This window comes from Ipomoea nil, unplaced genomic scaffold, assembly GCF_001879475.1.
Source record: "Ipomoea nil cultivar Tokyo-kokei standard unplaced genomic scaffold, Asagao_1.1 scaffold2761, whole genome shotgun sequence".
NCBI classification, from domain to species: Eukaryota; Viridiplantae; Streptophyta; class Magnoliopsida; order Solanales; family Convolvulaceae; genus Ipomoea; species Ipomoea nil.
In genome coordinates, this window is record NW_017619189.1 from 2,494,706 (window position 1) to 2,619,716 (window position 125,011).

A 125,011-nucleotide genomic window follows, 5' to 3' on the forward strand; every position below is an offset into this window, starting at 1 on the left:
ATACCAAATTATTCCCGTTTCCATGTGTTTCTACACAGTACTACCACTGTGCGTCGCCTATTATCGGTCTGTGCGTATGTTTGTATGTATGTCTACTATCACCTCAACTCACGTGTAAACTGTATTTTTTCTGCTTCAGCTGTATACTGGTTCTCGCACATGCATGCTGTTTTTTTTTTTTTTAAAAAAAAAACACAATGTAATGGTAAGAATTAAATACATGATCCAGTTGTCCAAATATAATAGTTCGAATTAAATCTTAACGAAATGACTATTTTTTTCAAGTGTAATGCCAACTTTATTTTTGTGGACAACTCCTACTATTGTGGCCGGTTGCTAGTCCACAGGTCTTGCATGTTCGTTTCTTCTTACTTTGCTCCTTCATTGCTATCTCTTTAGCAGTCCTCATGCGTTTTCCTGACCCTTTGTTGCTTGAAACGGGTGGTGGGTGCATATTGACTTCCTCAGGTTGTGGGACGCCGCAGTATGACTCCATAATCACTTGTTTGCCTTGGTTGGTGCATCACTAACAACCGGCCCTGTGTTTTTGGTTTCCTTAAAACCTTCACGTGAACAAACCATCTTTTTCCTCAAAATGGCCCCATACCTGTTCTTCTTGTCGGAACTACGACGCACATCAAAGCCAGCTATAGATGTATACTTCATGTAGAATTCAATACCGTCGTCTAACTTTTTAAACATTTGACCTTGTGCCGGCTTAATGTTGGGGTCGCACTCAGTTAACCAAGTCTCGTTGCCGCCTGGTGATACGTCCATAACACATTCTCGCTGCCCGGCATCATCTTCCATGGGTAATGGACCTAACAAACAACATACATTAGTAAACTGGTAGTCTGTTCACGAACCACTGTTAGCCCAATATGCACCAACTACTTATGTACCACGCACACGTCACAATATTCTGAAATCATGGAGTTTCTGACTGCTACGAATACACCTACACGCACACACCTGTTACTACGGTTACTATGCACTCTCACACTTCCTCACGCGTTTTATCTCTTACCCGACATATGCACATTTATATGACCTATAATATCTTCCCTAATATCATGCTTAAGATTCCATAAATATAATGTCCATAATTAAACAACTAAATAGAATTACATTATGATCCTTGTGATTTCCAAATCTCATTACTTTATTACAAAATCTCATCTAATCTTGACCATTCATGGAAATGTAATCAATGGATATAAAGAGTTCTCATGTGCCCATGTGTCATGGGGTGTGCACCGGATTCGAAGCCTATATATATATATATATATATATATATATATATATATATATATATATATATATATATATATATGCCTAATAGCTTGAGTGTCCTATATGGCAAGTGCAACCCCTCAATTTTAATTTTTAATTTTTCTATACTTAGCATAGGCCGGGTTTTAGGTCTATGTTTTTCCATTGTCATTTCTAAATTTTGACTTTTCGCATTCTTCTCTCTTCAAGTAAGATTTTTTATTATTCAAGTCATCACAATCACGAGCTCAATTGGATATAAATTTGATTGTTAATTACTACCTAATAGTTATGAGGTTAGTGGATCAAATTTTATTTTAAACAAAAAAAAAAAAACTTATTTTATATAACAAAATTAAAAAATTCTCGGGCCTAGACCGGAACCACCCCCCAAGAGGCTCGGGCCCAAGACTGGGATCGGCCCGTGGTAGCAATTGTTATACCATGGAACAGAGTCTACCTTACATTGTGGATCTTGGTCTAAAATTATGTATCTCCCATTAACATATTTTATGCCTTCATTTAATAGATTATGTGCTTGTAAATAAATTGAATGCGCATAATATGTTAACTATAGACACATAATATATTAATTGCAGACATATAATATGTTAACTGCATATATATAATAGAGTTAATACCCGATTTGGTCTCTCGACTATTAGGATTTCACTACTTTGGTCCTCGACTTCTAAACTTGTTTAATTTCATCCCAAACTATGCAATTTTATATATAAAATAGTCCCTTGTCCGAACCAAAATAGTCCTGATTAGGACCACTTTAGTTAACAATTGCATAGTTGGGGATGAAATTGAGCAATTAAGTTTGGAAGTCGATGACCAAAGTAGTGAAATCCTAATAGTCGAGGGATCAAATCAGGTATTAACTCTACATAATATATGTCGTTAACATATTATGTGTATTCAAAAATTATTTTTTCGGGAGAAAAATGAGGGGGTGACCCAAAAGACATATGCACTCAATCATCCCTTCTACAAAGGGCATGTGACTTCAATTTATTTATAAATACATAATTTATTAATCACACACATAATATGTTAAATGCAGACACATAAATGTAATGTAATCCTGGTCCATGATATAATTTGTCCAAGGTAGGCCTAACACGGGACTGAGCCGAAATAATTCAGAGCCGATCTCAATCTGTGCTAGCCCAAGCCCAAAACTGGCCTAGGCCCAAACTTGGCCACACAATATGTTATATGTACAACAATTACTCTGTGGACTGTGGTCCACAAAGCTTTGTGGATCATGGTCCAAAACGGCAAACACTACAGTGGATCTAAATTGACACTGTCTCACGTATTATTTTTATTATATTATCAAATGAAACTGCAATTGAATTGAAATGAAACTGTAGTTGTGTTTAAATGAAATTGCAGTGTATACAAAATGAAACTGAATAACAATTTCACATATTTGTGTTAAAATACTATTTTCGATATATATCCGAAATATATATATATATATATATATATATATATATATATATATATATATATATATATATATATATATATATATATATATATATATATACGGAAAAGATATACAAATATATATCAACCAAAATTGGAACGTATAATCTTCAGATTATAATTTCAATCCACAACTAAATCAAATAGAGAGGATTTTTGCTTAGAAGCATAATCTAAACCGAAAGAAGAAGGAGATTGGCTCGTGTTTGGGTATAGGGTTTTAGCGCGAGTCAAGAGATCACTCTTTCCTTAAAACTTTATTTGCCACCTCCCAAAAGTGCTAGGAGCGTTGTGGCCTAGGTTTCCCAGGATAAAACGTGCTATGGTTGGTTCGACGTTTGAGCACCCAAACGAGCGAACCCGACGAACTAGAGCAAAAGCCTTGAACACAGTTAGGCAAAGAAAGAAGTAAAGCAGAGGTTTTGGAGCTGGAAAAACGTGCAACTGTGTATCTCTCTTGTTGTGTTCTTGTTCACTGTGTGTCAAAAAATCTGATGTCCTACTCCCTTCTTATATAGGGAGTGGTGTACTATAGCATTAAACAAGACCATTAAAACTTGGCTTTGTAACATCTGAAACAGCAAGCCATTTCATGGGATTTAAATTCAAAATTGAAATTGTAATTAATTTCGTAACTGTAGAATTGAACCCCATTTTTGTTTGTTGGCCTTCAGCTGGGCCGATCCCAGACTGGCTTAGTTTCGGCCCCAGGCCGAAACCATACTGCTTCAGTTTCGGCCTGGCCGAAACTAGTTCGGTCTTGGCCGAACCGAGTGTTGGAAAAAAAGTCACCGAAAGTTGGCATAATTTATACCGCAAGGCCAGCCAATTTCCGGAGGACATTCGTGTCCGCGCACAAGATCTCAGGCTTGAATCAAGCCTTTTCGATCTCGTTTCTCAATGGGTCTACTTTGATAATCAATATCTCATTCACCCATTATCCGTTTTGAACGTACAATATATCAATCTCTTCGTCTCACTACGAAGAACCCGAATCCACTTTGACTGGACCCAAATCAGAAGTGGACCCCACTGATAATTATACCACAAAATAACCACTTAAAATGTCATTTTAATTTTTAATGCTATTTTTCTAACATAATTTGCCTTATATGTATAGTCCAACTTGTGTGAGGTGTCAGTAGCTCTAGATTGTTCCATTTAGCCTTCCACTTATTAAGTTATTTTGCCTCAATATAGATAGCCATCCTCCTCTGTCATACTCAATAAAGCTTTGCACTCTTCTTCCTCACATTCTTCTCTCAAATGCTTCATTTTCTCTGTTAATTAAGTTGACATGAAGTTAAGAGATTCTGAAACCTTACCAGTTACCAAGTATGCCTCTAATATTGTACACGGAACTCACATGTTTTTTGAAATGATGAAATTACTCCCATTTAAAGACATTGAAATCGAAAACGAAATTTAGTACAGCATCCAATGTAATTAAAGGTTGGTTTCTGATCTGTTTGACTTCTTCTCTTACGTAGGAAACTAGGAAATTACCTTCCCCATTTCCCATATTTTTTGCAAGTATTTGATGATTTTCTAGAAGGTATTGATAGCAACACCCGTCTGAGATATGTATGTGAAGAATTTTTCCACTTGGGAGATTTAAAAGACATATATGAAGTTTTGAGCCAATTTTGAAACTTGTGCACTTCAATTGTCATATGACTAAAAGTGAATTTTTTTTTTTATTTTTTTGGGTTTCCATTTTAATTAGAAAATTGATAAATTTTCTATTTATTAGATATATGTCCTCAGCTTCTTGTTATTATATTATCTAGTAGTGAATAATTAAAGAATCAAAAAATACATTTTTTTCTACGTACACTTGTAAAGATAAAAGGATTTCTTCCATGCTTGATGTAACTCTAGTCGTAGTTCCTTTGGTAGATGCACCCTTGAGACCCCCTCAAGGTTGATAACTTCATTGTAGTTGTTGCATGATATAAGTTGTTCTGGAAATAATTTTGTAAAAAAAATTAAATAAAAAAAATTATAATTAAAATTAAACGACGGGGTGGCCGGTCATTTTATTTTTTTTAATTTTTAATTTTTTTAAAAAAAATTAAAAATTGTTTAAAAATTATTAAAAATGCCAACTCAGCTGCCACGTAAACAGATAACCTGCTAAAATTGATGGTAACCTGCTATCAGGTGAAATTGCATACATTTGAAGTGTTCAATTACATTATTAATTTTTTATTTACGACAAGACATCATAAAAGATAAACATATTAGATCAATGATTGGTATGAAACAGTTTACTCACTCAAAGAAAAGTTGATATGAAAAACTTTTTATGGACATACATATTGTAATTCACAATTCAATGTCTGCCACTTGAACATCCATTTTGTTTAAATATTCTTCAAGAATCTTTGTAAAAAAAATAAAATAAAATAAAAATAAAAAATAAAAAAATCACCAATAAGACATACTAGTCACGTATTGCACTATTGTAGAAATATGCAACCAAGCATATAAATATCACGATATATTTATTATTTAAAAAGATAAATTCACTTTTCTAACCAGCAAATTGACATTTAACCTTGAAGATGAAGACGATCGTCAACACATTTAACCTCGCGAGTATACATGCTTATAAATATTATTGTCACTTATTCATGGAATTTGTATTTTAATATGAAGAAAATAATTGAATTTCAAATGATTTTGAATTTTATAATTTGATAATTGTAGAATTTAAACATATTTTTAATTAGTTTTCATGTGAAAAATGAAAACTTGAAAATTTTGGAAAATTAGAGGTGTGAAATGGAAAACAAAAACTTTAAAAAAAATCAATAAAACAACAAAAAAATAATTAGAAAATGTTAAAGAAAATATGTAAAGAAAGAATAATTAATTTGACCAATAAATAATAAATATGATATATATAAATTATAATTTATTAATGGGAAAATGGCACTTTTTCCCCCTATGTTATATGCTTATAGCACTTTTTCCCCCTGAGTTATTCATGCATCCACATTTGCCCCCTCAATTATTATAAAAGTGGCGGTTTTTCCCCATGATAATATTAAATAGACATTTTTACCCTTAAAATACATATTTTATTTATTTCTCTTGTTCAACAAATTATTGTTTATACGTAGGGATGGCCACGGTTCGGTTCGAACTGAACCGAACACTATAGCAATCAAATAAAAAAAAATCGGTTATGATTCATAACATAACCCAATATTTGGGTTTCCGTTTATTAAAATTGTGAAGTGGAAAAAAATAGATTCTGAACCGTGAACCAGAGGTTCAAATCGGAACAACTACTAGCAATAGCTTAAAATTAGAATTATAATATTTGCAAATAGTGTATGTTTTTTTCGTATTTATATTGACTCTCACATATAAGTATATATAATCGCGATTTGGTTTTTATTTTGAATCGTTGTTTCACAATTTCTGATCCAATTTGAACTGTTGGTTCAAACTTTATTTTAAAATTTTATTTTTTTTATTTTTAAAGTATTCTAAATTCAACAATTAATGTATTTTATTTTTTTTAATTGTGGTTATAAATTGTTGGAGAAGTATAATAAAGGAAATATTTATTTTAAGGGTAAATATGTCCATTTAATATATCAGGGAGAAAAATTGCCACTTAAATAATATAGGGGGAAAAAGTGCTATAAATATATAACACAGGGGGAAAAAGTGCCATTTTCCCTTTATTAATTATGAGGATTTCCATAGTCATGTTTTGCTTTATCTATTTTAATTGGGATAAGGATAAAATAATATTTCAAATATTTACGAAAATAGTAATTCAACTATTGAACAAAAGATGTTCTAAATGTTTGGATAGTCAAACACGCTTAATTATTGAGCTTTTTGATTATCTAGTTGTCATATTCTTCTTAAATCCAATTGGTGATAAGTATGTAGACATTACCATTTCAACACATCCCTCCATTTAAGCCATATTGCCACGTCTCGAATCGAGCGACCAACAATCCTCCTCCCAACCTTCGATCACAAAGTCTAGTTGCGCAACATGCCTGACTCAATCCTTAGCCTCCGAGTCCATTATTCCCCCTCCCATATCTTGACTTGGCTCGACCTACGCTCATCCCATTAGGATTGGACTCGACTACTACCTTGCTATCGAATCCTTCTTAAAATCAATTGGTGATAAGTAGGTGGACATTAACCATTTAACATCATTCCTCCATGGTAAGCCACAACGCCACGTCTTGAATTGCGTAGGGACTGAACTCGGCCGACGCCCAACACTAAATATGCAGATACACTTGTAAAAAAAAGTACAATATTGTCATTTTAATATGTTACTTGTTAAAGAACTTGTTTGGTAAACAATGAATTCGTCAATTTTGACATTTTGACCAAGTCAAAATGCCAAAAGCTTTATTTTGTAAACATCGATTTTACTCCAAACCGCTGAAACCCCAAACGCTACAAATAGCCACGTTTAGAGTTTAACGTTTAAAAAAAAAAAGTTTGCATTTTCTCAAAACGCCCTATTAAAGTTCTGGAAGCCTCAAAGGCTTCCCTTCATTACTCATATGATGTGGGACATTGGATTGGTAATGAAAATGGATTTTTTTTTTTTTTTTTTTTTTTTGTAATGTTGGGACAATGACCACTATAATTACCATAACACCCCCCACTTATCAAAACGCGCTTAAATCTTTAAATCATCAGTAATTAGTCACTGTCGTTAGATTAAACTGATTCAACGACACAGATACGACTGCACCGCCGCACCTAATGCCACCGCCGCATATGAACATATATATATATATATATATATATATATATATATATATATATATATATATATATATATATTTCAAATTTTGTTATGTTGTTGTTATTATTATTATTATTAGTATTATTATTATTAGTATTATTATTATTATATTATTGTTGTCTTGTTATTTATTTATTTTTGTTATTTATTGTTTTTTTTTTTTTGAAACAATTGTTATTATTATATAAAATGTCTTTATAGGTCTTTTTACATGGTAATTGCTAATAGTAAACAACGAATTTTACCAAATATCTTTTTACAAATCGCTAATATAATCCGTTGGTCAAAACCGCTAACAGAATCCGCTAACTGTTAATCACTAATCAATCTACTAACTGATGATTGCCAAACAAGCTCAAAATTTGATGGTGTGTCATCCCTGTATAACTTTAAAGTTCGCATGACATCTATATGCCAAATTCATTAGGTAAAAATAAAATAAAATAAAATAAAAAACTCAAAGGTAGCTACAGTTGCCTTCAACTTCTTTATTTTCAAATGAAAACGATGAAGAGGCATCTAACCTATTAATTTTTTATGATATTTTTTGTGAACAATTCTTCATTTGTGAAGAGTTTCGTCATCATATCAAAGGCAAAGAATGTTTCTTTGTATCATGAGAGACTTTTCACATCTCCGATAACCTTTTATGGGAAGAGATTTTAATTTGCGAAAAGTTTCATCTTCATATTTAAAATGAAAATGCCTTTTTCATCTCATATAACTTTATTTGTCTCCGATATAAAGATGGAGGATGAAGAAATGCAATTACCTCTATTTGTTTTATATATTTTCAAATTGAATTAACTAAAAATTTAATTTTTAAGAAGTTTAAAACTTGTAATTGAATTGAAAATGTCTATTCATAATTATTGTTTTTTTTCCAGTACTACTTACTCTATTACAATAACCCACAACCCCCCATAGAGGCGTGCAACCTTGGTGCGATTAGACCACAAGGTCTTGGCCCCATAATTATTGCTTAGTTTATAAATAAAATTAAAGAGTATTGTTCATGGTTGTAAGAGACACTAGACGCTCATCGAACGGTGAATGGAAGCTTCAGTTCCTTAATAATTAATTTTTTTTATTACATTTGATTACAAAAATCATTAAAAGCCTAACCCTAGTCCAAAATTTAAGTCTAGCACAAAACATAAAATTTTAACCCAAGCCAAAACTCTCCGAAGACAAAAACCCTAATTTCCAAGTCTCAAAATTGTATATTTTCACCGATGAAGCATTGTCATCTCTCTTCAACTTCAGCAACAACCATGAGTAGATGACTTCCAAGCAGCGATAATGAGATGCAATGATGAGCTTTGATGCGCAAAGAAAATCAAACCGTCTGACAAGGCGATGGGCTCTGCAAAGGCGATGGGTGAGGCGACGAACTACGATTATGATGGGCAACCAAGTGATAGGCGACTGTGAGTGTGCAAACTTCAACGAATGCATTTGCGATTCACAAAGGAAAAAATGGCAACTTGCCTGATTAGTCGGACGATCGCTTAAATGGGCGCCTAGGTGGCCACCTAGGCCTACCTGTTTTTTTCAACACTAGTATTGTTACATCTCTTATAATTTTTTTAACAAATTATTCACTACTATTTTAATGTGTTTTTATTGTATTAGGTATATTTGTGTATATATATTTTTGGAAAAACAAGGAGGGGTTAAGCCAAACTTAAATAAAACACATATACTCATGCATCTAGAAATAACGTCAGAGAATAGCACGCCCGTTCTTCCTCTCTAAGTAATTTCATTATTGACTCTAGGGGATTCTCGAGCAATTTGAGGTCTCTCTCATGCACCATTGTTTCCTCATCCAACTTGTCGATTGTTCTTGTTCTGTTTAATCTATGAAGATATGTTAAATCTCTACATCCCACTCGTTTGTATATCATGTTTTGTCATCTAATCTTTTCTTTATCTGTCAAATATTTTACTATTATTGCGCAATATTTTTTAAGCGGCACTTTTTTATAACCTTCTTATCCCAAGGTTGAATTCCCAACCCTAAGCGCTTCCATAAAATTTTATCTTTTATCTAGTATTCTTCTTTAAAAACAATTTTGTATTTTGTATTTTGTTATAATACACTCGTGGTCCGTATGTTCTACGAACTTTTAGACACTGTATAATAAATGGTAGATGAGGCTTGAAGGACAGATCGTTGAAAGAGTTGTCTGATAATTTCTCCCGTAGATCAAAATCGACTCAGATTGAAATTCTTTCTTCCTGTAATCTAGGGTCCGAAACCCTAAGCCATACGCTTCCGACACTACATTGACGCATACGTACATTCCTTTCGTGTATCTCTGGTTTTGCTGATCTATGGTTCGTTTCTTATGCCTATAAACCTCTTCTGCTTTTGCTTATTTGAATTTTTCGAATCCATGAAACTTGGAGGCGGTGAGGTTGATGGTGGTTCTGTTTCGTTGATGTTGTTGTAGAATTTGAACCGATCATGACGATTCCAGATTCGATGTGTACGATGATGGAGAACGGATCGATTGAATTTCCCTGCACGCCGGAAGAAGAAAGGAGGATTATACAGGAGCTCACGAACAAGGCCGAGTTTAACCTGAAAGAGGGCGACTTGGTTTATGTTATTTCTACCAGGTAATTGTTAGTAATCTCTATGTTTGTTTGGATTTTTGTTCATATGAGACTGAGAAATGAACATTTTGTGTTTGAATGTTTGGGTTTGTTTGTTTGTTTTTAGAGTACTCGAGCTTGGTATTTTTTGTTGGCCTCAATGCTTTTAGATCAAAGTACCATAAGGTTGTTCATTTAGAAAAAATGATGTTCTAGTGAATTCTATGGAGGATATTCACCCCACATTTACTTGGTTGAGTTTCTTCATTAAGACAATAATTTATTTTTATTTTTCAAATTCTTATGTGGTTTCATATATATGTTCAGGTGGTACACGGCTTGGCAAAGATATACCGGGCAGCCTGTTGGTGCGTATACATTTGATCAGCCTTTGGAAGGGCCAAATACAGCTGAGAGACCTGGTCCAATCGACAATAGTGGTATTATTGCAAGAGGAAGTGATAGTGATTGTGATGATGCACAGCTTGTGAGAACCTTGCAAGAGGGGCTTGATTATGAGTTAGTTCCAAAAGAAGCATGGGAGAAGCTTTTTGAGTGGTAATAATCCTGTGTGGTGCTTTATGTGAATTTCCACAAAATGAAATTGATGTGCATTTTAGTGCTAGGCTGTCACTTTTTGTTGGATTGTTTAAAATTCAATAGCTTCAACTTCATGAAAATGAGTTTAAGAATAGATACTCCCAACTTCTCTAGATGCAATATGTCATTACAGTTTGAATTTTTCTTTGCGCTCATGATACTCCCAACCTCGCTAGATTAATAGTTAGGACAATCTTTGCTCAACTAGTAGATAGATACTTGCAGTGCATTTTGGTATTGGTAAATTTCTAAGAGTTTGGTTCCACTTTTTGTTTGAATTGTGTTGTCCTTACTCCTTAGGTACAAAGGAGGACCAGCTTTACCCAGAAAGGTCATTTCTGTTGGTGATAATAAGCAGTTAAGTGTGGAGGTCTTCCCACTATGTCTCAATATAATTGATTCCAAAGACAAAAGTGAAAAGGTCTTAAGGTTGAGTAAGAAGGTACTCTCTTTGTCTCATTTTACATGGCCTATTTACTAGTTATTTGTCAGACCAATCCTTCTTTCATTGCTTCTTTTCTTTAAAGGTTTTTTATAATTTATAAATTTGGTCTTGTTTTAAATAGAACTTTTAATGAAGTTTCTAAGTATATAAATTTTATTTACTACTACTGGATGAACTATTACAAAAGTTGAATTGTAAAGAACTTTAGTCAAACCTTGTTAACCGAGCCAAACACATAAAATGGGACGATAGAGTCTTACTCCCTGGTTCTAATACTTAAAACAACATGGTTATGCATCTAGGTAAAAGTTCTTATGTTTTGTAATATAATTTGATATCAATCTGTCATTATCCTCTATAAGCACGGTCTGCATGGGCACCAAATATGTGAGTAGTGTTCTGACGTGTGGGCACTACCAGATTGTATGTTAGTGTCATTTTATCGGGAAAACTGGTGAACTAATTGAACTGACTTTTGATGCTCTATATGTAAACTTGCCATATTTTATTGACCATGTTCCTTGCCTTTTGTGTCCCCTGGCTTCAGGATCACATATCTTTTTGTCCTTGTCTGATACAGCACACTCAATATTAGTGCCATTGTTGTAAAAATCGGCATAGGCAAGCATAAACATGTTAAACAGGAATATTATGGCATGTATAATTTCAAAATTTTCATGAGTGTTACCTTTGCCTTGCTTATGTCTCTTTATGAAGATCTTATAATTGAATATGCTATTGTTGGTTTTACACTGTAGTAGCATTTAACTGTTATTATGCATTAGGCCTCTTTGCGCAAACTTTATGAAAGAGTGTGTGGACTTAAAGGGATAGTGCTGGAAAAGGTATGTTTCTATTACAGATCAAGCAGTATTCCTTTATATTATTAAGCACCAAAGGATTCTTTATCTTCAACTCATTCTGTTTCACCCTGCATTTAACAGGCAAAAATCTGGGATTATTTTAATAAAAACAAGCATACATTATTGGCTGCTTCAGACCTAACGCTTGAAGAATCCAACTTGCAGATGGATCAAGATGTAAGTTTGCTATGTTGTACATGCACTCTGGACAGTTTTGACAACTGATTAAGTTATCTTGGTACTGCTAATATGTGGATTGTGGAGTGTGGCAGCCAATGAATAGTATTGGACATTAGATTGATTTTTCTTTTGCTGATACATCTTCGATATGCATGCTGTCAAATCTTTGTTCATTTTAATTTCTAACTTATGGCACATTGTGAACTCATTTTCTAACCTTTTTTTTGGCACTTGAATGAATTGATTATATTAAAAACCTAAATTGATAGAATCCATAAATAACCCAGGTCCCAGGGGTAATGACAAGATGCAAGGTGATTATATATTCCAAGAAGCATTTATACGTTTAACTAACATGCTCCTAGAACACATGAATTAAAACTGTTTGAGAAGGAAGCATCTTGTTACATACCATGTTTCCATTGTTTGAAGCTTTGCATTTTCATGTCCCTTCTTTTTGGCATTTTTGAGGGATCTGTGTGGTGATATAGTATAACGAAATTAGAAAATTGAATGCTTGGTAATATTATGATAATACATTATCTTGTATGTTGATCTTATATGATGTCCTAATAATGGATTATTTAATGGTGCACTTTCTATGAAAACTAGATAAATATCCCTTGTCGTGATGTCTTCTGAGTAGTTAGGTTTAAGTATTTTGTTACATGTATTTGTGGGCGTGTGTACATGTGCATATCACTATTTGATGGTAGCCTGATGGAGTGAACTTCTCCCAGATTCTTCTCGAGGTTCAAGCTGAAGGGGTTCAGCCTCCCAGTTTTGGCATGGATTCTACTGGAAACAACCTGGCATTAGTTCCAGTGGAACCCATGAGGTCATCTGTTACCATTGCAGGTGGCCCTACTTTGTCCAATGGTTTCTCTAATGGGTATACCTCCAGTATACATCAACAGAGTTCTTCAAGCTCCACACTTGGAGACATGGAGGATGGATATGAAAACCAAAGAAATACAACAAAAGGAGAGAGTGGGGGCTTGGCAGGGCTGCAAAACTTGGGTAACACCTGCTTTATGAATAGTGCTCTCCAGTGTTTAGTTCACACACCTCCACTTGTTGAGTACTTCTTGCAAGATTACAGTGATGAGATCAACAGGCATAATCCCCTAGGGATGCATGTATGTAGCTTCTTTTACCTAAAGTGATTTTTTTTTGAGATATGAAGCTGCACTTCATTTCTAATATCTTTTCTAGTTCTACAGGGTGAGCTTGCACTTGCATTTGGTGAGCTATTGAGGAAACTTTGGTCCTCTGGCCGGACATCAGTCGCTCCTCGTGCATTCAAAGGAAAACTTGGTCGCTTTGCTCCACAGTTTAGCGGGTATAACCAGCATGATTCACAGGTTAGAATTAATTGGTTTTGCCAAGGAATTCATTTTTCCTTTACACCATATGTTCTCAATTATTATAGCACACTCAAGATTACCAACTTGTTTCATATTTCATGCGTTTAACCATTTCTCCCTGTATGCTAATTCCAATGTTGCAGGCTAGGTGATTCTTTATATATGTGCATTTCTACACACTTTGAACTTTAGCTGTACATGTTATGGGTATTAGTTGTACTGGGTGCTATCTTCTTGGTGGTCATTAGTATCATATTTGTACTTACCAAAAAAGTCATTAGCCATCATGTAAATCAACCAGTCAGATTTTTTTTGCTCATTTGGGAAAAAAATTGACTTATTTCTTCTTAAAAAGAAATAACCAAATGGAGCTATAGATGTAATTAGTGCATTTCCATTTCCATTTCCAGGATGTGTGCTATGGCCAGTATAAGCTTTCTATTATGCCAATGTAGGGTTTTTTCTTAATGAATAGATGCATTTTATTCATGTAGTAGTAAGCAAACGGAAGAGGTAACGAGCTTTCATCTGTAGGAACTTCTTGCTTTTCTTCTGGATGGGTTGCATGAAGATTTGAATCGTGTTAAGCAAAAGCCTTATATTGAAACTAAAGATTCTGATGGCCGTCCAGATGAGGAGGTCGCAGATGAGTTTTGGAGATACCATAAAGCTAGAAATGACTCTGTAATAGTGGATGTTTGTCAGGTTTGTAGCTTGCCTTCTCCTAGACAAGCTATATTATTAGAAAATTTGGTTTCACTCTCAACTCTTGAACTTCTCAAATTTATAGTCTTATAAGTAATTACATAAGCTTTGACCAATTTTACTGCCCCAAAATGCATCTGCCACTTAAAAATATGACTTTGTTCTTGTTAAAATACTTATGTGAAATTCAAAGTTGTGGTTTTCAGGGTCAATATAAGTCAACATTGTGTTGCCCAGATTGCAACAAAATCTCAATTACATTTGATCCGTTCATGTACTTGTCCTTGCCTCTTCCTTCAACTGCCACCAGGATAATGACAGTGACTGTGTTTTATGGTGACGGAAGTGGCCTTCCAATGCCATATACAGTTACTGTTTCAAAACATGGTTGCTATAAAGATCTCTTACAGGCTTTAGGAACGGAATGTTGCTTACAGAGTGATGAATATTTGTTGCTTGCTGAGGTATATCAATTGCAGTTATATGTGCATATATGAACACACATATCATGTATCTGTATATGCTTTTGAATGCTGTGTGTGATTCCTTGTATCTTTACTTTTCGTGAAGGTTTACGACCATCGAATTTTTCGATACTTGGATAACTCTTCTGATCAGTTGCATTCAATTAAAGATGATGAACATATTGTTGCCTATAGACTTCCCAAAAGAGCAGCAAGATTAACAAAACTGGAGATTTGCCACCGGTTCCTGGAAAAGTAAGCTTAGGCTCTTGGTTTTGCACATTGATGTGATAGAACATTCAATCTTTTCTTTTGTCATTGGGAGATACTTTTTCAGTAGTTCCTCGTACTCATCCTACTCTTAACTTCTTAAGCATGAAGGAACTATTTAATTATGAATGCGACCTTGGTTCAAGTTCTCATTTTTTGCAAGTATAGATAGATTTCTGCATTTTTTAGTTACTACATTATTAACAGAAAGCTCATAATTCTATAAAATATAAAATTGTTTTGCAAACTTCCTTCTAAAGTTCTATGAGTTAATACCATATGACATCCTCCGAGTATAGTGGTTTGACCACGTTTAGTCCTAAACTTTTAAATTGACCATCTGTGGTCCTTCAACTTTCAAATTTAACCATTCGTGGTCCAAGTTAACCACCCATGGTCCTTCAACTATTAAATTTTAACCGACCATGGTCCTTTCAAGAGGACCATGACTAGTTAAATTTCTAAAGTTGAAGGACTGTGGGTGGTTAACGTGGACCACAAATGGTTAAATTTGAAAGTCGAAGGACCACATATGGTCAATTTGAAAGTTTAGGACTAAACGTGGCAAAACCACTATACTCGGAGGACCCCATGTGACATTAACTCAAAGTTCTAAATACTTCCCCTGATCATGTAATGCGCTAGCTTGCCTGTCTCTATTTCTTTCTCTATGTATATATTTATGTATGCATATATCTACATACATATAAATGCCTATATTTTAATTAATTTATTTATTTTTTATAAATGTAATCCATATCACATCATGATAGTAGTATGCTCCTATTGTAGATGTAGCATAGAGAGCTCGAAGGCTGGAGAGAGGAAGCTCTTCTTGACACCACTTGTTACTTTCTTGGAGGACCCTGTGACTGGAGTCAATATTGATCTTGCTGTTGACAGAATGCTTTCTCCTTTAAGAAGAAAATCATACTTCAAGACCCATGATCTTGGGTATAGGGAAAATGGCTCTGCCTCAGAAGTTGTAGAACCAGGGAACAACTGTAGCACCCAGTCTGATTCTATTGTTAAATCTGCAGATGATATAGAACCAGAAGGAAGTTCCCGCAGTGAGTTGTCGTTTCATCTTTGTATAACAGATGAGCGGGGTTCAACCTGCCGGCCAATTGTGAATGATACACCAATAAAACATGGAACTGGTGGAATTGTAAAGGTGTTTCTGGACTGGACTGACAAAGAGCACGAATCATTTGATCCCAGCTATTTGAAGGATCTTCCTGAAGTACACAAAAGCGGACTCACTGTGAAAAAAACTAAGCCGGAGGCTATTTCCTTATTTTCCTGTTTGGAGGCATTCTTGAAGGAAGAACCTTTGGGACCTGATGATATGTGGTAAGTTGGAAGGTACTCGTGTTACTGAAGATTTTTGTGCTCAAAATTTTCCCTATTAATCTTATTGTTGTGCTTTGCCACTTCTAATGCAGGTATTGTCCTCGCTGCAAGGAACATAGACAAGCAACCAAGAAGTTAGATTTGTGGAGGCTGCCTGATATACTTGTCTTTCACTTGAAGCGTTTCTCGTATAGTCGCTGGCTGAAGAACAAGCTTGATACCTTTGTGAACTTTCCCATTCACAATCTTGATCTAAGCAAGTATGTGAAAAGTAACACTGCATCCGAGGGTGCACATGTTTATGAGTTGTTTGCCATCAGTAATCATTATGGTGGCCTAGGTGGTGGGCATTACTCTGCTTACTGCAAGGTATCTGCATTAAGCCCTTTTGTTCTAGAACTCATCATTTAATATGTTTATACACTTGTTTTTGATTGGGGAAGTTGTGTGTTGTGCCTAGGTGTTTCATGATCAGCTCGATTTTATTTCATGGTATTCTATTTCAAATCCTTTTGCAGTTAGTCGATGAGAACAAATGGTATCATTTCGATGATTCCCATGTTTCTGCTGTTGCCGAGTCTGATATAAAGACATCAGCTGCCTATGTGCTCTTCTACCAACGAGTTAAGGTGCAAGAAAACGGAACGACTGGAGGACCATCCCACAGTCATACATCATGAAGGCTTTTGCTTAACGTCTGTTTGCCATAATCTATTATTTGGTGCTTCACTTCTTCGAAGGAACTATCAACTCGAGCAATACTTACACACCAAGCGGGTATACACGAAGTTGTAGCTCACTTGGTTTGCCGCCTTGCCGGTGTATGATGGAGACAATAGAAAGCATGCTTTAAGGTGAAGCATATGCAGTTTTGTGGAGCAGCTAGGGCACAGAGGGATAGGGGAGAGTCTTAATGGAAGCAAGAGTTGTAGTATTGTAGACTAGCAGCAGGGGCCCTTTTTCAGATTTAAAAATTAATTATTTTATCGTTATTCGAAAGGCATAAAATGGTTGCATTTTCTTATGGCTCCGTATTTATTACTGTATTCTTTTGAAAAATGGTAGTGTCAGCAAGGCTTGTAGGAATGTTTGGGGGGTAGGGGATAGAAAAACCATTTATAATGGGTATTTCCTACTCTGATATTGAATTCTTGCAGAGTTTAAACCCCATGGATTTCAAATTGGTTGCACATTTTATTTCATTTTCTTATATATTTGGCTTTTGAATTCAGATTCTAGTCTAATGTCATGAATTTGGAAGTCCCCATGTTGCCAGTTTTAGGCAATTAGCAAAGATGTGCTGATTTTTGCTCACATGAACTTGTCAATTTTAAATTTTAAAATGAGAAATTCATGTATCTAGGAATTAGCGTGGAATCGTGGAGTCGTGGACCTGTGAGCATAACTTCACGAACCTTATTTGATAACGTAGTTAGTTTATCAATTTAACTATTATTAACTGTTTGACTAAATATTTGTTATAAGTGATTGATTAATTAGCTTTTTGCCTCATCCCGCCTAATTGTATTTCGGAAAAACTTTTTGTAACATCTTATTACTGTAAAATGTTAAAATTCAAAAAGTTACTTAAAAAAAATCTTTTGATAAGCTTTTTGAGAAAATCATTTTGTATGTAATCAACTATAATTAACAATTAATTTATAAAATATCTCTTTACAATCAGCTAATAGTATCAACTATTTAACTATAATCAGTTAATAATTATTTACCAAAAACCCCCTAAATAAATAATGTCATTTGGAGGATGAGAAAGACCACCATTAATTTTTTTGACTAATTCCAATTGCAATTGGAGCCTCCTAAGTGGAGATTGAAGCTAATGTGATACAACTCTGAGGTTGTATGGATTACTCTTCTTCGAGTCAAGAGCTTTACTTCAGACAAAGGAGATCAACAAGAGAATGTCACCAGATAATTCATTAATCAGTGCCTTCATCAAATACATATGTATCTATTTATACCGGATAATATAAAACTACCCACTACCTAAGTGCCTGTAACTACTTAAGAAGGTGGTTATCCCACTACAATAATAATAATAATAATAATAATAATAATAATAATAATAATTCATGGTTGTATCACAATGTTTATGTTGACTAACTTGGCAACATCTTAGAGCATATAAACTTGTAAGATTAGGAAGAAGAGAACACAGAAAGATGGATTTGATTTTAATAATTTGTATGATGGAATTTTTTTAAAAAAAAATATCCTAATGAATGTGCTATGACTTTACTATCAGCATTTTTATGAATAGACAGCATCTAAATGCAGTCTGCTAAAGGTAGAATATAGCAAAATCATCTCATCAAAAGTTGGTGGAAATCAAAGCACAAAACCACAAGAGGCCATTATTGTTTATTTATATTATTATACATTTGGCCTGCTCAAGTGCAAAGTTCCCAATATCTTAAAACACCAAACTAGTTAGTTTCAACTCTCTCTATTTACTACCAAAAAACAATAAAGAAAGAGTCCCCTCCATTGGCTCCTTTCATCACCTCATAATGCTCAAGAGCCACCAAAACGCCTCTGCTCTTTCAACATATATAAAACTTTATTAGTTTCATATGCCAGCTTAATCGAGCTTATGGTATCTCATGGAGTCGCGACGTTTTCCTTTGCAAGTGGCGCAATTTCCTCTCCTTCAACCCCGGCCTCGCTCCCAGCAACTCCTAAGTTCAACAGCATTGTTTCCCAATTCTTGGCAGGTCCCTGCAACAAAAAACCAGTTATTAGCACCTTCGAAACTGTACACAAGGAACTGTTATTTCAACCCGGGCAATAAGATTGCCTACCTTCCAGGAAAGCTCTTGTGACATGCAGTTCTGGATCATTTCGGCGAATGCAAGGGTTCCGTACACTGCAAGTGCTCTTTCGACAGTGGTTATCACCTTCAGCACGTCCTCTGGGTCAACAGTTTCACACTGAGCACAAGCAAGAACGAAACTTCGTTACCTCTTGTTATTATTACGAGATAATAACATAATTAATAGACGGATAAAAAAGGTATTATGTCGAGAATCGCATAATACCTTGACGTTGAAATCCCCCATGTGGAACCCTGTATAACCTTCTTTCACGGTGTCAACAAGTCCGCCAGTTGAGGCACAGATGCACGGCTGATAAAATAAGAGAGAACATATTGGTTTATAAGGCCATAAGTTAGACTAGTTAATTGGTTGGATTCAATCTTTTAGTGTGGTTTGGCTCATGTGCATTATAGCCTAGTTGAGTGACCCTGACCCAATCTTAGAATTTAAGAGATAGGTTTAAGTTTGTCGGGTTTCTTACTGTTCCATATCGCATAGCATGCAACTGAATGAGACCACACGGTTCGAATCTGCTCGGGATCATCATAAAATCAGCACCCGCAGTAATCATGTGAGCCAAAGGAACGTTGAACTTTGCCACTCCTCTAGCTTTGTCCGGATACATCACTTCAAGCTGCTCAATCTCCTGCTCAAATTTCTTCTTCCCAGTTCCCTGATCGAAAAACAAAGATTTCATCATTGGTTTCGCAGAAGGGACGGAGGACATAAGAAAAGCATGGATTTAGAGTTCAAATTAGCACTTACGAGAATCACTATCTGAACATCCATTGTAATGAACTTAGAAATCGCAGCATAAAGAATGTCCGACCCTTTCTGCTCTTCAAGTCTGCCAATAAAACCAATCAACGGAACATTCCTGTCGACCGGCAAACCAACTGCCGCTTGAAGAGCTTCCTTCAACAACGGCTTCGCTTGCATAACCTATAATAAAGCATAATTCCAATTGAGCAAAACTCCCGAAATTCAATACCAAATGAGAAGAATGTAGACGAAAAGTGCTGGCTATCTTACAGTTGTGATATCATAGTTAACAGCAAGGTACTTGTCGGTTGCAGGGTTCCACTCTTGGGTATCCATTCCATTACAAATACCAGTGATGCCACAGTCTCGGATATGGGTATCCAATTCCACGCCCTTCGAAACGCTAGAAACAAGCTCCTTGGCGTAGTTTGGGCTCACAGTAACAACCCTATCCGCTTCACGTATTCCAGCTTTCATCCAGTTTATCTTTCTCCCCTTCACCGGCTTCTCATACCTGGCAATATCGAGAACGAATTGAACTCCGAGATCAAGGAGCAAGAATCAAGATACATATTTCATAATCTTAGCTAAAAGCATCTAATTAGTAATTCCTACCCGTCAATAAAATCAAAAGAGCCCTTGTACTCGTCAGGCAGATTCAGAAGAGAAAAGTCTGAAGAGGCGAATCTGCCTTGGTAGGCGATGTTGTGAATGCAGAAAGCAACCTGGAAACAACATTTTAGCAAATAGCGGGAACACATATAAGTATAGTCCTCGTGATTAGGTTAGGATTAAACGTGGAAAACTAGGCATTACTACCTTGGCGTTCATGTAGATTCCTTGCGACTGGTACATGCTTTTCAGATAGCACGGAAGGAGAGCGGTGTGCCAATCATTGGCAATGAAAACAACATCCTCACCTTCATAAACGATAATATTATGTTAAATCTTTCCACACTTAATCTCGAGTACTTCTAAAACCTCTAGAAGAAGAAATACCATAAGGTCCAGTGAAGTATTCGCTGGAGTTAAGATTCAAAACTCTCGGTGCCTCAAGTGCTGCCTGAAACCAACACAAGTTGAAACGCTAAATAACGTGTACTCATGTGAAGCCTAAGATAAACACATAGACATTATGTATTACTTGGCACAACAAACTGAACCGCAACTGGTTGTCCTTGTAATCTTTCCCAGCCATGGGGCCATAGAGCTTAGATTCCGTTTTTCCCCAAACCTAAACAGCACAGATCGAAAGCATTCATGTCGATTAGTAGCTTATAATGAGTCAAAGGATTCACTGGTAACATACACCATAACTCTGGAAAATTCATGAGTCTATACTCTATACTAACCTTCTCCAGGAACATAGGATGATCCACAAAAACACGATCAACTCCACGTTTGTATGAATGGAAGAATCGGACAGGTTCAATTCTGTCTCCAACTTGTAGCTACAAGATACATATAAAGCACTCAATACTTGACTTGTTTATTTGGTTAGACCACAAGATGTCCTAAGCAGACCCTAACTGTAAGAGACGCCTTTAAGCCCGTACCATACTCGGACTAATCCGAGCGCCTAATTATAAGGGGCAAAGTGTTGGCCAGATTGGTTTTCCCATACCATACTAGACTAATCCCCATTCACACGGGGCCGGCCCAATTATAAGGGGCAAAATGCCGACCAGATTGGTTTTCCCATACCATACTAGACTAATCCCCGTTCACACCAAGCTGGCCCAATTAGAAGGGTAAATGGGGCAAAGTGCTGGCCAGATCTGAGGGGGTTCGAACTCTCGAACTCTCGTAAGGGACAAGAGTGCACGGCCACTCATGCCAACCAAGCTGGTTAATACGGTTAATATACTTGACTTGTTGCATAGAAGAAATTTAGCACAAACATATAAAAATGGCAGAAGATTACCTCAACAATCACACAGGTATCCCAAGCATCTTTGTACTGGTCATAACGGGGACACACTGTCATAACCCTATGCCCGCGTGCCTGGAAAATGGATGTGAATTAGCAATGATTCAATCTTCAATTCAACCATGTATGGCTAATGAAACTATAGAATGGAAATGCATCAGAGATGAAATGAAATGTGAGACTTACAGCCAAGGCTGGTGGCAATCCTCCAAGAACATCTCCAAGTCCACCAGTTTTGCACCAGGGACCCACCTCACATCCCACAAAGATCAAGTTCATCCCTCCTTGTTGTTTACACACAATAGTCCCTGCTGCCATTCCACCCTCATTTTTCCTCCCATTTTTGCTGGGTTTCTTGGCACTGGTCCTCAATTGTAACATGTCAATCTTGTTCACAGATCTCAACCCATTGTGAGTCACAGCTTGGCTCCTCAGGGCTAATTGACCCAACCCCACTTTTGATTCTCCAGAAGTGGCACCCCCACCCCCACAGACATGAGAAACAAAGTGTGAGGCAGTTATAGTAGCCATCAGTCACACCACACTACACCCTAGAAAAGAAGGAACAATTAGCAACTCATTTTATAAAGCTCAATAGTGTCATCAACTTCTGCCCATCAGAAAGTAGAGACACAAGACTGGAGCTTTTTATCAAGAACGTAACAAAGGCATCTCTTTTATCTAAATCATCAAGCTTTAGAAAACAACCCATCAAAGATCTTGAATCTAGAATGCGAAAAAAAAAACAAGATTTGGCATGCACTAGCATCATAAGTAGAATCGAAAAAGCAGATCAAAAGAGAAAGCATCACCACGTACTTATTGACAATATATACCATGCAAAAACAGCGGATAAGAGATTAGAACATATGAAAACAATTGGGTATGAATGGGAAGAGATTAAGATTGGAAAGATCCGGAGAAATGCAGAAAATTTCTCAAAATCAGTTACTATTATCACTACCGCTACTATTAACCGAGGTCCAAAAGGGACCAAGAATCGTAACGGCACTCACCGCTTCACTGGAAACTCCGCGGCGGATCAACGGCGGTTATAGCAGACTGTGGAAGAACTGCACGGGTTAGAGGTGAAGAAGAAGAAGCATGGAGAGAGCGGCTACAATTTGTAGCAGTGGGTGGCAACTTGGGAAACGAGGGATGACACGTGGGCGGTGGAGAATTCATGCGGATCCCCAGGGGGCCCCACTGGGTCAGTGGGAATATGCTACGAAATTTGAGGTACTTATTTGCAATTGTGACCCCCGAAAGTGGGGCCCAGTGAAATTTGAGGCCCTTTTTTTGAGGCCCTTTTTTTGAGGATCATTGGGAATATGCTCGAAATTTGAGGCCCTTTTTTTGAAATTGCGTGGAGAGATTTTTTTTGGGCCGTCAACTCCAAATATGGCAATGCGACAAAAGGAGAAATACAAAACTCTCCTTGTGGAGATGACAAGATGGGGCCCGCACTTTCAGATCGCCAGAAAGATGAACGGTGAGAAGTGAGAACGGACGACATTTCATGTGACGTCCCGACCACCTTTTTCTTATTGTTTGCAATACATCCTCTCTCTCTTTCCAAGAAGATTTTTTTTTTTCAATAATAATAATAGTACACATTTTAAAAACCACAACTCTCCTAGTTATAGAAGACTATGGCCCTGTTTTGTAAAATGGCGGTTAGTTGATAGCTGATTGTGTTAATTAAAAGATATAAATAGTTGATAATATTAACTGGTTTGGTAAATTAGCTGTTAGTTGATAGCTGTTTGGTATAATTTCTTTTCTTAAAAAGCTAATTGAAAAAGTTGTTAAGAGTAGTTTTTTTAATTTTAGCATTTTGGTGTTGCAAAAAGCTAATTAACCAAACATTTATATTGATATTTTAACTATATCAAACAATTAATAGTGGTCAAATAAGCCAAAATTGACCTATAAATCAATTTTTTACCAAATAGGGTCATATATCAATGTGTTTGCATGGACCCTCGTTATAGAGGACTATATCAATGTGTTTGCATGGACAGTTCATTTAGTCACGTAAAGTTTAGAAAGGATGATTATATCAATATTATTATTCGCATGGACAACTTAGTTGCTCAGTTAGTCACGTGAAGTTTGGGAAGAATGACTACCAATGTTATCTGCATGACAATTTAGTTGGTTATAAAGATAAAGTTTGAGAAGAATGACACGCATAGACAACTTAGTTGGTTATAAAATGAGTTAATACCCAAAATCGTCCTCGACTATAGTGGTTTTTCTCAATTTCGTCCTAAACAATATTGTCCCAGACTTTTGTGTTTCGCTCAATTTAGTCCCAGACTTTTGTGTTTTTGCTCAATTTAATCCCTCATTTGTTATTCTGTCCATTTAGTGTTAAATAAATAGACAATTCAGTAATTTTAATATTGGCATCTCTTTACTCATAGACATGTGAACTGCGAAATCCCTTTTTTTTTTACGAAGTACTCCCAGAATTACTCCTAAAACTGCGAATATAAAATTTGATTTGCAGGTCCGGGAGTAATTCTGGGCGTAATTCGTACAAGAAAGAGGAATTTCGCACTTCACAAGTTGAAAGTAAAGAGAGATCAATATTGACGTTACTGAATTGTCCCTTTATTAACACCAATTTGACGGAATAACAAATGGAGGACTAAATTGAGCGAAACACAAAAGTCTGGGACGATATTAGGTCACCAAAGTCGTTTAGGACGAAATTGAAAAAAACCACTATAGTCGAGGACGATTTTGGGTATTAACTCGTTATAAAATAAAGTTTGAGAAGAATAATCAGAGATCAAGTTTCACCAACAGTAATGTGGGAGCAACCCTTTTGTGCGCAGTAAGCAAATGTCTAACCTTTGTTATTCATCTGAATTACTATGATATACATCCTCTCAGATGCTCTGTCAGGTTGAAGTGTGAGAAGTTGTTGGATTGAGGATTTAACCTTTTTGGGAAGGACTATACCAATGTTTTAAGAAACAAATACACATACAAAGAGAATGAAAATGAAAATAGGACAATATTCACATATCAAATCAAAGCTTCATCAACGTGCCATAAATTACAGGCCTCTAGTTTTTTATTTTGTTCATTTCCCCTTGTCCAAAAAAAAAAAAAAAAAACATGAAAAATAAAAATCAACCCAGAACCCAATTGGAATTTCAAACATTCAGATTGTGAACAAGATTCATTTTGCCAGAATGCTACCAGTCAATCACTAGAGTTTCTTCCAAGGGGCCATTCTTAGCCCTCTGTCTTCTATGGTACACAATACTCCTAGTCTCACCACTTCACATCTCAGTCATAGTTTAAAATCCAGGAAAAATGGCAAAAATCATCAAAACCACATATTAATCTCCCACTAAAGATTCAATCTCAACCAATAAAAATACTTCTGGCTTACACTTAACGAACTGTCTAAAATAACACAAATGCAAAAAATGATTCATGTGATTTTATCATCATAATAGAATCAGGCAAAGAAATCTCCAGGAATATGCTACATGCACATTGAGTGCAAGGGTCTCTCCAGATTTGGCAGGACACGTTGTACTCACAGTGCTAGTATCAATTGTCCCCATAAACATCCCCTTTCTGCATATTGAACAGCAAGAATCATACATTCATACAATCAGTGCATTAATCAAACCAAACAAGTAATACAAGGATATAATCCATAACACATCTGCTCGACTTATCGGTTCTTTCATTTAGCCAGCTGACATGGAGTAAAGAAATCAAAGAATATAACCTTCTGACAGCTTATGATACAATAGAAACATCTGTAGAAAAGTAAATTACTCTTGGATTTTAGAGGTGAAAATACAAAACCAGGAATTGGTGTGTAAAGCAGGAAGATTGTGTCACCAAACAGGGAAAAAGAAAATTAAGACAAAAATGTAGTTCTCACTTCTCAGTTCATTGAATCAATCAACTAGAACTAACCAAACACAAACACTATCACCCACAGTTCACACAAATCAATGAACATGAAAATTTCAATAAATTAATTAACCAATGCCTCTATCGCTACAATCTCCTCTATTTTGCTTAACACCAGGTATGCAGTGATCATGACCACATGAACCAAATCTGAGTTCACCTATGGGCCGTGATTAGAGTCTCAATGAATCTTAGGCCATCAAACCTTGGTGCAAATTTCTCCCCATTAGATAACTTCTCCAAATTTGACGAAGATGAGCTCTTCCGTAAATCAGTCATTCCATGTTGTTCTGATGGAGAATGGCGATAATATGACTGCCCCTACAATATATATGAATTCTATTTAGAACATTTCAGCCAATAATGTAATCATTCCAAAGACCCAAAAAAAAATCCCTTAAAAAACTCTAATACCATTTGGTTTGGTTTGGTATGATACTGCAACGTGTTCCAAGGAATTCAAGTCCAAAAAAATAGTAATTTTGCAATGTCTCATATACACTGGAATGTGTTAATTAAATCCAAAGAATGTAACTTCGGTATGCTTGGCATATATGTTACTTTCATAAGATTTTTTCATTAATTTCTTGATTTTCCCTTATGTATTGAAAAGGCCTGGGAGGAATTTATCACATATCAAGCTTTCACCTTTTACAAGCTTATGCCACTACTATCATTCTAACAAAATATGTTCTTTATTCTATAGAATGAATTAAATTAAATATATATTTTTTAACCTAAACAAGTGTTAAGCAGTAATACTTAAATAGGTGAAATCTCTTAAAGTCACATCCAAGAAGTCATTTATGACCCCAATTTCTGGAGCATATAAGAGAGGCCAAATCTAATCAAGCCTGAGAAAGGGCTATCCATGTCCCGAATGATGAACATGAACAAGTTCAGAGGTGGACAGGTGGTCAAATTTGATTGGATCCGGTGAACTACATGCCATTCACCTTGCCATAAACAAATTATACAGCAATATGAAGTTCAAATACTGAAACAATTTAGAACTGGTTTCAACAAAGGCGTTCACAATTCAAAGCTTGGAAACTTAAATAATTGGGAGCGTTAATGAATAAAAGAAAAAAAAAACATAACTGAGTAATTACCTCGTTGGAACGAAGGTTGAGGTTGGACTCATTATCACAGGAGGGTGCGGCGAGAGCCGCGGTGGAAGCTGCGAGCACCGAGGCAACGAAAGTACACGAAGCCTTCATTTTTCAGCCGGGAAATGGAAATAAATGAATAGATCTACCGGAGACTCGAACCGAAAGGAGCGAAATCCGACGAAACTACGACGGATCTCGACCCGACTCCGGTGTCGACGACGGTTCTCCGCGGGCACGAGGTAACTTTCTTCCGCTCTCCGTCGATCACTTTTTATAGTTTCTTATATAATATTTAATTATTAAATATATTAAATAAAAATTAAGAGTTTCGTGACCAAAAAGTTCAACTTTTAACTGGATTTAATTTATAATTTTAGTTCCGCGCTCACGTGAATCAGAAAATCAACGCGCCTTTTCACCAATCATTATTGTGTGGATCATGATTTATACAAATTATGTGGACTATATTTTGTATACTATAAATAATGTACATTTTGTACAAAAATAATTTACATTATATTTATGGGATGTACATTATTTTCGTATCAAATGTACATTATATTATTGATAGTGATAATTGCCACGTAATGCGGTAATTAAATAACACAAGACCAACTAAAGCAAGTAAATAACTTTTATTGATCCATGTGAAGGCCCTAAGTACAATCTACTTGGTTGCTCTGAGTGTCGACTGGCTGCGGTCGGGATTCTCTAACAACAACCTATCGATCGTCCAAAAGTCCACCACACTGTCGCTATCACGGGTATTTATAGTCGCGGAGCCGGAGACACAAATCCGGCCGTCCGGCATGCTTCCCACGTAGCAACCACGTGTCGCCTCCCCGGGTGCCTTGCCTGTCAACGCATGGAGCCGCCACGTGTCCCTCGTTAGCTCTCACGCTAAAGGGCTACCGCTCGGTGATCGACACTGCCACTCGGGTAACTCCTGGTTGGATCCCGACCGGGTTCTTCACAAGAAACCCGACCTGTTACCTGCAAAGACAAGAAGAAAAGGACGAAGGCACACCGGTCGGGGTGACGCTTAAGTCGGTAGGGGTATTCCCTACCAAGAGCCCCCCAGCCCGGGCCTTTTTGACCGTCCGGGAAAAAACGGGACGGGATGAAGAAGCCCAACCGTCAGCCACCAAACCGACCGACCAGCTGTCATTCCCTCCCTCGACATGTGTCGACGACTGCCGGCCTCTGCGACTGCAAGGGTCGCCTCGAAGTCAGCAACGGTCACATCGCGCAAGTGGGCTGGTTTCCCGCCCAAACGCTCTCCTATAAATAGGCCTTCATTTGAACTTTCTCCAATCTTCTGATTCAACCGGTACACTCAAAGAGTCCCGAGCGAGCACTTCAGCAGATCAACCGAGCAAGCTAACTTCGAGCTTTCCACAGTCTCCCTGATCGGTAAGCTCCCTACTTCCTTGCTTTGCTCTTTACTTTAAGCTTTGCATAGTAGTAGGATAAGACTAACTTCGACCCAAGCGTCCCGGGCCCTGTACTAATCCCGACCGACCTTTGGGTAGAAAGAATGTCGGACTCGGACAGCCAGAACGTCTCGGTCGCAGACTACGACGACGAGGTCGAGCAGGTTAGCGAGGAGGCGGACATCATGTCCTATTCTTCGGAGGTCGTTCAATGGCCGTAGCAAATCCCCGACCGAGCCCCCGAGCAAGAAAGGTCATCAAGCTCGTCTGGGACGTCGGGGTCGAGCTCCAGCAGATCGGGGAGCTCGAGCGAAGAGAGCGGGAAAACGTCCACGAGCGGACGGAATTCCCCGGCCGAAGGCGTTAGGGAAACGCCTACGAGGGTAATTGGGGATTACCCTCAGGTTGAGCCCCAAGAGGGCAATCGGGCAGACGATGCGGAGGCGGTCGAGGAAGACCCGGCCAATCCGGCGGCGCCAGGCGGGGACGGGTTTGAGTTCCTCAACAGCGAAAGCGTCGAGGCCCAAATGAGCAAACTGACCAAAGGCGAAGTAGCAAAAATCGCCGCAACACTAGCCGGTCGGGTCGAGTTTGACACCAGCAGGCAGCTCGGGAACATCATCGAGCGGCATCGGGGAAAGTGGCTCGGGATGCATTATGACTCCCTTATGGCCCCGATCACTTTCCCCTTCTCGGGCCTCCTCACCGCGTTCCTGGGTTACTACCAGGTGGTGCCCGGGCAGATCTGCCCGAACGCGCACCGGATGATCGCATGCTTCCCGCAGATCTGCGGTCGACACAACTTGGCCTGCACCATGGAGCTCTTCAATTTCATCTACCAGGTGAAGGTGCTGGCAGCCGCGTACGGGGGCGGATTTTTGATGACCCAGTCCCGAGCAGACATGTGCTCGATCGAGGGGCTGCCCGGGAACAACTGGGGGTGGAAGAACCGGTTATTCTCGGTGAAGTACGAGCCGTGGATCCTCCCGGTCGAGAGGGTCTGGAGTCAACGTTTTCGAAAACAAGTCATCCCAGCCGAGACTCAGGCCCTCAAGGATGCGGCTACAAAAATATCCGGTGAGATCTACAAATACTGGATCTTCAAGACGCCCGAGAGTTATGAGGCGGCGGACTTGCCCGAGCCGGTGTATGATGTGCCCGAGAAGTATAAGCCCGAACCTAGGGGCGTAACGATTGCAAGGATGCCCGCTCGGGGCAAGCGGAAGGGTAAAGGTCTAATACTAACCATTCCTCCCGACCCTAACACCCCGGACGACCTTACTTCCCGAACTAACTGCCTTGTTCTTTTTGTTTTGCAGAAATGGAAGGTCTTGGAGACGACGGAGCCCCTCTTCCCCCGGTTGCCAAGATCTCGCTTGGCAAGAAGAAGCCGAAGACCAAACCAACCGGGCAGAAGGAGGTCCCGCTTGCCCGAACGGTTGGTGCCTCGACCGTCACTACGGCCGAAGGCTTCGTGATCGACGCGACGGACGTCTTGGTTGCCCGACGGACGTCTTGGAGACCGGGTATGGATATTGACCGGGATATGGCATCTGCTGCTGCTGGTACTGCTGACCGGGTGTTGGGTATCCCGGTTGGATGTAGTTCACCGGCTGTTGGGCGGCCGGGTATGTGTTCGACGGGTGAGGTGGCGAGAGATTGAGATTAAGGTCCATCGTCTGACCTTGCTGCTGGGTCGCCTGGTGATCGGATGAACTTGCTGCATCCGCCTGATCGTCGGCGAAGAGGTTTTGTGCCCACGGATACATGATTGCCAAGAGACCGGGTGCTCGTCAAGACGGTAGCTTTCTTGCACGGGTCCCCACAGACGGCGCCAAAATGATAGTGATAATTGCCACGTAATGCGGTTATTAAATAACACAAGACCAACTAAAGCAAGTAAATAACTTTTATTGATCCCTGTGAAGGCCATAAGTACAATCTACTTGGTTGCTCTGAGTGCCGACTGGCTGCGGTCGGGATTCTCTAACAACAACCTATCGATCGTCCAAAAGTCCACCACACTGTTGCTATCGCGGGTATTTATAGCCGCGGAGCCGGAGACACAAATCCGGCCGTCCGGCATGCTTCCCACGTAGCAACCACGTGTCGCCTCCCCGGGTGCCCTGCCTGTCAACGCATGGAGCCGCCACGTGTCCCTCGTCAGCTCTCACGCTAAAGGGCTACCGCTCGGTGATCGACACTGCCACTCGGGTAACTCCCGGTCGGATCCCGACCGGGTTCTTCACAAGAAACCCGACCTGTTACCTGCAAAGACAAGAAGAAAAGGACGAAGGCACACCGGTCGGGGTGACGCTTAAGTCGGTCGGGGTATTTCCTACCAATTATATAATGTACATTTAATACAAAAATAATATACATTTAATATATTAAAAATATACTTTTTATTATGGTGCACATAACACTGTGTGAATCATGGTCCACACAAAAATTTGCCCCTTTTCATAGTAGCTGGACTATAGCATGGAGCATGGGGCCCTCTATTTCTAGCTTATCAATTAATCTTGGATAAATGTCGAATATGCCCTTCAATTTTTACCAAAATAACAATTAGGGCATCTTTAATAGTACTCCCTCTGTCCCATTTTGCATGTCTTACTTTCCTTTTTAGTTTGTCCCAAAATGTTGTCCTCTTTCCAAAATTGAACATCATCATCATTCTACTTTTTCTCAAATTGCCCTTATGACTTTTGCTTTTATTTCCAAAAATAAAAAAGTGAAGGGCATAATTGGAAAATACATAACATTTACTTTAATTCTTTAAAAAAACGTGCAAAAAGCAAATGAGACAACCAATTTGGGACGGAGGGAGTAGTTTTTTTTAAAAATGGTTTTTGAGGAATTTTTGTAAATGTGATTAGAAAAGAGAAAAAAAAGAAAAAAAAAAAAGCTGATTTCAACTCAAAGTAAATAAAAAATAATAATTAAAAGAGCGCCGTTAACATGTTCGCTGGGTGCAATTGTAACAGCCATGCGTGAGTGACGCAGATGGCGATAGCAGGAAGTGGGTCCCACTAAGTTTGAAAAAACCTCTCATTTGCATGGAGACCAACTCCCTCTCTTCTCTATTTCCTCCACCTCACTCAATTTTCTTCAAAAACTGGTCCTGAATTTCTTAATGGGGACGCTCTTAATTCATTAAATTAAAAAAACTCTAAATTAATACATGAACTTGAAAAGATGTAATTGAACCACTTTTACTTGCTATGACAAGTTAACATCCGATCAAAGCTTATTAGGATGTCATATTAGATTATATAAAAAAAAAAAAAACAATTTGAATACCAACTCACTATTTTCCTTGTGATCTTGATTGCAATGTTAATTACTTCAATTGATTGTTTAACTTCTTTTTCTAGCATGAGTAGCTAAACATCTCTAGAGATTTGGATTGAACTCCATTGTATGGATGACAATGTGAATTGAATTGTTAAAATTAGGTTTGTGTAATGGTTTGATGATGAATTTGATTGTGAGATTGGTGTTTTGAATGGACTATTGTCTAGTTAGGGTCTAACTATGCAAGATGTTTATGGATTATGTGTTTTTCCTATGATAATAGGACTTCACCATAGCCAAACCTATCACATTTCCATCTCACCTTTGAAAAAAGGGAGATGAAAGGGAACGAGCACACAAAGTGTTTGCTTAAATGCTTCACCTAGTCAAAGTTGCGATGAGAATGACCTTTTAGACTAAACTAGTAATTCACTCGCGCGATGCACGAGAAAAAATTATGTTATTATAAATATAAATAAAAAATAGAAAAACTAAAATATTTTAAATTGTTTAATATAATAATATTTTTGAGCTTCCATTGGTCAAGTATTTATTATTTTTATAGAATACAAATTACAATTACAATTAAAATTAAAATTAAAATTTTGTATGACTAATATAATCTCTAATTATGTGCATATTCAAATAAACTTATAGAGAGAATTTACATAATTACATTGATTTATTCTTAATTGTATTTCATCTATATTATAATTTTCACAATACGAATAATAACTAAGATAATTACATTTGGAAAGCAAATTTCAAATTTTGTATGAGTAAATTTAAACTCTAATTGAACACATTTTTTATATGATTATATAATATATAGCTATTTTATTTTTCAAATGTTGTGCTTTTATATATATATATATATATATATATATATATATATATATATATATAATAAATGATGTTGTGGCATTAATTGTAACATTAATTATTTCCCAAACCATATAGCTTTATTATAGTTAAGATGAGAATCCAACATTTCATGAGATTGGCGTTAGCACCTAATATACCATAGGAAAGGGCAGAGTTCGGACTTGAACATGTTTTCAATTTGGGATAGAGCAATTTTCTGTAACTAAAGTCGTGTCCACGTTTATGTTAATTATTAAATTGAAATAGATGACTATTAAATATTAAAAATATTGTAATAAAAAATTGAGTGACCATCAAAATTGGATGGTAAAATTCATCGGAATTTAGCAAAGTAATTCTCAACAGAGCAATAGAGTAATAAATAAATCTTTAGAAGAGTTAAAGCTCAGGAATCAGGATACCAATAAAGTATGGACTTTAGCCGAAGCAGTGAAGTAAGAATTGAAGTTTTGGCCAAGTAAATCTTCACACACCGTTGCATCAGCTTTTTTACTATAGCCAAGATATCTAACCCCTGAAAAAAAATATTCAGGAAGTTAATCTTTTGTGTTTGTTGAATAAAAAGATGAGAAAAGTAAATTATACTAATAAAGTATGAAATAATATTGTTCAAAAGGAAAGTTTGAGTGAGCAGGTATCATATTATCACAAAGGAATAAGAATGAATAATTGTCTACTTTCTTTGTATTTATAATCAATGGCATAAAAAAAAAAACGATGAAATCTCAGTTCCATAAACCATAATGGAAATCACAACCATTACTACATCATCAGACTACCTATACTTCAACCTTACTAAAAAGTAAAAATACCAAGGAAAAAGTCAGAACACTGCAGTTCAACCATAGAGAGATATTCCATATAAGCAATGCCACTCAAAAAGATCAAAGATTTTTTTTGTTTTTTAATGTTAGATCATAGAGAATCGAATATTCATCTTGGCAAGAAATTATCTACATGATAAAATAGATAACACAAGAATTAAGGGCTAAAGCTCAGTTGGTAAAGCACCCCATTTACACTCGTTCCCATGTTTTTCAAGTAAGTCCACCATACAATGATGAAAAAACTGATCTTTTTGAAAAATCGAGCCTTACTCCATAACCTTGAGGGAACCGTAGCCTGACTGCCCTGACAAAAGGTTCAGTCCAATTTGGGCGCCCGTTTAGGTGCCAAACACACCCCATCATTGATTTGAGATATTGATAAGGTGTATCAAGTTTCATATTTATTTTTGAAACGGGAGAGGCTTCATTTAAATTAGCCTGATCTCAGCCAGAGGCAGACCTATGTCAAGACTCAAGATAACCCAACCCTTGAAACACTTTGGTAGTGCTACTGGATAAAAAATCTCAAATAATGAATCAGCACATAGAGCCCTTTCTTTATACAGAGTATTATTTTTCTGTCAAGAAAAACTATGGCAGGCTGACTAATATTTATATCATTCAATGAAAGAGCCCAATGCAAAAAATACAATGCACAATTCTCCATTTTTTTTGGAAAAATAAAAAAATCTAAGAAATAAAGTAAGCACAGTGAGAGGTAGATAATGGATTACTTCCACCAAGAATGAATTCTAACGTACTATCAATATGCAGAAAGTGTAATTACCATCAGATAATTAAACCACAAACTCAAACACCATATCAAGAAAGAAGCACTGAGTAAGCAGGAAACAAAATCATTGTAGCATAGTATCAGAATGTGCTTTGAATAGACATTATTTCCCAGAAAATACAAACCTAAAAAGCTCAAGAGAGCAGCAGCACAGAAATACAATCATCTATTCAATCAGCTCAATGCTTTGCAGATTCAATCTCCTTCAGTTTTTCCAGAGCAGATATGCGATCATCAAGTGATGTTTGGAATCCTTTCACCTGACATTGTGTAAGAACAGTTAGTAGCTGGACATCAACTTACCAGCACGCTTTATAAGTTCATAATTGATCATATTTTACCCCATAGTTACTCTTCACTTTGTGCTTATAATGTAACTTTTATGATCAAAAGGATCCTCATTTGATCAATTAGGTACAAATTCTCTTGATTAAGTGAAAAATATCGATTTTGCATGTGTTTTGGAAGGAAATTGAGTCAAGTGGATCGTTGGAGGACAAAAGAAAGAGCAAAAGATGGACCAATATTAAGTTTCAGACCTGTACTGGGTGCGTAAGGCCGTACAAAGGGTGTACAAGTCATCCAAAATGTAAGGATTTCAAGAACAAGATTCTAGTCAAGGTGTAATGGGTACCGTACCGCGGGATGCTTGGTCATACACCTACTCCTATTGTCACTATACCGCAGTACGTATGCAGGATGACTCAACTAGAATATTTCCCAAGCAAAGTCTGTAGTCGTACCAGGTACATGGTGCCATACACATGGCCGTACACTTGACCAAAACTCCCAAACTATAATTTCTTGTATGACCATGCGTCTGGCCATACACCTGCCTGTACACCTATGCTCTATAATGGTTTATAAGTGCATTTTTGCTATTTATTGTGGGAGTTCAAACCCTAGATAGTCCTAGCTCATTTCCTTTCACTTTTTTTAACATAGATTTCATCTTATTAACAATTTCCAAGCTTGTAATCAAGGATTTCACCATCAAATTTGGAATTCTTCATCTACTTTCAATCGAAAAACATCTCTTTCCTTTCATTTTATCTTGTGTCAGGTTTATGGTTTACATTTGTGCTTTTACTTTGTTTATGCTAATTATATGTACATAGTTCCATCTGAAACTTGGGTTAGGGTTGTTTAATCTATCTAGATGTTATTATTGTGATTTGTGATTATTGCATAAAGGGCTAGAAACCCAAGTTAGAGTTCTTAACATTTGTAACTGAATTGTGATTTTATCTTGTTGACGTGTGGTGCGCTACACTCATTGACATGCCTTGTGAGGACATTCAATTATAATGAGAGTTAAATTGAATTTTCAAGTTACTCCTTATACAAACTCTATTTCCCATTATGAGAGTAGGGGAATTTTAGATATTTTGTGTGCTTGAAAGACTTGGAATTGATGCATCACAAGAGTTGGGCAATTCCTAGTCCTTATCCTAATCCTAATGATTGTTTATTTGACCATGAGAGTGGCTTGTATAATAGAATTCTTGTGTGCATTCCCTTTAATTCCCTAGTTTGGTATTTTACCTCCAATCCTATATGTTATATTGCATCTAAAAGATTATGCTCCCTTGCCCAAATCCTTACTTTCCTTAATTGTTTTATCTCATTTTTATTGCCTTGTTTTACTTGTTTATTTACATTTGATATTTGCTTGATTCCAACTCATGATGAGTTGCTTAGATTTTTGCCGAGTTTGCCTAGTTATTTCATAGTTTGTGTCATAAATCCCAATCTCGAGAGAACAACAAATTTACAGTCTTTTGCTCACCAATTTCTAAACGCACATCAACACTGAAGCAGTAATTAAAGAGTACTGATTTCTAGTTTCCGGTAAGCCATTGAAACACAGAAATGGAGTTCTACAAGAATCGTGAAAGCAATGATAACTCTACATCAAGGAAAATTCTGCAGCATTTATTCTTCTAGTATTGATTGTAAGAAATATTGATACCCAGTTTCGATTTAACTAAAGCATAAAATTCAATTCTTGGCTTCATCTCTATGAAGCAAATAACATCAATCTTAAATCCACAAAACTATATCAAAGCAAATACAACAAATTTATTTTAAAGGATGTTTAGTCTGCCTCCAACGATTTTCAGTGGATCACTCGGAGAAGATCTAAAATTTGCAGAAACGACAAACGAATTCGAAGAAGAAAGGCGAAATAAAGGATTATATTAGGAATAGCAGCGCACCTCTTGAGCGATGGAGTCGTGGCAAACCTTGTAATCCTGATGAAGAAGGTAGATGCCGGCGAACGACGCCGTTGCAGCGCCGGCGAAGAACGACGTCAAACGTACTTTCGTTACGTATCCAATCATCGCTAGCTCTCTTCTTTCTTCTTCTTCTTTTTCTTCCCTCTATCCGGAATGCTGGATTCCGATTTCCGACCAACCGTTTGGCCTTAAATTTGCAGAAAAAATGAAGGAAGAAAGAGAAATGAACCTGATTAGAAAAATTATTATATTTTACCCCGATAATATATAAATATTGCTCCTTCATTCCGAAACTTTCTGAAACTACAGAATTGTCCATTTTTTAAAAGCATAGAAATAAGGGTCAAATAAGCTATCGAATTACACACGATAATGTAATTAGGCCACTGAACCTAAAAAATTAACAATTGGATCCCTAAACTAATCAATTTCAAATAATTCTTTCAATTTGTAGATTTCCAATATGTTAACAGGTTATCCTCCCAAATTAATTATTTCTTAAAAAATAAATTTAAAAATTAATTATTTAAATAATTTTTTTTAAAAAAAAAAAAAACAGAATCCTGCCGGTGACGAAGAAACTCTTCGTCTCTGGCCGGAATCTTTTTTTTTTTTTTTTAATTTTAATAATTAATTTTTAAATTTTATTTTTTAAAAAATAATTAATTTGGAGGATGACCTTTTGCAAACCTCCAAATTGGAAGAATTGTTAGGAATTGATTAGTTTAGGGACTCAATTGTTGGTTTTTTGAGTTTAGTCGCCTAAGTGTATTATCATGTGCAGTTCGATGGCCTATTTGGCCCTTATTCCAAAAGCATATTTGCCTGTTTTATCAAAAAGTAGCATAGGTTAATTCACTTGTATCATATACATGGTTGCAAAAATTGCGCCTAGGCGCCCAGCCGCCGTCGCCGCGAAGAAGGCCGGAATCGGCCTCCTCCGTGGCCAGCCAGCTAGGCGGTCTAAATTGTGAAAAGTTCGGGAAGGCATAACTTTTGACTCGGTTGTCCATTTTGGACAATTTTTTTTCGAATCGCGTATTTTTTCGAGATCTATCCACTGCCGAAGGCGGTTTGGTCCACTAATTTCTCAAAAAAATGCTTCTTTTGCCCTTAATTTTAGTTTTTTATGTATTTAGATGGTTTAAACAATTTTTTAAACACTTTTACAACCATCTACGTAAATAGTTTCTAAGAAATAACTATGGAAACCTTATGTGTTATTACTAAATTTTAAAAATTTTTAATTTTTAATTTTATTTTTAACTAAAAAAAAAAAAAAATCGGCGCCTAGACCCCCTTGGCGCCTAGGGAGCGCCTAACGTTTTTTGCAACATTGATCATATATGCATTTCAGTACCAATATCAAAAGTGGAAGTCAGTTCTCTGAACTGTGAATTTAACTAAGAGAGTTGTTGGACATATATTAAGGTTGCGTTTGGAAATTTGGAAATTGATTTTTCAAAAATCATTTTTTGGAATTTTAGTGTTTGACAAGAGGAAAGAAAATAAGGTCAATAGAAAATAAGTATATTTTGAAAAAAAAAATGACTTCCTTTTCGGTTTTTTTTTTTTTTTTTTTTTTTTTTTTTTTTTTTTTTTTTTTTTTTGCGAAGTCATTTTCCAATCCGCTTGCCTCGTATGTATAGTATATATAACTATATACTTCATAGTATATAGTGTGTGTCAGGGACGGAGCCAGAAATTCGGTTGAGGGGGGGCAAAATAATACTGACGGATTCAGACAATTTTTCCAGTAAAGGCGAAACATTAAAACAAAATTGATAATTTAAAAATAAATAAATAAATTACCTAAGAAATATAGTTGTAAATATTGTTGGATATGGAAAAAAAATAAAATACATCAAAACTTTATAAAAATATTCATAACAAAATATGAAACATAAATAATTTGAATAGAAAACACATTATAAATTACACATCTTATTATTAATATAAAAGAATATAAAAGAATGTTATATATATGTGTGTGTGTATTAAATATTAAAAAAGAAAAAAAAAAAAGAAGTCATAGGGGAATGAGTAAAAAGAATTGTAAAATTATGTTGATTCAAAGTTTTGAACCCTTGACCGCACAATTATCAAATATGTGCTCTACCACCTAATCTAACTCAAATCTTGTTAACAATGTATAGTTTTTTTATACTAATACTAAAACCTGTACTATATATACATAAATACATACAAAGACTATATATGGGGTGGGGGTGGGGTGAGGGGGGGGGGGGGGCAGCTGCCCCCCCTTTGCCTCCGTCCCTGGTGTGTGTGTGTAATATAGATACTGTATGTGTGCACAAAAGCCCACACTTTAAGTTTTAACAACTACTCACATTAAGCACAATCCCACGCACATTAAGCACAAAACTCACGCACAAGACTCATGCATCTTATATAACAACCTCACGCACATTAATCACAGCACCGCTCACCTTAATTTTGACTTAGATGTAAAAATTACAAAATTGCCACCGCATTTTTTTTTTAAATTTTGGTAATCCTGGACGTTGATTTAAGCGAGATGAATGACGCAAATTAAACCACACAACCGCACTTGAGCACCTTAACCACACCAAAACCTAATTCTATATATACATACATACCTATATATATATATATATATATATATATATATATATATATATATATATATATATATATATATATACATACATATATATATATATATACGTATACATACATATATATATATATATATATATATATATATATATATATATATATATATATATATATATATATATATATATATATAGTGAAAGGTTCACGTGCGTTGAATGCTTTCCGTGGGGATGTGCGGTGGATTAATGTGCGTGAGATTTGTACTCAATGTGCGTAAGTGTTGTGCTTAATGTGCCTGAGATTTGTACTTAATGTGTGTGAATGTGTAAAATGCAGCAGAAAATATTGATGTCAGCTTCTTCCCCATCCCAGTAGCTATTTGCCCCCTCCCTGATGATGATGATGCGGAGGCGAGCTATGGTGGTTAAAAATTATGAGAATAATACAACAGAAATCCACACTTAGCTGCTGTGCAAATTTTACTATGCGTGCGTCATTTATATAAACATTCAACTGCACTGAAGGTAGCTGATAATCCAGAATCCATGGCCAAATTGAAGGAAGAAGTAACAAGAAGCTTGGGCGTTAATGTGCGTGAGTTTCTGTTCTGCTTCCTTCTGAGCTCGTAATTCTGAAATACGCACGCATATTAAGCACAAATCTCACGCACATTAAACACAATACTCAGACACATTAAGTACAAAACTCACGCATATTAACATGACGCACATTAAATACAAATCTCAGGCACATTGAGTACAAATCTCACGCACATTAAGTATAAACCTCACACACATTAATCCACCGCACGGGAAGCAACAAATGCACCTGATCCCTTCCCTATATATATATATATATATATATATATATATATATATATATATATATATATATATATATATATATATATATATATATAATTGTATAATTCATACTAATATTTTTGAGGTAAAAATTATAGAATGATAAATTACTATATATAACTATGTTAACATTTTAATTAAAACCTAAATGAATTAAAACTTACTATTGAAGGATGTAAGAAAAAATTATTGTGTATGCATGTACATAGTAATAATAGTGTGAAAAAAGATAACAGAAGTTATAACGGCAGGGATATTTTTGTTCAAAAAATTATACAGTACAACTTTTATAGTATAAGGTACAAAAAATTTAACAGAAAATAGGGACAAAAATCAGGGGTATAACCTGAATTGGAACTTATTATGTTTATATATATATATATATATATATATATATATATATATATATATATATAACATTGGTTCTAACATTCAGTCATGGAAAAGTCTTCAGATTGCTATAAAATGAAGCTTTCATTTTTTCAAGCAACCATTGTAGTTTTTTTTTTTTTTTTTTTTTTTTTTTTTAATTTTTAAAGAGATCTATCAAACATTATATTGTACTTGTCCACCAAAGCAACACCTTTTTATAGGCTATGTTTGGCAAACCTAGTTGAAAAGTAACTGAAAGCTATAAGCTAGAAACTGAAAATTGAAGAATTGTTAACTAACTGATCTATATACATATAAAAGTCACTAAATTTCAGCCAATCAGATTCATCCATTTTCCCGCCCATAATAAACGACAGCGTTTAGATTTTTTTTTTTTTTTTTTTTTTTTTTTTGGCGTTAGTGTTTGACTAGAAGAGTATGGTGTCAAGCTATATTTGTAGGGGAGTGGCCTATTGCGTGTTTGCAGGGTTGGTATGGTGTCAGGCTATATTTGTAGAGGAGTGGCCTATTGCGCGTTCAAAGTTGTTATCTCCTTCTCTACAGGCCTATTCACTACCTCAGTTGCTTGCTTATATATAGAAGATACATGTTTAGAGACTTCAAGTTCTATTCAAATGCAAACTGTAAAAACAAATTTCATATTATGCGATCAATGAAGAAGATGTCCGAGGTGGTTGGTGTGCAGCTTCGCGTTGTGTGCGGAACTATCAGGGGCCACCTCCCGTCGGTGTGCCGCCTCCTCAAGGTAAGCTTTTTTCAGTAATCTTCTTCGACTGAATCGTATATTTGCCGTTTTTCAGAACAAATCTGATGGATTTTTGAGTTTCTGGAATAGGTTATTTGTTAGAAGGATATCCCAAGGATTCCTTCTGCCCGGTTACCTGCCCAAGCCAAGGTTACCCTCCAAGGGCGATTACCCTCCACAGTATCTCTGCCACAGTACGCCAACCCGCTGCCTCAGCATATTGATAGCTCCAGCTGCTTGGAAGGATGGTAAACTTCTCTCAATCCTCTTATCTATGTTGAATCAGAAACAAAAAGTGAAAAAAAAAGTTTAAAATTAATTAGAACACTTTAATCAGAAAAAGAAAAAAAAAAGCATAGATTCTTTTATCATCGCTTGCATGTAATTTTAGATTGTTTATAATCTAGAATATAGTATGTGTTATATATATATATATATATATATATATATATATATATATATATATATATATATATATATATATATATATATATATATATATATATATATATATATATATATATATATATATATATATATATATATATGATAAGTTTTTTATATTGTATTTGTTCTCTTGGTATGGCTTCTGGTGAACTCCTAATAATTAGCTTATAATACATCAGTTGTATCATAAGACAATAACTAACAAAAAAAAAAAAGGCATCACACTCCTTTATCATCATTTATCTCTAATGGTAGATTGTTAGTATTTGAATTGAAAAATGTAATGAGGACAAAAAAATGATGTAATGTGTGCTTGAGTAGACTACAAGTTACACAATAACCAATACACACAACATTTTAACTTTACCCCTAGATCTAGCCCTATTACTCTACTAGCATGAGTACCAATTGATAGTAAACATTAAGTACCCTATTGTAATCCTTGATAGTGGGTTCAGAGTTCTCTATAAGGTGATATATATATATATATATATATATATATATATATATATATATATATATATATATATATATATATATATATATATATATATATATGGCATTTAAGAGTGAAACATGTCTAAGTTTTTTTTTGTTGAATTATAATTAATTTTCTCACAAACTAATAAGATGCATCAGTTAAAAGATTATTCCAGAATCATGATGGAGGAACTAATTCACTCATCTCTTAGCAGAGATAAGCTGAACCACTTAAAAATTCAACCTTGAAGCAAAAATAAAAAAAATAAAAATGTAAAGAGTTAAGCACTTAACACTACCATAACAATCTATTAAGTAGAAGGTTAGAGCAGTAAATGACACCACTTTTTTGGTAGATAATAACATTATATTAGATCTAAGGCTTAAATGGAAGATTTTAAACTTACACCAAAGTTCCAAATGCAAGACTTCTGGAGCTCCAAAATGAAACCAATCATAATCAAGCAAAAGATTAGCAGGTTAGTTCTTTTCTTTCCATTTTCTTAAATTCAAATTTTATGTCATTACTTACTGCCCAAATGGGTTGTACTAAGACTAGATGTTTAGGTTTGTGCTATGTGTTTAGTGTTGTATTTTGATGGTTATGTTTTGATGAATGGATTTGTTGCAGTGTACTGTTAACCACTTCCAGTATGGACAGGGTTGTTGTTGGAAGCTTATGTTCTAGAAACTGCATTTGTTGCAGTAGCTAAAAAAGTTAAAAAGTAGTATGTAATGGTTGTTTTAATTTCATGTAAGCTATTTATGGTTTTATGCTGCCTTTTCCATGCAAAACACAAACAGGTATCACTTAAACTACATTCTTCAGAACCTTCAATGAAAAATATTTAGCACATGTAGAAAGAAAAAACACAAAGATGAAGATTAAGGTACAAGGGAAGCATGTGTTTTAAATTCAAGCATTAGCAAATTTACACTTACTATTTGATTTGCACCATGTTCTGGTTTGTGTATGCATGTGTCTCACAATTCTATAGCACCTACACCATATTTGTAAAACATTTCTGTTAGTACTAGAAAGACACATGCATGTTGATCAGGAGTTAATATTATCACTAAATCTTAGTTATTGAATTTGATTTGCATGGTAAATAGTATACATGGTTTGTGGTTTTATTCCACTTTTCTTAATTTCAATTTTAGTGACTTTTCAATTTGTTTTTGTTAATCTATCTATGCCGAAAAAAGGAAGAACAAATCTGATATAATACTGAAATCATTATTGTTTATTTAAATTCTCAGAAACAGCCATCACCTTTGTTGAGTACAATACAAGTTACACAATATCTAATACATATAATATTACTACTTTTCATATACACCTAGCCATACTATCGAGCATTAATTGTTAATGGTAAGCTTTGACTTTAATGTACTAATGTTTGATAGTGACTTTTCAATTCTCTCTAACTTGGTATCTATATATACATTGTTAGACTAAAATATCACATGCATCAAAGAATATGTGATCATAGGATCGACTAACCTCCCGCCATAGTTTCTGTTACGGTTGAGCGATCCGGACTGCTGCAGAGATAACGAGTATTTTGTCTCTCACTTTACTCAGCTCTCTCTAGATGGTGTATGAGGTATGTAATGTGAGCAGTGAGAGGACTAGTGACCTTATATAACCACTGGCCATCATTGTGGTTGATTGTCTTTAGGTCTCCTAAACCCTAACCAGACTCCTAATCATAATGGTAGTCTAGTTATTAGGTTATTAGTGTTGCACCACATATCAAATATTGAATATTATCATAACTTATCCTAATGTTATAATAATAGTAACGGATAAACGTTACATTCTCCCACTTGGTGCAAGCACTACCACTCAATAACAGAAAAACACCAACCATAATGATATGTTCTCATTAGTACGAGTAGTATCCATTATGATCAAATGCAAACTGCCATTGAGCACTTAATTAGGAAACACAACCCAACGAAATAAACCTTATGTTTATTCCAAGTCCCTGAAGTACATTTTCTCATCAATATGAAGCAAATGAAGGTGTACACACTTAATTGAGAAAATGTCTGAATGCCAAAGAATTTTAAACTGAATGTATATACAAATTCCATAGTGGGAAAAAGTCCCATTTTCTGAACCAGATCCTTGAATTTAACTGAAGGCATGCATTTAGTCAAGGGATCTGCTGACACCAACTCAGTATGAATGTGTTAAAAGAATACAACTTTATTTTTGACACGATTCCTAATTGCTAAGAACTTGATGTCGATGTGCTTAATTCGACTCTCACTTTTGTGGTCTTAGCTAGGAAGACTGTAGCTGAGTTGTCACAGTAGACTTTCAATGGCTTAGATATAGAATCCATAATTCTAAACCCAGAGATAAAATTCTTTAGCCAAACACCCTATGAAGTTGCCTCGAAACTGAAAACGAACACGGCTTCTATGGTAGAAGTAGCTATTAAGGACTGTTTAACACTTCTCCATGAGATAGCCCCACTGGCCATAATAAAGACGCACCCTGATGTTGATTTCCGAGAATCAACACAGCCAGCAAAGTCCGTGTCTGAATGACCGACAACATCTAAATTGTCCGTCTGTCTAAACCCAAGCTTGCAACCTTTGGTTCATCTTAGATACCTTAGAACCCTCTTTACAGCTCTCCAAAAGTCTAACCCTTAGCTATGGGAGCAACATTAGATGAACAATTTTGCACATGAAATCTCTCTAAAACTTTGTTTATATAGGTTTCTTGAGATAAGCTCAGTATACCCCGGGACCTATCTCTACGAATTTTAATGCCGATAACGTAAGAGGCATCACCCATATCCTTCATATCAAAGTTCTTAGAAAGAAATTGTTTCACATCACGAAGCATCCCCTTATCATTGGTGGCAAGTAAGATGTCATCCACATATAAAACAAGGAAGCGAATTTCACTCCCACTCACCTTCTGGTATATACAGTTATCTGAGGGATTTTCAACAAAACCAAATGAAGAAATTACCCCATCGAATTTGATGTACCATTGACGGGAGGCTTGTTTTAAACCGTATATGGATTTCTTAAGCTTACATACTAAATGCTCACCACCCCTAGAAGAGAAACCTTCAGGTTTTTTCATATAAACCTTCTCTTCTAGATCACCATTTAGGAAAGCGGTTTTCACATCCATTTGTTGCAACTCAAGATTGAAATGTGCAACTAATGCCAGAATGACCCGAAGTGAATCTTTCTTTGATACAGGAGAAAAGGTCTCCTTGTAATCGATTCCTTCTTTTTGAGTAAATCCCTTGGCAACAAGCCGGGCCTTGTATCTCTCAATGTTGCCTAATGAGTTTCTTTTAGCCTTAAAGACCCATTTCCAACCAATGGCCTTGGCCCCATTAGGCAACTCAACAAGATCCCAAACTCCATTGTCCTTTATGGAATTTATTTCATCCTTCATGGCTTCTAACCATAAGTCAGACTGTGCACAATTTGTGGCTCGAGAGAATGTTTCAGGATCATTTTCTTGCCCCTATGTCAGATTCTTGTAGATACGAAACATAATAACTAGGAACTGCTGATCACCTTATCCGAGTAGACCGTCTTAAGGTTGGACCCTCATCACCTTGCACAGGTTGCGGGGCAATTACCTCTTCAGGAACTGGTGGCAGTTCTTGAATCGGTTCAGTCTGCATCGGCTCAGAATCTTGCTGTATATCCTGAGTTGGTTCAACCATTGGTTCGAAATCTAGTTCAGGCGGTTGCTGTAAGTCCTGATCTGGTTCTTCCAAAGGTTGATCCTCAACAGTTTGCGGAATCTCAACGGTAGGTGGTATATCTGCAGGCAGAACTAAAGGAGCACTGCGGATAAGTACAACCCCACCAGATGACGTAGAAGGTTGAGAGTCAATATGATCGAAGGAAGGAACTAAGTCCTTAAACCGATCACTCCCACTAATCAAGTCATCTTCAAGAAATTTAGCATTCCTTGATTCCACTATCCTAGTAGTATGAGATGGACAATAGAACCTATAACCCTTAGAAGACTGTGCATATCCAATAAAGAAAGCACAAATCGTCCTTGGGTCAAGTTTCTTCTCATGTGGGTTATATATCCTCACCTCAGACGGACATCCCTAAACACGCATATGTTGCAAACTCAGTTTCCAACCTTTGAATGACTCAAACGGTGTCTCAGGGACAGCCTTGGTTGGAACACGGTTTAATATATACGTTGCCGTCTTAAGTGCTTCATCCCACAACGACTTAGGAAGCTTAGAGTTGCTAAGCATACTCCGCACCATATCCAGAAGGGTCCGGTTTCTTCTTTCAGCTACACCATTTTGGTCCGGAGAACCAGGCATGGTGTATTGGGCAACAATCCCATGCTCTTGAAGAAACTTAGCAAAGAGACCAGGTGCTTGTCCATTCTCATTGTATCTACCATAGTATTCACCACCCCTATCAGACCTAACTATGTGTATTTTCCTGTTACATTGGTTTTCAACTTCAACTTTAAATGATTTGAAGGCATCCAATGCTTCATGTTTATGATGAAGTAAATACACATAGGAAAAACTTGAGAAGTCATCAATAAAGGTGGTGAAATATTTCTGACCAGGTATTGTCATATCAGGACAACATATGTCAGTATGAATAATTTCCAACAACGTTGTACTTCTATTGGCACCTTTCTTTGACTTGTTTGTCTGCTTACCCTTAATGCAGTCAACGCAAGTCTCAAAGTCAGTATAGTCTAGAGTAGAAAGTACTCCATCCTTTACCAACCTTTTAATACGCTCAAGGGAGATATGACCTAATCTCCGATGCCACAACATTGAAGAGTTGTCGTTAATACTACACCGTTCGGTGTCGTTTTGAACATGTAAAGAATTGTAAACTGAATCATCCTTTAATTTAAGACGGAAAAGACCATCAGACAATGTACCAGTACCAACACAAGTAGAATAACGAAATAACTTGATATTATTGGTATTAAATTCAAAAGAATATCCGAAGGGTACAAGTCTAGATACTGAAACTAAGTTCCTAGAAAAACTAGGAACATAAAATGTCTTTTCTAACGTCATTACAAAACCATTGTCCAAAACTAAATTGCAAACTTCGACAGCTTCAACTGGTGACGCAATCTTGTTTCCAGAGAAGATGCTACACTCAGTTCCCGTTGGCTGTCTCAATTTTGTCAAATCCTGTAAAGAGTTTGCAATGTGGATTGTTGAACCAGAGTCAACCCACCAAGAATTAGTATTAACTTCTGACATATTAGATTCGAAACAAACAAAAGAAGATGGAACATACCCAAGCTTAGCCACAAGCCTTTGTTCCTCCATTGCACACATGGTTATCAACACATTGATAGACCAGTCTTCTTTATGTGTGATGTAGGAAATCTTAAAAGGATTGTACTCTTGAGGGAGGGTATCAAGTGCAAAAAGTACCAAATAATCATCTGGTAGAATGATTTCCAACTCCTTTAATTGAGCCACAATATCCCTGAGTTGCATAATGTGTTCACGCGTTCCCTTGACAGTGGAAAGACGCAAATTTCTCAACTTCATGATTAGAGTCATTGCCAAAACTTTCTTTGATTCAATGAAGTTATCATCGATAGCTTTGAGCAAGGGTTTCGCTTTCTTAATGTCCTCAAAGCAAAAACGAATTTTTCTAGAAATTCTTGACTTAATGAAGAGCACACATAATCCATTGGATTTCTTAAGCTTACATACTAAATGCTCACCACCCCTAGAAGAGAAACCTTCAGGTTTTTTCATATAAACCTTCTCTTCTAGATCACCATTTAGGAAAGCGGTTTTCACATCCATTTGTTGCAACTCAAGATTGAAATGTGCAACTAATGCCAGAATGACCCGAAGTGAATCTTTCTTTGATACAGGAGAAAAGGTCTCCTTGTAATCGATTCCTTCTTTTTGAGTAAATCCCTTGGCAACAAGCCGGGCCTTGTATCTCTCAATGTTGCCTAATGAGTTTCTTTTAGCCTTAAAGACCCATTTCCAACCAATGGCCTTGGCCCCATTAGGCAACTCAACAAGATCCCAAACTCCATTGTCCTTTATGGAATTTATTTCATCCTTCATGGCTTCTAACCATAAGTCATGGCTTCATTCAATATTATCATAACTTATCCTAATGTTATAATAATAGTAACGGATAAACGTTACATTCATCTCATTTAAAAACTAAGATCTACATTCTCTATTCATTCTCAAAGAATCTACAATTGATGTGACTGCATAGTAATGAATTGCAAGAATAATGAAGAAATTGACGGGGTTAACTACCATACCTGGAAAAAGAAAATATGATGCTGAAGATAAAGGTACAACGTATCATACCTGTTGTTCTACATTCAAACTGTATGAAATATTGACTTAATATTTCATTTGCAGAATGTTCCTCATTTGCTTAACATATATTTGTGAAATCTGCACCAAAGATTTTTAAAAAAACTAATGTCAATTCTAGCAAAAAAAATGCAATTCAGAGTGATTAAAATCATTAAAAAGACTTCCATTTTTAAAGTCAAATTTCTGTTCTTGGTTGCTGCTATATAGTTAATATGCAGATAGGTATTTTAGCAATCTGTGATTTACTGTCTTCATTGTTTTTAATAGTATACTGAGATACGTATGTAGATGTAAACAAAGTTGTTTAAAAAAATTTAAAAGATCATTACGGGCAGTTTTTTTTTAAGTTGAATGTATTTAGGTAGTTTTTATGTTTTATAAAAAAAAAACAATTCCACTTTAAATAATAAAAACGGAACAAAAATATTTTGCAATTTTTTTTCTTTTAATTTTGTATTTTTCCATTCGGTTCAATGGGATTGTAATTGACAGTTTGAAGTCCTGCCCAACTTAGTTTGGAAAAAAAATATAGTTAGCAACATTATTTTACATAAAATAAAATAAAATTTTAGTTAATAAAATTTAAATCAATACAAAATATGAAAATAATAAAAAGAAGTTCAAACATTTGTGAGGAAAAAATAAAATATAAATCTCGAATATACATATGAATGTCATGCATTTGAACAGAAAATAAATTTGTTAAAAAAAAATAGCTTTCTCAGATAAAGAACCACATACATTTCTGAGAGAAAAGAAATTTATAAATTTAGATTCCATAACATTAATCACTAACAGTTAAATAAATTAATTTTAAAATATTCATGGCATGTGGATCTAAATAAACCCAGAATAAAATCTGACATATAAATTACACACATGACAGGTTAAATCTATACAACATAATAATAACCCTGAACTTTTTTTTTTTTCCAGAATATGCATGCGTATAAAAAAAAAATTAAAAAGGCACATATTATCAAAAATATTAGACACAGCAGAGATTAGGAAAAAAATAATAATTTAGAACTAACTGTGTTTTGATATACTAATATATTTCTACATCAAAAAATTATAGCATGTATATAATATTCCTAAAAACGAACAATACACATGCGTATAAACAGAAAAATACTCTATAAGTGAAAATCGGGAAAATCGAACTATTACCTTACAAATGTCGTAGTTTTTGTTGGATATATTGTGTTGTTTGCTTTCTTCCAAATCCGTTCTCCAAAATCTTCAACCGATCCTTTTGTTGAGTGGTGTTTGATATACATGAGTTTTATGAAGACAAAGTTAGGGTTTTCTTCCGTGCAACCGGTCACGAGTTGTGAACCGATTAGATCGAAGGTCAGAGGTACAAAGGGAATGGTGAAAATAGTGAGTTTCAAAGACCAGGAGAAGGATTATAGATTGAGCAACCAATCTGTCGTGAAGTTTCCAGAATGGGTAGAGAAAGTTTAGAGAGAAACGGCATAAGCGAGAAGAGAGGAAAGAAGACAACAATGTCTGAATCTAGGTTTTTTGGATTTTATGTGTGGGCCATAAGTCAAGTTTTGGGCTGGGCTAGATAAATAGAAGAGCTTATCTAGACCATGTATGAAAAATTAATTGTTTAAATATATATTTATATAAATAATGGGCCTACGAACGTGTTTTAGGATTCCTGCCAGAAATGGGCCGATGGTTAGGAATATATATTGTTAATTTAATTATCCCCTTCTTATAAATTGTTTATGAATTAATAGTTTTATTTTAACTATATTACTTAATTACATAATTATTAATTAAATGTTACTTGTATTGAATTGATTTAGAAAATTGTGATGATGAAGAGGTTTCTTGATTGCGGTTGTTATTGACCCCATCAGATCTAAAGTTACCATTTAAGTTTCAGCGGAGACAATTCCCACTAAAGTTGTTGTATGCTATGATAATTAACAAGAGTCAAGGATAAACGTCTTTTACTATTGGGCTATTATTGAAAAGATTTGTTTTTGTTCACGAACAACTTTATGTAGCTTTATCCGGAGTTAGCAATTCAAATTGTCTTAAATTACTTATTTGCAATGACAATGAAGAATAGTTTCTTCAACGTCAAATGTTGTATATAAAGATGTGTTTTATAATATATAAACTTTGTATGTTATTTTTGTTACATACATTTTTATATATTAAAATCAATCATTTTTTAAAAATGTTAAACAAATCAACATTGTTTGGCTCAGTGGAGGCATTATTGGTTCTTTGTGTTTCAGTAGGTTGAGAAAGTATATGAACAGATACTACAATGTAATAGAACCAGTAACTTAAAAAAAAAACATTGTTTGAGTTTTGCTATTATCAACAATTGTTTTATTTTCATATATATATATATATATATATATATATATATATATATATATATATATATATATATATATATATATATATATATATATATATATATATATATATATATATATTTTCCGTGCATCGCACGGGTGGATAACTAGTTATGCTTAAAAGTGTTTGGAAAAATTAACTTTTTGATAAGCTGATAAATGTACAAAGACTAAAAAAGACATTTTCATAAAATTTAAATGATGTGATTATTATATTATTAAATATATGAGATATATTTACTTTTAAAAAAGTTTTTATTTTTATAATATATATGAGATATATATTAAATTAAAAAATAATTAAAAAGTTTTTAATTGAGAATTGTAAATGATGTCATTTATTTATGAACGAACAATTGGAGTTAGAACTTTAAGGAGTTGCTAGGCGGTAAAGATTTGCCAAAGAAGATGAATAAAAATATAGGAGAAGATAAAATGCCAAAAGTGTTTTAATTGTGAAAGGATTGGTTGTAGCATATTTTAACAAACAAATACACGGAGTATCGGGTTATCGATCCACATGGAAGCGGGACGTATCAATCACTAGCTACTAATCTACTCGCGAGAAGCTAATCCTAACGAAAAGGGTGATTGAGTGATTGTAAAAGTAAAACTAATTAAAAGGGAACAAGGTAAGCAAGTTGATGAAAACAATAGAGTAATAGTGGGATTTTTGGAGTTCAAGTGGTTAATCACCTAGTGTCAATTTAAAGTAAAATATTTGATTTGGGTTCTAACAACTATGAAATGCATTTAAGGGAAAGAATTACTCTCATAATTTCAATCTAAAATAATGCGAGTGAATATTCATTACCATGAGATAAAACACTCAAACAACTCAAAAATAGAGTTGTCAATGCGGGCTGGCGGGGCGGGGCCCGCCAAAGCCCGCCTTTTGGCGGGGCGAGCTAAAAAGCCTGTTTTAAAAACGGACCTAGGTAGCCGCAGCCCGCCCCGCCCCCCTTAGGCCCGCGGGCCCCCGCCAAAGCCCGCTATTTTTTTAAAAAAATATTTATTTACCATGTGTCCCTAACGTCTAAATTCTAATGTGTCTATGTTAATAACTTAATTGTTATCTACTTAAAACACTTATCCATCACTTACGTAATAAATCTAAAATCAACTACTCGAATATTGAAATATATTACGGAGTATAAGTTTATAATATACATTATATATACTTGTAAAAAGTTCACAAATCATTAAAAATAAGTAAATAACACAAATTAGTTCATCACATCATGACAACAATGATACCATAGAGTCCATTCAGTCTAAATATGGTTACAGGGCTTTTGGTTGGAGAGAATTTAAATTTCATTCCCACTTAATTTCCACCTAACTCCACAGGCCACTTAATCTTCCATGGAATTGCAATTCCTTTCCTACGCAATTCCCTCTCTCCAACCAAACGCCCCATTACAATTTAACAGAGCCCGTATTTTAGGTGTGTTAATTACAAAATGAAACTACAGTGTATCTAAAATAAAACTACCTCACATATTGTTTTGATATTATCAAATGAAACTGTAATTGAATTGAAATGAAACTTTAATTGTGTTGAAGTGAAATTGCAGTGTATATAAAATGAAACTAAATAACAATTTCACATATTTGAGTGTATATTGTCTAGAGAAACTGTAGTTATATCGAAATTATACTGTAGTTGTGTTATAATGAAACTATAGTGTATATAAAATGAAACTAAATAACAATTTCACATATTTGATGTATAATGTCAAATGAAACTATAGTTATATCGAAATGAAACTGTAGTTGTGCTGAAATGAAACTGCAATGTATATAAAATGAAACTGAATAAAAATTTCATATATTTGAGTATATATTGTCCAATGAAACTGTAGTTATATTGAAATTATAATGTAGTTGTGTTGTAATGAAACTATAGTGTATATAAAATGAAATTTAATAACAGTTTCACATATTTGAATGTATAATATTGAATGAAATTGTAGTTATATCGAAATGAAAGTGTAGTTGTGTTGAAATGAAACTGCAGTGTATATAAAATGAAACTGAATATATTATACAAACAGAGTTATTTTTTGCAAAACGACACAAAACGGTGCGAAACGGTACCATTTTTTTTCATTAAAAGAAACCGCACCATTTTGATGTCTGGACTATAATACATTATGGACCGCGGTCCACAGTAAAATTTGCCGGCGCTGAGAATGCCTTCTTTTTTGAACTCTGCACGTCTACTCCATTGTTGCAAGCAGGTTGTACTGTGATGATTCTTGTGCCTTCACAGGCATACCTTGATGATGATGGCCCGAAATGAAGAGAATTTGTGGGCTTGACTTTCATTAACCGTAATGGTATTATATGGCGCAAATTATGCTGTGGACTCTGTTCACAATGCATTATGGATACGAGTTCAAAATTATGTCGTTTTAAGGGAAAACGCTGCCTTTCAGTTAAAAAAAAAATTAATTTTGTCTTGCCGTTAATAGCGTTATTCGTTTGTGGAATTATGAATGTACAGTTATGCAATTATGAATGTACAGTTATGCAATTATGAATGTAAGTTATGGAATTATGAACACAGAGCTCTGACATTATGAACTTACAATTATGAACATATAGTGATAAAATTATGAACATAGAGCTCTAAAATTGTGAACATAGAGTTTCGAAAATTATGAATTTACAGTTATTGAATTATAAATGTACAGTTACGAAATTATGAATGTGCAGTTATGTATGAAATTATGAATGTACAGTTATGCAATTATGAACACATAGCTCTGACATTATGAACTTACAATTATGAACATATAGTGATAAAATTATGAACATATACTCCTATAACAAAGTGGTCTGAAATTTAAAACAAAAAAAGTGAAAGAAAACAGTGCCACTAACGGCACCGTTACTGTGTCCAACATGCATGCTGGACACGGGTCCATAGTATAACGATTGCTTATATGGTTGGTACTAATATCAATTAACATGATAAATTTCTTTTATAAATTTAGCTCCTAACTCAGACTTTCTGGCTCAGCTTCTAAATACAATGTTTGTCTAAAAATATTTTTCAATTGGACGAGAAAATTTTTCCTTTTTATTTTTCAAAACTTGTGTGTCTTATTATATAACAGAAGATATATAGAATTGAAGATAACAATGGGTTGTTAGTGACTCCCATGAACAAGTACCTTAAAAGAATTGAAGGCCAAAGAATGTTTAAAAAATATTTAGATATTTTAATACTTAGTTCGAAACCCTGTTGATAGAAAAAGATATATAAACGGATCCGATGAGGATAGAAAAAAATATATAAACCGATCCGGTGATCTCAGCCATTCAACATAGAGGATGCGAAATCATTTGCCGCCAAGATCAAGACTTTTAGTATATATCTCCCCTTATACCTGGACTTCCACTTGCTTATACCTAGACTTCCACTTGCTTCTCTATCGTCTCTCTATTCCATTATTAAAGTTCAAGCTGATAGTGATTATATTCCAATTATAAGGAAAAATCTGGCGTTAAACAGGATCTGATTAAGAAAGGATGATGTTGGGGATATACCAGAACCTGCGTGTGCGTGACTTGGCGGAGTGGGCGAAACTCGCCGGCGAGGAGACGGTAACCTAGCTTTTGTTCAATTTTTTTTTTAATAAATATATTATTAGGTTTAGCCGGTCTAAACAGGTTTGCTATCGTATGGGCTTGACCTGAAACATGTTAATGAAACGTGTCGATCTGTCGTGTGTGTTAATCCGTTTAACCCGTTTACAAATCGTGTTTGTGTTAAGCTTACCTTAGCTTACTCAATAAAAGTACGAAACCCTAATGGGGTGTTTGGTTGGGAGGAAGAAATTAAGAAGGAAAGGAATTGAAATTCAATGGAAAAAGAATAAGGTAGAAATTTTGTTACATGAATAAGGTAGGAATTCAAATTATTGTTTGGTAGGGAGAAATATAATTATTGACAATGAGAGAAAAAAGTGATATAAAGACTAAAATATAGTTGCGTAATAATACAAATAACAATCACCGATGATACTTTTGTTATTTCTTCTATTTTTCCCTTTTCCACCAGCATTGAATTGCAAATCATGGAAATACCCATGAATTACAATTTAACAAAAAGGGAGAATTACAATTTCCTCCCACCAAACAATGTAATTAAGTCTTTTATTGAATTAAAATTCAATTACAACTAAATTACATTCAACCAAACGCTGTATCTTATTTGTCGTCATTGAACTTACCTTACTCAATAAAAGTACTCAACCCTAAATGTATATATATAATAAGTTTCTTAATATATAAACACAATTAGCAATATCAAAATCAATTATTTAGGGAATTAACAAAACCCAATAGGAAATTACTTAAATATTTAACACTTTTCCTTGTTAGGAGATCGCAAAATCATACATTTTAAGGATAATAAAAAGGAGTCCAAAATGTTAGTTTTCCTTGTCGTGATAGGAATGCACAAACCCACGCAGCTATAAAAACGTAATTCTATTCTCATTGTAAAACACATACACAACTTCATCGTACTATGGCCCACCCCAAGATTCCAACCGGTTACAGATTCCGTCCGACAGACATGGAGCTCCTAGGTTTTCTAGCCTTATTTGTTACCGGAAGTTTATCATTGTCGTGGTATCCGATGAAGGAGAAGAATCTGTACAGCGGGGAGGAGCCATGGCAGCTGTTTGGGAACTCAAAAGAGAGGATTCGCTATTATTTCACGCCGTTGAAGAAGAAGAATCCTCGCAATTCACGGTACCGGCGGACCATCGGAGATGGGAAAGGTACCTGGAAGGCTCAGGATAAAGGTAAACCCATATTTAAATCTGGACGAATTATGGGATATAAAAGGAGTTTGAGGTATGAAAATAAAGGATCAGAACATGATGGGCAATGGCTCATGAAGGAGTATTATCTTCCTGATACGGTCAGAAAAAACCTTAAAGTAAGACTTTTTTTCTTTAATTTGTTTTATAAGCTCATGAACTTATTTTTTTGGGCTAGTTGTGCATAGATTGTGTCTGGGATGGGGTGAATTGTGTCTTTTTGGTACATGGTGAGAAAATCGACAGTTTTTGTTGTGTTTCCAAAGTTTTTCTGTCTTTCTGTGATTTGAAGTTTTCAATCTCTTATTTTAAACTTTCGGTGTGATTCTACTATTTCGATCAATTCTTTATTTGGAGTGTGAAGAATCACCTCTGATCTCCTAATCTGTTTTATAAGCTCATGAACTTAATTTGCTTTTGTTAGTTGTGCATAGATTGTGTCTGGGATGGGGTGAATATAATTCTGCCTTTTTGGGTAGGTTGGGCCGGGGTCTTTATCCACCTGTTCTTTTAAACTTTTCCTCCACCTTTTGTGTAACTAGTTTTCACTCTTATTTTTTATCTTTGGTGTGATTAGTGTGAGGATCCCTCCTTCTTCCTTTAGAGTGGGAAGAATCATCTCTCTCCACTTTCTTTGTATTACAAATAAACCGCCACCAAAATAGTTCTGACCACGGTATTCTGAACTGGCAGTTTTCTGTTTAATTTTTTTTGAAAATGCTTTGTTTTAATTCATATATAGGAAATAGGCTTACAGGTTACTCGTGGATTTGTATTAGACTCACCGCTACTCGGCGGCGGCTATGGGATATAAGAGAAGTTTAAGGTGGAAATAGGCTTACCACTACTCAAGGATGGGATATATGGAATATAAGAGATGGAATATAAGAGAAGTTTAAGGTGGAAATAGGCTTACTTGAAGGATGGGATATATGGAATATAAGAGATGGAATATAAGAGAAGTTTAAGGTAGAAATAGACTTATCGCATAGGCTTACCGCCACAAGGCTTACCGCCACTTTGACGGATGGGATATAAGAAAAATTTAAGGTGAAAATAGGCTTACTGCTATTCGACGGATGGGATATAAGAGATGACGGATGGGATATAAGAAAAGTTTAAGGTGGGAACGGGTGGGATATAAGAAAAGTTTAAGGTGGGAACGATGGGATATAAGAAAAGTTTAAGGTGAAAATAGGCTTACTGCTATTCGACGGATGGGATATAAGAGATGACGGATGGGATATAAGAAAAGTTTAAGGTGGGAACGATGGGATATAAGAAAAGTTTAAGGTGAAAATAGGCTTACTGCTATTCGACGGATGGGATATAAGAGATAGACGGATGGGATATAAGAAAAGTTTAAGGTGGGAACGATGGGATATAAGAAAAGTTTAAGGTGAAAATAACGATGGGATATAAGAAAAGTTTAAGGTGAAAATAGGCTTACCGCTACTTTCACGGATGAGATATAAGAAAAGTTTAAGGTGGAAATAGGCTTATCGCTACTTTGACGGATGGGATATAAGAAAAGTTTAAGGTGGAAATAGGCTTACCGCTACTTTGACGGATGGGATATAAGAAAAGTTTAAGGTGGAAACAGATGGGATATAAGAAAAGTTTAAGGTGGAAACGGATGGGATATAAGAAAAGTTTAAGGTGGAAATAGGCTTACCGCTACTTTGACGGCCGGATGGGATATAAGAAAAGTTTAAGGTGGAAATGGATGGGATATAAGAAAAGTTGTGGAAATGGATGGGATATAAGAAAAGTTTAAGGTGGAAAAGTTTAAGGGATATAAGAAAAGTTTAAGGTGGAAACGGATGGGATATAAGAAAAGTTTAAGGGATATAAGAAAAGTTTAAGGTGGAAACGGATGGGATATAAGAAAAGTTTAAGGTGGAAATAGGCTTATTGCTATTCGACGGATGAGATATAAGAGAAGTTTAAGGTGGAAATAGGCCTACCGTTTTACTGTTACTCAACGGAAATAGGCTTATTGCTACTCGGATGAGATATAAGAGAAGTTTAAAGTGGAAATAGGCCTACCGTTTTACTAAGCCTTACTCAAGGGAAATAGGCTTACTGCTATTCGACTTATGAGATATAAGAGAAATTTAAAGTGAAAATAGGCCTACCGTTTTACTGTTACTACTAAGAAAGTGGAAATAGGCCTACCGTTTTACTGTATTCGAATTGTCAATTTGAATTAAACTTTTTATTGGAATCAATTTGAATTAAACTTTTTATTGGAAATAGTTACCTGCCGACTAGTGCAATTGGAATTGTCAATTTTTTTTTTTTATTTAATTGAAAACTATGGAGGAACGACTTTTTATTTTTATTTTATTTAATTGAAAATTATGAGACATAAAAGATGACTTTTTATTTTTATTTTATTTAATTGAAAACTATGGGATATAAGAGACGACTAGTGCAATTGGAATTGTCAATTTGAATTAGACTTTTTATTTTTATTTTATTTAATTGAAAACTATGAGATGAGATAGAACAATAAAGGATCAGAACATAATGGTACATAATGGTCAATGGCTTTTCGATCAAAAAAACCTTTAAATAAAACTTTTATCTTTAATTTGTTTTATATATAAGCTATGAATTTGATTGTTTAATTTTATAAACTATGAATTTGATTTGCTTGTTAGTTGTACATAGATTGTGCTTGGATGGTGTGAATTGTGCCTTTTTGGGTAGGTTCGGAAAGTTCTTCAAAATTTTTCTTCTTTTTGTGATTTGAAGTTTCCAATCTTTTTTTTTTTTTTTCTTTGTTTTTAAACCGCCACTAACATTAGTAGCCACTAATGTTAGTAGCGTGACCATTGTTTGGTTCCGATTACGAACTGGGATTCTAAAAATTACAAATCAGATGGTGACAATTTTGGTTAGAATGGCTGCTTACCGATTATTCGGCTACCGCTAGTGCAATTGGAAGCGTGAATTTGAATTAAACTTCTATCAAAAGTAAAAAGTAAAGATATATGGCCAATGATTGGAAGGAATAATATAAACTACTCTCATAAAACTTATAAACTAAAGTTAAAATACTAATAAATTACTAATTAACTAGTAATTTAAAATTTTACATATTTCTATCTTTATCCTTATTATTTTAAATAAATGATTATTAAAGCTCTTTCTCTTTTCTATTTAACTTTGATTGTTAATTACAAAATGAGCTCAATGAGGTTATTTATACTTATTCTACCTCCCCAACCAACGGTGAAGATCTAATTGATTGTATGCCTATGATTATATTTATGAAATCCACCCTAAAATTCTATACAATCATATGAGTTCTATAATGTTTTATAAGATTTTATAAATTTTTACACTTCAAAATGTTAAATTTTAATAGGTAAACAATCCTATTTAAAATTTAAAACTATTTAAATTTTATTAAGATGTCTTTTTTTTTTAAAACATTTATTAGCTTATCATCCGTTTATAGCTTTTTAGTTTTCAGTTTTCAGTTTTCAGCTTCTAACTTATAGCTTTTCAGTTTTCAGCTTCTAACTTATAGTTTTTCAATTTTCAGCTATGTTTGCCAAACATAGTCAATATATATCTTATTTAGTGTGTATATATATATATATATATATATATATATATATATATAATATTATATATGGCAACCGTCGGGTTCGAACCAGCACCGTTCTAGAATTCCTTAAACCGGAACTGACACTTTTTGGATTTTGGTTTCTAATCGGAATCGAAACCGTACGGTTGGTTCTGGTTTGGTTCTAACAACCATGGTCATATCTAAATGTTAGGGTTTGGAGAGGAATGGTAGCATTTATAGTTGGGCAAAAGAAGGGATAAAAAAGACAAATTTTCGCAGCAGAAATTGTAGATCTGGAGGGACTCGACGTGCCGAGCCATTACATAGTGAAAAATATAATGGAGAATTCTGCCAGCACTCGATGTGTCGAGTGTTAGGGAATTATTTTATTTTATACTCTATATATATATTACCAACTTTAATTAATTTTTGATGTAAATTGATACATATATAATTCCTAAATTTTGGCATGTTTTCGAAAACCCAGTTCAAAAATCACAGTTAGCTGTAATTGTTTCGCATTATTATATTTTAATTCAGCCTGTCGTTAAAATTACTGTGTTTTGTGGAATGGACATTTTCTCATTATAATTAGATTATTATTCGAATTCAGGTACCATTAAAGGATATAGTTCTTTGTCGAATCAAAAGGAAACAAAATTGGGACAGCAAAAATCATGAAAGTGAATCGACAACAACAAACGACATTAGAGATATCATCGGCGATTTGTCTACTCCAGCAACACCCGAACCTTCTGAGAGTGAGACAACTACATTAACATTATTAGCTCTCTGATCTAGAGAGAGAACGTTGATTGGCCGATTGACTATGATGAGGTTGGGTCTATGGGATGGGGCTAAACTCGTTGTTAATGTTTTCCAATGTATCACATGATTAAATTGTGTCTGATCGATAGATAGATATATGTTACGGAACATAATTTAATATATATGTGATTTCGTTTATTACAATGAATGTTATATATATTATTTATTATATTATATAATAATAATAATAATGGGTAATTATTTGATGAGATGAACTACCATGAAAGGATAAATGACATTTTGAAGTATTGTGGTGTTATAAATATAGAGGTTGATGTTCTTATGAGAATTACTTCCTCATGAGTCCATGAGGAATTAAAAACGCGTGTTTGCTAGAATAATATTAGCATCTCTTCTATGGCTACTTTCGAAGAGTCGGGCCACTGTGTTCCTTTAGGTCTGGAGGAAAGTTCATGAACTTGACAAGGATACCATTCGACGATAAATAAGCTATCGAAATAGTTATGAAAAAGAGTTTTGTATGTATGTTTCTTGACAAGGATACCATTTGACGATAAATAAGTTACCGAAATAGTTATGAAAAGGATACCATTCGACGATAAATAAGCTATTGAAATAGTTATGAAAAAGAGTTTTGTATGTATGTTTCTTGACAAGGATACCATTTGACGATAAATAAGTTACCGAAATAGTTATGAAAAAGAGTTTCGTATGTTTCCTACTTAGACTAATGTCTGATGTCTCTCTACTAAAGTTGAAAATACAAAGAAGTGTGGCTCAAACTAAATGTTGACGCGGCCAATGACAAAGACCCCAAGACCACATGCATGGGTTGTATTTTGAGGGATTCCTAAGGCTCTTTTATAGCAGCTAAGATGGAGAAATGGCAGGGCCTCTATCATCCTAACACTACTACAAAAATAGCATATAACGTCGGACATATCACGTCATTAAAATCGACGTCAAAACATTTAATGAATTCATAATTTAAAGATAATATACGACATCCATTTTAAAAAAATCGACGTCATTTAATGAATTCATAATTTAAAAATAATATACGACATCAGTTTTAAAAAATCGACGTTGTATCATTTATTTATTATTTATTATGTGAGGCAGAATTATGTTGGAAAATAACCGACGTCGTATGCCCAAAATAACCAATGTTAAAAAGACTTTTTTTTTTTTTTTTTTTTTTTTTTTTTTTTTTTTGTGATAGTATAAAATCGGGGAGGCTATTAAGATTAGAGAAGCACTTAATTAGCTGAAAAATATGGGGTTCGACCATATCCACATTGAATCGGATGCATTGTTAGTTATTTAAGGTCTACATAGCAGTGAATACATATATACCTTTCCTTTGATTTTTTTCTAGAAGATATTAAGAAAAAAGCTAGCTAATGATTTCTCTTGAATTAGCTTTAATTTCCACAAACATGGCAACTCATCTGCTTGAGATGTCGTGTTTTCTACTGGTTGTAGGGAGTGGTTGCACAACCCTCCCATTTTCCTTTCGCAAGTTGTAGCTTTCGAAGCTAATCAATGAAGTACTTGTTCATTTGTTTTCAAAAAATAAAATACACGTATGCATATGTAGCATTATGTTGTGTGCATATTAAGGCTCTGTTCGACAAACTTAGCTAAAAAACTATAAGTTAGGAGCTGAAAAGCTATAAGCTCAGAGCTGAAAACTGAAGAGCTGTTAAGCTAACTGTTATGATTGAAAGTATTTGATAAAATTAGTTTTTTGATAAGCTGATAAATGTAAAAAGATTGAAAATGACATCTTCGTAAAATTTAAATTAGTTTGTTTACATTCTAACATTTTGTCTTTAAAAAAAAATTAACATTTTGAAATAAAACTATTAACATAATCATGATCTAGCATCTCATAATGAAGTAGCAATATTGTTGCAAATCTAATAATAATAATAATAATAATATTTGCGGTGAAAGTTGCAGAGGAGAAGAGAAAAAGGTTTTAATTGGGAATGGTAAATTATGTCATTTCTTAAAAATAATAAGGATAAAGATGGGAAAAAAATTAGGAAATTAGAAGCTTATTTTGAAACGCTACCTAAAAGTAGCGTTCCAAAATAAACTCTTATTTTAAGCTAGGAGCTTATTTTGAGAACATTACCAAACAGAGCTTATAGCTTATTAGTAGCTTAAAATAAGCTATAAGCTCTGCCAAAGGCAAACCTAACTGAAAAGCTATAAGCTAAGAGTTGAAAGATAAAAAGAAGCTGAAAGTTGAAAAGCTAAAAGCTCGAAACTGAAAACTGAAGAGCTTTTAAGCTAGCTGTTATGATTGAAAGTGTTTGGTAAAATTAACTTTTTGATAAGCTGATAAATATAAAAAGACTAAAAAGGATATCTTCATAAAATTTAAATTAGTGTGTTTACATATTAAAATTTAATATTTTGTCTTTAAAAAAATTAACATTTTTAAATAAACTATTAACATAATCATGATCTAACATCTCATAATGAAGTAGCAATATTGTTGCAAATCTTATAATAATAATAATAATAATAATAATAATATTTGCGGTGAAAGTTGCAAATAAAGGAGAGGAGAAAAGAGTTTTAATTGAGAATGGTAAATTACGTCATTTCTTTAAAATAATAAGGATAAAAATGGAAAAAAGTTAGGAAACCAGGAGCTTATTTTGAAAATAAGTAGCGCTTCAAAATAAGCTTTTATTTTAAGTTGAGAGCTTATTTTGAGAACATTACCAAACAGAATTTATAGCTTATTAGTAGATTAAAATATACTATAAGCTCTGCCAAACAGAGCCCTAAGTATGAGTACATATTAAGCATGTATTGTGTGAAATATATGGACATGCTTAATATGCACAGAGCACAATATCCTTTATGCACACACGCGTTTTTAATGTATCAAATTGGTTCTCATAGGGTGCACTACAAAAAAAATGCACTACAAAGATAATAATTTTTACTGTGCGCATTTTGTGAAAAGACAACACAACAAAGAAGTTCTAAAACCAGCGGCAAAGCAACTGGAGTGTTTTCAAAGCATTGATTTTCATTCAACTAGGTTTCAATTAGTAAATGAGAAATCCAGATATAGAGAAGAATTTTCGAACCGAAGCTTATATATCCAGGTTGTCGGTTCGACCTCCTCTTCCTCTCCTTCTTCGGAGTTGACTTTGGCAAATAATACACTAAGGAAACGCAGGTCGAAATCTGTAAAAAAAAAAAAAAAACCGTACGTACCTGAGGAAACGCAGATCGAAACGATGGAGTTGTCGTCACCGCTGCTTGCTCGCCGACGGTCCAAGAAGCCGCTGGTGGTCGCCTCAGGTCGTTGCCGTTATTGACGTCATTGGTCGTCGTCATTGCTCAGGCCTATGGTCGTCATCGCCTCCTCCTTCAAACGCTCTTTGGGTAGTGAAGGTTTGTGGAGAGTAAAGCTGAGAATCGCGTCTAGGTTTTCTTTATTTATTTCGTTTTAATGTAAGCGAATTTTTTTGAAAAAAGTATTTTGCTTTTCGCGCCAGTTCTAAAGATATAGCAAAAAGTGCCCTTTTTCTAAAGGGTAATTCTATTTACACCACCTATTTTACTATTTGCACCACCTACTTAGTAGGTCATATAGCTTTATAGGTGGTGTAAATGCCAGCATTAAATATGGTCAAAGATTTTTATTTATTTATTTATTTATTTTAATTAAAAAAAAAAAAAAAACTCCATCTAGTCACCTTCTCCGGTGAGAAGGCAACTGGGCTGCCTTCTCCGGTGAGAAGGCAGCCCAGTGGGTTGCCTTCTCACCGGAGAAGGCAACCCAATGGGTTATTTTTTTAAAAAAAAAAAAAAAAAAAAAGATCCGTCACCTTCTCCGGTGAGAAGGCGATGGACTGCCTTCTCACCGGAGAAGGCAAATGGGTTGTCTTCTCCGGCGAGAAGGCGACCCACTGTGTGGGCTGCCTTCTCGCCTGAGAAGGCAACCCACATAGTGGGCTGCCTTCTCCGGCGAGAAGGCAGCCCACACAGTGGGTCGCCTTCTCGCCGGAGAAGGCAGCCCAGTTGCCTTCTCCGGTGAGAAGCCAGTCCGTCGCCTTCTCACCGGAGAAGGCGATGGTGTGTTCTTCGTTTTTTTTTTTTTTTTTTTTTTAAGAATTAAATTTTGAACTCATAAATGCAGTTTTAATAGGGTGGTACAAAATAGCATTTTGACCACCCATTAGGCATTAGGCTATTTGCACCACCCATATATTTATTACAATCTCTCGCCTGCAATATTAATCGGTGAGAAATACGACACGGTTTCCCCAACTCCGACTCCCTCTCCCAATAACCTCTCTCCCTCGCCTGAATCCGATGATGTTTCTCCTTCGTCTCCGTCTCCGTCTCCTTCGCCTTGAGATCTCGCTTCTCCGTCGCCGTCCCCGATGTCCGATGAATGCTATCGCTCTGCTCGGTCATTTTTCTCTTCCTCCAAATCCGGCCTCTGCTCCTCAGATGCCGAGTGATGTCCCTACCGACAACGATGACTCTGACAGTGGAATGAGTGGCAGCAAGAAGGTCGGCATAGCGTTCAGAGTCATCTCCGGTGCGTGTCTAGTGGGGTTAGCCGCAGAAGGTTTACAAAAAGCGGCAAGAGAACATCCGTCGAGCACAACTCGAATACTACGGCAATGACGACATGCTCTAAACTCCGAGAAACAAAGGACGAAATCGGCAGGAGAACATTCGGCAGGCTTTACGGTGTGTATTTACATTAATGTCCTAGGAGAAGATGGAGAATTCACGGTCAAAGAGACTGAGGACGAAATCGGGTAAAAATTAGAAAGCTAAGGACTTAATTTCGTAAGGATTATAGTCGAGGACCAAATCGATAGTTTCGTAATAGTCGGAGGACCAAATCAGTTATTAACTCTAATTTTAAGATATTTTATACCCACTTTTGGATGGTGTAAATAGCAAGACCATACCAAACATTTCCATCTGTATTTGCTTTTCGGAGTATACAACAATAGCATTAGTGCAATCCTTTTCAGAGTCGTCAACTGCATTATAGGTAGAGACAAATAGAAAACACAAATGTATTGAAGATACACTTGATTAAGTCTCCCAGAGGCCACAGGTAACATCCTCCAATCTCCACACATACAAACACCACCAACATCTACATCACAGGCTTCACAGCACCACCTCCTATCCCCCCACAAACCTTCGAGCGACGCTAAACACAACCACTCTTGTTCAAGAACCCGAGGTCAAGGCTACAAGCGACAGCCAACGCTGCGCCAAAAACGACCAACTTTGAGATTCTGTTTGGCAGAGCTTTATTATCCAAGGAGCATTTAGCTTCAACTTCAGACCAACTACAACTTCTCTTCTCACGCGAGCCAAAAGTGTGAACACTGAGCTTCGTGCTAGCACGACCCAACAAAACGTATCGCGAAACAGGAGGAGTAGACGCTTGACAGTCCCCAACATGCCATTCTCGACGCCAAATTTAGCATGTCTTCAATTCGTAGTGAAAGAGTGTAATCTCGCAGGCAGTCATTTGCCCATCTCTTGCTGATTCAGCTGCATTACAGGAAAAAGAATGTAACAGAAACGGTTTTCAATTCGAACAAAAAAAAATTGCAATTTAGAGAGTACTGAAAGTAAAATATACATACCAGGTCAAATACGCCAACCTTGGAGCACGGGTAAATAGTTCTGGAACTTGTTTCTCAAAACTCCCAGAAATGAAGCTGGCACAAGTTCATACTCCTAATCCAAATTGGAAAATGAAAAATATTCCTAATATTCATTATTCTTTTTTATTATTATTATTAAAAAGATCTCATTATTCTTTTTTATTATTATTATTAAAAAGATTCTAAAAAATGACGGATAGCGGGAATTGAACCCGCATCTTCTCCTTGGCAAAGAGAAATTTTACCATTCGACCATATCCACAATTTTTTGTAATTGACACATGCACAGAATATGTACACACATATATGATATATACCCGGATCCTATTTGTGCAATACCGGACTAAAGATTCTATTCAGGACGATGCCAATTTATTTTTTCATTCAAGAAGTTTGAGCCCCTTTTTTTTTTTTTTTTTTTTTTTTGGTTTTCTTGATTTGGGATTTTTTTGAGGGAGACTTAGATGAATATGAATTTTGAATGTGTCTCACAACCGAGAAAAATTCGGGGGGTCTTTTGAGTTTGGGACGAATAGGGTAAAGAGATGAGAGAATTAAGTATACCCACCAGAAAGACTAATTCAATCCATAATTATGTACCGGAAAATACAACATTTTTGTTACTTGACCAGCCCTCAGGAGAAGTAAATACAACGGGTACACTAATCAATAAGATTGATGAAGTAGCAATTAATGCAAAAACAACCAATTGGAAAGCAAAAGTCATGCTTTTAATCCTCCAAGCTACCAACAAATGAACTATACATTTGATCCCCCTATCTGCCAAAAAATTGAATATTAATATGTAATATAAAAGATATCATCGAGGAATTTTACTTTATAACAATAACATAACGAATCCATGAATTCTATATGACATGACTTGTTACTCCCCCTTTCGGGTCGGGGGAAATGGAATTTTTTATTTCAAAAATAGGCAGGCTAGATCATCTATCCATATACAGTATAGATAGATCAACCGGGAGATTCCGCGATCTTTCTACAGATAGTGGGTGGGGGTATCTACCCCTAATGGCCATGTTCTATTCGGAGGAATAAAATAAAAATGATCTTTCGGAGAGATGGCTGAGTGGTTGATAGCCCCGGTCTTGAAAACCGGTATAGTTTTGAACAAACTATCGAGGGTTCGAATCCCTCTCTCTCATTTTTCTGCTCATTGAATAGACTTGTTTCTTTATGGGTTTTGCCCGAACTAGTATCCAATCTCTTTTTTCTGGCTTGGCTAGGTGGGATAGTCGAGCCAGAAAAAAAAAAAGAAAAAAGATTGGATATAAATCCAATAAAATGAGTTGAAATGAAAAAAAAAAAAAAAAAAAAAGGAATTAAGCCGATTCTAATACCAAAATGGGGTATAAAGTACATTGAAAGTATAAAAAGTTAAAAACTTATAATAAATACATAGGTGGTGCAAATAGCCTAATGGGTGATCAAAATGCTATTTGCACGGTTTAAATAATAATTAATTAATTCAAATTTTAATTCATTAAAATTAAAAAAAAAAAAAAGAAATCTCGTCTTCTCCGGTGCCTTCTCACCGGAGAAGGCAATTGGGCTGCCTTCTCCGGTGAGAAGGCACCCCAGTGGGTTGCCTGGGTTGCCTTCTCCAGTGAGAAGGCGACCTCTGGGTTGCCTTCTCCAGTGAGAAGGCATGTCCATCGCCTTCTCACCGAAGAAGGCGATGGTTTTTTTTTTAACAACCCACTGGGCTGCCTTCTCACTCGAGAAGGCAACCCATTGGCGTGCCTTCTCACCGGAGAAGGCGAGGGGTTTATCCTTTTTAAAAAAAAAAAAAAAACAAATTAATAATTTAATTGTAAAAAAAAATAAAAAATAATATATATATATATATATATATATATATATATATATATATATATATATATATATATATATATATATAAATATTAGTCTTTGACCACATTAAATGATGTTGGTGCAAATAGCATTTTTTAATTAGCACCACCTATAAAGTGGTTTGACCTATTATATAATTGGTGCAAATAGTAAAATAGGTGGTGTGAATAGAATTTTCCTCCCGTAAACATTATATTTTACAGTACTTTTAGTACCACCCCTTTCATTAATATCACTCCCAAGCACAAACTTTGTTATTTTTGGGCACAAACAAAAATGGGAAAGGTTGTAGTTCTTATTCATTTTTCATTCTTCCTTCAATAAAGGAGAGTAGAAAGTAAGTTTAGAGCTTCTTTTTTTTTTTTTTTTTTTTTTTTTTTTTGAAAACAATTTAGAGCATTCATAACAGTAAATTTGAAATGGTAGCAGTTATACCAAGATTTGTATACATTTTAGACATAAATTAATAGAGAATAAAGCAGAAGCAGATTTAATGGACGAGAAGCAGACTGAACAGATGAAGGAAGAAGCTAGATAGCGTAATGGCTCAAGGGTGTTATGGTCTTTCCATTGTAACTATCATTAGCGCCACCTTTCTTCTATATATTTTGATTGTATTTTTCTCCTCAAAATAATGAGAAAATATCTTAGCTTCCAATGAACGCTCTCTGTTATTTCGATCTTTAATCTTGCATCGTCGGCTTCCAACATGGTATCAGAGCCGCGGCGAGGTAGTTACGCCGCCGCCGTCTCCGATTCCGGCGAATCTAGAAAAAGAACTCACCTGACGTCTCCGATCAACCGATCACCTGTGCGTCCATCACCGATGACCAATCCGCAGAGGATTAGTGCTCCGCAGAGGAGCAACAACGCAGAAGACCTAGATGTCAATATTACTCCTGAGCAACTCCAGAAGTTGATTTCAATGTTGCAGAATCAGATGGGACATAGTCAGACTCCCTCCACAATTCCCAACTTTGATGAAGCAGGATCCCAAGGTGAAGGCAAGTACTCCACGATTACTCATATAAACTCAGTTTCTTTACATCCTTCTACTTGGATCTTAGATTCTGGGGCTAGTGACCATATACCTTGTTCACTGGATTTGTTTGATGAATATCATAAGGTTGAGGGAATTGTGGTGAATTTACCGAATGGGAAACATATTAGAGTTGAACATATGGGGAACATAAACTTTGGAGATGACATATGCTTGAAGAATGTGTTACACATTCCCTCTTTTAAATTCAACATTATATCAGTGAGCAAGTTGCTCAATAACTCACCTTATATTCTAACTTTCACCAATGATCAGTGCCTTCTTCGGGGGAATCTTGGGAAGACAATTGATTTTGCTAGACAGGAGAATGGTTTGTATCTACTGCTTGAACCACCACAAATTTCTGTTAATTCTGCAATGTCATATAGTGCTAAAACTTGGCACCAAAGGCTTGGACATTTCCCTATGAATAAATTGAGCCTTCTAAGTGATATATCTGTTTCCCACAACAAGAATCTAGCCTGTGATGCTTGTCACTTTGCAAAGCACAAAAGATCCCCCTTCCCTCTAAGCAACACAATATCAGAAGTTTGTTTTGAATTAATACATGTTGATATTTGGGGTCCATTTTTGGTTCAATCTCTGGGAGGGGAACGCTATTTTTTAACTATAGTGGATGATCACTCAAGGTATACTTGGATCCATCTAATGAAACAAAAGTCTGAAACTCAATCCTTGATCAAGAACTTTCACAGATTTGTTCACACTCAGTTTGGATTACCTATCAAGACCATACGCAGTGATAATGGTTTGGAATTTAACATGGTGGATTTCTTTGCTGACAATGGTATAATTCATCAAAGGTCTTGTGTGAACACGCCACAACAAAACGCAGTAGTGGAACGTAAACACCAACACGTTTTGAATGTAGCCAGAGCCTTACGTTTCCAAGCTAATCTCCCACTGGTTTTCTGGGGGCAGTGTGTGTTGCATGCAGCCTTCCTTATCAACCGGCTTCCATCACCGGTTATTGAGTGGTCAAGTCCTTATCAAAAATTATATGGGAAGACACCGGACATCAGCAACTTGAAGGTATTTGGATGTCTATGTTATGCCTCTACTCTGCCTCATTCACGCCACAAAATGGCATCCCGCAGCAGAAAATGCATCTTTGTTGGTGTTCCAGCAGACATTAAGGGCTATTTGCTATATGATATTCAGGATAACTCCACTTTTGTCTCACGGGATGTGACATTTTATGAGGAACAATTTCCTTATGCTAAAGGAGACAATCATGCAGCCGAATCTAATCCTAGCCCATCTCTGCCTATTATCCCCATTACTAATTGCGAAGAGTTTAACTTTCAGGCACAGACTGGTGATCAGCTCCAAACTTTGAATGAGCATGTTGATGATGGCATTCCATCCCAGGTGGCTGTTGATGTTAGAAGTCCTCCAGCTGTTACTCCAACAAACATAATTGGCAGTCCTTCTATGCCAAACTCTGAGCACAATGAAACAGAAAGCGCGGCTGTAGACAATATGAGCATATCTTGTTCAGATCCTCCTGTGCAGCCTCGGAGATCGACCAGAGAACGCCAAATACCAAGCAAACTACAAGACTATTATTGTGACATTGCTGTTACAAACAGAAGATCGCCCCACTCTCTATCGAAGGTAATCTCGTATGATGTTCTTGAGCCCATGCATAGAGTTTTTTCTACTGCAGTCACCAACATCAGCGAACCAAGAAACTATAGCCAGGCCATAAAACATGAATGCTGGAAAAAGGAAATGGAAGCAGAAATTGACGCTCTTCAGAAGAATCAAACATGGGAGTTAACTCAACTCCCTCCCGGGAAAATCCCCATAGGTTGTAAATGGGTATATAAAGTGAAGCTCAAGGCTGATGGTAGTGTGGAAAGATGCAAAGCAAGGCTCGTGGCGAAAGGCTACACCCAGCAGGCAGCAGCTAGGCATAGACTACCTTGAGACGTTTTCTCCGGTAGCAAGGATAACTACTATTCGTACTTTTCTTGCAGTAGCCGTTTCTAGAGCTTGGCACATCCACCAAATGGATATAAACAATGCTTTTCTACATGGAGATCTAAACGAAGAAGTGTATATGGTGTTACCCCCCGGATTTCAAAGTGAAAAGCCTAACCAAGTCTGCAGATTGCTACGCTCTTTATATGGCCTTAAACAGGCAAGCAGACAATGGAATGCAAAGTTAAGTACGACATTGGTTCATAACGGTTTTAAGCAGTCAAGGCATGATTCTTCCTTGTTCACAAAAGGAACTGGTGCGAACTTTATTGCTTTACTTGTGTACGTTGATGACATACTCGTGGCCTGTGCTAACATGGAACCAATTCAACAACTAAAGCTATTTCTAGACAGCACTTTCAAAATAAAGGATTTGGGATCATTGGGATACTTTCTGGGAATTGAAGCTAAGGCAAAAGCAGATGGCTTGAACATCTGCCAACGCAAATATGCATTAGACATACTAAAAGAAGCCGGATTCCTTGGTTGTAAGCCCGCTAACACACCAATGGTGCACGGTCTAAAGCTGAGTCAAGGTGATGGTGTACCTCTTGATGATGTCGGCTGCTATAGAAGATTGATAGGGAGATTATTGTATCTCACGGCCACGAGGCCTGATATCACTTTTGCCGTTCAACAACTCAGTCAGTTCATTGATGCCCCCACAGACAAACACTTATCTGCTGCTCACCGTGTGCTAAGATATATCAAAAAATCTCCTGGCCATGGGATCTTTTATCCTGCCAACATGGATATGCAGCTCAAGGTCTTTTCTGATTTAGATTGGGCTGCCTGCTTTGAAACACGAAGGTCCATTACTGGTTACTGCATATTCCTAGGTCCTGCACTGATTTCATGGCGATCCAAGAAGCATGTTACTGTATCTCGGTCATCCTCCGAGGCCGAATACCGTGCGTTGGCTGCTACTGTATGTGAGGTTCAGTGGCTCACCTATATACTCCATGACTTGCAGGTTGAGCTAAACAGGCCAGCAACAGTCTTCTGCGACAACAAATCGGCAATTGCCATCGCCGAAAATCACGTCTTCCATGAGCGCACCAAACATATTGACATTGATTGTCATATCGTTCGAGAAAAACAGAGTCAAGGTTTGATTAAGCTCTTGTCTGTCTCATCATCCAACCAGACTGCCGATGGATTCACAAAGCCTCTGCCGGTAGCCCAGTTTCAATACTTTACCTCTAAGCTAGGCATACAAGACCTGCATGCACCAGCTTACGGGGGGGGGGGGGGGGGGGGTAATAGAGAATAAAGCAGAAGCAGATTTAATGGACGAGAAGCAGACTTAACAGATGAAGGAAGAAGCTAGATAGCGTAATGGCTCAAGGGTGTTATGGTCTTTCCATTGTAACTATCATTAGCGCCACCTTTCTTCTATATATTTTGATTGTATTTTTCTCCTCAAAATAATGAGAAAATATCTTAGCTTCCAATGAACGCTCTCTATTATTTCGATCTTTAATCTTGCATCGTCGGCTTCCAACATAAATTTTATGGGTAATCTAGATTAGCTTGATTTATTTCCTTGTAGAATTGTGGTCCGATCCTTTGCTGATTATGGTCATAAATTTCATAATACCGTGAACTTTGGCATAGTGATTGGAAACTTTTTCATAAATTAAAGATGTACGTAAATCTAAAATTAGGTTGATCCTATCTGAGACATTTACATTAGAGTGTAAATTAATTAGGTAGTCTTATATATGCAATGGATCCTTTTAATAAAGTAAAGATATGATATATATAACCAAGTGCCCAAGTGGCATGCATGCATGCAATATATGCAGATGGACTTGACTCATTCCTCGTCCCATGTATATCCCGCTCTACACGTACGTACTCTTCTAACTACTATATAAACAAATTAAATCAACCATATATATGTATGTACTGCTGCTTTCATTAATCCCGGCTGGCCACATTTTTCACTTTTTGTTGTCTTCTTCGATCCATAGATCTTCATCATCATCACTTCTTGTTATATATATTAGTTGTTCAATTACGTATAGTTATTAGCAGGGAATTAATAAAAATGAGCAGTGAAGGAGAAGCGGTTCCGAAGCTGAACCAGAGAATCCTTTCTTCTCTGTCCAAGAGGTCCGTTGCTGCCCATCCCTGGCATGATCTTGAAATAGGTACGCTTCAAATTAAACTCCATATAATAGTAATAGTAATAATAATAATATTGTGTTGATTAATTAACGATTTGCTTGAATTGCTTTTAATTTGTTCCCATATATGCATGCATGCAGGATCTGAGGCTCCAAACATTGTCAACGTAGTAAGCTCTACATACCATACACCCATGCACCATATATATATATATATATATATATATATATATATATATTCTTCTGATCTGCCAATTGGATATATAATACCATACATACAGAATTAAGCATGCAATGCCCGCATGGGCGGGCAGCAACAGTGTGGGGATTATGTTAAAGTGGACAGATCACTTGTATGCAGTGATTTATATAATCTCAAATACTTTGTCTGGCTGGGATGTGAGGGCTACCGGGGGTTATGGATTCAACCTTTTGGGAGAAAAATTAAGCATGCAGCTATAGTTTGGATGGGTTCATTTAATTTATTTTAATTTGTTGGATTATTGTTATGGTTTACGTTACAGGTGATTGAGATAACAAAGGGGAGCAAAGTCAAATACGAACTTGACAAGAAAACCGGCCTCATTATGGTATCTTAGCTACCTACAATCTCTCATCTCATCTCGATCTGTATTGGGACGAATATAATAATATAATTAACACACACACACACACACACATATATATATATATACATATGGATTCTTGTATATATTCATTATTAATCCTGGCCTGCAGGTGGATCGTATCCTGTATTCATCCGTGGTTTATCCTCACAACTATGGCTTCATTCCAAGAACTCTATGTGAAGACAATGACCCCATGGATGTACTAGTCCTAATGCAGGTACCTACGTAATTCAATCAAATTAAATTTCAACATTCATTATATTATATATAAACCTCTTTAATTTAATTTGTTAATTAAACAAATAAAACTTTGCATATATATAATGTGACTCAGCTCATTAATTAGCTGAGTTTGTGACCTTTTTAACATGTTGCAGCAATAGTATTTGACATTGAATTATTTGTAATAGGAACCTGTTATTCCTGGTTGTTTTCTCCGAGCAAGGGCCATAGGACTCATGCCTATGATTGATCAGGTTCAATTCTTCTCGTGCCCATAAATATGAACTCTTAATTATTGGTTGAGATAGAACACATTTTTTTTTAATTTGTAATTTTGTATAATAGGGTGAGAAGGATGATAAAATCATAGCGGTTTGTGCTGATGATCCTGAGTATCGGCATTACACTGATATCAGCCAACTCCCTCCTCATCGTTTGGCAGAAATTCGTCGATTCTTTGAAGATTGTATCCTGTTCTTTATGATCTTATTTTTCTTCCATTTTTCAAAATGCATATTAAAATACCATCGACTAAACTAAGACACGGTCATATCTATATATGTTACCAATCTAATAAGTCAAATTGATATGATAATCTTTAAAAATTTCTTGACAAAGGTGTTTAGACAAGAAAAATGAGAACAAGATGGTGGCGGTTAACGAGTTTCTTCCACCGGACACTGCTGTGAAAGCGATTCAGTATTCCATGTAAGATAGATAAATAAATAGATGAGATGAGCATTTCATGATTTTGGAATATTATATTTTAATTGAGTCAAATGCTTCATTTTGTTATTGTTTTGTGACGAATTGAATTGAATTGAATTTGCAGGGACCTTTATGCCGAGTACATTTTGCAGACTTTAAGCAAGTAATTTGGTTACTCAAAGGTGAATCGGAAATGTTGGCTTTCCTCACAACAAAAATATTTTCAATATTTTTTTGGTCAATTTTGTTTTTTTTTTTTCAAATTATTTATTTACGTCATAAATGAATGTTGTATTTTCAACCGGTATTTTGTTTGATAATTTCAGCAATATACCTTATCAACACCAAAAACGCAGCAATGCAAGTCTCATTGTAGTTTTTAATTTCCTTGAGTTGTCAAAGTGTGAAAAGCTTTATATTTTTGTCTACAGTATGTGTTAAAAAGTTCTCATTTCAAGTCAATTTTCCTTCACATCCATATTCTTATTTATGCATACCTAATGGTGTATTTACAATATTATGTGGTGTGTAACTACACAACCGTGCGAGAAGCACTATCCGACGGCAACCTAACCACACACACATATATATATATACAAATGCGGCGACACCACCAAACTTGAAGGACCTTAGATGACATTGACTCGAATAAGAGTTATGCAAACATTGGAATTGAAATTCCCAGTAATTCTATTCCTGTAAACCAAACACTGGAATGTAAATTTACACTTTATTCCCAGTAATTCATCTTCCATGGAATTGCAATTCCTTTCCCACGTAATTCCCCATCTCCAACCAAACGCCCTCAATCCCCCATGGTCTTTCGAGTTTTGAATTTTGATTTGCTGTAGTCTTTCTGTTATCATCTGTTGTCTGCGTCGTGAAAAGTAAAGAGTCTTTTTATGTCCAGCTCAGCCAAAACAATTTATTTCCCTCACGAATTAGCACTAATGTATGAAGATTAGGGCTAATTCTTGAGGAAAATCAATTATTTTGACTGTGCTGAACATAAAAATACTCTTTTGTCTTTACTTTTCACGACGCAGACGGCAAATGTTCTCAGAAATTGAGCAACAGAAATACACAAATAAATCTAATTTTTAATCAAACAAAACCAAAGAGCAGCGCAGCGAGCAAATCATCATCCTCTTCAAAAGCCGCGCGCATATATAATAATAATTAATGTAGGACAGTCGGAGGCGCAGGTGAGCGGAAGGGACGGCGGCGGCGGGTTGATGCGAACGGAAGGAGAAAAAAAGGCAGAGGATGAGGAGGCGCCTCAAGATCAGCTCGCTCAACAAGCATGTGCTCAACCACGCCCACCAGCACCGCCGTGAACTCCTGCAACACTTCCGCCAATATCCCCAACACAAACATTATATTATATTCTTCTTCAATTCCGGCCTCAACCTGCGATAATATATATGTTTGTTTCTCTGTCTCTCTCCGTATAAGCTTATTAGCTTTATCCCTTATTATATAACATTTTAATTTTAATTAGCGGAAACTAACGTTCGGAAACCTGCCTGCAAACAGGGGCCGACCCAGAAAATTTGTCCACCAAACATTAAGACAAAAGAAATAATTTTAAAAAAATAATTAAAACACTTAGAAAGTATAATTATAAATATTGTTGGATATAGCAAAAAATAAATAAACTAGACAATACTTTGTTTACTTTTATCTCTTTTATTTACTTGTACTAATACATACATACATATAAAGGCTATATAGGAGTGGGGTGGGGGAGTGGGGGCAGCTGTCCCCATTGTAGGTCCGCCTCTGCCCGTAAACAACAAATGAATTAAATGAAAGATTATCTATCTAATTATTAACATGCAAGCCCCTGGCTGCAAACAACAAATGAATTAAATGAATGATTATCTATCTAATTATTAACATGCAATATAATGTGAAAAGAATGGCATCCAAAATATCTACGAACTTATCATGAAAGGTTATGTTTCAATCGTTATACCCTACACCACGGCGCGCGTAGCACTGTGCGCCGCGCGCCTCCCAAAACGACGTCGTTTTGAGAGGCGCGGTAGGAAGTTACTGTGATTATGTATATTTGTTCATACAATTATGTATATTTTTTCATACAATTATGTACATTTTTTATACAATTATGTACATTCTTTTTATACAATTATGTACATTCTTTTTATACAATTATGTACATCCGAATCAAGAAATTTTTGTGTATTATGTTAAGAGTTGATGTGTATTATGTTAAAAGTTAATGTTTATTATGTATTATATTAGATTATGTGTATTATCTTTTAAAAAACAGTATGTATATTTTGGTATACAATTATGTACATTCATGTATACAATTATGTACATTCATGTATAACATTATGTACATTTTTGAACATGGATTTTTTTTAAAGAAAAATTAACTGCCAAACACTGGGGCGGGAAATTTCATTAAAAAAAAAAAAAAAAAAAAAAAAGTTGAAACGACGTCATCCGGACGCACAATGCAACGCGCGCCATGGTGTAGGATATAAATTGCCGTTATGTTTATCCTATCCGACCCTCACAATGGCTTCATTCCGACAACTTTAATTATGTGACCCAATTAAGACGACAATGACCCGATGGATATACTTAGGGTGTGTTTTGTTCACACATAAGAATTGGAATCAGAATTAGAATGGGTATCAAATTAAATACTAACAGGGCGTTTGGTTGGAGGGGGGAATTATGTGGGAAAGGAATTGTAATTCCATGGGAGTTGAATTACTGGGAATAAAGTGGGAATTTAAATTCCAGTGTTTGATTGACAGGAATAGAATTACTGGGAATTTCAATTACAATGTTTGGTATACATGGGAATTGAAAGGGAATAAGTAGTATAAAGTCAAAAATGTCCATTATTGTTGTTAGACATTAATTTTAGGTTAAAAAATGAAGGGGTAATTTTGACTCATCACTATCTTTTTTTCCCAGGAATTAAAATCCCAGGGGGGGACATGGGATTTTAATTCCATGAAAATGGGGGAATTGCAATTCCATGGAATTGCAATTCCCTCCAACCAAACTACGGAATTTAATGGCCTTTGGAATTAAGTGGGAATTAAGTGGGAATGGAATTTAAAATCCCTCCAACCAAACGCCCTGTAATGGTAATGGATTTTGGTGAAAGTATTTAATATGTTTGGTAGTAGGCAGGGCTGGTTTTTAGATTTTTGTAGCCCTGTTCTGGTAAATAAATGAGGCCCTACCAAAATTAGAATCTTTAAAATTAATATCGTATTTTTTTTTTCTAATAATAAGGTGGTAAAATGTTGATATGCGCAAAAAAAAAAAAACAAAAAAAAAAAAACAAAAAACAAAAAACAAAAAGCATGTTACGGAATAAAGTACCAAAAAAAAAAAAAATGTTCAAAGTTGGAGCAACACTCAAGTTTCGAAGCTCTAACCTCCAAGTTAAAATCTAATAAGCATATGTTTCTACCATTCCAACATGAAACCTTTTAAGTTTAATTGAAAACTTTTAGTTTTTATTTCTAAACTAGCTAAGTAAAAATTAAATATTAGAGATGTTCAAGTTGGAGTAGCAAGTTTCAAACCTTTGATCTCTAAGTTAAATTACAATAAGCAAATATTCCTACCATTCCTCCATGGAACCCTTTAAATTCAATTGAAAACTTTTTGTTTTTATTTCTAAACTAGCTAGGTAAAAATTAAATATTAGACCCTCTAAAATTTAGGGGCCCTGTGCGGTAGCCCAACTTGCACTGCCTAAAATCCGGCCATGGTAGTAGAGTGGAATGAGAATGGTTAGTGTTTGAGAATGAATAAGGGAATGAAACCCCTATTTTATTTGGATATGAATTTTTCAATTGATGGGGTATTCGAAACCCATAGTAGTGTTCTAAAAATCGATCAACCAAACATCAACAATCACTTTCATACCCATTCCTATGGGCAAAACCCACCAACCAAACACACCCTATAGTTCTAATGCATGTAACTGTTCCAAAATTCCAACATTTTATCAATGAATTGAATACTATGACAATTGACACGTACAGTTTTTTTTTTTTTTTTTTTTTTGAATGCTACTGACTCTATTACATTGTAGTCTATTTAAACATATTTTTTTTCACTGAGGCTTGATCTCATGACCTCTCACAAAAGAAAGGTCACTACATGCCATTTGAGAACAAAGTGCTTGACACATGAACTGTTTTTATTTGGCACGTGTCAAATAGGCCCATCTACCACTGCGAAGTGCTCAATTCCCATCACGAACTAAATTAAGTGCCAAATAGGTCCATCTACCAGCTAAATTTGTTCGATTGACTTTTTTGCAGGTTGCTAACAGGTTCCCTATTCAATTATTAATATATATATATATATATATATATATATATATATATATATATATATATATATATATATATTTCAGCCACTGGTTGTCCGCGCCAGACATTCGAATAGCCACCGCTGTCAAAGATGAGGTCCAGATTTAGACCTCAAACGGTCTGGAACGAGCGCGACAGCCACGGCCATTTGAGGTCCAGATCTGGACCTCATCTTTGACAGCCGTGGCTGTCTAGCTGTCCTCACCGGATAGACACGGTTGTCAGCTGTCTGGCAGCCACCTACTATCCGGCGCGGGCAGTCGGTGGCTAAATTTTTATTTATTTATTTATTATTATTTGTTATTATTATTATTATTATTATATATTTTTTTATAATTAAATATGCAATTTGTTAGCAACCTGCAAAAAAAAGTCAATCAAATAAATTTAGTTTATAAATGGATCTATTTAACACTTAATTTAGTTCGTAATGAAAATTAAACACTTCGTAATAGTAAATAGACCTATTTGATACTTGCCTTTTTATTTTACTTGTTTAACAAAACATTTGCATGTGCGGTGTGCCCGTGTGATTAGTTAGCTGAGTTTCTGACTTTTTCAATTGGAAATAAGAGGACACAATCGCGTGTATATATGGCTATTTCACTTTGAATATCAGTACTACCAACCTATTGTTTGTTTGTTTTGGTTGATGACAAGAGAAACAACAGTTACAATCCCGAGAGTCTTGTCATGTGATTCTAGAATTCCTAGCCATTCATTATCCCAGATCAAATCATAAGTCCGCCTGCCGTTCTCACTGAGTTTTATGATTTATCTTCAGCCATTGATACATAATGAATGAATATAATCATTTCTCACTTTTTATAGAAAAATACTATATGTACCCCCATTGTTTACTCTCAATTTATACTCTCTCACAAATTTTTAATGTAAACGTATTCTGGGACTCACATAATGAAAATAACCAATCATTGTTTGTTATGTCATGGAGTAAAAGTGAGGGAGTAAAATTTGGGAGTACATGTAATAAAACTCCTTTTTATATGAAGGAATTGTAAAACTGTAAAAGTAAGGACGGATCATAATCGCTCATCATGTGCAAAACCCGTCCCACCCGACCTTGAAATAGCCAAATGGTAACGATATCTGAACCTGATGGATATGGTCCGAACCACCATGCTAATATTTGGCTATTTAATTTACTATAAGTCCTATATTCTTTTTTAAAATTTGTAATTTTATATAATAGGGTGAGAAGGATGATGAAATCATAGCGGTTTGGGCTGATGATCCAGAGTACCGGCATTACACTGATATTAGCCAACTCCCTCCTCATCGTTTGGTCGAAATTCGCCGATTCTTTGAAGATTGTATTCTCTTCTTTATGATCATATTCTTCTATTTTTCAAAATACATATTAAAAAATTATCGACTAATCTAAGACGTCATGACAACATGAATAATCCAAATTTAAGTCATTATATTTTCAGTATGTATGTTATATATCAATCTAATAAGTCAAATTGATATCATAATCTTTTAAATTTTCTTGAAAAAAGGTGTTTAGACAAGAAAATGAGAACAAGATGGTGGCGGTTAACGAGTTTCTTTCACCAGATCACAGACACTGTCCTGAAAGCGATTCAGTACTCTATGTAAGATAGCTAGATATATAAATAGATGAGATGAGCATTTCATGGTTTTGCAATATAATATTTTAATTGAGTCAATTAAGTGATTCATTTTGTTATTCTTTTGTGACGAATTGAATTTGTAGGGACCTTTATGCCAGTACATTTTGCAGACTTTAAACAAGTAATTTGGTTACTCAAAGGTGAATCGGAAATGTTGGCTTTCCTCACAACCAAAATATTTTCAATTTTTTTTGGTCAATTTTGTTTTTGTTTTTGTTTTTGTTTTTTTTTTTTGAAATGATTTATTTTTGTCATAAATGAATGTTGTACTTTTGACCGGTATTCTGTTTGATAATTTCAGCTATGTACATTGTCAACACCTAAAACGCAGCAATGCAAGTCTCATTGTAGTTTTTCCTTGAGTTGTCTAAGTTTGAAAAAGCTTTATATTTTTGTCTACAATACAAGTGTTAAAAAGTACCCATTTCAATCAAGTTTTCGTGACATGAAGACCATCCATATTCAAATTTGAATCTCTCTCTCGCTCTCTCTCTCCCTATATATATATATATATATATATATATATATATATATATATATATATATATATATATATATTGATAGTATTAATTGCCACGTAGTGCGGTAATTAAAGAGTACTCGACCAAATAAAGCAAATAAAGGGTTTTATTGATCAAGTGAAATCCCTAAGTACAATCTAAATGGTTGTTCCGAGTACCGACTGACTGCGGTCAGGATTCTCTGATAACAACCTGTTGATCGTTCAAAAGTCCCCCACACTGTTGCTATCGCGGGTATTTATAGCCGCGGAGCCGGAGACACAAGTCCGGCCGTCTGGCATGTCGCCCACGTAGCAACCACGTGTCGCCCTCTCGGGTGCCCTGCCTGTCAGCACGTAGCGCTGCCACGTGTCTCTTCTCAACTCTCTCGCCTAAGGGCTTCCGCTCGGTGGTCGACGACGTCGGTCGGGTGATGCCCGGTCGGGAGCCAACCGGGTTCTTCTTGAGAAATCCGACCTATAAGCTGCACAAACAAGAAGAAAAGGACGAAGGCATGTCAGTCGGGGTATTCCCTACCATATATATATATATATATATATATATATATATATATATATATATATATATATATATATATATATATAGGGAAGGGATCAGGTGTGGGGAGAGGTTCCCATGCGATTGTGAGAAGGAACGCACATTAAGCATTAAACTAGCGCACTTTTAAGTACACAACACATGCACATTAAGCACAGAAACAAAACACCTTAATAACACAAAACTCACTCACCTTAAGTACAAAACTCACGAACCTTAAGGACATCCCAAAAGAGGGATTTTACAAAAAATTTTGGAACAGGAAAATGTTGCCTAAGGAAATTTTAACAAATGGAGGTGTTGCATTTTGGAGAAACTTTTCTCCTACAACACCCCATAGTTTTGTCAGAAATTTTATAAATAAAAAATAAAATAAAAATAGAAAAGACGGAAGATTGAGTGTGGCGGCCACTCCCAATTGAAAACTATTCTCAATTAAAAATCACGCTGGCCGTTGTTCTTGTTTATTTATTTATTTTATTTTTAATTTAACTTTTTAAAATTCTTATTTTAAAAAGTTAAATTATTGTTATTAAATTTATATTTATTAATATATTTATTAATTAAATTAAATTTATATCTGTAGATATGTTATATGTATATTTACTTATGCTTATTCATAACATTATCTCCATATTTACGTACGTTCATTCATTCATTTATGTTTATTATAAAATTATAAATTTATAGATTAAATAAATAAAAAAATAATTAAAATATGGAGATAAAATGGTGGGTCCACAAAAAGTAGTGAAAAAATTTAAAAACTAATGGGAATAAAAGATTTTGTGATTGAGTGAGATAGTGGATAATGAGGTGGATGTTGGGGCTCACAAAAATCTAGGATAAAATCTCCAACTATTGAGGATGCCCTAAGAGCAACCCCAATAAGGAGATTGTGCACAAGATTTAAGAAAAAATGACAAGGTGAAGGAGAGAGGAGAGAGGAGAAATGGGCCTGAGTTTGTTGCAGTTAAATGAGGATTTTATTAGTAATGTGGGTCCCATCTGTTTTCTTATTTGCGCATCTCTAGCGCGTTGGGCAAAAACAGTGCGCCCAACAACTTTATTTTTTTTCTATTTTTTATTTTATTTTATTTTGTTTTTCTTTATCCCTTTTCTCTCATTTTCTCTTTCCTAATCACACCTGTAAAATCTCCTCAAAATCTTCATACTATTGAAGATGCCCTAAGCACAAAACTCATGCACCTTAAGTTTCAACAACTACTCACATTAAGAACACAAATCTCACTCACATTAAGCACAAATTTCACGCACCTTAAGCACAAAACTCACGCAACTTAAGCACAAGACTCACGCACCTTAAGCACAAGAATCACGCACCTTAAGTACAAAACTCACGCACATTAATCACCGCACAACCACATAGGAACTTAATTATATATATATATATATATATATATATATATATATATATATATATATATGAATTAGGTTCTGGTGCGGTGAGAGGAGAGCCATTGATTTTGTTTAAATCAAAGTTCAGGATTACCAAAATTAAAAAAAAAAATGCGGTGGCAATTTAGTAATTTTGTAACTAGGTCAAATTTAAGGTGCGTGAGTTTTGTGCTTAAGGTGCGTGAGTTTTGTGCTTAAGGTGCGTGGGTTTTGTGCTTAAGGTGCGTGCGTTTTGTACTTAATGTGAGTAGTTGTTTAAACTTAAGGTGCGTGAGTTTTGTGCTTAAGGTGCGTCATGTTTCTTCTTTTTTTTTTTTTTTATTACAAAGGAAGGGCGACACCCACACATATTATCTATGCCTTCATCAAGGCTCAAACCTAAGACATCCCACATAAGGGGCTAATCAGATACCAGTGGACTACAAACCACTTGGTTCGTCATGTTTCTTCTTTGCGCACCCTTCTATGAGTCACGGGTAGTTCAAACCCTCAAGAAGAACAAAACTTTTGAACTGAGGGATGGTTCATTGGTTCAGACCCACAAGAAGAATAAAATTTTTGAACTAAGAGGTGGTTCAGACCCTCAAGAACAAAACTTAACGTGCGCCATTTTGTGCTTAAGGTGCGTGAGTTTTGTGCTTAAGGTGTGTCCTGTTTCTTCTTTGCGCACCCTTTTCTGTGAGTCACGGGTAGTTCAGACTCTCAAGAAGAACAAAACTTTTGAACTGAGGGGTGGTTCAGACCCACAAGAAGAACAAAACTTTTGAACTTAGGGGTGGTTCAAACCTCAAAAACAAAACTTTCGAACAAAACTTAACGTGAGCCATTTTAACACTTAAAGTGCGTTGTTATAAGTTATAACACTTAAGGTGCGTTGTTCTAATACTTAAGGTGCATGTTTCTATCACTTAAATGTGCGCCATTTTTAGTTCCTTTCTTCCAGACAGGCATTTTTTTTTTTTTTAATTTTCATTGATTTGAACCGTTGATTTAAATTTTAATGCTTAATACTTAAGATGGGTCAACCGCACAACCACACTGGAAGCAACCCTTCTCTATATATTAGTATTGGAATTACTTTAAAAATTGCTCAACTTAAAATAGTGTATAACTCTTATTTTGATTAGAACGTCTTCACAAGTCACAAAATATATTTTACCAAACAACAGATATACATAAATCTAAATTTTTAATCAGACAAAAGCAAAGAGCAGCGAGCAAATCATCATCTCATCCTCTTCAAAAGCCGCATATATAATTAATGTAGGACAGTGGCCGGGAGGCGCAGGTGAGCGGAAGGGACGGCGGCGGCGGGTTGATGCGAACGGAAGGCTGTGCATGATCAGATCAGGAGAAAAAACGGCAGAGGAGCCGCCGCCGCCGCCTCAGCTCGCTCAACATATGCTCAACCACGCCCACCAGCACCGCCGTGTACTCCTGCAACACTTCCGCCAATATCCCCAACACAAACATTATATTATATTCTTCTTCAATTCCTGCCTCAACCTGCAGCGATATGATATGTTTGTTTCTCTGTCTCTCTCCCAATAAGATTAGCTTTATCCCTTATATAACATTTTAATGAGCGGAAACGTACGGAATGCTGCAAACAACAAATGAATGATTATCTATCTAATTATTATACTAACATGCAATGTGAAAAGCATGGCAGCCAAATATATATATACGAACTTATCATGAAAGGTTTATCCTATCCTATCCTCACAACGTAACCATGGCTTCATCCCGACAACTTTAATTATGCATGCGAGCCAAGCTAAGACGACAATGACCCAATGGATGTACTTAGTTCTAATGCATGTATGTAACTGAATCAAATTCCAACATCCCTACGTTATGAATGAATACTAAATATGGCACGTACAGTTTTTATTTGACTTGTTTAACAAAACCTTTGCATGTGCCCATGTCACTTTTTCAATTGGAAATAAGAGCACGCAATCGCATGGATATATACATATATGGCCGGCTATTTCACTTTCAATGTTTGTACTACCAACCTTTGTTTGTTTCTTTGTTTTGTTTAGTTGATGACGAAGGAAACTACACTTACAATCCCAAGATCGAGCTTTCTGATCTGGTAAGATTTTTTCTAATAATATATATTATATATTAGGACCTTAATTAAGTGGAGTATGTTAACTAGGCTTACTAAATAGTTTGATTGGACTGAATAACTAGAAGTTGTTATTCAACCAGAGTCTGTACATAATATAAACCTGTATTGAAGGGATATGATACATATATTTTTATTATATAGCACATTCACTTACGATACTCATACTGGTCAGTAGACACCTATACACCATCTGTGGTTCTTAGACTTGTATGAGGCAAAACATGGCTAACGGTCTACCGTTAAGATGCAACACAACAGGAACATCAACTGTGGCTAGCTTGGAGATCAACGCTGCTTCCGCTTCCGCATATACAAGGTCAGGTTTTTTGTATACTATTCTTCAGTGTTGTTAGATTATTTGGATCTAACATTGGTATCAGAGCATTTATAATCTCTGCCTGGTTGATTGATAGTATTGCCTAAAATCAACATTAGGTTTTCCATATACATTGAGTTTTCGTATATGTTCTAATTCTTTGAAATATACGTGCAAAAATATATCTATTCAGGATATAATTGTGTAATTTGACGTGTATGTTTTGAGTGAAATAAGTGAATTAATTACACTTGGTTCGATTGGAATTAAGTATAATTTTGATTTATTTTCAAAACTACTAAAGTTTTACTTACTGCGTATCGAACAACATAGTAAGTTCTACATACCATACGACCATGCACCATATATATATATATATATATATATATATATATATATATATATATATATGGGTTCTTGTGCGGTTGAGGGTATCACCTAAAATCAACATCATGGTTTTGCAATATAATATTTTAATTGAGTCAATTAATTGCTTCATTTTGTTATTGTTTTGTGACGAATTGAATTTGCAGGGACCTTTATGCCGAGTACATTTTGCAGACTCTAAACAAGTAATTTGGTTACTCAAAGGTGAATCGGAAATGTTGGCTTTCCTCACAACCAAAATATTTTCAATATTTTTTTGGTCAATTTTGCTTTAAAAAAAAAATTATTTAATTAGGTCTTAGGTCATAAATGAATAATTGTGTATTCAAAATCAACATAAAATTAAATAAAATGCTTACAATCCATTATCCATGCCTGATATATATCACTTAGGGAAATCCAAACCTCCAAAATCCCCTAATACCCTTCTAACAGCTACTGAAACAAAACAAGGAGGCAAAAACGAACATGTAATAATTAACATACTCAAGCTAAACGATGTCGTCGGAACTTTCAACTCCCTCGGCTAACCGTTAGTTATGCGACCTAGTATGAACGGGCTTTCAAAGCCTGACCTCCCATGACCCTTGTTATGTAATTCCAATATATATATATATATATATATATATATATATATATATATATATATATATATATATATATATAGTTGCATTCAAATACAAACCCCCTTAAAATATAAACTTGAGCTCATGCACACATTAACATACTTACATGCATACAGCGCGTAGGAGGAAAAATCACAACCATCCATCAAAGCTCGTGCACACATTAACATACTTACATGCACACAGCGCGTAAGAAGAAAAAAATCACAACCATCCATCAAAATTTGTGCACACATTAACATACTTACATGCACATAATTTGTATTTTAAGGGAGTTTGTATTTGAAAATAATCATATATATATATATATATATATATATATATATATATATATATATATTAGAACTAGTTAGAACACGCGCATTGCGCGAATTAATCAATGCCTAATACTTAAAATTAAAGTAAATAAGTAAAAGATAATCATTACAAGTTAAAATAAATGTTGATTAATATAATTGCTTTTACAATAAATGTTTAGTTTGTCTAATCTAGTTTTACAAATATTGTTGGATGTGTTCTTAGGAAAAATTTTAATTTTTGAAATTATGTTAAGAAATAAATATGTTTTACAAGTGTTTGAATCAAGTTAGATAAGAGCATCCCAACAATAGAGTTTATTTATAGTTTTTGAGTAGTTTTTGTAAGAGTGATTAGGAAAGAGAATATGAGAGGAAAGAGAAAAAAAATACAAAAACTATTTTTAGAAAAAAATAATAATAAAGATCAGATGTCAAGCGCGCTGTTGACGCGTGCACGCGCCCGGTGTGGCTCTACTGTGCGTGAAACGCGCACAACACCTGCTTCCCTCTTCATTTATTTATCTTCCCTTGGGAAGAGAAATAACTCTTCCTTGCAGGAGGAGCTGATCTACTCTCTCCTATTTCTCATTCCTCCATGTGGCTTACTCAGCCTAAAAAATCGTGAATTATCCTCAAATTATCTTCTGATATTGTTGCTCTAATGTAACATTTCAAAGTTACATTCCCAATGCAGCATACTTTTCATATTAGATCTTTAAACACACTAATTTTATTGTTAAGGCCTTATGGTCGAGTGACATAGTTGTGGCTCCCACTTGAGAGGTCTTAGGTTTGAACCTCAGGTTGAAAAAGAATGTTTAAACAAATAGCTTATGTGGTTGTCATTATCTCTGTCACATCATCATACTTACTTGCCAACTCATATATTATTTAAAATTAATTATTTTTATCACCAATATATTACATTAATATGTCACAAATAAATACATAAATATTTGCTCACATAAGCTATTGTCCTTAATTGTTTCAATTTTTAAAATATAGAGACTAAATTGAACAAAATTAGAATAGAAAGACTAAATTAAACAAAACGCTATAGTACAGAGACCTCATAGGTACTTTGACCAAACAAATACTACATTATAATAGAGTTGATTGTATAAGAAAAAAAAAAACACACTAATTTTAATAACATGATTCATTGCTATTATTTTTACTTATGCCTCTTTATGATTTTTTGATTTGTCTTTAGTGCCTCTTTATATCCCTTAAACTTTAATTGCTGTCTCTTCGTATCCTTTTTGTCTTCTTTCTTTCTATTTCGTCCACTTCATGTCTTCTTGTTTCCTTCTCATTTCCACATCTCAAAACTTTTAATATAAAAAGAAAAGATTAGGGAGTGAGAGGAAAAGGAAAGAATTAACAGCACGTTTGGTTCACGAAATGAATTTTGAGGTAATAGGAATGTTATTCCATAAGGAATGAAATAGGCAAGGAATAGAATAGTAATTGTATTCTATTGTTTGGTTCGCGGAAGGAATAGACTTTAGGAATTATATTACCGTGTTTGGTTGGTTTAAGGAATAGAAATGAAATATGTTTTAAAAGACATAAATACCCTTATAAAAATATGTGGTGGTGTCGATGGTGGTGGTAGTGGCGGCGGCGGTGGTGGTGGTAGCGGCGGGTGGTGGCGGTGCTGGTGCTGGTGTTGGTGGTGTTGGTGGGGTGGTGGTGCTGGTGGCGGCGGCGGTGGTGGTAGTGGCGGCGGTGGTGGTGGTGGTAGCGACGGTGGTGGCGATGTTGGTGGTGTTGGTGGGGTGGTGGTGCTGGTGGCGGTGGTAGTGGCTGCGGCAGCGGTGACGACGGCGACGGTGGTGGTAGTAGTGGCGATGGTGGCAGTGCTGTTGGTGGGGTGGTGGTGCTAGTGGTGGCGGCAATGCTGGTAGCGATGGTGGTGGTGGTGGTGGTGGCGGCGACGGTGGTGGTGGTGGTGGTGGTGGTGGTGGTGGCGGTGGCGGTGGGGGTGGTGGGGTGGTGGTGGTGACGGGGGTAAAATAGGAAGTAAAAATTTTAGACTATTCCTGAGAACTCAGTAATAGTCTAATACCAGGGGGACCCTGATAATAGCTATTACCTTATCAGGGGGAATGGGGTATTACCGGGAATATTATTCCTGGTAATAGAAATAATTGCCAAACAAAGGAATAAGTCTATTACTGGGAATGCTATGCCATTCCCTGCCTATTCCGTAAACCAAACGGGTCATAAGAGAAGCAGAATGAGAATAAGGAAAGAAAAAGAGGCCGGGCATTATGAAAGAAACATTCTTCTTTGCCATTAGAATTATAATTATTATAAAATATATATTTTATGTTAACTTATTATATGTATCATATTTAATTATTTCTAATTATATATTTAATTTTATTTTATTTTATTACATCATGGTTAACTACTTATAAAATAATTTTGTCGCTAAACTTCAAGTTCTTATTTAATTATGTTACCATTATTTTATTTATTTATTTTAATTTTAAAATTTATTGAAATATATAAAATTGTTAGAGCTTTTTAAAGTTTTAGCTTAAAAGTCAATTAGCCCCTAAACTTTTTAAAGGTGCAATTACACTCATCAACAATTCATTTAAGTGCAATGAAGTCCAAAAACAAATTAATGACCTGCTATCACAGGTCATTAGGGTCCAGACCACCTTCCGGCGAAAAAAAAAAAAAAAAAAAAAGTGACCGGCAAAATTTTTGGTAAAAAAGTGACCGGCAAAATTTTAGGCAAATCTGGGTCGGTTGCTGGTCACTTTCTTTGACCGAAAAATTAGCCGAAAGGTGACCTGAATCCAAATGACCTGTGATAGCAGGTCATTAATTTGTTTTTAGGTTTCATTGCACCTAAATGAATTGTTGATGGGTGTAATTGCACCTTTAAAAAGTTTAGGGGCTTAATTGACTTTTAAGTTAAAGTTCGAGGGCCTATTTGACCATTTTCTCTAACATAAAAGATGATATGAGAATATCTATGTAATGCTAACCCAAGGCTGTGCGGCTGGATACCATTCACACGAAGCAATACCCCATGCTCACAACCAAACAAAATCGATCACCATCGTCAAGCAAATCCAAGAGAAAGACCACAACCCTGTTTCGTAAGACCACAACCTTGTTTGGTAAAATAATTAATGAGAAAATTTCAATTTTGATCATATGATTATAGGGACTTTGTTAATTTCAGCACTAGACTTTTAAAAGTGTCAATTTAGTACCTTGACTATCTAATTTTTATCAATTTTGGTCACCCCTGTCAAATTACCGGCCAAATTTCACCGAAAAATTTTAACAGTTAAAATAATGAGGATATTTTAGTCATTTCACATCTCTTCCTTCTTCTCTGGCGAATCCGTAGCAACAGCACACCTTCCGGTTTGACTCATGCATCTTTTTGATTGGCAATCCGTGTCATCTTCGGCCCCTTCCTTTTTATTATCATGATAATGAAGGCGAAAATGAACACTGTTGCGCTTTTGACCAGGGAAAAAGAGTTCCGGTAAAGCTCGATAAAGGAGGAAAATATGACCTCTTGACGTCGAATCTTGATTGTGGTACTAGCATTTGTCAATGGGAGAGAAAGCAAAATAATGAACGAAAGAGAGTGTAAGCTCTCTTCTTTATCCACACGCTTCGTGTATTATGTTTTGAGCAAGATTTGTTCTTTTTTTTTTCTGTATTTAAGGTTGTTGGGGCTGAGTTTTGGGCAAAAAATGCGTATAAATCAGGGGAAGGTGCGGCACAGGTTTTGGATCAGGAAACTACGCTCAAAGATGGGATTTTGGGCGGCGGTGGTGGAGTGGTTGTCGCCGGGAAGAAGCTTAGTCTAGGGAAAATGATTGAAGAGATGTTAAATGACTAAAATACCCTCATTATTTTAACTGTTAAAATTTTTTGGCTAAATTTGGCCGGTAATTTGACCGGAGTGACCAAAATTGATAAAAATTGCACAGTTAAGGTACTAAATTGACACTTTTGAAAGTCAGGTGCTAAAATTAACAAAGCCCCTATAGTCATATGACCAAAATTGAAATTTTCTCAATAATTAGTTTATCAGTCAATTTTGGCTTATTTAATCACTATTAATTGTTTAATTGGGTTAAAAAATCAATATAAGTATTTGGGTAATTAGCTTTTTGTAATTTTAAAATACTAAAATTCAAAAAGCGTCTCAAAACAGCTTTTTCAATTAGTTTTGAGAAGAAAAAAATTATACCAAACAGCTATCATCTAACAGCTAATTTACCAAACACATTTCTACAAATAGCTGATGTTATCAACTAGTTATACTCTTTAATTAACTCAATCAACTAATAGCCATTTACAAAACATAGCACACCCAAACTAATCAAAATACACCATGACGGGAGTGCCTGCAGTGGTAGAACACCATTTACAAACACTCAAACCCCTCAGAAAACTCCATTCAAAAGTTAAAATTTATCACAGGTGATATAATTGTACATAACTGTATACCAGACGCAAGGTTGCAAACTAACTCAAATTCATAAAGCAATTACTGGGAATCTCAAAATTCAGTTCAAATAATATATTAATTTACCATCACAGCCCAGCAACTTTGGTCCAAGAAACCTTATTAATTTACTGGGAAACTTTACGGAAAGCTAGCTGCGCTGCAAACAACAAATGAATGAATGATATGATTATGTATCTAATTATTAACATGCAATGTGAAAAGCATGCATGCATGGCAGCCACAGGTTTTATTCATTTAAATTGAGATATCTAACAATTCAAGAAGCTAAAGCTATCTAGGAGCAAATTAAAGTCAAATATATACCAACTTATCATGAAAGGTATCCTCACAACGTAACTGTACTATGGCTTCATCCTGAGAACTTTAATTATGCGACCCAAGACGACAATGACCCAATGCATGTAAGTGAATCAAATTCCAACACCACTGGCCTTATGAATGAATACTATATATGACACGTACAGTTTTTATTTGTTTAACAAAACTGTTGCATGTGCCCATGTGACTACTCAGTACTCACTAGTGCTGATGAGTTTGTGACTTTGTCAATTGGAAATAACAGCACGCAATTGCATGGATGGCTATTTCACTTTCAATATTTGTACTACCAACCTATTCTTTGTTTGTTTGTTTTGGTTGATTGCAAGGGAAACAGCAGTTACAATCCCAAGAGTCTTGTCATCCTAGCCACTGATCATTCCAAATCAACAGATCATATTAGTCCGCCAGCAGTTCTCACTTGGCATGATTATATATATATATATATATATATATATATATATATATATATCTACTATACTAATAAGAGCCCAAGAGAGTTAGGCCTATAATGGGTAGAAAAAATGGCGGTCACAGATTTTAATCAAATGAATGGCTCAAATTGATTAAAAGATTGATCAGATTTAAATTTTACACTAAAATTTTCTAAAATACCCACACACCGTTACTAATTCCGTTAAAATTTTAAGAATTGTCGTTAGTTCACCGTTAACTTACTCATTGATTTCAATAGAAAAAGGTCTTAGGTTCGAATCTCATCCCAATCAAAGTTAGCATAATTAGTACTCTATTTTACTCTTATTAAATTATATAAATAATAATTTAGTAGTTACAACAAAAAATAATTCATATGCATTTCTTTAATTTATAATTATGTGTCCACAATGCCTTTATTCAAAAAAAAAAATATTCATTATCAATAAATTAACTAAGAGAAATAATTTTATTAGTTATATTGTCTTTATTTTTTTTCAATATAAAAATTTTTTATATTCAAATTTATTAATTGATTATATTCGCTACATTATCCTTACAATGTCTTTATTCAGTGAAAAAAAATTATTAATTATCAATAAATTAATTAAAAGAAATATTTTCATTAGTTATATTGTCTTTATTTTTCTCAAATGTAAAAATTTTTACATTCAAATTCATCAATTGATTATATTCACTATATTATCTATTATCTTTTTTCTGCACTCTTTTTCTAATTAAATATCAAAGTTATAATACAAAATAATGCTATATATTTATTTACCAAGTATTTTATTAATACCATGAAAAAATTAAAAAAATATAATTAATAAAGTCAACCATATTAACTACTTGAGAGATTTTGTGACAAAGAGAATATTCAAATCACACAACAAATTGAAGTGAGAACTACCTCGCAATGTCCTTGTTTGACAATCAGCAGTTAGAGGTTAGCGTTAGCGGTTAGCATTAACGGATTTGACCAGCGAATTTATTTAATTATTAACATTGGGTAGAAAAAATGACCGCCAAATTATTAAATCAAATGAATGGTTCATATTGTTCAGGTTTTAACTTTTTTCTTTTAAGATTTTCTAATTTATCCTTAATTATATGATTATCCATTTAATTTTTTCGTTAATTCACCGTTAGTCTAATTCTGTTGACAAAGTCTAATATAGAATTATAACTACACCATTAATCTAATTCTAATATTACAGTCTTAATAGAACTTAACCACAGATCCTAATTTCGGAATCTCCTCAAACAATATTAGTATATATTTAATATTTTATGCCCTAATTTTTATTTGTTCTCCCTTATGTCCCGTATTTGGTTTCAACCATACCTATACAATTATTTTATTGACAATTATAATCAATCTTGACTATATTATCTTGAATTTGTAAGCTTAGAATTATCTATTTAACCCGCACCGGCTTAGCTCAATGGTTTTGAACCTTGGCGGCGGCAGTGCGGGAATTATGTCCAAAGTGGGCAGATTCCTTGTCCACAATGCTCTGTCGGGTCGGAGTGTGGGGGGCCCTTGGGGTTGAAGACTCAACCTTTGGGAGAAGAATTACCTATTTAAATAGGCAAATTCAACCTTCAATTATCTATGCATGAACAATTTCAATATAATCCTGCCTTAATATACTTTAAAGTACTTATTTAAAAAAAAAAAAACATTGGGCATTATCCAATCGCGCAATGCGCGTAAAAAACTAGTATATATATATATATATATATATATATATATATATAGGGAAGGGTTTAGGTGAGGGTATAGTTTCTCATGCGGTTGACTCACCTTAAGTATTAAAATGGTACATTTTAAGTACACAAACCACGCATCTTAAGTACATAAACCACGCGCATCTAAAGTTTTAGGGCGACGCACCTTAAGTACACAAACCACGTACCTTAAGAACACAAACAACGCACCTAAAGTTTTAAAATGGGGCGGCACATTAAGTTTCAACAACTCACTGCACGCACATTAAGAAGGAAAACCTCACACTTTAACAACCGCACAACTGCAACCTGAGAAGACCAACCGCACAAGAACCCATATATATATATATATATATATATATATATATATATATATATATATATATATATATATATGTGTGTGTGTGTGTGTGTGTGTGTGTGTGTGTGTGTGTGTGTTTAGGATCAGGTGCACATGCCACTTCTAGTGCGAAAATGCAGTGAACCATGATCGATGAATCTCTTAAAATAAATTTTATACGAAATGTGCACTTGAAAGCTCAAAACCATGCACTATTATCCAGAATTGTGCACTTGAAGGCAAAGAAAGATGCACTTAAAGGCATAAAAATGTGAACTTGAAGGCAAAAAATCTGCACTGAAGGAAAAAAAAATGGTTCACTTGAATACTAAGTATTTTCTTTTTTTTTAATTTTTACACAATAGTAAGACACCATACACTTGTAGGCATTAAATTAAGCACTTGAAGGCCTAATTAAAGAGGATCACTAGAAAGCAAGGGAGGAAAAAAAAAAGACACTAAAAGGAAAAATTTGAAGGAAATTAACTATGCACTCTTAAAAAGGAAAACATGCATTTGAAGGCTACAAAACGTGCACTTGAAAACCAAAATTTTGCACTCAAATGCAATATTCTCCATATGTGTCTTCTCATCGGTATTAAACAACTCACGGTTGGAGTAGATATAACATGTATAGTAGGACCAATGTCAATAAACCACTCCTTTGAGTTAGACACGATTATGTACCTTAAGAATGAATTCTGTACATAGAACAAATTATTAATTGTGTCTTATGTTATAAATTTTTGTGTCTTTTGTTGTGATCGAAATCCTATGCTTATGAACACAAATTATGTACCTAAATCAGATTTGAAAAATAAGTAAATATATAACAAGTGTATGTGTCTTGTGTTATGATTTTGTGTCTTTGTGTTATGAAATTATGTACCTTACTACGAGTTTGATTGTACTTAGTTGTTTCAATTCAGGGTCTATAATGCTATGTTGATCATAGTCCATGAAAAGGCCTGTGCATCGGACGGGTTCGGATGGATCGGATTTCTCAACCCCTAATCCGATCGGATTTCGGTTTTACAATTCTGCATCCAAACCGTTCATTTCAGACATTATAACCATCAGATTTTTTAATGTTCGGATTCGGTGAGATATGTTCGGATTTCGGTTTAATTTCGACAAAAATATTTTAAACTTAAAAAATATACTACAAAAGCAAGAAAATATACATCCTGCAAAATGCAAATTACAAGTAACTTAAGCTAATATAATCCACATAAGCTAATTAGCTAATTAAGTCACCAAAAAAAAAAAAAAATACAAACAGAACTTACATAATATAGTTCACAGTTCAGTAGTTCACACTTCACAAGTCACAACTCCACAATTTTGAAATTACAACTTTAAACTTCAAAAATTACTTAATGTCTTCATTAAGTAAAACTGCAAAAGCAGTAAAGCACCATTCAGTCACTCATGATTCACTAGTCACCACAGTCTTCATTAGTTTATAATTCCTCATCTTCTTGTTAAGAAATGCAAATAGGCTCAAATTGCTAATTTTTCAAATCAAGATAGGATTGGGGGCAAATTGCTACTTGAGTTTTGGAACAAAATCCAAAACTCATAAGCACATACCAACCCAAAATCCTTTGATTCAGACAAAGGTGGAAGCATCATCATAGCTAAAGAAAAATAACCATTGGGAAGGGATTAGGGAGAGTGATATACCAGATCAGATTACCATAACACCTTCACTTAATCAAGGCAAAAGGCTAAGGTCTGATATTAATACACTTGTTTTTTCTCCATGATTGAAAGGGTCAATTTTCAAGCACAATAACAAATCAATTGATGTCAAGCCATTGTCAGCAATTCAGCATTGAATCACAAAAACATATGACCATATTATCCAACATTACCAACACATAGGCTTCCACAGTATAAATATTCATGCATTTTAAACACAAAAATGACAGAATTACAAAATCAAAAGATATTTTCATCACTTTTTGTGATCAACAATTCATATGGCCATATAACGACCCATATTATCCAATACTTTCAAAAAATGAACGCTAAGTGAATTGAGAAATCCGATCCATCTGAACCATCCGATGCACAGAACTATATAATAAGCTTCCACAGTAATGCAGTATATATATTCATGCATTTCAAGCACATAATCACACAATCAGAAGATATTCTCATCATTTTTTGTAATCAACAAATCATATGGTCACATTTTAAGCAGAGAGATCACAAATTTTGGATTATATTTTCATCATTTTGTAATCAACATTTCATATGGCAGTAAAGTCATGTCATATATCCATAAATCACAAATATTACCAAGATGTCAAGATGCATAGTAATCCAGTAGTCATATTACTTATATAATATGTGCAGATACTTTTCATTTTCTCTATTGTGATAGTTGGGTCGATTGAAATATTTCACAAATTGTACTGAAATTTTTTTAAATAATGTCTCAATTGCATATATTTTACTTGTTTAATAATGGTTCAATTACGTATGTTTTATTTGTTTAATAGTTTGTTTGCACATATTTTAAGTTTAATAGTCTAATTGCACAAAAGTTATAAATTTAATGATCAAATTCACACTTTTTCAAATGATAATAATAACAATTAACTGCCAAAGGGAAAACGACAAACAATTTTTTCCATTTCGTTTTGCCAAAACCACAAAAATAGGATACGAGGTTGTAAGCCGCCATTGGAGGCGCGCGTGAGATCAGGCGATGAGTTGCTGGATTTGGGCTCATCAGAACACCAGGTGGAAGAAATAAGAGATAAGCCCAACACGAGCACTGAGGCAAATTATATCGTTCATTATGCACCGCGTATCAAAACGACGTCGTTTTATTTAATTAAAAAAAAAAAAACGAAATTCGTTTTGCGCCGTTTCGCAAAAAATAACACTGTTCTTCAGCTTCATTTTGTATACACTGCAGTTTCAGTTCAACACAAATACATTTTCATTTCAATATAACTACAGTTTCATTCAATATTTATACACTCAAATATGTGAAAATGTTATTTTATTTTATTTTATATACACTATAGTTTCATTAAAACACAACTACATGATCATTTTGATATAATTACAGTTTCATTATTCAATATACACTCAAATATGTGAAATGTTATTTAGTTTCATTTTATATATACTGTAATTTCATTTTACCACAATTACAGTATCATTTAATAATATAAAAATAATACGTGAGGCAATATCAATTTAGATACACTGTAGTGTCATTCCAGCGTGCGTTATTTCTTTACTTAAAGAAACGGCGCCGTTTTGATGCGCAGTACATAATCGATTATGCATCGCGGTGCACAATATAACGACTGATACGATGAGTTGCTGGATTTGGGCTCATCAGAACACCAGGTGGAAGAAGAGATAAGCCCAACACGAGCACTGAAAAAGCGAACTAATTTATATGAATATTTTCTTGAGCGACAAAACTACACAAATCCAAAGACCATCAAATCAAATCATCCTCTTCATAGTTACATAGGCACAGAAAGCATAAAAATAATTACGCAGATGAAGAATGGAGGCGGTGGGGAGCACGGCGGGAGGATGCGAAGGGAAGACTGTGGACGATGAGGAATCGCGTCCGCCGGGAAAAAGGCAGAGGAGCCTCATTCAGCATGTGCTCAACCACGCCCGCCACCACCGCCGTGTACTCCTGCAACACCTCCGCCAATATCGACACCAAAAACATTTCTTCTTCAATTTCTCCGATCCCCCAGAACAGACAACTCCAGCTGCAATATGCGTCTCTTTCTCTCTCTCTCTCTCTCACTCCTTTAATTAGCGAGGAGCTCAGCTCAATCCCTTATATAATATTTTAGCGGAAAGCCGGAAACAAGAAATGAGCACAGCGGCAGTAGGTATTTCGCAGACTAGGGGCGGTTTGCGGCTCAGCGGTTATGGCCTACCGGCCTCCGTTCGTCCTAGATTCTCTGAATTACTAATATTATTATCTTGCTATCATAATTATATTTAATTATTTATTATATAAAAATAACGTTACAATTATTAATGGATTTTTATTTGTTAAGTACTATAATTCAAGAGTAATACCCAAAATGGTCCCTCGACTATAGCTAAATTCACAAATTGGTCTTCGACTTTCAATTTCAACCAATTTAGTCCTTAGCTTTGTAATTTTGACACGATTTGGTCCTCCATCTATTTGACCGTTTGTTGACCGTGATCGACGACTTCCAGAAGAACCTCCAGCTCTCGTCAGAGCACGTGGAGCCTCCAGGATGACGTTGCAATGGTTCGGAAACACGTCGTCTAATTCGCTCTGATACGAACTCAACTACATTGAATCCAAAGGGAGGATGAAGAAAGGCAACCGGATTTGGTAGATTGCTTTCGGCAGTGGATTCAAATGTAACAATGCGGTCTCGAAATGCAACCAGAACCTTAAAAAACCGATGATGGACCATGAAATTACATATATATCCTCAAAAATCACAGTCAACAAACGGTCAAATAGACAAAGGACCAAATTGTGTTAAAATTACAAAGTTAAGGACTTAATTGGTTGAAATTGAAAGTCGATGACCAATTTGTGAATTTAGCTATAGTCGAGGGAGCATTTTGGGTATTTACTCCTAATTCAATGTAGAGCATGTAACCTCCTATAACAATTATTAATTGATTTTTATTTGTTAAGTACTCTAATACTGATTTTTAGTATAATATGAATTTTACAACTATGAATTTTACGGCTTAAAAAAAAATTATATACAATTATTTTTATAAAAAAAAAATAATGTAATATAACTATATATTATTTTCTAATATTGAGAATTTATGAAAATAACTTTAATCAAGTTGGCCCCCAAGACTTGAACCATAACCTCTCATTTGAGAGAATCACTTCATGTCACTTGACCACAAGATCATTAGACACCAATTTTGATTATAAATGTCCAAATAGTTGGAATATTTAATCAATTTCCACCTTGATGGATTTAATTAACCAGGTAGTCCAAATTAACAAACCCGATAAATAAGGGATATATCAAATGGACAAGGTAATTAACTGGCAAACAACAAGATAGACGAATGTCGCAGGGAAAATATCGTATTGATAATGAATTGATTACATCGGGTGTAATATCATTATAAGAGGAGACTAAGACAAAGATTATTGATATGATCATATATGTCCTAAAAGGACAAAATGGACGCCTTTTATACCTAGGGGGACCCGTAACCGTCCCCCTAAAGAGGAGGGGACAGTTACAACTGTCTTTAACCACACTCGGGGCCCAGATAGGTCGGCTGGGACCTTGGCCGTAGAGCTGTCCAAACGGGCTTTACACGCTGAGCCGTCCCGTCCCGTCCCCTACTTAGGTAGGGGTGGGTTTCGAAAATAGCAGCCCGCCAAGGAGTGCCTCTTTTTGCCCGCCCCGCTTACGCCCGCGAGCTGCCGGCCACATATTTAAAAAAATTATATATATATATATATATATATATAATATTTTACTGTCCAAGAAAAATCTGTTTGGCACAGTAGAAAAAATAAATTTGGAAAAAATACTTCATGGACTCCTTTTTGCTTGAAATATTTTTTAGAGAACCTACACTTATATAATTAACTTGATATCCAAAAAAAAGTTTGGGTTGAAAACATATCCAGTAATCACAGAAAATTTCGAAAATTTTTGGCAGTGTACTATCCAGAAAATTTCTACCTGATGCAGTTTAAGAGAAAAATTCAAAAAAAAAATTACTTCTAGTCCTTGGAATGATATGAAAATTTTTGTGTATGTTCTAGACTTGCTGAACTTCATATCTGGAAAATTTGTATTAAAATTCATTATCAAATACTCTCAGAAAATTTCACAATCTAGGTAAAAATTTCTAAATTTTCTGCTAGTTCTAGTTTCTTGTGTGTGTGTGTGTGTATATATATATATATATATATATATATATATATATATATATATATATATATATATATAATATTTTTATAAAATCTAATTATAACCTAATAAGTAATAACCATAACCCTAATTTAATATTTTAAAATTTTAGACTATGGACTTTATAATTATTGTTATGTATTATGTAATGTCTAATGTTTGATAAACTATGTCTTATATTAGTTATTTTACAAGTTATTTTAATTATTTTAGAGTGTACAAATGGTAAAACTTAACAAAGTATCAAACTAACAACTTAAGAGTTAGCCAAGCACCTCCTTGTGCTCAAATGATATGTAGTGACATCTCCCATATGGGAGGTCATGAGATTGAACCTCAGTGGAGGCGTTGATATAATAGAGTTAAGAACCATAAAAAAAAAATGGCGGTGGCTCGCCTGCTCGCGGGCCAGGAATGGGCGGTTTGGGCCAATAAAACCCAACCCGTATTGACAGCTCTAGGATCGATCGAAGGGGTCAAATGAGGGGCACGATTCGACCAGGGGGGTCGACCTGGGAGGTCAACCGTCGAGATGACCCGGGCGGGTCACGCGTGGGGCTTGATCCCGGGACTCCGGGTCTTTGATACTCCATTTCTTCAGATCGGTTCACCCCCATTTTCAATATGTCCATCACAACTATTTATAATTGAGTATTTTAATTATTAAAAAATAAAATTTAAATGAAATCAAATGAATAATTAAGAAGTAAAAAATAATTAACCTAGAGGGTATGGTTGAGTGAAAGGGACTCATTTATCCTTAATCAAAAATCAAAAGTTTGATCATTGACTTTGGGAATGGAACAGTCAAAAAAGCCAAAATAATGAGATTGACCTGGATTGATTATTTTTATCCCGTATGGGCCTAAGTCCAACCCTAAAATAATTGCACTGCACTAAAATATACTCCATATAATGTAAAAAATCTGTCACCATTTTTTATTTTTTTTTACATTATCCTTCATAATTTTAAAATAATATTACGAATAACTCTATTTTCTTACATTATCTTCCTTAATTTTAAATTGTCTACATGGGGTACAGATAGCATTCTCGTGTGGGATTGTCACACTAAATTACATTTTATTTTATTGTTTTTTATTAAAAAATTGTTTGAGGCAATTTCTTTTACAATTATTAAAAAGTGTGTTGAATTGTAGATATGTAGTGATGAATTAAAAATATAATCGTAAAGGTAAAAGTAAAAATTTGTGTGAGACGAATCGTGTCAATATTGTAATACTTAAATTAGTAAATGTAGTATTAAATCAGGAATAAAAATGTTTATTACTTATATGAGAAAATGTCATACTTATAAGGGAAAATATAATACTTTTGAAATTAATAATAATAATAAAAGGTATTACTTTTACATTAAAATATAAAAATATTACATTTTTGTCCCCAAAAGTATTATGTTTTTCTTTATAAGTAACAAATATTTTATTCTTGAGTTAGTATTATATTTGCTAATATAAGTATTATACTTTTGCATATTGACCCGACTTGACTCACGGATAAGGATTTGTAAAACGGTCTCATACAAGTGTGTTATAACATGGACCAGAGTCTACCTTGTATTATAGACTCTGGTCCAAAATGACATTTAATTTGTATATTATGTGTCTGTAATTAACATATTATGTGCTTTCAATTTATTTACAAACACATAATATATTAATTGAAGGCACATAATTTTTAGATGACACTCCAAATTGACCATAGACCATTGTATAAAAATTGAATGATACAACACTGGAGCCACTTTTGAAAGTGGTACGAATACTAATCGGTAAACCAGCAAAAATCCAATTTAATTTTGAAAAATATTCTATAATAGTTATTTATGGTGGTATAAATATCTTCTAGTCTTGATTTATCGATAAAAAATCACAAGGTCTCCGAAGAATTAGTCTGTCATTATACACCAAAACTACAAAAGTACTATTAAATACAAAATATCAAATTCAAAAATAAGTTTAAAATACTAAAAAAAAATAAAGAAGAAAAAATTAGTTTGACCCATAAATATGAGTTAATACCCAAAATCATCCTCGACTATAGTGGTTTTTCTCAATTTCGTCCTAAACGACTTTGGTGACCTAATATCGTCCCAGACTTTTGTGTTTCGCTCAATTTAGTCCTCCATTTGTTATTCCGTCAAATTGATGTTAAATAAAGGGACAATTCAGTAATGTCAATATTGATCTCTCTTTACTTTCAACTTGTGAAGTGTGAAATTCCTCTTTCTTGTACGAATTACACCCAGAATTACTCCCGGACCTGCAAATCAAATTTTATATTCGCAATTTTAGGAGTAATTCTGGGAGTAATTCGTAAAAAAAAAAAGGGATTTCGCAGTTCACATGTCTATGAGTAAAGAGATGTCAATATTAAAATTACTAAATTCTCTATTTATTTAACACCAAATGGACAGAATAACAAATGAGAGACTAAATTGAGCAAAAACACAAAAGTCTGGGACTAAATTGAGTGAAACACAAAAGTTTGGGACGATATTAGGTCACCAAAGTCGTTTAGGACGAAATTGAGAAAAACCACTATAGTCGAGGACGATTTTGGGTATTAACTCAATAATAAATAGGATAGATAAAATGAAAGATAGAGTATTAATTTTGTTTAGTTGTATAATTCTTATTCATTTCACTGTTACACCAAACATTCCATCCTTATCCGTGGGGAAGGAATATAGATAAATTGTGGTCTGTGGGCGCCAACTCTGTCTCAGGTAGTATTACTTTGGTTTAGGTGTATTATTATTATTAAATAACGAAGGAAATTTATAGTCACTATTTGAAGGTGTGTATTGATTGTTCACATGTAATAATTCACAAATTGTACAAGATAGATAAATTATACTAAAAGAATCAGTGTTGTAAGCTCGATTAAATAAAATGTTGGCAAGAATTGATATTGGCCCATTTTTGTAAAAAATTAACCTATAGGTTAATTTTGACTTATTTGATCACTATTAATTGTTTGATTTAGTTAAAATATTAATATAAATGTTTGGTTAATTAACTTTTTGCAACTCTAAAATTCAAAAAGCTACTACAAATAACTTTTTCAATTAGCTTTTTGAGAAAAGAATCATACATACCAAACAGCAACAGCTAATTTACAAAACATTTTTCTACAACCAGCTAATATTATCAACTATTTATACCATCTAATTAACACAATCAAACTAACAGCTATTTTACTAAACATATCCATTATATAACTCCATTGTCTTTCTCATCATTATCCATCTAACCACAGGTATTGGAATATGCTAGCTCAGTCAGCACTAATTATAATTCTTATTATTATTATTTCACAAAATTTTGTGTGAAACCAATTTCTGAAGGCTCTCATCTTCATACTGTTCTTGTTGATGATCTTAATTAATGAAGTTTACTTCCAAAAAAAAAAAAAAAAAAAAAAAGTAGGGCAAATGTAGAAACTTTAAACAAGAGGACAAACAACAGAAGTACAGTTTAAGGATGTTCCAGTCAAATAATAATAGTCAATTGGATTTCTACAATAGAACCAATCCAAAGCCCATATAAGATTGCAGCAAGCAAAAGTCACCCTAGGGGAAACAGAAGTAGGAAAAACAAGGGATATTTCACAATTTTCTATCAAAAGTGCATCTCGGTTTAATACTAATGTGTCGAAAACCAACAAAACGGTTCTACCTTATGGTACAACGAGTCGTAAACCATACCAGTTCCAAGCCGGATCGCCATTTCTTCTGTCATCGTGCCCCGAGCCCCCGAGGATTTCACGGTTCTTGATGAGTTCCAGAAGCTGTGACATCCTGAATACATCTCATGCCAATAACCGAGCATATTGGTAACAAGTTGCGTTTACCCATGAAGTAATGGCCGTTTAAGATTTTCTTAGTCGGTCTTCTACGTTCAATCCCACCTATAAGGCGGGATGAAAACCGAGGCTCACATTCGCTTCCACCCTATGCACGACTCTTCTAACACTCCAATCATGGCAAAACTCAAGTGCCAGCCGAAAAGCCGTTCCAAGGCCAAGCACGACTATTACACCTACACAACATTTGTCACCGAAACTTGACCAACTGCACTCTCGAAAAGATTTAGAAGCAAAAGAATAAAATCAAAAAGCGTGTACCTATTATAATGTTCACGGGTAGTGCAGAGACACCGAGAGTAAGGGATATCAGTAGATCCAATAAGAGACCACCAATAAGGATCGAGAATGCAACCCAAAGTGGACTGAAACACCCCTGCTTCAGAGATGAGTGAATTAGATAAAAGTACGGGTGAAACGCATATCCAGTTAACAGAACGGCCTTACCCTATTCCGTTCTGGTTCGATAGTTGTTCCTCCAAAAGACGGGTCAACCCTCCATACCCAGTAACTCGCCTGTCAACCAGAAGAAATATACGGCTATACATAATCTATGTCATTAAGATTTTATTTTTCTTTTCCCGGTAGAGAGGGAGGGGGAAACTTGAGTAATATTCTTCGCAAAATTAAAAATAAAAGTAAGCTAATCAGAAAGGAATTTGAAACCACATGTCCACATTCCACTATACTCTCAGAAAATCATTGATTTTTCTTTCAATATTCTATCCTGTAGAGGCTTGAGGATTTTGGTTAAACTACTTGATACTTATATTCAAATGTTCACTTTACAGTAATATACTAACGGAGTTAATTCCAATTTTTGGTCCTAGATTTATAGGTGACATTCCACTTTTAGTCTTTTTTTTTTCAGAACATGTTGGTCCTAGTATTATTGTGGCATGACCATTTTTGGTCCTCCGTCAACAAACCTGTTTAAATGACATTAAATATGAGGGCATTTCAGTCTATTTAGTTATAAGTGTTAATTCTTTTTTGGTCCTAGATTTATGTGTCATTCCACGGTTGCGGAGGCTCAAGTTGCAGAGGCCTTGCTGCGGATGTGCAAATTGCAATTGAAGAAGATAGGGGATTCTAGTCGTGAATTAGGAATTTTTTCAAAAAAATATAGCAGGTCAACCCGCTTTTTTTTTTTTTTCTCAACCTATTAAACCACAAAGACTCAACATCGCCTCTACTGAGACTCGATCTCATGATTTCCCATAGCAGATATTCGAAAAATATAGGTATTAACCTGCTATTAAGAGAAATTATGTATATTTGATGTGATTTAATTACCCTTTCAGTTACATTAGTGGCCTAATTTATCTCTCACGAGAATTTCATTTATTCAATTCTCCTCTTAGAAAATACGCAACCGCACGGAGAATTACAAAGTGCCACCTTTCATTTGGGATTGCGTGAGCAGATGCTACTGAGTGCTACTGAGTGGAGTGTGTTGCAGTTGCTGTCTCTACGACCGTCGTAAAGACAACAACTGCAACACACTCCACTCAGTAGCATCTGCTCACGTAATCCCCAAATGAAAGGTGGCACTTTGTAATTCTCCCGTGCGGTTGCGTATTTTCTGAGAGGAGAATTGAATAAATGAAATTCTCGTGAGAGATAAATTAGGCCACTAATGTAACTGAAAGGGTAATTAAATCACATCAAATATAAATAATTTCTCTTAATAGCAGGTTAATACCTATATTTTTTGAATACCTGCTATGGGAAATCATGAGATCGAGTCTCAGTAGAGGCGATGTTGACTCTTTGTGGTTTTTATAAAAAGACTGAAATACCCTCATATTTAACGTCATTTAAATAAGTTTGCTAACGAAGGACCAAAACTGGTCATGCCACAATAATACTAGATTACTAGGACCCACAGGGGATGTTCTGGGAAAAATAAAAAAAAAGGACTGAAAGTGGAATGATTCCTATAAATCTAGGACAAAAAATGAAATTAACTCTATACTAATGCATTCTCTTTCAAGTTTCATCGAAGTTTTAGCATAATCTACAGAAGACAAGCTGAGAGGATGAACCCAAATGCTTTAAACTACTCTAAATCTTCTATCCCTAGGGACTAAGCCTAACAAATTCTGGCTCTTAATCTCTTATACATACAGCGATTATTTATTTGATATGTATAAAAAGCTCCGAATAGTATACTCTAAACAAAAGCTAGGGCCAATAAGCTCTAGCCTATTGGCTAGAGGGAGAATCACTGACGTAAGTCAAGAGTTCAATCCCAACTTGTATATTTATGTGTGGGGTATGTTCGTCTCTTTAGTTAAGGGCGTTTAGTCCCCGAACTCTACTTAACAAACCTGATAACGACCATAAAATTTAACGAAGGCACTTACAGGGGCATTGGGCTCGGGGATTGCCACATTAGCTGCAACTTGCCTGCATTAAAATTGCAAGCTGAACTATCATAAAAGGGGGAAAAAATCCTGTTCTGGAACAAGAATAATTAAACAATTCTTGATCTTACCGGCATATCTCGCATTTATTTGAACCTCTTGTATTAAACCATGTGTCTATGCATGTTCGATGTGCTTTTGCAAGCCCACCACGACAATGGCATCCAAGTTCGATCAAATCCTCTTCCTTCTCCTGCTGGCATACCCTGGAAAATAGCACACGATATAATAAATTTCGTTTTTCATCGAGTTCAACGAGGATGGTTGATTCAAACTCAGGCCCTAACTGCACCACAAAAGCTAGCTCGTGAGTGAATCCTCGTTGATTTGTATTCTTCATTTCTCAGATTTCTCAGATATATGAATAGTGATCGAACGAACTTGCTCCCAAATCAAACTCACAGACAGTACATCAAACATTCTAATATACTTCAGCACAGATGAATCATGAATCATGAAAAAATGAAAACCTAAGTAGTTAGCAATCGAACCAACTCGAACAGACAACAGACAACAGACAACCTAGGTCAAAAATGTTTTGAGCAGTTCTAGTGGCAAGAATTGAAGATTGAAGGGCTAAAGATTAGATTTTTATACCTGCATTGTTCATGAGAACTTGAATTCCTAGATAAGTGACTCTTCTGGGGAGACGACTCAACACACCCTTTCTCTCCCTCCTCACAATCAGCCGAATCGCCGGCAGAAATCACTATGGCAAGCAAAGATTGATCGGTGCTTTCATTAGCATAGCCATTGTTTCCGGCCTCCAAACACGGCTTCTCAGTCACCGCAGCGGCGCCACCGTCTCCCACCGCATCACCGCCGCCCCTCATTTCTTAGCACCCAAAAAACCAAAAAATCACAAAAGCCCACCGCCGCCTGCTTCTTATCGCGCCAACCACCACCGATCAATTCCTCTAATCACGCTAGTTTCCGATGAAAACTAATCTGAACCCAAAATAAGTAACAGTAATTTAGTTCAAGAAAAAGCAGAACCCCAGAAAGGAAAAGCGCGTAAGCATAAACTCCAATCCACTGACAATAGCAAGCGAAAAATTGAGAAGAGATCGAACCTTGAACACAATTATCCAAAGGCAAAGAAGAGAATCCGAGGGTCATCTTCTATTCTTCTTCCTGTTCTTGGAGTATTTGAAGACTAATTTCCTTTTTCTCTGCTACTTTTACTTTAAGTAATTGGAATGATAAACATAATTATCGTAGTGATTAGGAGCTTCTACGCAACATTCTACGACGGTGATAGAGACAGCAACTGGAACACACTCCACTCAGTAGCATCTGCTCACGCAATCCCCAAATGAAAGATGGCACTTTGTAATTCTCCCGTGCAGTTGCGTATTTTCTGATAGGAGAATTGAATAAATGAAATTCTCCTAGAGATAAATTAGGTCGCTAATGTAACTGAAAGGATAATTAAATCACATCAAATCAAATATACATAATTTCTCTTAATAGCAGGTTAACACTTATATCTTTCGAATATCTGCTATGAAAGATCATGAGATCGAGTCTCTAGACGATATTGATTCTTTGTGTGTTTTAATAGGTTGAGAAAATATGTATGAACAGATAGTACAATATAATAAAGTCAGTAGCATCCAAAAAAAAAACACTGTAATTTATGTTTTGATCTCGCCACCTCGATCAGTTAATTAAGAACATAATTCAAGCATCAAGATTAATTATATTAAGATCACAATTCAAACATCAAAATTAATTGTACTCTATCATGAATTTTAAGGTAATTATATTCTAAATAAAATTTAAAGTTTACATTGGTACTATAAAGTCATTTAAACCAACATGGTTGGCGTGGTGGTTCAGCACCTCGTCCTTTAAACATGAGGTTGGTGGTTCGATCCCTACCCATGTGAATGGAGCAAACCATTTGGCCAGTCCCTTACCACTTAGTGTGCTAACCGTAGGGACGGGGGATTAGTCTTCTAGCTTTCGGCTGGAGGGATACCTTTGGGCAACCAAAAAAAATAAACTCATTTAAATTTTGACAAATAAATCCTTTCAAAAAAAATTTAACAATAAATTAATTAATTAATCTCCAATTATAAGTTGATTAATTATAATCTCAATGATTACAAACATAATCCAACTAATACCATATTGTTGAATAAAATAATATAAATGCAAGTAAGGAGAAGAAGGAATAGAGATTGGAGAGGGAAGGCAGATCATCTCATCTGTTTCTACATATTACAACAATATATATAATATACACATGTAACGGAAAGCAATAATGATAAACATAAATATTTAACCGTTACACAATCAGTTCTCATAAAGTCCACAATAATTAATCTTTATAACACTCCCTCTTGGACATTATCTTCTCACATTCATGCCTCGTTAAAAATTTGCTAGAAAAATCCTGTGGGAAAAACTTAGACAAAAGGAGTATATATATATATATATATATATATATATATATATATATATATATTCATGCCTCATTAAAAATTTCACTAGGAAAATCACGTGGAAAAAATATAGTTGAAGAAAATAGTACATGATATTTGTAAAATCATATATTGTACCAATTGTCTCATTAAAAACCTTACCTTAAGAAAAATCATGTGAAAAAAACTTAGCTAAGAAGAAAAGAGTACAATCATAAGCCTTCAGGGCACAATCGGTGTATAAATATTTAACCGTTACACAATCAATCCTCATAATGTCCACAACAATTAATCTTTATAACACATACAGAGTATTTTAATTTTTTTTAATAATACTAATAAGTTCTGAAAAAAACAGCTCAAAGGTTGAAATTGTCTTTTCAGACTTAAATTATTTGGTCAAAGATTGTGTTACATTAACACATGTTTTAAAACTTTTTTTAATAAGTGATGAGATGGGATCATGGGACCAGTAGTATTAGCTTTTTTAAAAGTTGAGGTTATCAATTTATCGTAATATCACATTAAAAATGAGTGCAATATAAGTACAAAAATATCAGATTTTATCTTAATGTCACATTATGTATTATCATTCTAATTGTTTTTTTTTTTTATCGAAATTGAGCATACAATTTATTAATTCATGATGGATAATTTTGTTTTTAAAGTCTTTATTTTGTTACTTGTCAAAGCGTTTGTGATCGATTATTTTAATTATTATTATAATTCAAATGCGTTTTGAAAATTCCGTAACATTTAATTGAGATGACAAGATTTGATGTCAATTAGTCAAATCATGTTACATGTATTTATTTTTGCATTCAAATTCGAATTCAATGTTAACATGACCGATAAAATTGGTTAGATTAGCTGTATCTTTGAAAGAAATTACTCTTTCAATTTGACATGATATGTTTTACGTTATTCATATTTTTAGGCCTACGTGGATTGTAATTTTTGCAAATTTTGTAAATTTAGTAAACGGTTGAGCAAATTGTTAAGGTGATATGAAAGTAAGATTAAGTTTTAAAATGAGTTGAAAGTACATTAATATTTAAAAAAATAGTGAGTGAAATTCAAATATGATGATCATATAGTATAATCCACTTTTAAAAGTAAGAAAGTATTACAAAAATGTAGATAACTGTACTTTAGTATCATCTTCACTAGTGTGCTAGGCTTGGAGAATGGTGGGGTTTTGGAATAATGCTAAAGGGCTAGTAATAGATGGGTTTGGAGAGGCAAGCCATCAACTAAGGTTCAACGAAGCGGTCAATTAGGCGCTAGTCATGTGACGATTTATTGGGATGCAAAAAATTGTGCGTTTAAGTTATTAGATGGGCGAGATATATGTGAATAGGGGTGAGTCATATCTTTTATGTGAAGACATAAAACAAAATTAGTTATTACACACACTACTTATGAGTACATACAAGCAAATGCTTTGAATGTGATGTTTTGTTTTCCACACTCTCTACTTCACTAGAAGGGCTATCAATAACTTTGTTCATTATATTATACAATTCATTAATTACCTTTTACAATAGTACATATACAACTCCATTGCGATGGAGCATTCACAACTCATGCATATGAAGTGACACATATAAATAAGTAAGGGAGTTTGATTTGGTTTAGTAAAAAAAAAAAAAATCTTAATTTTTATCAATGTGGTTTCATGTAAAAATCCCTTCCATCATTCCGTTTACATCCTTACTCCACAATGACAATAATCCAATTTGTGTTGGGTGTGAAGAAAAAAATAGAAAAAAAAAAAAGAAAAAAGAAAACCGTTACAATTCATCTTGCCAAAAATTGAAGAAAAAAATAGCAAGAAAAAGAAAACCGTTACAATTCATCTTGCCAAAGGCCCCATTTAAAATTCAAACTATAGCAAATTATTGATATATACCATCAAGAGCAAACCAATAAATGCTCTTCTATGATGATTCACATGCCATATATAAAACAGAAGATAACAATATGTTAAAAAAAATCAATCGTCAATGACAATTAGTACAATCCTCATACAATGTATATATGGAGTAGTGAGCACGACAAGAAAATTTATCACAATATTCTATATTTTTTCAATTATGCTCTAAAAATTCAAGTATCAATTGGATACACAGATATATCTCCCTCTTTAAATCGGGATAGTAAAAATTATCCACAAAGATACTCACTTATCTAGGCAATATTATACGTTAAAAGACAGTTTTCATTCTTTCAAAATGCTGAACCCCATAAAAGACAGTTTTCATGAATATATGACTAGTTGCACAGAGTAATAATTTATCACATAAATATATGTATTTGTAAATATTTTTAGAAAATAAAAATACTTAGCTCTCCCATAATGTTAATTGTTTGGCAATTTTCTTGTCATTGCAAGATCATTTAGTAGCATATTATTCAATTTTGTTGGTTTTATTATCCAGTTTCGTTGTGTGATCATGTGGGCATAAAAATATCTATACGTGTTATGAAACATAATACACTGAAATACAGAAGATACATACACTGACCTATACCCAAGATATTTGTACCCCATCAAAATAGGTCCCTTAGTTAGGTTGGATTTTTGCAATATTTGACTTACATATAGTAATGGGTCAAAATATATACCCCATCAAATATTTGCAATAGGTCCCTTAGGTTGGATTTTTTTTTTTTTTTAATAGCTTATGTGAAATAAATCCAACCTAAACTTTCTTAGTTTGAAAGCTTTAAGCCAGTACAAAAAGTTGTCATCCGGCAACATTTTTGTACTTTTTTATTTTTGTTATTTATTCATTATTATATTATTATTTTTTACTATAATATAACATTATGTAAAAATGCTTGAAAGCAAGATAATATTGCCATGATTGTAGAGAAAATAAGAAATGAATTATAAATTTGATGATGTGGAAGTATAACACAGTAAGAGAATATTGTAGGGATAATAAAGATAGTCATAAGAAATAAATTTTAGTTATTTATTTATTTTAGTATCCTAAAATATATTTGAAAAATTATTGAAAAAATAAATAGTTTTTAATTTCCTCATAATTATTTATTAAAGTACATGTACAAACAAAAAAAAAAATGCTAATACTTATTGAAGAACAAATTCTATGTTTAAATTTTACATAAATGGGCGGCTAACTTTAAAGCAAATGGAGAATGTATAACAAAAATGAGTTGACACATCATTCTGCAAGTAGTCCGCGTGGGCAACTCAGTTGATCACAAGAGTGAAGTTTAAAAACAATGACTTGAGATCGAGTCTTACAAGTAACAGTGTAAGAGCAACCTCTCAAAGTAAAGGGGCTCCTTGTGCGCATATGCTCTGTCAAAGCGGGGTGTGAGGACCCGGAGATGGAAGAAGAAATTTAGTAATTTAAACAACTTCTCTATTTCTTTTTTCCACTTCTCAATTTCTCCATTTTTTTTGAAAAATCCTCTATTTTTTCAAGTTGGTGAACGAACTCTTAATGTTTTGGAAACAACAATCAGCAAGTAATTAAATAATAAAATTCTTTTTTTTTTCTCCCTAAATTAATTAATGAATTTAATGAGATTCATTAGTAGGGGAAAACGGGAAAGAATAAATGGACAGTTTCCTAACTGTTCAATATTATTGGTGTCAGTTTATAGATGGACTGACCAATGCAACAACCTACCACTGTCACTCCCTACCATGAAAGAGATATCCGAAAACGACTAATCACATTCAAACAAATAAAACATTCATTGTCTATATATAGTTTGATTAAAGTTTGCATATATTCCAAGCTAATGCAATTATATATGAGTTCATAAATTCAAATATGATGTATTATGTTAAAGAGTTTTGCATTAAATTTTCTCTTGAGCGTGAAGACGAGAACTTTTCCATATGATTTTCCTGGAGTAGATGCTCCCTGAAGTCAAATTTTCACTGTGAACTTGGGGTTGCCCCCTCCACCGGATGAAAAAAGAAAAAAAAAACTATAGTTTTTACTAGCTCAGTGTTATATGGAGGTTTTTTTAAGGAAAAAAAATTATTAAATACATTTTATATGTTCTTATATAGTAGTAATTTTATTTTTGAAAGATAATAAATGTTTAATAATAATATACTATTGTAACGAATTATATGTGGACATTACTAAAGGTATTATACTATAATAATACCTCTTCATCCTTTATAATATTGTAATTATATTAGAACTTTGTATATATGGTATGAAGGATAATTAATAAGAGTATCCATTATTCTCTCTGTATTCTCTGTCTTCTCTACAATTTACTGCCTTGTTAAGTCTATTATATTTTCCAGGATAGCCAAACACTTTGTGCTCAGATGACACGTAATGATTTCTCCTATGTGAGAGGTCACGTTGTTGACTCTTTGTGCTTCATTAGATTGAGAAAGTATATTTGAACAGATACTACAATATAATAGAGTCAGTAGCATTAAAAAAAAAATAGTATATTATTATTAAACATTTATTATCTTTCAAAAATAAAATTACTACTATAAAAGAACATATAAAATGTATTTAATATTTTTTTTAAAAAAAACCCCATATAACACTTAGCTAGTAAAACTCTATTTTTTTTTTTCATCCAATGGAGTGGGGCAACGCCAATTAAGTTCGCAAATTATGCTGTGCAACCAAATGCACCATGCGCATGGTGCATTCGATGCAAAACGACGTCGTTTTGGTTAAAAAATGCGCGTCCCACTTAAAAAAGAAATCAGGTTCGATTCCCGGCAATAGCATTTTTATATATCCATAAATTCATAATATATCCATAAATTCATAACTATATATCCACAAATTTATAACTATATATCCACAGTGAATGAATGAAGTAAAAATCCACAATGAATGAACTAAATATCAACAGTGAATGAATGAAGTAAATATCTACAATGAATGAACTAAATATCCACAAAGAATGAATTAAATATCCATAAATTCATAACTATATATCCACAAATTCATAACTATATATCCAGAAATTCATAACTATAAATTCACAATAATGTTATTGCCGAGAATCGAACCTGAATTTTTTTTTTTAAAAAAGTGGAACGCGCGTTTTTAGTCAAAACGACGTCATTTTGCATCGTATGCACCATGCGCATGGTGCATTCGGTTGCACAGCATAACTATTGAATTAAGTTCCCACTGAAAATTTATGCTAGCTCCCACCAAGGCCCCTGATATTTGCAAATTATGCCGTGGACCCAAGTCCAAAACACACGTCTGCAATAACGGTGCTTTTAGTAGCACTGTTTCCTCAACTAATGATTTTTTTTTTTTTTTTGAATATAGAGTTCAAAAATTGTGAATATAGATTCAAAAATTGTGTTATACTATTGAATATAGAGTTCTGTAATTGTGAATATAGAGTTCTTTAATTATAAATATAGAGTTATGAAATTGTGAATATAGAATTCTGTAATTGTGAATATAGAGTTCTGCAATTGTGAATATTGAGTTCTGTAATTTTGTATATTAAGATCTAAAATTATGAATATAGAGTTCAAAAATTATGAATATAGAGTTACGAATTCTGAAGACAAACGGCAAAGAAAGAAGCAATTTTTTTAAAAAAAAAAATTCAGACAACATCGTTTTGAAGCAAAACGATTCCGTTTTGGACTCGGGTCCATTTTGCAAGGTGGAACCAAGTCCGTAGCAAAACAATTGCCTAATATTGGGGATACCTTGCTAGTCTTATTTTACAAAACAAACTTAAGTCGGGGATCAGCAAATCGAACGAAGGCATTGGGATACATTAGAGTCTGCTTGGCTAATGCAACGATAACTCTATTATGTTCTCTAAGAGCATCAATATCATAGGAGCTTTGAGCGTTTATTCACGGTTTACAAGGATTGCTTGTCTGCATGGAGGAGAGGGAGGCAAGAGAGAGAGAGGAGAAGCTCTTGAGATATTTCTCTTTCCAAGAAAAGAGAAATATCATAGGAGCTTTGGCTGATGTGCACGTTTCGCGCACAGCAGCAGCCACACGAACGCGTGCAGTGCACGCGGCGCACCTGACAGACCCTATTTAATATATATTTTCTTTGTAATATAAGTTTTGCTTTATTTTTTTCTTTTTCTCTCCCCTCACTTATTCTCTTTCCTAATAACACTTACAAAAATCGCACGAATATCAACTATAGTGGATGCTCTAAGTATATGATTGATCTCCAAAAAAAAAAAAAAAAAAAAAAAAAAAAAAAAAAAAAAAAAGCCAATTCATCCACTTTCTAACAAATTAAATATGGGCAAGAAAAAGTTTAACTCAAAACTCTTTAACATTATATATCATTTATAAGATTTGAATTTATGAACTCATAATAGAATTAGCAGTGGATGCAAAACTTTAATCAAACTATAGACAATGAATGTTTTATTTGTTTGAATGTGGTTAGTCGTTTTCCGATATCTCTTTCATGTTAGGGAGTGACAGTGGTAGGTTGTTGGTCAGTCCATCTATAATATTGAACAGTTAGGAAACTGTCCATTTATTCTTTCCCACTTTTCCCCTACTAATGAATCTCATTAAATTCATTAATTAATTTAAGGAAAACAATAATCTTATTATTTAATTACTTGCAGAATGATATGTATCAACTCATTTTTGTTATACATTACCCATTTGCTTTGAAGTTAGCCCTTTTATGTAAAGTTTTAACATAGAATTTGTTCTTCAATAAGTATTACTTTTTTTTTTTTTTTTTTGTACATGTACTTGAATAAATAATTATGGGGCAATTAAAAACTATATATTTTGCCAAGGACTTTGTGGTATAGTGGCACCAAGACTCTCTCCCGGCCCATATAGGAGGTTGTGGGTTCGGTATTGACTCTTTGTACTTCAGTAGGTTGAGAAAGTAGTTATGAACCAACTCTTAACAGAGTTAGTAGTACTAAAAAATATATATTTTTTCAATAACTTTTCGAATATATTTTAGGATACTAAAATAAATAAATAAATAACTGAAGTTTATTTCTTAAAACCATCTTTATCTCTACAATACTCTCTTACTTTTAAAAGTAGGTTATACTTCCACATCATGAAATTTATAATTTCCTGGGACTCTCGGGTCCCTCTTTTCCACCAAAAAAAAAAATAAAAAATCATGAAATTTATAATTCATTTATTATCTTTTCTACAACCATGCAATACTATTTTGCTTTCAAGCATTTTTATATAATGTTATAATATAATACCAAAATAATAATTAATAATAAATAAATGAATAAATAACAAAAACAAAAAAAGTATACAATGTTGCGAGGTGACAACTTTCTGTACTGACTTGAAAGCTTTCAAACTAAAAAATCTTAAAGTTGGATTTATTCCACATAAGCTAAAAATAAATCCAAGCTAAGGGACCTATTTAAATATTTGATGGGGTATATGTATATATTTTGACCCATTAGACCTAATTAATTATGATGGCCCAACCGCTTAACATTATTGGTCCATGAGAATTATTGCCCAAAAGCTGGAGTTTGTGAGATCTGCTATGGACTCGTGTGCACAATGTATTGTAGACACGAGTCAAAAATGACATCGTTTTAAGGGAAAATGCGGCTTTTCAGTTAAATTTTTTATTTTTATTTTGCCTCGCCGTTAACGGCGTTATTCGTTTGTGGCATTATAAATGTACAGTTATGAAATTATGAATGTACAGTTATGGAATTATGAACACAGAGCTCTTACATTATGAACTTACAATTATGAACATATAGTGATAAAATTATGAACATAGAGCTCTAAAATTGTGAACATAGAGTTTTAAAAATTATGAATTTACAGTTATTGAATTATGAATGTACAGTTACGGAATCATGAATGTACAGTTGTGCAATTATGAATGTACAGTTATAGAATTATGAACACAGAGCTCTGACACTATGAACTTACAATTATGAACTATATAGTGATAAAATTATGAACATATACTCCTATAACAAAGTGGTCTGAATTTTTTTTTAAAAAAAAAAAAAAAAAAAAAGTGGAAAATAACGGTGCCACTAACGGCACCATTACCGTGTCCAGTATGCATGCTGGACACGAGTCCATAGCATAACGATTGACGACGGAAAATTATGCTGTGAAACCGTGTCCACATTGCAAGGTAGACACAGTTCTAAAATTGTCATAATTGTGAATATAGTGTTCAAAAATTATGAACATAGAGTTCTATAATTATGAATACAGAGTTATGAACATAGACTTTTATAATTATGAACATAGAGTTCTGTAATTGTGAATATAAAGTTCAATACTTGTGAGTATAAATTTCAAAAATTATGAACGTAGAATTTTATAATTATGAACATAAAGTTCTATAATTGTGAATATGAAATTCAAAAATGATGAACATAGAGTTCAGTAATTATGAACATAGAACCGTGTCCACCTTGCAAGGTGGACACGGTTCCACGACATAACAATTGTTTAACGACGCTATCATTATTTCATGGACCATGAATAAAAAGTATCTTTTTAATATATTAAATGTACATTATTTATGTATTGCGAGAATGAGAGTATTATTTAAAAGTAAATGCTAAGGACCTTCTCGTCTAGTTGCTCCCTCATATGGGAGGTTGTGAGTTTGAGCCTCAGTGAAAGCAGTTGCATTATAACTGATACATTATTTTGTATACTATCAAATAATGTATCTTTACAGGGCGTTTGGTTGGAGGGGTGGAATTACGTGGGAAAGGAATTGCAATTCCATGAGAGATGAATTACTGGAAATAAAGTGAGAATTTAAATTCCAGTGTTTGGTTTACAGGAATAGAATTACTGGGAATTTCAATTCCTATGTTTGGTATACATGGGAATTGAAAGGAAATAAGTAGTATAAAGTCCAAAATGTCCATTGTTGTTGTGATATTAATTTTAGATTAAAAAATGGAGGGGTAATTTTATCTCATCCTTAGCTTTTTTTTTTTTTCTTCCTAAAATCCCAGGGCGACATATGATTTTAATTCCATGAAAATGGGAGAATTGCAATTCCTTCCAACCAAACTAAGGAATTTTATGGCTTTTGGAATTAGGTGGGAAGGGAATTTAAATTCCCTCCAACTAAACGCCCTGTTAGTATAGTAAAAATGTACTAACTCTGTCTCATTTTATCTATCATACTTACTATTTATTGATCAAATCAATTCTTTTTCTTTATTCATTTCTATTAGCATTTTCTAATAATTTCTATACTATAGATTCGTAGAAAAGGCTATTTGGCGTCTGAAAATTCCTCCCAATGTTCGAAACTTCCTTTGGCGTTGCATGCATGGAGTATTACCGTCCATGGTGACTCTCTCTCATACTCGGTGTCTATCTCAATCACAGATCGATGCTAGTGATGATCCTTTTGCATGGTTCTCGAATTGTCAAGCTAATGGGAGTGACGTGGATAAGCTTAGGTTTGCTGCCACATGCTGATGTTTAAATGATTTGCATTTAGCAGAAGCTATGACCTTTAAGAAAGCTGTCTCTTGAGCTAAAGACAGGGATTTCACAAAAATTCAGACTGTCAGGCGGTGTGCAATCTTCTTAACAATGCTTTATTAGATTATTCTTATGTTGGTTGTGTGGTTAAAGAGTGCAAAGATTTACAAAGACACTTTGAAGTAGTGTCCTTTAAATTTATATCTAGATCAGTGAATAAACTTGTCCATGTTTTGGTTAGAAAGGCTCGTTCTCAAACTCGTCATTTATGTTGGTTTTCTTTTGTTCCGTTTTGTATTCAACATTTGATTTAATAAAATTTCTGTGGATTATTTTCAAAAAATAATACTCTCATTCTCAAATTATAACTTAATAAGCAATTTAGGTCAGATAAATCCCAATATTTTTTTTAAGGTTAGATAAATCCCAATAAACTATGGATCAAACAAATACTAAAATCCAAGGACAAGTAGAACACAATTGGAAGGCATTTAAGAGCAAACACAGACATAATACATATTATCCACAGTTCCCCCTCCCCCCCTCCCCGGGAAATTCTAAAATAGAAGCAAGAAAGCAGAACTAAAATCAGCCCTGAGGCGACATTGGAACCCGAAAAGGATTGATGAGAGTTCCAGATGAATGGAGCTCATATGTCTGCTGCATTCAATAATATTATTCTGGTTGAATTGTTCCTTAACTGCAGGCAAATTGAACTAACGGGTACGTTTTTTACTTCTGGTTGGAGTTTTCGCTTTCGCCTTAACTTTCAGTTCCTCGGCATTGATTGCTTCCTTGATGTGAGGGTCTTCAGGCAATGTACAGAGAAAAAATTTCTTGTTGGAGCCAATGTGGTTGCAGAATAGTTTCAGCATATGTCTACCCATCATCCATTTCAGCATTATCTTCATGTGTGTTTTGCTGTTTAATCCATTGATACTAGCTTCCTGCAATATTTACGAGTAGAAAATAAGAGGGGTTCCGACTTGCAGAAGCATTAACATGATAAATATAACAATGCGTCAATGCCAATCCATTCAGCAGAAAGAAGAAATCCAAACATGTAGTAACACTACAACAGGATACAGAAAGCAAAAGGGAAGCATACGAAATCGAGCTGAGTTTCTTATAATAAAAGGAAAGAACTCTCAATGATCAGTGGATTAAAAGACTGTTCGTGGAAGTTGCAATCGCAGAAAACTAATTACATAATCACAGGCGTAGATACAGTTTGACAAAATACCATTTGATTCCTATGAGACACACCAGTTAGCAAAAGTGATGCCTTATCACACAAATAATTTGCATTCCCAAAAAAAATAAAAGGTGCCATGGGAAAAACCGAATCAAGTATCCACATGCACAGATGCACTTAATCCAAGGAACACTTTTCTGCATCCAATTAGAGTTTAGCATATTGAGTTAAAATACTTTTTTTTCCTAATAAGGTGTTCCCAATAGAACACATGTGCTAGAGCAGTAAGGCTGAACTCAAGTTTAACATTGTCCATACAGTTAAGCCTCGAGCTCAATTCGACCAAAGAAATGATCAGATCAAGGCAGCTTGGTAGCAACAAACCACAAACCAAGCAATTCTAAATGATCATGTCATGTATTCCTGGAAATGAATAATTCCAGGAATTAATACATCAGTAATTACAAATAAACAACGAACGAACAGAGTCTCACTAAAGGTAAGAAGAAATAGTAAAATACTAATGAAAATAAGCAACAAGAAAATGACCCATTGGTTCAAGCAATATATATATATATTCTCCAAGTGTTAAGGCAAAGGTAGTTATGGTACAAATTCTCACTTCTTGAAATAGACTGTAAGTCTGTAATTAAACAAGGTAGATCTGTAGCATTATAAAGCAATAGAAAAAGATGACTTTCTGATCTCCATAAGCTATTTCAATGAGCTTATAACCTTAAAACACCTTTTAAAAAGCCAGTTAAACTAGCAAACTCATATATACTGTTTTCAGCTTATTGAAGTGTGATTGTTAATATCTCAAAAGCTGTTATTGGGAAAAATCAAAACTCTTAAGCATATGGCAGATTAATTGGGGAAATCTGAGTGCGTTGGAACTTCAACTACAAGGATGAAGGATTCTTCCTAAAATTTTTGTACATTCTGGGAATAAATCATCTATAATCAATGTATTCAGATACTTTGAGGGTAAATAAAGAAAGATAAAGGATGCACCTTGGCGTGGTTCCAAGTGTTGGAAACACTGACAGGGCCGTGTTGCTTTATGACATCGTAAAGAGCTTCGGCAATGGAGGCAGCCTCTTGCTGCGGTACCTTCGGATTGATCTTCCTCAGATTGGGCGCCCGCTTTCTTGAGTTCGACAAATATCTCACGAATGTCTTAATTACTCCTCCATTTCCTCCGCCCTGCCACCACATTTCCTCCGTCTACTACTCTTCCGCCGCCGCAGCTGCCGCTGTGTTCTCTCTCTCTCCAACGACCCTCCGACGCCCCCGGAAAACTATGTCTAGTGTGTTCTTCACCTCCGTCCTCCCTTTCGGGACTCAACTGAGCTAATACAGATCAAATCCAAACTCTGCAGTATTGATACGATCAAAATTAGCATTGTAGAAGAAAAGGGTTTTAAGGGTTTTCCGACAAAGTATAGAAATTGGACCCTTATTTGGGCCATTCGGACTCAATTTCCGTTTAATGGACCGTATTCGTCAAATATAATTTACTATTTAGTTTTCAAATTTATTAAACTATGGCCCAAATTAAAGAGTATTGTTTAGAGTCGTCAAAACGGGCCTGTCGAGTTAGTCACCCTATTCATTATATAGGTAAGGGGAAGTTTCAATGGAAAATTTTACTATGGACTGCGGTCCACAATGTATTGTAGTCCATGGCATCAAAACGGTGTCGTTTCTTTTAATGAAAAGAAATGGCACCCGTTTCGCGCCGTTCTGTAAAAAGTAACTATGTTTGTATAACATATTCAGTTTCATTTTATATACAATGCAGTTTCATTTCAACACAACTACAGTTTCATTTCAATATAACTACAGCTTCATTCTGACATTATACATCACAAATATGTGAAACTATTATTCAGTTCCATTTTATATATACTGCAGTTTCATTTCAACACAATTACAGTTTTATTTCAATTCAATTACAGTTCCATTTGATAATATAAAAACAATATGTGAGACAATTTTATTTTAGATACACTGTAGTTTCATTTTGTACTTAATACATCAAAAATACGGGCTTCATTAAACTATAACAACAGTCATTTCTTTACATAAAAAAACGACATCGTTTTTGGATCATAGTCCACAAAGCTTTGTGGACCATGGTCCACGATATAATTGCTGAGGTTTCAATTTGGCAGTCTGCCAAGGAGTGGACATCAGAGACCCATGGCTAGCCCACCATATATATGTGTTCGCTAGTTCTCAGTTTTCACTAAACCTAATTCCGAATTCCCTATTGGATGATGTTAGCAATGAAATTAAAACATTATATGTCAGAATATTATATAAGTATAGAATATTACTATATGTTGGAATAGAGATTTAGAGTGTATCCAAAAAAAAAAAAAAGGCAAGCCTTGAAGGTGGCGGGGAAGACTAGCCTACTCTAGGCTCGCCCCACGACCTGCATTGACAACTCTTAATGTTATTTGCTTATTGAAATTCGATGCTTCAAGTGTAGTGTTTCAATAAGAATAATAATAGGTAAAAAAAAATGTAAATATGCACCTATTAAAACTTAAAGGGTCGAGTTGAGTACCTAAAGAACGACAAATTTTGATATTGTAAGCAGCTCTTATTGGAAGTGAATATTGTAATTAAGTCATACAGTATACATTCAGAAGAATAATACATTATACATGTGCATATCACTTTACTAATGAAGACCAATCAAATGGTTGTGGGAACTATAACATTTAAATATTCACGAGAGAGTATTAAGTATTTGTTATTTCTTGATGCCTCCAAGATGGAAACTAAAAGCATAAGATAATAAAATTCTTGTTATAGCTGTTTTGCTTTTTAATGTATTGAAAATAATTTATATACAGTTATGCAGCTGCAGATATGAGATATGGTGATGTAAGTAATGTTGGATTGTTGGTTAGCATAGCTTGTCCAAATTTAGAAGTTATTACACACAAAAAAAAAAAACAGACAAATTAAAGTGTGTGACACCCAACAAGCTAGCTTATCTTATAACATTGCAGGGTGGTGTTTTCATTCTTATCACTTTGCCCATACTCCATGCACAAAGCAAGAAGCTCCCACAATAACATTATTAGCTACGGACGACATGTTTTTTGTTTTGCTCATCAAAACAAATTAAAATTCATACTAAAATGATGTTTGTTTTTGGTCCGTCACCAAAATTTAGCAATTAGCACTAACACCTCTCTATCCCTCATTTCATACTCTTTACCCTTTTCTTCTTTGCAGTGTTATCATCTTATTGGAAACTAAATTCATTTTTAAATTAATGGTAGAGTTAGACATTTCATATATAGGCACTACATCATGAGGAGAAATTCAAGAGGGGGAAAGAATATTTTTCATATACTATTTAATAAAATTTTTGTTTTCATTTGTTTTCTTTAACAATTTTTTTAGAATTTTAAATTTGACTTTTTAATTTAATAAAACTCTTGATATTTTTAAATATATAAATTTTACTCATTCACATAAAATTAAATATTACAAAATAATAAATTATAAATAATTTATATAAAGTCTAATTATTAGTATCATGCAATCATTTAGAAAAGAAGTGTGCGAATCGGAAGTGGACCCCACTGATAATTGTACCACAAAATAGCCACTTAAAATGTTATTTTAATGTTATTTTTCCAACATGCATGTACTCTGCAAGCATTGCTGCCCCCCCATGCTTAGAGAGGGCTTACACCATCGATATAATAGATCTAACATTTTTTTTTTTAAAAAAAAAAAAGAAAAAAAAAAGATGGGATTGTTTTCATAAACATATAGAAAGATAAAATAGCTTAATTGGTAGGTTACATGGTTCTTGTTTATGATTAAGAGGTCAATGGATCCAACCCGTATTTATAACATGAGTTATTTTGTGAGTTTTTATAATGAGTTATGATTTGGAAAAATTATTTAACTTGATTAATTAATTTATATAAAATATATTTTGTGATTCAGTTATAAATAAATAAATAAATAAATAAATATAAATAAATAAATAAATAAATAAATATATATATATATATATATATATATATATATATATATATATATATATATATATATATATATATATATATAGATTTAGATTCTGGTGCGGTTAGGGTGCCCAGGTGCGGTTGTGCGGTTTAATCTGGACCATTCATCTCGCTTAAATCAACGTCCAGAAAAGTCAAAATAAAAAAAATAAAAAAAATGCGGTGGCAATTTTGTAATTTTTGCATGTAGGTCAAAATTAAGGTGAGCGGATCTGTGATTAATGTGCGTGGGGTTTGTGCGTAATGTGCGTGAGGTTGTGCTTAATGTGTGTGGGGTTTGTACTTAATGTGCGTGAGGTTGTGCTTAATGTGAATAGTTGTTGAAACTTAAAATCTGTGAGTTAATATATTAAAGTGCGTGGGGTTTGTGCTTAATGTGCGCGAGGTTGTGCTTAATGTGTGTGGAGTTTGTACTTAATGTGCGTGAGGTTGTGCTTAATGTCAATAGTTGTTGAAACTTAAAATCTGTGAGTTAATATATTAAAGTGCGTGGGGTTTGTGCTTAATGTACGTGAGGTTGTGCTTAATGTGTGTGGGGTTTGTATTTAATGTGCGTGAGGTTGTACTTAATGTCAATAGATGTTGAAACTTAAAATCTGTGAGTTAATATTTAAAGTGCGTGGGGTTTGTGCTTAATGTGCGTGAAGGCTGTGCTTAATGTGTGTGGGGTTTTGTACTTAATGTGCGTGAGGTTGTGCAGACGCTATCATTTGTGTAGACGCTGTGTGTAGACGCTATCATTTGTGTAGACGCTGTGTGTAGACGCTATCGTTTGTGTAGACACTGTGAAGGAGCTATCTTCTTCCCGACACGCGTTTTTTTTTATATATAATTTTTATTAATTTGAGCCGTTGATCTAAATTTGATCAACAGCTCAGATCTAACCGCACAACCGCACGGGAAGCTATACCCGCACCTGAACCCTTCCCTATATATATATATATATATATGTAAATTTTTTTTATAAATTATCTAGTCAATGTAGTCTATAAGTTTCTATTATGTGTCATCATATTCTAATTATTCTAGAAAAAAAACTTAAAATTGATCTAGATAAAAGAAAAAAATATTTATAAATATCATAACAATATAAAAGATGTGTGATGTATAACATGTTGTCTATTCAAAATATTTTATGTTTCATATTTTTTATGAATATTTTTTATTTGTTATTATCATAACAATTTTATTGTTTGTAAGCTTATTTAATTTTAAATTGTTCATTCATTTTTAATAAACTATAATTATTTATTTAGGAAGGTATTGATGTGGTTATTGATTATTTTGTATTTAGTAAATAATCTAGAATATTATTGTGGGTATAAAATTGCTAAAAAATTTGTGAGTCTTATTTCAAGTTATTTAACATTAGTATTTTCTTCTTTATCTAATTTAAATTTTAGATATAAAAATATATATTAACGTAAGGTAGGACCTTTATTATTATTATTATTATTATTATTATTATTATTATATTATTATTATTATTATTATTATTATTAATTATTATTATTTTGCATGCCCCAGGCCTATAAAATGATATAATCATGTTTGTCTGCAAGAATAATTTTTTGGGTCTACATGATTTTTTTTGAATGCTACTGACTCTATTACATTGTAGTATCTATTCAAACATACTTTCTCAACCTAATGAAGCACATATAATCAACAACGCCTCCACTAAGGCTCGATCTCATG

At 34.5% G+C, this 125,011-nt stretch overlaps 7 protein-coding genes and 1 long non-coding RNA gene across 13 annotated transcripts; 4 read left to right on the forward strand and 4 right to left on the reverse strand.

Moving 5' to 3' along the window:
* Nucleotides 1-9,692: 9,692 nt before the first annotated feature.
* LOC109157096 (ubiquitin carboxyl-terminal hydrolase 9-like) lies at nt 9,693-17,634 on the forward strand. The gene is made up of 14 exons (XM_019304968.1): nt 9,693-9,916; nt 10,033-10,201; nt 10,505-10,735; nt 11,078-11,219; nt 12,008-12,067; nt 12,167-12,262; nt 13,006-13,404; nt 13,489-13,629; nt 14,167-14,337; nt 14,544-14,801; nt 14,908-15,056; nt 15,864-16,424; nt 16,517-16,793; nt 16,943-17,634. Exons 2-14 carry the CDS (start codon nt 10,047-10,049, stop codon nt 17,102-17,104), a joined length of 2,802 nt encoding a protein of 933 aa, XP_019160513.1. The 5' UTR covers nt 9,693-9,916; nt 10,033-10,046; the 3' UTR covers nt 17,105-17,634.
* A 1,135-nt stretch (nt 17,635-18,769) lies between these two features.
* LOC109157098 (granule-bound starch synthase 1, chloroplastic/amyloplastic) lies at nt 18,770-23,069 on the reverse strand. Its single transcript, XM_019304969.1, has 14 exons — nt 22,970-23,069; nt 22,140-22,504; nt 21,948-22,028; nt 21,376-21,474; nt 21,168-21,257; nt 21,023-21,086; nt 20,843-20,943; nt 20,639-20,748; nt 20,294-20,537; nt 20,027-20,203; nt 19,743-19,934; nt 19,484-19,570; nt 19,247-19,375; nt 18,770-19,163 (listed from the first exon to the last, which is right to left on the reverse strand). The coding sequence occupies exons 2-14, from the start codon at nt 22,482-22,484 to the stop codon at nt 19,047-19,049; spliced, it is 1,836 nt and encodes a 611-aa protein (XP_019160514.1). The 5' UTR covers nt 22,485-22,504; nt 22,970-23,069; the 3' UTR covers nt 18,770-19,046.
* A 9,828-nt stretch (nt 23,070-32,897) lies between these two features.
* Nucleotides 32,898-36,735, reverse strand: LOC109156967. 2 transcript variants are annotated; one of them, XR_002050142.1, is made up of 3 exons: nt 36,474-36,734; nt 34,380-34,514; nt 32,898-33,148 (listed from the first exon to the last, which is right to left on the reverse strand). It is a non-coding gene; the product is annotated as an uncharacterized LOC109156967 (long non-coding RNA). The 2 variants fall into 2 exon arrangements; XR_002050141.1 differs by lacking the exon at nt 32,898-33,148 and having other exon boundaries at nt 34,259-34,514; nt 36,474-36,735.
* Nucleotides 36,736-55,263: 18,528 nt separating this feature from the next.
* On the forward strand, nt 55,264-60,115 carry LOC109157161 (NAC domain-containing protein 45-like). Of its 2 annotated transcripts, none has more exons than XM_019305076.1 (2): nt 55,264-55,735; nt 59,813-60,115. In XM_019305076.1, the coding sequence occupies exons 1-2, from the start codon at nt 55,319-55,321 to the stop codon at nt 59,993-59,995; spliced, it is 600 nt and encodes a 199-aa protein (XP_019160621.1). In that variant the 5' UTR covers nt 55,264-55,318; the 3' UTR covers nt 59,996-60,115. The 2 variants fall into 2 exon arrangements, with proteins under 2 accessions (XP_019160621.1, XP_019160622.1); XM_019305077.1 differs by having other exon boundaries at nt 55,264-55,598.
* Nucleotides 60,116-70,618: 10,503 nt separating this feature from the next.
* LOC109157051 (uncharacterized mitochondrial protein AtMg00810-like) lies at nt 70,619-72,272 on the forward strand. The gene is made up of 2 exons (XM_019304932.1): nt 70,619-71,767; nt 72,258-72,272. Exons 1-2 carry the CDS (start codon nt 70,619-70,621, stop codon nt 72,270-72,272), a joined length of 1,164 nt encoding a protein of 387 aa, XP_019160477.1.
* A 255-nt stretch (nt 72,273-72,527) lies between these two features.
* LOC109157160 (soluble inorganic pyrophosphatase PPA1) lies at nt 72,528-80,489 on the forward strand. 2 transcript variants are annotated; one of them, XM_019305074.1, is made up of 8 exons: nt 72,528-72,746; nt 72,864-72,892; nt 73,247-73,312; nt 73,461-73,568; nt 73,762-73,827; nt 73,919-74,039; nt 74,200-74,281; nt 80,402-80,489. In XM_019305074.1, the coding sequence occupies exons 1-8, from the start codon at nt 72,644-72,646 to the stop codon at nt 80,433-80,435; spliced, it is 609 nt and encodes a 202-aa protein (XP_019160619.1). In that variant the 5' UTR covers nt 72,528-72,643; the 3' UTR covers nt 80,436-80,489. The 2 variants fall into 2 exon arrangements, with proteins under 2 accessions (XP_019160619.1, XP_019160618.1); XM_019305073.1 differs by lacking the exon at nt 80,402-80,489 and adding an exon at nt 74,406-74,753.
* A 22,838-nt stretch (nt 80,490-103,327) lies between these two features.
* Nucleotides 103,328-107,517, reverse strand: LOC109157158 (E3 ubiquitin-protein ligase MARCH4). Of its 3 annotated transcripts, none has more exons than XM_019305071.1 (7): nt 107,239-107,517; nt 106,763-107,113; nt 106,237-106,371; nt 106,106-106,148; nt 104,184-104,252; nt 103,998-104,112; nt 103,328-103,912 (listed from the first exon to the last, which is right to left on the reverse strand). In XM_019305071.1, the coding sequence occupies exons 2-7, from the start codon at nt 106,996-106,998 to the stop codon at nt 103,782-103,784; spliced, it is 729 nt and encodes a 242-aa protein (XP_019160616.1). In that variant the 5' UTR covers nt 106,999-107,113; nt 107,239-107,517; the 3' UTR covers nt 103,328-103,781. The 3 variants fall into 3 exon arrangements, with proteins under 3 accessions (XP_019160616.1, XP_019160615.1, XP_019160617.1); XM_019305070.1 differs by having other exon boundaries at nt 106,763-107,108; nt 107,239-107,494; XM_019305072.1 differs by lacking the exon at nt 107,239-107,517 and having other exon boundaries at nt 106,763-107,188.
* A 10,928-nt stretch (nt 107,518-118,445) lies between these two features.
* On the reverse strand, nt 118,446-120,677 carry LOC109156984. The gene is made up of 2 exons (XM_019304866.1): nt 120,264-120,677; nt 118,446-119,001 (listed from the first exon to the last, which is right to left on the reverse strand). Exons 1-2 carry the CDS (start codon nt 120,465-120,467, stop codon nt 118,771-118,773), a joined length of 435 nt encoding a protein of 144 aa, XP_019160411.1. The 5' UTR covers nt 120,468-120,677; the 3' UTR covers nt 118,446-118,770.
* Between the last annotated feature and the right edge of the window lie 4,334 nt (nt 120,678-125,011).

Excerpts from the sequence above, each read along its gene's own strand:
- LOC109157096 (XM_019304968.1), top strand. The coding sequence starts at position 10,047 with ATGACGATTCCAGATTCGATGTGTACGATGATGGAGAACGGATCGATT. Across the intron at positions 14,338-14,543 it reads TAATAGTGGATGTTTGTCAG|GGTCAATATAAGTCAACATT; the intron begins GTTTGTAGCTTG and ends TGTGGTTTTCAG. Across the intron at positions 16,794-16,942 it reads ATTACTCTGCTTACTGCAAG|TTAGTCGATGAGAACAAATG; the intron begins GTATCTGCATTA and ends ATCCTTTTGCAG.
- LOC109157098 (XM_019304969.1), bottom strand. The coding sequence starts at position 22,484 with ATGGCTACTATAACTGCCTCACACTTTGTTTCTCATGTCTGTGGGGGT. Across the intron at positions 21,258-21,375 it reads ATCCTATGTTCCTGGAGAAG|GTTTGGGGAAAAACGGAATC; the intron begins GTTAGTATAGAG and ends TGTGCTGTTTAG. Across the intron at positions 19,935-20,026 it reads ATGTTCAGATAGTGATTCTC|GGAACTGGGAAGAAGAAATT; the intron begins GTAAGTGCTAAT and ends TTTTTCGATCAG.
- LOC109157161 (XM_019305076.1), top strand. The coding sequence starts at position 55,319 with ATGGCCCACCCCAAGATTCCAACCGGTTACAGATTCCGTCCGACAGAC. Across the intron at positions 55,736-59,812 it reads CGGTCAGAAAAAACCTTAAA|GTACCATTAAAGGATATAGT; the intron begins GTAAGACTTTTT and ends ATTCGAATTCAG.
- LOC109157051 (XM_019304932.1), top strand. The coding sequence starts at position 70,619 with ATGGATATAAACAATGCTTTTCTACATGGAGATCTAAACGAAGAAGTG.
- LOC109157160 (XM_019305073.1), top strand. The coding sequence starts at position 72,644 with ATGAGCAGTGAAGGAGAAGCGGTTCCGAAGCTGAACCAGAGAATCCTT. Across the intron at positions 72,747-72,863 it reads CTGGCATGATCTTGAAATAG|GATCTGAGGCTCCAAACATT; the intron begins GTACGCTTCAAA and ends GCATGCATGCAG. Across the intron at positions 73,569-73,761 it reads ATGTACTAGTCCTAATGCAG|GAACCTGTTATTCCTGGTTG; the intron begins GTACCTACGTAA and ends TATTTGTAATAG.
- LOC109157158 (XM_019305071.1), bottom strand. The coding sequence starts at position 106,998 with ATGAGGGGCGGCGGTGATGCGGTGGGAGACGGTGGCGCCGCTGCGGTG. Across the intron at positions 106,372-106,762 it reads AGTTCTCATGAACAATGCAG|GGTATGCCAGCAGGAGAAGG; the intron begins GTATAAAAATCT and ends GCTATTTTCCAG. Across the intron at positions 106,149-106,236 it reads AATAAATGCGAGATATGCCG|GCAAGTTGCAGCTAATGTGG; the intron begins GTAAGATCAAGA and ends ATTTTAATGCAG.
- LOC109156984 (XM_019304866.1), bottom strand. The coding sequence starts at position 120,467 with ATGTGGTGGCAGGGCGGAGGAAATGGAGGAGTAATTAAGACATTCGTG. Across the intron at positions 119,002-120,263 it reads ACACTTGGAACCACGCCAAG|GAAGCTAGTATCAATGGATT; the intron begins GTGCATCCTTTA and ends TAAATATTGCAG.